This window comes from Mya arenaria, chromosome 15 (genome assembly GCF_026914265.1).
Source record: "Mya arenaria isolate MELC-2E11 chromosome 15, ASM2691426v1".
NCBI classification, from domain to species: Eukaryota; Metazoa; Mollusca; class Bivalvia; order Myida; family Myidae; genus Mya; species Mya arenaria.
The window spans coordinates 8,869,433-8,972,828 of record NC_069136.1 but is presented as its reverse complement, the minus strand read 5'-3'; the positions used below and the strand labels follow the sequence as shown (position 1 = coordinate 8,972,828).

At 35.8% G+C, this 103,396-nt stretch overlaps 1 protein-coding gene, 1 long non-coding RNA gene and 1 pseudogene across 4 annotated transcripts; 1 reads left to right on the top strand and 2 right to left on the bottom strand.

Moving 5' to 3' along the window:
- The first annotated feature begins 4,034 nt into the window (after positions 1-4,034).
- LOC128220161 (tyrosine-protein kinase SRK3-like) lies at positions 4,035-67,021 on the top strand (annotated as a pseudogene).
- LOC128220163 (uncharacterized) lies at positions 35,503-38,956 on the bottom strand. 2 transcript variants are annotated; one of them, XR_008258727.1, is made up of 3 exons: positions 38,869-38,956; positions 37,444-37,522; positions 35,503-36,876 (listed from the first exon to the last, which is right to left on the bottom strand). It is a non-coding gene; the product is annotated as an uncharacterized LOC128220163 (long non-coding RNA). The 2 variants fall into 2 exon arrangements; XR_008258726.1 differs by lacking the exon at positions 38,869-38,956 and adding an exon at positions 38,491-38,566.
- A 9,619-nt stretch (positions 67,022-76,640) lies between the features above and the next one.
- LOC128220451 (E3 ubiquitin-protein ligase RNF13-like) lies at positions 76,641-99,563 on the bottom strand. Of its 2 annotated transcripts, none has more exons than XM_052928854.1 (12): positions 99,456-99,563; positions 95,914-95,995; positions 90,800-90,880; positions 90,083-90,199; positions 89,311-89,395; positions 86,539-86,647; positions 86,072-86,180; positions 84,917-85,010; positions 84,048-84,128; positions 83,489-83,569; positions 79,250-79,375; positions 76,641-78,538 (listed from the first exon to the last, which is right to left on the bottom strand). In XM_052928854.1, exons 2-12 carry the CDS (start codon positions 95,989-95,991, stop codon positions 78,111-78,113), a joined length of 1,389 nt encoding a protein of 462 aa, XP_052784814.1. In that variant the 5' UTR covers positions 95,992-95,995; positions 99,456-99,563; the 3' UTR covers positions 76,641-78,110. The 2 variants fall into 2 exon arrangements, with proteins under 2 accessions (XP_052784814.1, XP_052784815.1); XM_052928855.1 differs by lacking the exon at positions 89,311-89,395 and adding an exon at positions 88,005-88,086.
- Positions 99,564-103,396: the final 3,833 nt, after the last annotated feature.

Below are 103,396 nucleotides of genomic sequence, written 5' to 3'. Positions count from 1 at the left end.
TTTGTGTTCCTCAATAAATCAGATTAACGGCGTATTTCAAATATTTAGATATTTGCGACTCGAACGTTGATGCTTGTGAAAACACATCATGGTTAACTAATCTGTATAAATAAAACAGTTTTAAGTGCATACAGATACAAAAAACAGCAACATTATTTTTGCTCTCATCCCTCGATATGGACAACATCAAACAATTTCCCTCGAGCTCGCATATAGGTAAATGGCCGTAATCATGATCACAGTCTCGTTATTCTAAATACATCGTTACTATCCTCAGTCCACTTAATAGCTATCCTCTTTGCAGTTATTTATTTGCTTCATCTATCCCCAGTACACCACCAGGGCATCAAAAGGTATTAATATCTCCGTAACAACAAAACATATCGTATTGATATCTTATACACTACTAGATAATGTAATTACAATGAAAAAGCTCGATTCAGTTTTTATTATTTTCAATTTGTTGATTTATGTTTGAAATCGTACCACATAAATGAACATTTGTGAGCGATCATGCAACTTTCGGCGATAATTGGACAATTATACAAAAGAGGAGACACATTTCCATCAAAGTCGTATATTGCACAGGATCAAGTTATTCAAAAAATTTCAATTTCGATAAATATATCACCATAAAATACGAAAAATGATAGAAAACTTTCCATGTGTCAAAATGAAACGCTTATCGATTTATCACTTTTTGAGCTGTATCCGGTGTCCGTCCCCCCCCCCCCCACAATGTTATAAATAATACATATTGTGAACAAGTTAATGATGTTAGTGCTTAGGATTCCTGGTTAAGAACCTGTAACGCATGTTTGTACACCCTGGACTGATACCATTCATTCACAACCGAAGTTAAACTACAGTAAACAATTCGAGTTTAATTTTGAATTTGAAAAGTATCTTAATTTAGATATGAATCGGGGGGGGGGGGGGGGGGGGGGGTACACGTATTCCGAATCTGCAAGGGTTTAAGTGAGGTTTTGGAGCTTGATATGCAAGATGGCGACGAAACCATGACGAAATAGGATTTTTGGAACCTGTTTTCGCCTGGTAAGTGGTATAAAGTATATATTTCAAAAATATCATGACGCGCATTCGGCTCTACAATTACCATGCCTCACTCGGCTTTTTATTTCATGCGTCTAGGTTGAGGAATAAAAAAGTTATTGAAGGAAAACCTTCGACCAGTCTGTTGTTTACAAATATGGGAAGCGAGAATTTGATACTTTTTAGGACGTTTAAGTTTCAAAAACACATATTTTTGCAACGGTTTCTGCTTTAACATTATTTGAATGTGGTATTTTAATTTCCTGACAGTTCCTTTGCTGTACAAGAGCCTTCATGGTAATTTTATTTTGGTTTAACCACCTAAATGTGTGCTAAAAATAGTTCAACCACCTTTTGGCATCTGCACTGAAATACACGTTTATAAACGAAAACAAACTGTGTGACAAAGGTTCCATAATATTATGACAACTTTCCACTATATTAAACTATCACGTGTTGAATACTTTCTATAAAAATATTTTTAAAGCGATTTATTTGTCTTTTATTTACTGTCTAATTTTCTTTTTCTCACATTATAAGTACTTACAACCAACTGATAAAAATAGAAACTAAAACAACCTATTACAACCTCCAATGAATGATACGTATAAAATTGCATTATCGAGATAACGACTATGTTCTCACTCTCTTGAAATAAACGTTGGAAGGTGCAATAATGTTGCACGCATAGAACGAAAATGAAAACTATTCAATACTAATATGGTTAAATCTGAATCCCATTTTTGGCTTGCTTGTCCTTTTTACTATAATTTACGTCCGCAATACCATATTACCAGGTCATGGAATACAATGAATAAATGTAGGGTTTGAATGTCAAATATATTTCCAATGCTTTTCAACGACGTTTTGTCAGCATCGATGCAGTTGCTTCGATCATAGCTAAAAAGTACAATCAATTATGTAATTAATCTGTTTTGTATAATAAGTACGTGTGAACTGTTATTCTTGGGGTTTTTTTTTTGTTGTTGCTTTTTTGTATTTGTCACTTTTTCAATCTATGTTCATCTCATTCTATGTGTATTGTTTATGACCAAAGGCTGATGTATTGCTAATACGGCCAATAAAACGCGAAAACTTGGTATTCAATGATAGCAAAACGAATTATATTGTCTGTGTTTATTGATGTATGGTGACGGTTTGTTATAACTTTCATTATTTGTGTGACGTGTAAAGCGAACATGAACATTTTCAGTGAGAGCATAGGCTGGAGTATTAACTTCAACAATTCTATCAGTCATTCAACAATTCTATCAGTCATTCAACAATTCTATCAGTCATTCAACAATTCTATCAGTCATTCAACAATTCTATCAGTTATTCAACAATTCTATCAGTCATATGTGATTAGACATGATCGATAATTTAAGATAATTAATTTTTATTCGTGTAGGAGATTTGACCATATGGGTTAAATCATACTCTACTGATGTGGATGACCTTTTTCTTACCCATGAATGTATTTGAGTTTCGGTTGTACTGAATATTATAATCGCCGATAATATGGTACTCTTTTTCTTTCATATCAATTTATTCAAGCTGCTTTTTATATATGCATCAATCAATTTCTGTGTAAAATCTAGAATCTAGATGAAGTTGGGAAGAAATGGTTTTGAGTCTGTATAAAATATTTCTATCCATATCGATTCAAACTTGTCCTTTTGTTGTTTACATGTGTATGTGTTTAAATGGTACATGTGTAAGTTATCTTTGATATAGATGTGAATTCCACTACCCCTTTAATTGTATCTATCCAGTAAAATGAAAGTATGGTTGGCGATATTTTAAATAGTATTATCTATATTTCCACGCGAAATTATTTACCAAAATCCGAATATATCAATATTAGACATAAATATGTATTTAATTTCACTTAATTGGGGCATACGATGATGCACATTTGAGAAAACGACATGGAGACCCCTCTCTTTCCATAAACAACTTTATTTAAAGAAGGTTACACCTTAAGTCTAACACCACATAATATACAAACATAACTGTCTTACTTCAAACGCATCAAGGCAATAAACAAAGCAATAATAATAATAATAATAATAATAATAATAATAAGAATATATCGAACACACACACGCACGCACGTACACTTGCACGCACGTAAACTCGCGCGCACACATGCACGCTCCACACACGCACACCCACGCGCACGTGCACGCACGCACACACACACACACGCGCGCGCGCAGGCATACGCACGCATGTACGTACACACTAACACACACACGCTCCACACACACACACACGCACGCCTACTCACACACACGCAGGCAAACGCACGTATGAACGCACACACGTACACACACACACACACACACACACACACACACACGCACACACACACGCACACACACACGCACACACGTTCACACACACGCACGCACGCACGCACGCACGCACGCACGCACACACACACACACACACACACACACACACACACACACGCAGGCAAACACAAAAGGCAAAAGTGGACGTATGTCATCTCGGTAACGCTACTAAATACCTTTTTCTCCTTGACATTAACTAGACATTCGTCCAAGCTTCATCGGATCATGTGAGAAAACAAGATCTTGAACTGTTCCGAGCTATTAAGCCTAAGCCAACATTTCTCGGCAACTCTGCATATTGTCTGTTTTTCTCACCGGAATAATATAATATATAATACTGAAGCGACGCATAACATGGAATCACACGGATGGGTTGACAATCAATCATGTTCATGGCTGGTCGTACTTCCAATCAATTTTCCCTATCAAATAAATGCATTGGCAATCATTGCTGGGAATTCTAGGGGCGAAGGATCATGAAAACAATCAACCAGTTCCAGTATGGCTGTACATTTTATACCTGTCATCTAGACGTACACGTCCAGCACCGCTGCCGGCGACAGTGGCTCAGTTAAATTGATGTGTGCGCCTTCCGGTGCTCGCGGGTCGAGGTTTGTGTTCATTTAACGCAATTGAAGGTAGGTGTTGTCAGTTCTCGATTATAAATAAAAGAGTTGGGGCAGCGGAATGCACACCCCTTAATTTTACACGAGTTGTGCATTTAGCAGGTATCATATATGGTAGCGGGTAGCGGGTATCATATATGGTAGAGGGTAGCGGGTATCATATATGGTAGCGGGTAGCGGGTATCATATATGGTAGCAGGTAGCGGGTATCATATATAGTAGCGGGTAGCAGGTATCATATATGGTAGCGGGTAGCAGGTATCATATATGGTAGCGGGTAGCGGGTATCATATATGGTAGCAGGTATCATATATGGTAGCAAGTAGCGGGTATCATACATGGTAGCGGGTAGCAGGTATCATATATGGTAGCGGGTAGCGGGTATCATATATGGTAGCGGGTAGCGGGTATCATATATGGTAGCGGGTAGCGGGTATCATATATGGTAGCGGGTAGCGGGTATCATATATGGTAGCGGGTATCATATATGGTAGCGGGTATCATACATGGTTGCGGGTATCGTATATGGTAGTGGGTATCATATTTGGTAGCGGGTATCATATATGGTAGCGGGTAGCGGGTATCGTACATGGTAGCAGGTATCATATATGGTAGCAGGTATCATATATGGAAGCGGGTAGTGGGTATCATATATGGTAGCGGGTATCATATATGGTAGCGGGTATCATACATGGTAGCGGGTATCATATATGGTAGCGGGTATCATACATGGTTGCGGGTATCGTATATGGTAGTGGGTATCATATTTGGTAGCGGGTAGTGGGTATCATATATGGTAGCGGGTATCATATATGGTAGCGGGTATCATACATGGTAGCGGGTATCATATATGGTAGCGGGTAGCGGGTATCATACATGGTAGCGGGTATCATATATGGTAGCAGGTATCATATATGGTAGCGGGTATCATACATGGTAGCAGGTATCATATATGGTTGCGGGTATCGTATATGGTAGTGGGTATCATATATGGTTGCGGGTTTCATATATGGTAGCGGGTAGCAGGTATCATACATGGTAGCGGGTATCATACATGGTAGCGGGTATCATACATGGTAGCGGGTATCATACATGGTAGCGGGTATCATACATGGTAGCGAGTAGCAGGTATCATACATGGTAGCGGGTATCATACATGGTAGCGGGTATCATACATGGTAGCGGGTATCATATATGGTAGCGGGTATCATATATGGTAGCGGGTAGCAGGTATCATACATGGTAGCGGGTATCATACATGGTAGCGGGTATCATACATGGTAGCGGGTATCATTCATGGTAGCGGGTATCATACATGGTAGCGGGTATCATATATGGTAGCGGGTATCATATATGGTTGCGGGTATCATATATGGTTGAGGGTATCATATATGGTAGCGGGTAGCGGTTATCATATATGGTAGCGGGTAGCGGTTATCATATATGGTTGCGGGTATCATATATGGTAGCGGGTAGCGGTTATCATATATGGTAGCGGGTATCATATATGGTAGCGGGTAGCGGTATCACATATGGTAGCGGGTATCATACATGGTAGCGGGTATCATATATGGTAGCAGGTACTATATATGGTAGCGGGTATCATATATGGTAGCGGGTATCATATATGGTAGCGGGTATCATACATGGTAGTGGGTATCATATATGGTAGCAGGTACTATATATGGTAGCGGGTATCATATATGGTAGCGGGTATCATATATGGTAGCGGGTATCACATACGGAAGCGGGTATCATATATGGTAACGGATATATATATGATGTAATTCAATGCAAGAAAATGTCAACAAATTTCCCTTATGTAACAAAACAATGTTGGCGAAAATTAACAAACACTAATGCTACGGTGTACGTTCAAAATTTCCTCCGATTCGTTAACTGTACGCCTCAACCATTCACCGGCCCCTGGGAAGGGAGGGAATGGTATATATGTACATGATTATATGCAGCTTACTCCACACGGTTACAGTTTTACAGCATTTTGTTCAGTGTTATACAGATGTCTTACTAAACAATCAATTTGGTGTTATTTTAAGGCACACTTGTAGAAAACGTTATTTTACAATATAACTCTATTTGACCAGTTCTGAAACAAAAACGACACAGTATCGTAACAACGTCACATGTCATGAGTCTGAGATGGTCATTTATTAATATAATGTGCATCTACGTTTTTAAGTACAGTTTTTATTGCACACTTTGATTAAATTCCACAGCAAGCACTCGCGGCGCTCGTATTTCATACACAGATAAGTCTATCAGTTAGTTCTAGTCAATAAAACGTTAATGCGGCTGTCACCAGGATGTCCATTATTGATGAGGCTTGCAATACCAGTAACCCTTCAAATATGTAACTACAAAGGCGCCTCAACCAGTTACATTAAAATCGTTTGAAGGTGATTTGTGACAGAGGCGGGAACAATGTCTATCATTGAGCTGATCAGACAGATACAGCAGCTTTAATAAACTGCAAGCATGATTAAAAGAAACCCACATCCCACTCAAATCATTTAATATAATTTCCCTTGATTGCGACATTACACAAAGTTGGGGTGACCGAATGCATTAGCAGACGATCAGACGGCCTTGATGTGCACGATAGATGCACGGGAGATGCATGAATTAATAAATAACGACTGTGATGCGCATTAATGATGCAGATTTTAAGCTGGTTTATGCATGATATTGTTGCTCAACTGAAGCAGTGTTATCAGCACTTTTGTACTGTGCACAAAGGCGAGCAGTTACATTTCGCATGTTCCATCTTTGCTGTTGTTTAATCCTGTAATTGCTGAAGTTTATTCCATCCAACACTTCAATGAATGCACTGACTGGACAGCCCACGAGGGTCACGGTTACATACATGCTGTTTATATGTTTCATGGTTCATTAGGACAGTGTCGCTCAGCTTATTTTCGTCACAATCGAGAGTAAATAGAAAACACTAAACCCTAACTCGAACTTCACCGATTAAATCATTAGGAATCTTAACAGATCTGCAGGTCTGATTACGAGGCAGGATTTGTGTGTTTCATTTAATAAAAAGCCAAATATCACTGAGGAACTCCTGCCACTGGCAATAACAAATGGTTTTCATGCCAAATCATAAAATCTGGGCAAATAGTTTGCATAGTTTATCTTGAAAGCTTATTACAAAATATTTAAAAACACACACTAAAACAACAGATGCATGTTAGCTCTGTTGTGGCTTATGAGTCCAGCATTTAATATCAGAAACAAAAACACGCAGGCATAACCGTTTTCAAAATACAGTCGAAACTCGTTATTTCGAAGTCGTCGATACCTAGGAAAAGGTTCGAGTAGTATGATTCTGGTAGAATATATATTAAAAAATAAATAAACAGAAGCCATCTCTTTAAAAAAAATGCATTTTAATAGTTATTTTACAGAGATATTTAAACGTAGACTATGCAGTAGTTAAAGCGTATACTCCAAAATAAGATGATAAATGCAATAATGCCATCTTGGCTACATGAAAACACAATAATTACATCCATTAAAAAGCATCAGTAAAGCATTTGCACGTGCATATCGCCATCACGTGCACTGATTTCCCGCCATGTCCCCATGGAGTACGCTGGAACTATTTACAGTGTATATCGCATATAATAAACCATGGTAATTACATCATCCTATTTTGTACCAATTTTCTGGATAATGTCTAGAAAATATGCCATTGCAGTCGGGCAATAATAGACAACATTAAGAGCCCGTTAATGAGAAATCAATCCCTAGTATCGGTATATGGTGCTGGATCACAGTCATGTGTCTGACAGACTTGTTAGAGATATCTCAGTCTGCTGCCATAGTATTGTTAGTACAGCCTACTCGAGACTCAGTGGTTGCTTGCATGGATAATTCATGAATTACGTTCTAGAACTAAAGCATATGTATATATTATAATATATAGTACAACGAACAAGGTAATTTCTCGCGTGGCTGTATTTCATATAACATAAATCAGAAATGATATGTGTACAGTTGTGAAAAAAATCAAACTTAAATAGTGTGCATATTCAAGTTGTTTATTAACATGTTAAAAACGTACATGTATATTCGTGGTGTTACGTTTTATGTTTTGCCATACATACTTTATGTTTGATCAAGTGACTTTCATATATGGATTATTTTGTGTATTGGTACATATGACAAACTTAAATTATTGTTTAATACGCAAGGTCGTACGGTGATTTGCAATTCAGTGAGACAATAAAAGGTATGTAACTTATACTCGTGTGCGTCAACTCGACTCCACTCTACTTGAATATCTGTACTCGTATCTCGATTACGTCTGTCATCTCCCACTGATCTTTTTTTCTAAATGAGAAATAATTTCCTGTGGATCTCTCTTTTGAATTAAAAGCATGTATAATCGATGAGATGACATTGCACTTAGAAACATTGATAAAACAATACTTTGTAAAGAATGTAAGTGCTAAATAATCGTACTGGCGCATTTATCAATAGAGTTTTATCATTAATCAAGATGGTCCAAACGCTTGTATTCAAGTCTGCGGCTTCACTTTGCCGACTATCCAAGACACGCGGTGATTAATGAATTTCTGCGATATTGCTTAAACAAATAAATTGATCCGTTTCAAAACAATACCGGTGAAGGTAGAAGTTCTACACCTACAGTGGAGTGGGTTGAAATGCAAATGTTTGCCATGCGCAGAATATCATGCATATTTTATCAACTTCCGGCGAAGTAGAATTAATTCCACTTCTGTTGTAATAGGGCATGTGCAAAAGTAAGTAATTAAAGGAAAGCTTATTTCAGCTTGCTAGAAATCAAAAACAAAACCCTGAACTTACTTGTCGTTTTGTCGCCAGGTATACGGAAAGGAAGGTTGTCTAGCAACGCACAGAGGAGCGCAAAAGATGATAGTTGCCTAGCAACGATTTCCAGCAGTGTCAGAACTTTACCAACGAGCAGACTAATATTCTGGATTAATAAAAACAACAAAACTGAAGTTGGTGTTGGCAGGAACGTGTCTAATGTCAGATGAAGCCATAAGCGATTAAAACGATATAGTGATTTAAAAAGAAAACATATTTTGTATGCTTGTGTATTAGGAATAGTAAACGTCCATGGTTCAACATAATTATTCATGAACCAACGAAATTTGAGTACATTTAAAAGAATGAAATTTACGTCCGTGCACATAGCTGGGATAGTTCGTTGACGGGAAGTAGTGTCGGGATACCGGAAGTGATTAAGATGTTTGGGGAGCAACGACATCCGTGTCGCCGGTCTGTTTCACAGCAAAACTTCAGGTGAGAGAACTCAATACAATCCTAGACTAGGCAAATAACTGAATCATAACAAACTCTAACACAATTGTATTTAACAGTTGACTCTGGCGTCTCTGACATTTAAAACGTTTACGACATTACCGCTACAAACATTCCACAGCCCATGAAATCAAAACTTATGAAAAAGTTGTCTTTTTAAACATGATGGCTCTTAATATACTGTAAAGTATTTTGCTATTTTATTGAGTTCTTAATATAAACCAACTTTCTACAGATTTGATGAGATGTACTATATGAAAACTATCTGTCAAAACAGTGTGTTACAAACCCCTCATGGTACATCATTGTAATCTCATACATATGATACTATGTTGGCACTGTTATGTTGTGTCTGCGAAATTATACTAGACCTCAACATGATTGACAGAATGCCTATACAGTGTCTGTGTATTTTAACATATTTTTGCTGCTTCTGGAAATGACTGCGTATATACTACACAATTATAGCTTATTCTAGCCTTGAACCTTTGTTTTCAAAGAGGGGGAAGCTTATCTTGAACCTTTCTGTTCAAAGAGGGGGGGGGGGTAGTCTTGAACCTTTCTGTTCAAAGAGGGGGGGGGGGTAGTCTTGAACCTTTGAATTCAAAGAGGTGTGGGGGGGGGGCTGGTCTTGAACCTTTCTGTTCAAAGAGGGTGGGGGTGGTCTACAACCTTTCTTTTCAAAGGGCGGGGGGGGGGCGGTGGTCTTGAACTGTTCTTTTCAAAGAGGGTGGGGCGGGTAGTCCTTGAACTTTTGTTTTCAAAGATGGGGAGGAGGGGGTGCATATTAGAGTGTATACCTTTTGAAACCTCATCATAAAGAAACTGTTTTCATAATTTCATAAGTTGAATATGGCTCAACGTGACAAACAACAAACACAACTTAAAATATGAATTGCAACATTTTAACAGGAATAAATACTTGAGCTGGACATTCAGTGCACACGACTCTGTGAAGAGGTCTACAATAAATCCCATATTAGGATAACTAACAACTACGTTTCTCCGCAAGAACTCATAGACAAGATCGCTTGTGAGTAATATGCCATATCCAGGCGTATAATTACTGTTTGCTCTAATCATGGGGCCCGAAATTGGTTTCCAGGGGCAATATCAGTTCGCAGATCACTGTTATGGCATCCCAGATTATCGGCATTGATCTGACAATAAAGTTAAAGTAATAAATGAATGGACGAGAACTAGTCCCTGCCATTCTGTTGGACAAACACTGGCATTGTATGTATGGTTTTATGTGCATACTGCCCACATTAAAAATGTATACATGCCAGAAAAAATGTAAAAGGAGTTATCGAAGGCAGACAGAAAACATGTATAAGCATTGGTTAAAGGCAGAAAACATGTACGATGTTTAAAGCGTGAATTATTTCCTTTTTCTCAAGACTCGTTTGAACGTAAAGGAAACAATTATAACAGAACATAACAGCACATAACTGAACATAACTGAACATAACTGAACAGAACAGAACAGAACAGAACAGAAGCACATACAGTTTGTCGTCATAGAAACAGTCATCAACGCATGCAGAGACGCATACAATAATACATGATTATGGTCATATAATAACGCAATGTTTTAAGATAGCAAATTGCATCCAGTTGAATTTTATCTACAGAGTCTCATTTCTGATTTGCCTCCATGATAAATACAGGCAGCTTATGTTACAATTACTTCTTTTCAGAGTTAAGAAGAGTAATTCATTTGAACGTATTCGGTCTGGCAAGATAATAACTAGGTATATAATGATCTCTTAATTGTTTCTATATATCACATAATAATAATACAAAATGATATTCGTCTTCAAGATCATTCGATGAACATAATTCACATTTCCTTTCATGGCGGGGAATACACGCATGTATTTTGCTTAATATTGTAAACTATGCATTAATAACAAGACATTTCAAAAGTGGTTTTTATAATGGTTTTGCAAAAATAAAGTATTCCAGCTCAAGATACGTATACAAGGTACATATACAGTTGTAGAAATATAACACTGTTCCAAGAACAAACGTTCTTGCAAAAATACATGTCAGTAATTGAGCGCGTGGAAGTAGATAATTTTGATGACTTTAGAATTGGCTAAACTTTCATAGTAGAGATGTCTCCAAACAAAGGGACAATAACATAGAGGATGAGTGTGGATGTTTTTAGGACTAAATATATCTCCGTCGGTACTTTATGTGCTGTTGATAATGTAATTGAACGAAGTTTGAATCTGAAGTGACTATTGACACGCAATAAGGGTATATGTTGTAACAAGCTATGTCACTGCCACATGCAACTCTTCGAAACTGCGTCATTTGCTTCACATTGCAATCATTATAGATAACGTTCTAAGAACTAATAAACTTGCAACTTCATGAAAATTAAACTACGACCCAACCTCTTATGGCCCCATTGAAACGCTCAGTATTGCAACTGCCAACATAATGCAGCGGAAAAGTGTTTTTTGCTCATTGCATGAAAGGTTTGCATCGGTGGTTTTACGACATTGATTTGCCGTAGACACGGAAATATTTCACGTAAATCCTACGCATGAAGTTCTGACAATGTTATACACGGATCCCGGAAGAGAATGTACTCGATATTCAAACAAGTTGCTTTTCAATGCTCGTCCTAGGCCAAACAGTCATAAACTTGACACGCGCATTGATTAAGAGAAATCCAGCCCCGTCCTTCATCCATCACTTGCTGACAACGTATAACAAGGCCGCCATTGTAATGTATCTGTCTGAACATGGAATGGATAATTAGCAAATCACGTAAATATACTGGAAGTCTCCGCAGCTGTAGGCGAGGTTTCCAGGGAGCGTATTTAAGTACTAGGGCCGTTTCATTCAGAGTCCTTGGAGCGATACCATACCGATTAATATATATATCTCCAGCAACGCAATACTACTGTTGAAAATACATGTATATGAGGCCAATTGTATACAACTATGCAACTTATCCGCAAGTGAGGTAAGTTAGCAGACATGGTTATGGTTCAGGTAACCGGACCATACCTACGAAATAAGTGCCGACTCTACCGTGTTCAGGCTGTACCAACTCCAGTACCGCAAAACGAAATCAGGTATTGTCAAATGTAATTTTTGACATGTTAAAAGAATTAATGCGCTGGTGTTACAAGGTGCAGTGTGTGTATACCACGTGATAAATTACGTCATAAATGCTACGTCGGAAGGCAACTTTTTGCTTCGAATAAAGACTTTAAACAAAGTTAACTTCACCATTTCTTCACCATTTAAAATGAAACGTTGCGCAGTCTACGCAGCTTACGGTGTCCTGCCTGCGGTCTTTTACCAGAGTTTGAATGAGGGTTTAGTTTCTTAAAACACTTCGACAAACCTTTCTACAATCCGGCCGTCTGACGGATGACTGTCAAAACATTATTTTGGAAACAGGTTTGTCGAAGTGTTTGAGGAAACTAATCACCTTATCAAACTCCGGTAATAAAACGAAGGCGGTGCTCTTAAAGCGGCATAGACTGCCCTTTGTTTCATTGAAAATGGTGTAGTAAAATAAAAGTTATCTTTGATTTAATTCTTCATTTTAAGCAAAATATTGCCTTCCGACGTAGCATATATGACGTAATTTATCACGTGGTATACACACACTGAGGTGGGGCGTATGATGCTATGCGGTTAAAATAGTGCGAATTAAAATACCACTGTATTTGAATGCGTTCAAAATATTGCAACGTTAATGTGAATATGAAAGCAAGCCGAAGAATAAAAATATGTGTTAGGAACCGAGGGGAAAATACAATTATAGATAATCACGCAGAAATTGACAAAGTTTTGACTGGAAGACCCTGTCTTACTTTACCTACAACAAATTCAAAATCTGATATCATTTACTAAAATTGACACTAGCTATACCTTGCGAGATAAACAATGTTTATATATTCTACTATATAAGGGTGTATCAGTTACTGTTATGAAACTAGGTAATTGTAATTAAATTCATGAACTTACATTACCTATTCCTAGGTAATGACAGGCACTTACTGGTTAAAGTTTGGGGTCTTTCTCATTTTTTGGATTAATGTCTGATAACAGAATTGTATAAAAAAAGAGTAAAATCACGCTTGTCACGCCTACGGCCTTTCTAGGTCTCCATTATAGTTTGTTGGTTAAATATCTTACTTTTTAAAAAAGAAAATAAACAAGCAATAATAACTTTATTTTCCTATTCCTTATGTTTCTGTTTAAATATGTAGTTAAAAACCTTTTAAAGCATAATACTGAATATTGCTTTGAAGCCATTCCTCAATGACGACAATAACGCTCTTACATACAGTCTAATTACAAAAGCCTACTTACGGACCGAGATGCAGCGGGTGACCAGTTTACAGACAGATGACCCATCGGAGGGGACAACTGACCGACCACCCGCTGGGCAGGTTCATGAATGCAGTCGTGGTTTGAATCTGATCCGCCGGTTGATTCTCTGTTTGAACGCAGTGACCGAATGTTTGACCAAATTCCAGAACGGCTAACCCGATGTCGAGACCGACCATAGCTGGCTGGTCGGCTCAATAATCGACCGACCAAATTTTTACCGCATGGTAATAAGTACCCAGTTTCAACGTTTTCAAAATTTACCCGACTAATGTGGGGTTGGGATCCAAAATTGGATCTAAGATTGATGTAGCCAATCGGACTGCGTGGTAAAATCACTTTTCAACAAAGGGCCATTTATTAACGGTCGGCCAGCGCAGTTTTTTTACGATAAAAATTGAGTAATTCGTTGAAATATGATGTATGTGGTCAATAAGCTACAGAATTTGAGTGGAAACGTTTTATATCCCCCTTCTGGGACGTATTTGCTGAAGAGAACGCCGTAGCCAAAGCAAACCAGAATTCATGACAGTTTTATGTTACGCTGTTATTTCACTTGTAGCATTTTATTGGATCATCGTAGTCTGTTGACACTGGTTGAAACTGGAATTGGGGTTACGCCATAACTTTAATATGTAGTAAACATAAAAAATCTACATTTAAGTTATGGATTCCAGAACTAGGGTTCAGTATGCAACGGGGTCAAAATTTAATGTTACACTGGCGACCCTTACATTTTGGTGTTAGGGCGCCGAAGTTCGTATACTTGTACGTGGTTTAGCATAAAACACATCCAGCTGAATATTCATAGGCAGCTCGTTTGACCCTCCAAAATGACGGATTACAAGGCCGGCACCAAAGGCGTCTGATCACGCCGTTTTTGGTTTGCAAATTCCCGATCTTAATCAATCAGAATAATATTTCCATAGATGTGTAAGAGTCCTGTATTAATTCTAAATCCGGGGCACCGTGGGACGTCAGCCTAGCGAGCAAGTCCCGGACGTCAGGCGAAACTGCGGTCATTAATTAAGGGGAGAAAGGTATGTGGCCGATGCGTTAATTATTTACTCGGGTTGTCTTCAATATATTTCTTAGAAAATGCTGTTCTTAGTTATGGATGATCTGCAACATAAGAACACTTCGGATTAAAAACTTCTAAATTATGTTCTCTCATTCATGCGGAGATGGACCAGAATTGATTGTTTGTGTGTTTGTTTGTTTTATGCAAGATGCGCTTAGTTGCTTTTTATTACACTATATCTTGAAATGAAGACAAAACACGCAGGCACTCACACCCATATCAGCCGATTACTCGCGCACGCACACGCACACGCACACGCACACGCACACACACAATAACAGCGAAAGGAACATTTAAATAAAACACTTGCTAAAATTCTTACCTGAAGCAAAAAAACCCCTAAACTTTCAGTTTTACAAGTATTTTTGGAGTTGTTTTATTACTATTGTGTGCAGTCCTGGGCCAAAACTGCCTACGTGGAGTTAAGCCATTTGCGGTATCTGGCTGGCAGTATTTGCTTGAACTATATCTTCGCACGAAGTTAAGTGGTATTCTTTTCTCAAACAATCTTTCAATGAAATCACCATATTTTCTCAGCAGATGCGACCGCCAGATAATAGTTTATCAATTACGAGACGGTTACACATACAGATATTGAACTCTCTTGGCGCGGCTGATGAATGTGAAGATAAATACAACAAAACATGCAGATCTTGTTATAAATCATTATCTGACAACATAATTGGCTAACAAACTAGTCGACTAGCCAATTTGTACAATGATATCGGACAAGCAAAAACCATATAATTTCTCACCCGTGTTATCTTGTCCTGTTTTCTTTCCTTTGCGTTTAGTGATGTACTTCTAGAAAGTTGATTTACTTATAATGATAAATTATGAGTTGAGTTGAGTTGAGTTGAGTTGAAGAACTACTTATGTATGTCGGACGATTTTAATGAAACTTGGAACAAACAATCGTCAATCGTTTTCGAAATAAATACGTCACACTCACCGATGGGTATCTGTAGTCAAATGGCGTGTCCTAATTAATAGCTTTCTGTCATAAAACTTAAAATTAATAACTTTTTCTTATATACGCATACTATAAAGAAAGCAGTAAAATTATATTATTCTACTGTTTTAACAACGTTTGCGCCAAAATGCACGTTTCCGCTTAGGGGCGCTCTAAACCAACAAACTTCGGAGGAACGTGGTCATGTAAGGCATGCCGACTTAACAACTTATTTATTTACGTTAGCACGTCGGCTTCGTACCATTGTGGCGGGAAAAACAACTATCCTTCAGAGTTTAGTGAGCTTGACTCAATTTTATTAAAATAAATAGAAAACACTCATCACAGTAGTACTATTAAAATCACCATTTGAAATCTAGAAGACAGCTCTCTAACTTTAAACGTATTTCCATATGGTCGGAATTCAATGAAAATACTATCCATATTAACAACTATAAAAAAACAAAAACGATTCGCGTCCTATTTGCAATCATTTAATTGAAAGACTGTCTATTACTTTTAAAAGCAATAAATAAGTATATAAAAGCAATTTATGAATTGCCCTGATAATAAATGTTCTTTACATATTGGTATGGAATGGCTGTAAAGAAATGTACATATAATTACATGTATATACGTTCATGGAAAGCAGATGAGAGACACAACAAGTGCTAGAGGACAAATGACGTTAAGTGGTCATTTGGATAATTGTTTAATGACGGAGCCTAAATTTTCTTCATGGCCGTTTTATGAATTCCACTCAAATAACGTTTCAAAGTTTTGCAAACTAAACTGAAAACGAAGTCATAATTGATGACGAAGTGTACGCTATATACCTCAGCATAAACATCGTACATAGGATAGAAGACATCTCAGCATACATCGTACATAGGATAGAAGATATCTCAGCATACATCGTACATAGGATAGAACATATCTCAGCATACAGCGTACATGCGATGGGAGATACCTCAGATACATAGGATTGGAGATATCTCAGTATATACAGCGTACATAAGATGGGAGATACCTCAGTATATACAGCGTAAATAAGATGAAAGATACCTCAGATACATAGGATTTGAGATATATCAGTATATACAGCATACATAGGATGGGAGATAGCTCAGTATATACAGCGTACATGAGATGAAAGATACCTTAGATACATAGGATTTGAGATATCTCAGTATATACAGCGTACATAAGATGGGAGATACCTCAGTATATACAACATACATGAGATACGAGATATCTCAGTATATACAGCATGCATAATATGGTAGATATCTCACAATATACAGCGTACATGAGTTGGGAGATATCTCAATATATACAGTGTATATGAGATGGGAAATATCTCGGTATATACATCGTACATATGATAGAAGATATCTCGCATACATCGTGCATAAGATGAAATATATCTCAGGTACATAGGATTGGAGATATCTCAGCATACAGAGCGTACATAGGATTGGAGATACCTCAGTATATATAGTAGATAAGATGGAAGATAATCCCAGGTACATAGGATTGGAGATATCTCAGTATATATTGTGCATAAGATGAAATATATCTCAGGTACATAGGATTGGAGATATCTCAGCATACAGAGCGTACATAGGATTGGAGATATCTCAGTATATATAGTACATAAGATGGAAGATAATCCCAGGTACATAGGATTGGAGATATCTCAGTATATATCGTACATAAGATGGAAGATATCTCAATATGTACAGCGTACATAGGATTGGAGATATCTCAGTATATATATCGTACATAAGATGGCAGATATCTCAGTATAGACAGTGTACATAGGATCGGAGATATCTCATAATAAACAGCGTGTATAAGGTGGGAGATATCTCAGTATATGCATCGTACATAAGATGGGAGATATCTCAGTATATACATTGTACAAAGATGGGACATATTATAAACAGTAAACATAATATGGGAGATATCTCCGTATAAGCAGCGTTCATAAGATGGGAGATGTATCCGTATAAACAGCGCACATAAGATGGGAGATATATCCGTATAAGCAGCGTACATAAGATGGGAGATATATCCGTATTAACAGCGTACATAAGATGGGAGATATATCCGTATAAACAGCGTACATAAGATGGGAGATATATCCGTATAAACAGCGTACATAAGATGGGGGATATCTCCGTATAAGCAGCGTACATAAGATGGGAGATATATCCGTATAAGCAGCGTACATAAGATGGGATATAGCTGGTATACTCATCGTACGAAATATGAGCGGTATCTCAGTTTATACATTGTACATACGATGGGATATAGCTCATTATAAACAGCGTGAATAAGATTGGAGATATCTCAGTATTAACAGTGTACATAAGATGGGAGATATCTCAGTATACACAGCGTACATAAGATGGGATATATCTCAGTATACACAGCGTACATAAGATGGGAGGTATCACAGTATATACAGCATACACAATATGGGAAATATCTCGGTATATACATACAGCGTACATAAGATGGGAGATATCTCAGTACATACAGCGTACATAATTTGGAAGATATCTTAGTACATAGAGCGTACACAAGATGGGAGATATTTCAGTGTTTACATCGTACATAATATGGAAGATATCTCAGTGTTTACATCGCAGATAAGATGGAAGCCTGTTTATATCACAGTTAAAAAAACCAATGCTTCGTACAATATCATTTTTAACAGTTTCCAACAGATCTTGGTCCCGTGTCTAAATAAGGTAAAAAATAACAACAACAACATGTTACCACTATTTACCAATATGATCACTTCATGTTTAAAACAAAGGTTGATGAGTTTAGTGAAATTAAATTGTTTCTGTTTGATACTTAATGTGCAGTGGAAGAAATTATCTGATCGGGGAACAAGCGGATTCCACATATGTTAATGTGAGTTCCCATACGGGAAACATTTGTCAATTTGTCGCCCGTTCTTGCCATATGGTGTCTGGTAAACATGCTCTCTGCATAAAGATATTCATTTTACAGAGAGTCCGAGGTTGTATGTTAGAAAAATAATTCTAAATTCCTACCGTTAAAAGTTGTTTTTAATTTCCCCGATATTTGGGGAAAATCATATGCTTTTTAGTGTGTTTTTCGAAGTAATGGTAGTAAAAGAAAACTGCTACGTTTCCCGATCAATCACACCTGCATGGAATGCATAAATGTCTTTTTTTCCGGCCAGATTGGGAAACAAGCGCTTCCAAATTAGGAAACTGTACTCCGGAAAATTCTCGATTTCTCAAGAAAGAGTAAATCTGGGTGGTAGAAATTTATCTTTCTATTACACTACCATGATGCAGGCTAGTTATTCGTATGCACGAGACCATTTGACTCAGGAGCATAGCTGGGAATCATTGTAGTCGCAACATATTTTTATGCGATGAAAAGGCTCCAACATATCTTCCGCTGTGGTGCCAATAAGTTGAAAAGGGAGGCAAACGTTGAGTTGAGTCTGCAGTTTTTCTTTTTCAAAGGTTCTTACCAATGGAATTAACATTCAGGTGTTAACTTCAGACAACTGTTATCAGACAGCTGGTTCAGATGGCTGAAGTCGTCTCCCTTCAAAAAATACTTTTAACGGAATTTTCTTATATTCATATTTTGTCGCACAACACATGCCGGTACCGTTAAGTTGACGACTAGAAATTCTCGGGGTAGGGTCGGGAGGTGTGGCGCTCGTGTATTTCTGGTTTAAGACTTTTTCTTATTGTTTAATGTCTTGTTTTTTTAATTGGTTTCAGTACAACGTCAAATGACGAAGGTGTCAACATGCGATATTTTGCTGCGTTTACATCGATCCCAGGAAATATGAGCAGTTTCAGGCCCGACACCCGACAATCTTGTCCAATTTACACAGGTGAGTTTATCTGGGATTTCCCCAATTATGACGTCACTGGAGTTTCCGCGCGCACCTGTATCCTTGACCTTAATTTAGAAAATCAACACGAGGAACGATTTACCAAACGATTGTGTTTACCTTTTGATAATAACCTAATGGAAATAACCTTGCATTGTTTTGAAAAGGTAAGCATCAAGAAAAACATAAAATTACGAATTTAATTTGTATGCGGCAAAATGCTACGGTCATTTTGGCCACTGATGGACATTTTAACGTAGGAGTGGTTCGCAAGTGTGAAATGTCAAAATCCAACATGGCCGCGATCACTTCCTGTCTTGATTAGGTAGCCTTATATAATATATTTAAGCCTTTAAGTTGAAGCTATGCATCATTTTCATAGAAATGCAATACGAGGTCAAAGGTCGTGTTTTGATAACTTTCAAATTGTTGATTATCATGCATTTGTTGAGCAGATGAGGTCACCCAATTGTCATCTAGTTGAAGTTACTACAAATAGTTGCGATTTGGCAAATCCTTCCTAAAAGAGAGGCCTACTGTTTTTTGCAATTAGCGTATCAAGATTTTAAAGCATTGAATGAGCTTTTAACTCTGCCCAGTCTATCAACAAAATAAAAAATCAATTTCAACATCTTTAGAAAATCAACTTTACACATCAAACCGACTGCCACTTATCCAAAATAACTCGAAGTCAAAAACCTTGTTTTTCCTGTAAACAACAAACAGTGTCATGCCAGGATTGGATTTTGTAAAAGAACAAAAAATTTTGGTAGTTGTATATTGTTGTACATGTGAATTTCTTACAGTGGATATTTTACATTTATATGAATTGGCTACCTTGTGGGAATATTATTGATGTCCAAATGTTTAAAAAGTTTCCTTTAAGAAGGTGCATTATTGTGTCTGGTGTAGGACGTGTCGCGTGCAAGACCTGTGTCCCTACCTCAAAGGTCAAGGTCACACTTAGTGTTTATTCACAATGGAGTGCTGCATATATAAGGACATAGAGTATAGGTTGTCGTGTCCGGGCTGTAACTTTTCCTTGTATGGACAGATTTTAAAATAACTTGCCAAATGTGTTCCACATACCAAGAAAACGTGTCGCGTGCAAGACCTGTGTCCCTACCTCAAAGGTCAAGGTCACACTTAGTGTTTATTCACAATGGAGTGCTGCATATAAGGACATAGAGTATAGGTTGTCGTGTCCAGGCTGTAACTTTCTCTTGTATGGACAGATTTTAAAATAACTTGCCACATGTGTTCCACATACCAAGACGACGTGTCGCGTGCAAGACCCGTGTCCCTGCCTCAAAGGTCAAGGTCGCACATAGTGTTTATTCACAATGGAGTGCTGCATATAGGGACATAGAGTATAGGTTGTCGTGTCCGGGCTGTAACTTTCCCTTGTATGGACAGATTTTAAAATAACTTGCCAAATGTGTCAATACAAGTGAGTTCTAGTTAAATGTTTAATGAACAAACTTGTGTCAAACATTACTTTTTCGTAAGAACACATGACAAAATTATTTTAATCAATAGAACAATAGACATTTTTTCATTTCACATATTTAATTAGTCTGAATAAAACTTCTGTCTTACAATGTCACTGTAACATTCAGGAAAAAACCCAAATGGTATGGAATCGCACACACAAACAGTGGTTTCTTCCCCTTGCTGTACTTCTCTGCTTGTCAAGGGAGATTACTGTGTTGGAATTTGTGTACGTCATCAGATCAGCACACGAAATTAGTGTCACAAAAGCGTTTAATGGTTACCTTTTATGCGTTGTAAAGCGTCTTAGCAGACATTATATTCGTTGCATACTCATAACCATTCGTCTTTGAGTATTTTGTTTTGAAATATGGGACTCGTGAATTTTAGCGAGTAGATTTTTTATGAGGTAGCTATCAGCAAAACTGACTTGCATTTAGCGAGTATGCTTAAATTTGATCCCTGGGGTTTGTAATGAGATAATTTGTGACCTTTGTAATGTCACCAAGGTCACATTTGTCTGTAATGCTAGAAGTGGCCTTGTAATTTTCATATTTATTTAATGTTACAAGAAACACAGAAATGCAGCTGCTGTTAGGTTCTAGAGAAAAGCTATTGTAAATGGTTCTTAATTGAAAACAAATAAATCAAGTGTCTTCTTGACTCACACTATTTAAGGAATCAGGAGGGATCCTTCTGATTAGGAAAAAAGTAACATTTTGATGAAAATGTGAATATCACTTTTTCCTAGAAATGAATAAGAATACTTTAGAACTAGAAAAAAATACGAAGCATGTGATAAAGTTTCATTTTTTACAGCAGTTGGGAGGTCTGATCTTTTGTTGGCATAATTTGTAAAAATACAATGACAGAAATTGAGAAATTGTTGAGCATTTTGAATGGGACCTACATGTAATTTCTGCCTGAATTTGGTAAGAAAAAAAACTATGAATATATTAGTAAATATTTTTTCTTTTGATTTCCTCAGTATGCCTTGTTTTGTATGCCATAAGGGAGAAAAATCAAATTGAATGTTTTATTAGAGAATGAAAAAAGAGCTTTTAATAACATGATATAATAGTGAATTTCTTATGATAAAAGAAACGCAATAATGCCTTACACACCTGTATGACATTGTATAATTGGCAGAGTAAGTGAAACTGTGACAGTCTTCCTTCAAGAATTGTTTACAGTTGTGAATAAAGTTATTCCAGAATTATATAAATTAATCACTCTCATTGGCATGATGTTGGGCTGAGAGTGTTTTGGGGGAATTTGAGTACCTGAGGGAAACCCACTTGTTAGATTTGTGATCACAAACCAAACTCACTTGTCCCCAGGCTGGTTAGTGAATCTGGGATGCCTTTACGTGAAGCAAGTGCACAAACCATTGAACTTTATATTGGTCGACCTTCAATTCTACATAGAGAACTACTTAAAGATCCTTTGATTTTGTTGAAAGGGCTTGTTACAAATGTTTTTTAAGCAGTTATATAAGAATAAGGGTTCAAAATTGTTTCAGTGACATTTCTTGGTGCAATTTGCTTCCTTCTTATGGCTGTTTCCACTTGCAAATGTTTCTATTTTTTCCACAAAATATTAATGTTTTCCTTATAAAGATACTATAAACAGAGTGACTGGTAAAATGAATAAGTATGTTGAGAAAACCAGCTCTAATACATATGGACTCTACATGAAAAGTCAAAACATGTATATTTGATATCTGGTATTTTGGCATGAGTTTATATTTTCCCAAAGTTTGGTTTTGGTGGCATAGGTGCCAATTATTTTTTTTAAATCACTGCACGTAACCGTAAACTAAAGAGTGAAATTTGAATACTGCGAATGACTTTTGGGAAAGCTTGCAAAATTCTGCAAGTGCTTAATTGTTTATCTTTTCTTTATGGATGTATTCATTGAAATGAAGCTGCAGTCTTATAATAATGTATGGTCTTGATATTTAATGTCATCATATATCACACAGATTTTGCAAATGTTTTGTCATTTCGGTTGGAATCACCAAAACCAAAAAAATGTGAGTGCATAATAAAGCTATTAAAGTCTTACTCCGAGAATTTGGGGATGTTCATCCCAAACTGAATTAAATGTTTATTATTGTTTTGAAACTAGGTTGAAGTGTCACCTTAACTTCTCAATGAGTGGGTATGATATTACCTGACCTTGATAATTCTACACCTTGGGGAGGGCTTGCATTACAGTTCATTCATAAAGAGTTGATAAAATTATCTAAATGTGCTGTAATATATTCCAGTCACGCCAGATTGAGTTACTCTCTATTCATGGTTTCATTCACATCATTTATTTTAAAGTTTTTTTCACATCATTATGTTTTTGACAATAGCACAAGAACAATTATGTCCCAAAATATATTTTATTGTCTTGTCTTGAAATGAATTATGCTGTGTCGTGCAAATTTAAGGGATAACTTCACATGATTTTGACAAATTTTGTTCTAACATAAAAGTGTTCTGTACATGACCGATACACAACATATATACACACAAAAATGCTTGTGGTTTGAAAAACCTGCCATGCCCATAAGCCTTAAAAAACAGAGTGCTATCTATTTTAAAGTCTTTGAATTTAGAATTGATGCTCCTAAAAACAAGAGACAGCCATGTGTCACCCAAGTGGGATATGTAATGTATGCTGTACATTGATCCACCTAAGAATAATACCATTATGGAACCATATTTATACAATATATTTATCTACAAAATCATCTTGAAATGATATAGTTAAAAAACAACAACAGGGATCTGCAATTTCTTTCTTGTGTTGTTCTAAGTTGATATCAGTGTTGTATTGTAACATACTTATTAATTTGCACTGCGGCATGATCTTTATGTGAGGTGTGGTTATATAAATATAGTAATTCTATCATATGAACTGTCATGATTTGGTGACAGAATTGTCTGATTAATGTCAGAATATTTTCTAGGGGCAGTTTATTCTTGTATTCATTACATCCATCACTTACAAATAACTGCTTGTATTTGATAGAATAAGTTTAATATTTTATTGACTTGACAGTATTCAGACCAATGTGTGTTTAAAAGCAGCAGATATATTGATACCATTGATATGATGCTATAACACCCATTCTGGATAATCACATATTAATGGTAAAAGGCTGGAAGTATGTACTTTCAAAATTAGATGTTTTGATGTGACATAGTCCCATAACCAATAATTTTGTGTAAGTACATACTAACAATCTTTAACTTTTTTAGTGGTCTTCATGAACTTGTGTCAACTGACCACTTACACAGTCTGTATCTACCACTTCACCTGATTGCAGTCAGTAATGGCTGACTGCTGATTTACTATTAAAAATACGTGTAAATTGGCAAGTTCAAAATATATATTATGTTGCAGGGTGTTTTTTTCCCAGTATTTTGGGAATATGACCTATACCCGTGAGTTTGGGAATTTTCGTGTCATTTTTGGCAAAATTGGGAAATTCTTCATAAATAATTACAAAGGATATAATTTATATAATACTATAATGAATAACATTGGTATTTTCAACATAATATGCACTGACTCCGTTAACACCTTACATTGTTTAATCCCTTGTAATAACTCTTTGAAATAGTCAATTGTTTGATTAAAAAGTTCTTAAAAATTTCAGAGACAATTTAATGGGCTTACCTTCCTCTTAAAATTGATACAAAATCGGTTGTCTATTAAAAATGATGACTTTCAGACTCATAGAGATAATATAATGTAAACATGTTGGTGAGGCATGACAAAGAACAGCATTGTCTATTAGTTATTTTAATCCCCTTCTGCATTGAATAATTTACTGTCAACTTTAAATAATTAATCCTTTTGTTGACATTGACACATGTTTTTAACACATACTGTCTGATTGAATAAAAAATATAGTTCAACCAATGAAAATCCACCTTTCACCATGACGGGGATATGACATCATTCTATGTCTCTGTGAATAGACGCATTTAGGTGAAAGAACTGTTTTGTTTATATTTTCATCGCCTTTTTTTATATTTTCTTTTGAACTTTTAGAACTACAGATTGGGAATTTTTATTCGGAAATTGGGAAAAAAAAGATACGTTTTGCCATTGGGAACACAACCAAATACTGGCCAAAAAAACACCTATGTTGACTACTAATGCACCAGTCAATTGTAGACACATCAGTTCATCCTCGCAGGACGGGGATTTTACCCGAGGTTGGCTGGACAGAAAGTCTAAGTCCCCGCTTATCCCTGGACCTTGGGGGGGGGGCAGTGGTTACAATTGACTGGTGCATAACATTCTAAAGCAAAATAATATATTGAAACCAAATGCATGTGAACTCAATTTGTATTTTGTTCTTCCAAGGTTTTAATGTGACTAGTAAATCTTGGTTTAACAGTTGTGAATATTTATATGGGATGGTTCAATGTGAACTAGTTCACAATAGGAAGATTTTGCCTTCAAACAAAGTCATCTTCGTAACAGATCAGAGATTCTCGCATGCCACACGTGTGTTTAAGCGAAATCAAATATATAAGTGTGCAAGACTTTTAATTAAAACTGAAAATAAATTTTTATAGGAACTATTTGACATCAATAGTGATTTGAAATTATTGCGCTTTATGACATCAGTTAACAACGTCGCACAAGCTTTTTGGTGCAATGTACATAAGGGCAATTTATATGTCAATTTTACCACAAATTGATACTTTTAGATATGCAAAAAAAATATCATTCATGTTTTACCGGTCAGGAGTGGAAAATCCGACCCTCCTAACCCGGCATGCCTCGTTACTGGCTTATGCGCGTGCCCTGGAGTTGGATTATTCTATCCGTACTGGAAACACATGATAGATACTTTTATTGTTATTTTGACATTCTGCCGATTTCCATTTCAGTTCAAGTTACATTCATTATATATTTTATATGTTTGTATAGTTAAAACACCTCAGCATATTTATTATAAATTCCCATATTCCATCAGAATATGCATAAGTCTGATGGTAAAAACCTTGCAATAGTTTTTCGGGCTATTAGTAGTAAATTCAATGTTCCTATGATTTATGTAAGGTCTGACTTAAATAGTTTTTAGTTGCTTTGCATTTAATTAAACATAGAAATCGTAAACTACCTACTAAGGAGAATCATTTGTTCCCTGCCTACTGATATTGCATATAAACCGGTTATGATGGTGTAAGAGGAAGGAACTCTAGGTTAATCAGTTTATTCTTGCATACTGGACGTGTGTTTCCGGTCATGTGACCAGTGCTGGAAAAACCCATCTTACATAACCCATGTAAGATGAGTCACGCGCAACAACGCGCCACTTCTTATTTAACAATTGCATGATTTATGAAAAATATATTACGCAATTTAATTAAAGCGCAATCAAATATATATGTTTGCAAGACTTTCAATTAAAATTGAAAACAAATAATCGTAATAAAACGATATTTTTAGTTATTTAAAATTACTGCGCTTTATGACGTCAGTACACAACGTCGCACGCGCTTTTTGGTGAAATGTACAAAAGTGCGTTTTCTACGTCAATTTTTCCACAGACTCATAATTTTAGGTATGCAAGAAAAAATATCAATCATGTTTTTCCGGTCCGGACTGAAAAATCCGACCCTCAGGCACGCTGCGTTATCGGTAACTCGGCAAGCCTCGTTACCGGCTTACGCGCGTGCTTGGGTCGGATTTTTCTATCCGTACCGGAAACACATGATAGATACTTATATTGCTTCATGGGGCTGTAGTAATCAAGGACTAATTCCAAGGCAGAGTTGGGATTATTTCCCTTGGTTGCTTAAATCAGATTGATATATTGCATGCCTTTCTATATCTCACTATATTCCATGATCATTTAAAAAAAAATTATTGTTCTTGACACACAATACAAGATTACCGTTTGTCGAAATTAGTCCATTAAAAGCATTCTAAGCCCAAAAGTGTGGTGTTACCAGGGCCTTTATTCACAAATAATGTCTTCAATCTGAGTTCAGGACTGATGGGCTCAGAAATGCATATTTATATTTCATGGTTAAATGGCTATTACAAGATAAACATTTCAAAAAAAATCTGTATACATATGTAAAACTAACCTGTTCTATGATCAGGCATATATCTTTAGTAAAAAATGGACTAGTTATATAATTTAAAGGCATTTTAAAACACTGAAGAATTCATTTTTCTGAGGCTGAGTGTCTAAGTCAGACTCAAGACGTACGTGAATATTGCCCTAGGGCTTGTCAAAATCCTCAAGACCCTACTGTTATTTAATTCATTTTGTTCAGTAAGGATGCATGAGGAGGCACTAAATTTGACCATTAAAAGTTCGTGAATCCATTTAAATAGTTATTTTCAGCAGTCATTGTAAGAGCTACTCAAATATCAAGTAACAGAGAATGTCATCAATGTTTCTATAGAAACCAACCTCACACAGTCGCGCACTGACATTTATTAAAATCTAGGGAAGCTACTCGTAAATATAATATATATATATATATAATATATTCACGGCACAAATTTAGTCTTAAAGGTATTACTAGTTGTATAAAGAACCACTGTGTTCATTGGTATCATTTTAGGAAAACAGTCATAGAGATAGACTTGACATTTGATAGGTTTTCAAATGGATTTACTGGGCTTATAATGTAGCCTTATTTGGGGTTATTTACCAGCAGTTTATTTATCATTAGTCCTAAAATAAGGCCGTTTGCGACTACCGGTATACGCAATGTGAGAAATTAAGGGTAATATAAGTTGTTGAATTAAAACTTTGTTCTACCATCTTAGCATATTTTTCAAAGAATGGATGATTACTGGAGGTTATTATCCACTGGAAAAGATGGTAAGTCTTATCTGAATTTTAAAAAAAAAAATTCTATCTCACAAAGTCTTTTTAGCTTTAGACAGTTCACGTTTACAATGAATCGCCCGCAAACATCAGTGAATTGATACTTAACATTTTAAGGTTTATAATTCAGGACTTGGTCCGTATGCATTTTTTTTCATGGCAGATTGCCCCTAGTGTAATCACAGTGATCGGCATTAAATACATGACTGTGGCTTAGGGTGGAGCAATCAAAGGTGCTCGTCACATTGCCTGGATACAGTAATATATTTATTTTATAATTTTTTATTTTTAATATTTTTTTTTATTTTTTATTTTTATTTTGGTCAAAATAGTGAATATATGTCATTTAAAAAATTATTCCACAATTTTTCATGATAGAAAATTAGTATAATATATAAATAAATATAAGGTAAACATGTGCAAAAAAATTATCCTAAAAATCCTAAAGTGAAAGTAGAAAAACTGCAACAAAAAACGTTCGATTTGGATAAATATGCGCCTTACGAGTTTTTAACGGTAGGAAGGATATTTTAAGCTTCTCTTTGTAATGCATACGGAAAGTTTGCATGTCAGTCTGTTTTTAACGTGTTTTAGGGGGGAAAAATTCTGTTGTTTTTCAACCTCCCGGTTCTTTCGTAATGGCGAATTTCAGCTTCTGGTCGGTGCATTTTGTTTGAATATGCCGTAAAGGTCAATCTTACTAGCATAAAAGTTATATTTTTCTTGTAGATGGGAATCTTACCTTATCAGAACAGTAAAAATTATTAGATAATCTCAATTATTTTAGGAACTATGCTCTATTGATTAGGTCCGTTTGGAATTGATGATTTTTTGCACATGTTTACCTTATATTTATTTATATATTATACAAATTTCTGGAATAATCTTTTAAATGACATATATTCACTATTTTGACTAAAATAAATAATTAAAAAAAATAAAAAAATATAAAATAAATGTATTACTTTATCCAGGCAATGTGACGAGCACCTTTGGGAGCAATATATGTTGAATTTTTTTGGGACTCGTTGGTAACAAAATACTACATGTTTGGAATATTATAGTAAAAAATGTAAAAGGTACCATTGCTATCAGCTGTGCAGTCCTGTTTTATACTGATATTTCTCTTTTCTAAATGGAACAGTTGAAATCATTTATAAACTTTTGAAAATAGGAAGTTTCTGCTCCTGCAGAAGACAGACAGCCATTTTCTAAGACTTGGCACATAATTTCTGCTACCCGTGTGGGCTTCTAGAAGCATCAGCCAATTGGTTCGTTGATTTAATTAGTTTTTGAAATTGTAAAGGAAGTATTTAAAATAGTTACGTTCTTCAGGTTTGGCTGAAACTCAATGCTTCAGGTTTGTTGTCTTAGAATTCACATGGCAGATCTCGATGATTTTATTTACTGGGTAAAGTGCCAAAGAATATGAAGACAAGAGTCAGATAGGGTCCATTTGTGCATATAAATTACGTTTACCAGCATGTGTATTAAAAGTTGACTGTTATTTCTTGCAACTTATAGAAATTCACATGAAATACCAAAAAGAATCTAAAAAAAACCTGCAACAACTATTGAGATTCTACAAAGTTTTAAGATTAGAGAGTCATTAATCACCTTGGCAGAAATAATTCATATTTTCCAGAACTACTGAAGCACAATACGCTGGTAAATTATTCAGACTATTCCATTGATGAAATGCAATAGGTTCAGAGGAAATATCTATTTGCCTGATTTAACACAACATCATTGAACGCTGTGGACTTAATTAATAACATGTATCTTCCACAGAAAAAAACCTAAGTGAATAGTCTGTATGGAACTAAACCTATTCCCTGTGAGAAATTAGGAAAGATAGAAGCATTCTAATCATTCCTAATAATTATAAGGCCCGGATGAGAAAGGGTGATTTCTTTCAAGTTGATTGAAGGCTTTATTAAAGTGCTTACAGACAGAGATGGTGAATCAACTGTTCTAAAACACCACTTCCTGTATGGGCTATTTATGTTGGTGGAAAAATGCTTGGATCCAGTTCAAAAACTTGCTGTTGTAATAACGAAGGATGGGGGTCTGTTATAACTGGGAGTAATTTTTTCGGATTGAATATCTGTTTGAAAATATAGGCGATCAAGCTGTGTATTGGAGTGATGAGTTTTTTATGTGCATTTTGTAATGAGCAAGAAAACGAGTAACACTTTCAGTGCAATGGATTAATTGTGATTTTAGATGTATTCTGTAGTTTTCTAGTCAGAAGTACATGTTACCTTTATATTTAAAATAAAGTTTGATCTTTTAATTCTAATTCAATTTCTTTACCAGGTGTAGTATTTTGAATATTATTACAAACTTAAATGTTATGAAATGTTTGGTTGTGTGTTGATAATTCTTTTTTTCCTGGAACTTTGGTAGATAAATGACTTGAGATGTTCAGAAATATAGAAAGATTTTCTCTTTTTAATTACAGATGGTTTACTGTATTAGTATTGAGTGGTCTGGGAAGAGGAATGGTTTAGCATTGATTTGATTTATAACTTGAGAGGATTCTTATGGTTTCCTTCTACCATGTCATGGATTTCTTTCTAAATTAAATTTCGAACTGGCTTATAAATAAATTTGCACAAAATAATAGTTTTTAGCTCATCTGTTTCTTACTGAAAAAAAGTTGTTGTAAATATTGTGATATCGTTGGTTTTGATGTCCTCCGGCTGCCAAACTTCTTATTTTTCAACAATCTAAAAAAACTTTGCCATAACTTAAAAAAGACATTCAAAATATTGAAATATTGAACTGAAACTTGGTACAGATGTTTGCCAGTTACAAAATCACAATATGACTTGAATATTTGTTGAGGTAACCCCTTGTTCAATGGGAGAGAAACAGACAACTGCATTCAGGCATTTGTTCCTTGGCGGTCTTTAATTCATTGTTATGACTGTTAACACTGTTTACACTTTCCAGCTATTACTTTGATGAAAATAATTGATTAATAAAGATAATGAAAAAAATAGAAGGAAATTGTGAAGATTATCATCTTAATTTCGATCCAGTCATGTCATTAATACTTAACTCTTCATTCAGTCTGAAAAAAATCATGGGAGAAGAATAGGTTAGCAGACTTTTTATTTACCAGATGTGGGGTTTTAAAAAGAGTGGGGTATCTAGAAAAGGGTCTGTCAGAAATGTGTTTAATTATCAATTTAATTAAGTTTTAGATTTGAAATGCCATATATAGTTCTTATGTATTTATAAACATATAATAAGCTGTTTAACAAAACAAGTGAAATATTTCAAATTTTATTATTTTAAGCATTCAATTCCATATGAGTTGCATGCTCCCATAAAAGGACAGGGTGCAACACCCTTCCATAACTCTTTAGCTAAAAATCCTTAAGGCTAATCTTGAGAAGATTGCACAACAGAGGGAGAGTGTTTATCTCCGTATTGCAGTATTGTGTATTTTATCCCCAGAATTTATTCAAGTGGTCTGCAAGCCTCATTTACTGGCGACACCCAGCACCATACCGATCTATGGCAGTAATTGATTACAGAAAATTGTCAACAGGGAAACAAAATTACTGATGTAATTATATAGTATACCAGAGGCTATCTTATTCACAGCAGCACATTTTCTCTGCGATAATTACATTTGCAATGGATTTCTGAGGCGTTTTTTTTTCGAGAATTCTATCAGAATTCACCCCTACGGCAATGTAAATTGGAAAATGGGGAGTTTTACTGTTATATCAAATGTGGAAAATAATGCTTCTCTGAGCGCTTTTGTCAGATTGGCTTTGACATATAACTAAGTATTTTGTTTTGTTAATTGTTTTGTGGCTTGGTTAAAAATACTTTTTTATGTAAGTTTGTGGCAGAAAAAAAAGTGAAACTGTGCATGTGTGTGCACTGTGAGGGATGACAGTTACTGCTAATTGTGCACATAACAGTTACTCTTACTGCTAACATTACATTTTGAATTGTTTTGAAAGGTTTTAAGTGTCAAACAGTTTTGGGTGTTGAAAGATTTATTGAAGTAAAAAGATGGTGATTGTTTATTTGTTATGTTTTAGTGCTGATTTAATGCATTAATGTTGGAAAGGAGTTGGTAGAATTTCAGATGGTTAATTTCTGAAGCTGGCTTGAATTATGTTCTGAGAAATGATATCAAATTTTGACTTAACCTATCTTTCTATCTTAACTGATTTCAATTTTGCTCTGTTAAAATAATTCAATTATTGTGACATAGTTTAATACATATGCAGTTTTACAGTGTAAATTAATAGGAAAATGGAAAAGAAAAGTGATAAAAAAATGAACAAGGATAAGAAACAGCCCAAGTCAGTTAGCCGGAGTATTTCGATGAGATTTACAAATTTTCGGAATCGAGGAAAGGCTGTCGACAAATGTGGACGAGTAAATGAACAAGTTTTATCGATTGGTCGCCCAGTCGGTTCGTGTAAGACACAGTCTGTATCTATGGGAGCAATGAACCATGCCCAGTATAGGGCTGATATGGGTATCCCTCGGGGCATTGTGAACTTGTGCCAGCGGTGCTCTGAGCGGGCGAGAGATGGGCAGGGGGTTGGGCATTGTTCAGGGAGTGCTGAAGTTAGGGTATCGGAGAGGAGGTGTCGAGGAAAGTCTGCGGACAGGTCACACTGTTATCAATGTTCAATAGAGAGACAACAGCGGAGTTACTGTGATTTTGACGAAATTTTCACCTCTGGACATACTAGTAATCATTCAAACATTAGAAATAATAACAACATGATGTCATTGTCATTTCCAAGTTCAAGGTCACTTCACTCGGGCTTAATGTTAAGCCAAGATAGCACCCCTGTGAGCCCCCACGAGGCGCCATCTTGTCCACCCCCTGCTCTGCCGACACCCACAAAAGGCTGTGTTATGATTGGCTCAAATTGTTTACAAGGTCAAGGTCATTCCTCTAACAGGGATGACTCCTTGTCCCGCAGTTGGGATAGAATATATGCATCAAGACAAGGTGGGTCCTGCATGTGTTTTTTTTTGTTTTATGTGGGTAAAATGGCTATAAAAGATGTTAGGTGGGCTCCAGGCATTTCAAAGTAACATGTCAGTGCATGTAAACAATCTCGAGCTGTGTCAGTCTGTAGGAGTTACCTTTGGACATAAATCTTTCAAATAGTGTCTGCGACAGTACGTAAATGAAATCATTCATGTGAAATGTTGTTACCTTAAAAAAGGTTAAAAGAAAAAAAAGGAAAAGTAGTATTATATTAATGAGTGTCTCACTTGACCTCCATGCCCCCCCCACCCCACCTTCCCAGAAGTCGAAGTTCTAAACTGCTTTCTTGAAAAACACCTGAGTTTTAGAGTATATACATTTAGATTTTGCCCAAGGTCTCTTTGCAAAAATAACATGTATATATATCTGGCAATAAAGTAAAATTACATAGAATATCTGGTGTTGAGGCTGTTCATATGAAAACAGGCACTTGGCAGGTAGTCACGGCAACATCTGTTTACTGGTGGCTATTTGCAACATATTATAATATCATATAGGTAGCCTTTTAGGAGCGATATAAACCTAACTGGTTTTTGCAAGTCCATCATGCTAAAGGCTTATGAAGGTGGGGGTATGCTTCTTAGATTTTTTTATTCATTGAATGCTGGTTAACAGACAGTTTCTGGCATTCCAAGAATATAAAAGCACATAAAAAAGTTTTTAAAATTTAAAAAAATGTTTTTACTGAAAATGTGGCAGAATTTCAGCTCCAGTCACAATCCTAAAAAGTATACTTAATTTAAAAAAATGACTCAATTTTAATCCACAGACATTTTGACTTTTCACTAGGTCTTAGCAAGTCAGCTATTACAGATATGCTTATAATTAAATGCGGTTATATTTCCTTAAAACTTTTCAAACACAGTATCTTAAAGGGGCTTTGCTTTTTTTCTTTGATTGAGATAATCATTATGGTCAATTTACTACTTTTAAGTCATTTTGTTGTTATTTTGACAATTTGAAGGGCCCTGACCCCATTGAAAAATGTAAGAACATACACCAAAACAGCAGGCCCCCGGCTCCTGTATCACAAAAATACTGATGCACTGAGATGTCTATATGAAGCGCTGAAGTTGTCTATATGAAGTGCTGGAAATGTCTATTTGAAGCGGTAGAGATGTCTATATGAAGCACTGATGTCTATTTGGACAAAGAGGATAAAATGAAGTTCCATGATTGTGAACCTCCTGGAATTTGATGCACTCAAAGAGCATCTGATCAGATAGTTTTCAAGATAACTTATCTTGAAGGAATTTGTCTTAATTATGAGAGCCAATATAAATGTTTCAAGTATCCAGTTTTTTTGCCAGTAAATATTTGAATTCACATAAAATGCAAATTTTGTGTTTATTATTATTGCAAAGAAGATACATTGCATCCTTTACAACAACCTAATGATATGCACTCCAGGCGTGGGTCTTTTCCATGGATTTATAGTCCTGCAAATCCTGTAAGAGGAATGAAATTTCATGAGAGAAATTATTTTGTTTGAATCCCGGGGAACTGCTTGTTTGCCTCAAAATTTTCAGAGTGGAGGATGCTTTAAATTGGCCCCTGCTGTATTGTGAAAAGTACAATTAACTGTTGGAAGGATAATTTTGGTAGCTTGTTTGTTTAAAAAAAAGTTCAGGTAATGTCTAAAGGTCTGCTATCTTCACACTCAAGCTAAGATAAATGAAATGGAATTAAGTATGCAGGTAACAGATACATGATACAAAACTCATGACTCTGGTTATAATAATTGTTCAGTTTTGTCCCTTTACAAACTCATTACTCTGGTTATAATAATTGTTCAGTTATGCCCCTGTACAAACTCATGACTCTGGTTATAATAATTGTTCAGTTATGCCCCTGTACAAACTCATGACTCTGGCTCTAATTATTGTTCAGTTATGCCCCTTTACAAGCTCATGACTCTGGCTCTAATAATTGTTCAGTTATGCCCCTGTACAAACTCATGACTCTGGCTCTAATAATTGTTCAGTTATGCCCCTTTACAAACTCATGACTCTGGCTCTAATAATTGTTCAGTTATGTCCCTTTACAAACTCATGACTCTGGCTTTAATAATTGTTCAGTTATGCCCCTGTACTAGCAATAACAACGTAAAAAATTAATTTAATGCGGTATATTAAAGTGGTATATTATTTTAAAGGTTACGTCATTACAAACTCAAATATGCACATTTTTTCAAAATCCATCAATTATTTACAGAATTATGGCCCTTTTAATTTTACATTTTTATCAATTTTTCTGCCAAAATAGGTCAAATTCAAAACGTCGGAATTTAAATGAAATAAATAATGTCAAACAACACATTTTGTTTATTTTTTATAAATTTAATACACATTCCTAAATATCAGAACCTAAACAATGTTTTAAGCAAATTATTTCACTTTAAAAAATGATGAAAAAACGTCCATTTTTAAGAAATTTTAAAAATGCTTTATATTTTGAAGAATGAGCTTGAAAAAGGTAAAAGACAAAGAACATTTACATTCTTCCATTCACTGCTTGACTGTTGCATTTTTACAATTAATAGTATTATAAATAGGAAGATTAAAGGCAAACAAAAAATTAGTTGCCATGGTAACCATTCAATAAAAATACAAAAAATGCTTTAAACATCGCTTTTTGTTAAAAAGGAGAATTATGTATATCTTGCCATGATTTGCCTGACAATTGTAATATAGTTGAACTTCAACCCATCTAGTGATTCTGAATATTTCAATATAAGTATGAGATTGTCAGCAATTTTCAAGGTTAAATTATAAAAATAATTGTATACAAAGTATGACCAAATGATTAACAAATAACAGAAATATTTCCTTGACTGAAGCGGACATGCTAAAAAAGTATCACATTGAAAATACAAAGGTTTTTAGACAACAATTACAGTTTCTTAAGAAAACTAGACTCTAAAGTTACCATGGCAACTGTTTAAAGTGACACTCTTATTCAGTATCAATGCATACACATGTATAACAAACCTATACTTTGACTGTTAACCCATTTAACAACTTACTTAATAATTCATTTTTGGAAAATATTAAGTATTGATAAAAATATTGTAACCGTGTATTTAAGCTGAAAACGCAAACATATTAAATGATTGGTGAATGCATAAAGATTTACTGTGATCTACTATGATCTCAAATGGTAGTAATACTGTCTTTTATGCACATTTCCTTCAAGTAGAAGTAGGCATCCTTCATTAGAACAATTGTTTTTAACATTTATTCATCCTTTTTGGAATAATAAAACAAAAGTATTAATTGTGGTAAATCTTATGTGGGAGTAAGAGTGCATCTTTAAAAGAACTGACTTTTTTTTAAATTGACATGGAAACTATAAACACGAATAATACCAGATAATGTTTAGAAACAAACATAAGGACAATATTTCTGTTTCAAACCAAATTTAAAATACTTTTGTGGTTAATTATTGGAATCAAAATGTGCATAGATTTGGAATCATAATGTCCATGCATGTATTTGCAACCATTCATAACAAGTGTTACACATAAAAAGAAAACATTTTATATGGAAACATTTTCACTCTATAATCACTCAAAAAAAAGAAGGAACTGTTCATGCTGTACAGGGGTATTTGGAAGTGCAGATACTTCTTATTGCAAGAAAATTAATCCTCTTTGCACTACACTGTAATCTTGGATATTGCAGGAATTGAGAGAGAATCTGTGAGACACTTCATGGTATGACTGTTGCATGATAGAACCACTGTCAAATACTGAAAAATACTGTCAAATTACACCAAGCTGTTTTTTTCTCAGAAACCATCATGAGCCTGAAAATATAACAAAGGAATGTGTTGATTTCAATTAATACACATGTTCACAAAAGAAACTACATGCATTCAGTTTATATGGCAACATACATATACAGATGTATACATACAGTGTAAAAAGGTTTTATCACATTTAATTAAGGGAATACATTATATTACCAGATATTGTCTTAATAAAGTTGACATACATACAGAGAGAAATAAGGATTTTCTAATTTAAAACTTCATACTGTTCAACATTTTTGTCCACTTTTTGTACATAACAAATTACCTTTTCTCTATAATAATTTATTTTTCCTTTCAAAACTATTCCTCAAAAAGGTCAACATTATATTTTTAATAGAGCAAATACACAGTTTGGTATTTACCAGAATCAATTTAAGAATCAATTCAACTTTACAGCTCAAAAAAATGTCAAAAGCATTTATTTTACAAATAATAAAATATGTCATCATACAAAATGTCACAGTTTATAAAGAGTTCTCAATAACTTCAGGTATGATTTAAAAGAAAATGGCATGTTCATGAGATATTCTCTGGTAAATATGCATCATAGTTCTAAGTTACCTCAGTTCTGCAATCCTTCCCATCATTCTGACTGGCTGAATTTGAGTGGTATGAATGTATTCTATGGCTTTATTTCTCACTGAAAGGAAGAAAAGATTAAATAAAAAAGGGAAAAAGACTAAAATATGACAAAACTGACCACCCATGAATTGGCAGACTTACTAATGTGTAAGAATACTCACAATATTTAGTCAAAAAGGAAGAACAGCCATTTATGGAATGTGAAGTTTAAAATAATTTCAAATGAATAATCAAAACATTGAGTTGAAAATTTATGACAGCAATTGAAATCCTATCATAACAGGAATTCCAATAAATCTAAAGACTAATAATGTTTGAAAAGTTGAATAATTTTTACAGAGAGTGATTTTATAATCCAAGTAACTATACAGAACATAAAAATGTTTCCTGAAATTTACACATTAAAACATTGATATGTTGAAATTTGATACTTTCCAATTATTATTTAAGTATTAGTTACTTGGTGATAATGTATGAGCTATAAACAATTAAAATTGGTAGGCATCCAATTAACTGTTTAGAAGATTAAAAAAATGCTTTCTTTCTTAGTTTCAATTGTGAAATGCTTATATATAAGCCAGCCTTCATTTTTCTTATTAAACATTAAAACACTAAATGGAAACTTGGCGTTGTAATTTGATTAATTGGGTTTTGGTTGTCGAGCTCCTTTAAGTTATTTAATATGAATTTGTCGGGCAATGCCCGTGGCAGAAACATGAGCATAAACAATAACAAACTTCAGCTTGACAGATTCTTAATTAATAATTTAGAATGGCTTAATAAAAAATAACTGCCAATTCTCCAATAGTTTATTTACATTTTTTAAAACCGAAAGTGACCAGATCCTTAAAGAACCCGGTCTGTTTATTTCATTAAAACCAATCACAATATCCAAAATAAAAACAATTGCAAATGTCTTATTTATTCAAATTATAAAACATTTGACCAATGTTCATGCAAAAGAATTGGCAACCCATTATAAATAGCATTCTAAATATAATAAAACAATGATATGCATAAACCTACCTCAATGTTTACTCAAAATAAATTACTATTTACAGAGGTTGGCATTTTAAAAGTAAACAAAAATTACTTCCTGGTTAATTCGGATACTCTCGGCTTTTAAGGTTGCATGCCTAATGAGTCATCAAATTGTTCTTGTTTTTGGCCACTCTCAGAAACGATGTGTTTATAAATAGCCCTTGCGGAAAAATGCGACAGATTACTTAATCAAATGGATAGTATCACTGTGTAGATAAATGAATGAATTTTCAGAAATTCGATGATGCATTGTTGTTCTCTTTCGATTTGGACCTATAATTCAGCATGTTTTACCCCCTGTTTCAGTTTTTGTCAAAATAAAAGCAGAAAATATACATAATAATTCATGAAAGTTATACTCACCGGTGCAGGAGACGTCAATGTATCCTTGTAAAGTCATTGACAATCAAAACAATTCTTAAAATATCCGAAATCGGAAGTATAAAATGACAGTCAAAACGTCCCAAGACCGGCAGAAAAACGACATATTACAAAAAATGCTTGTGAAACTTTTTGCTCGTTTTTTTTTGTTTCACATAATTAGATAAAACCCGTACTACAGTTGATAGATAATTTATTCATGATTATTTTGGTACCATTTTCGGCAGTAAGTATAAATGTTTGCAGGAGTAATATCCATTAGAGTGAGGAGTGGTATTAGCATTGTGCAGAATAGGGAAGTGTAAAAAACGACGTTACGTTGTTATTGCTACCTGTACAAACTCATGACTCTGGCTCTAATAATTGTTCAGTTATGTCCCTTTACAAACTCATGACTCTGGCTCTAATAATTGTTCAGTTATGTCCCTTTACAAACTCATGACTCTGGCTTTAATAATTGTTCAGTTATGCCCCTTTACAAACTCATGACTCTGGCTCTAATAATTGTTCAGTTATGCCCCTTTTCAAACTCATGACTCTGGCTCTAATAATTGTTCAGTTATGCCCCTTTACAAACTCATGACTCTGGCTCTAATAATTGTTCAGTTATGCCCCTGTACAAACTCATGACTCTGGCTCTAATAATTGTTCAGTTATGCCCCTTTACAAACTCATGACTCTGGCTCTAATAATTGTTCAGTTATGCCCCTGTACAAACTCATGACTCTGGTTATAATAATTTTACAGTAATGTCCATTTACAAACTCATGACTCTGGTTATAATAATTGTTCAGTTATGCCCTGTCGTAAAACTTTTGACTCTGACTCTAATTGTTCAGTTATGCCCCAATGTAAAACTTGACCCTGACTCTAATTGTTCGGTTATGCCCCTGTGTAAAACTCTTGACTCTGACTTTAATTGTTCAGTTATGCCCCAATGTAAAACTCTTGACTCTGACTCTAATTGTTAGGTTATGCCCCGTTGTAAAACTCTTTACTCTGACTCTAATTGTTTGGTTATGCCCCGTTGTAAAACTCTTGACTCTGACTAATTGTTCGGTTATGCCCCAATGTAAAACTCTTGACTCTGACTCTAATTGTTCGGTTATGCCCCAATGTAAAACTCTTGACTCTGACTCTAATTGTTCGGTTATGCCCCGTTGTAAAACTCTTTACTCTGACTCTAATTGTTCGGTTATGCCCTTTTGTAAAACTCTTGACTCTGACTCTAATTGTTCAGTTATGCCCAAATGTAAAACTTTTGACTCTGACTCTAATTGTTCGGTAATGCCCCGTTGTAAAACTCTTTACTCTGACTCTAATTGTTCGGTTATGCCCCGTTGTAAAACTCTTAACTCTGACTCTAATTGTTTGGTTATGCCCTGTTGTAAAACTCTTGACTCTGACTCTAATTGTTCAGTTATGCCCGGTTGTAAAACTCTTGATTCTGACTCTAATTGTTCAGTTATGCCCTGTTGTTAAACTCTTGACTTTGACTCTAATTGTTCAGTTATGCCCTGTTGTAAAACTCTTGACTCTGACTCTAATTGTTCAGTTATGCCCCTTTACAAACTCATGACTCTGATAATAAGTGTTCAGTTATGCCCCATTACAAACTCATGACTCTGGCTCTAATAATTGTTCAGTTATGTCCCTTTACAAACTCATGACTCTGGCTCTAATAATTGTTCAGTTATGCCCCATTACAAACTCATGACTCTGGCTCTAATAATTGTTCAGTTATGTCCCTTTACAAACTCATGACTCTGGCTCTAATAATTGTTCAGTTATGTCCCTTTACAAACTCATGACTCTGGCTTTAATAATTGTTCAGTTACGCCCCTTTACAAACTCATGACTCTGGCTCTTATAATTGTTCAGTTATGCCCCTTTACAAACTCATGACTCTGGCTTTAAAAATTGTTCAGTTATGCCCCTTTACAAACTCATGACTCTGGCTCTAATAATTGTTCAGTTATGTCCCTTTACAAACTCATGACTCTGGCTCTAATAATTGTTCAGGTATGCCCCTTTACAAACTCATGACTCTGGCTTTAATAATTGTTCAGTTATGCCCCTTTACAAACTCATGACTCTGGCTTTAATAATTGTTCAGTTATGTCCCTTTACAAACTCATGACTCTGGCTTTAATAATTGTTCAGTTATGCCCCTTTTCAAACTCATGACTCTGGCTTTAATAATTGTTCAGTTATGTCCCTTTACAAACTCATGACTCTGGCTCTAATAATTGTTCAGTTACGCCCCTTTACAAACTCATGACTCTGGCTCTTATAATTGTTCAGTTATGCCCCTTTACAAACTCATGACTCTGGCTCTAATAATTCTTCAGTTATGTCCCTTTACAAACTCATGACTCTGGCTCTAATAATTGTTCAGCTATGCCCCTTTACAAACTCATGACTCTGGCTCTAATAATTGTTCAGTTATGCCCCTTTACAAACTCATGACTCTGGCTCTAATAATTGTTCAGTTATGCCCCTTTTCAAACTCATGACTCTGGCTCTAATAATTGTTCAGTTATGCCCCTTTTCAAACTCATGACTCTGGCTCTAATAATTGTTCAGTTATGCCCCTTTTCAAACTCATGACTCTGGCTCTAATAATTGTTCAGTTATGCCCCTTTACAAACTCATGACTCTGGCTCTAATAATTGTTCAGTTATGCCCCTTTACAAACTCATGACTCTGGCTCTAATAATTGTTCAGTTATGCCCCTTTACAAACTCATGACTCTGGCTCTAATAATTGTTCAGTTATGCCCCTTTACAAACTCATGACTCTGGCTCTAATAATTGTTCAGTTATGTCCCTTTACAAACTCATGACTCTGGCTCTAATAATTGTTCAGTTATGTCCCTTTACAAACTCATGACTCTGGCTCTAATAATTGTTCAGTTATGTCCCTTTACAAACTCATGACTCCGGCTCTAATAATTGTTCAGCTATGCCCCTTTACAAACTCATGACTCTGGCTCTAATAATTGTTCAGTTATGCCCCTTTACAAACTCATGACTCTGGCTTTAATAATTGTTCAGTTATGTCCCTTTACAAACTCATGACTCTGGCTTTAATAATTGTTCAGTTATGTCCCTTTACAAACTCATGACTCTGGCTTTAATAATTGTTCAGTTATGCCCCTTTACAAACTCATGACTCTGGCTTTAATAATTGTTCAGTTATGCCCCTTTACAAACTCATGACTCTGGCTTTAATAATTGTTCAGTTATGCCCCTTTACAAACTCATGACTCTGGCTCTAATAATTGTTCAGTTATGCCCCTTTTCAAACTCATGACTCTGGCTTTAATAATTGTTCAGTTATGCCCCTTTACAAACTCATGACTCTGACAAGGAATTGTGGTGCTCTTATTTACCCATTTTATCTATGAGAGTGTTGTGTGTTTCAGAATGGCTGAGGATGGCAGTGTCACAACGTAGCAGTCTGAAAGAGAAGCTACAAGAAGATTTCCTATCATGTAAGTAGTTACATAACAGTTAGGTGGTCTCTCTCATTATATGGTCAGGAAAATAATTTTTGGATTCCTTTGGGATTTTATAACAAGAGTTTCAGTTGTAGGTGTGTATTTAAAATCGCAATTAAAATCATAGAAAAAGGAAGTATTTTAAAAAAAAAACTGGCAGGTAACAGACACATAAGAAATGACAGAATACGCAATTCATCAAATTAAATTATTTTACCTCATTTAAAAAAAATTGTTTCCCTATATTGCCAATCATTTTCCAGCAGCAAACTGGAAATAAACGGGTACTACGTTGTTTGATTATAAAAACTTTCCTTTGTTTATACGATCTAAGAGTAGGATTTGTTATTGAAAATGTAACAGCTTGGCCATCTCCGGCAAGCCTCTGAATAGACCTCCTAAATAGGCTTAGAGATACAAGAAAATGTAGTGTGGTTGTTACCTCGATTATCATTACGCTAGGTAGATACGCCATTTGATAATGTAAACAATGGACTGAAATGAATAATTAATTTCGTGCCTTTCACGCTTTTGAGAAATTTGACTTATATGGGAGCAATATGATGTCACTAATTCTCCTTAGAACATTGAAAGTTCCTTGACAGTTGAAAACACATACATGTTTACAATATGGGCGCTGCCATAGTGACGATTTTCTAGGTCATATCTGTTGGATAATGGCTTACAATGTTCTGATTGTTGTGATTGGTCCAAGATAAGATGCTTTACGATCATAGACAGGTGCAGGAAAATCACATGTTTTAATGCAAACTTTCCTGCAAAAATGTCAAAGAAAGAAGGACAGAAAAAGTAGAAAAAAACTTGATCAAACACTTTTACGCTTTATTTGAATTCACAGCTATCTGAGGAGATAAGCCGAATTAATAACAGACACAGAGCTATCTTGTGATGCTTAAGCCATATGGCAGGATCAATAATTGATGGAATTGTCAACAACATTTGTTATGGCGAGTCCAAAGCAAAGAAATGTCATACGGGTATAATAGTACAAGCATATTCTAATCGTTAAAGACAATATACACTTGTGACATTAAATCCAATGCAAATAATGTTATTGTTTCATATCACACTTAAAAAAAAACAATTGTTCATTGTTGTTACTCAATTAAAATGAAAATGATGGGGTAATAGAAACTTGAAATACTCATTGATAACATCAGATACTTCAGTGGTAGGTTTCCCCATACCAGTAGATGACAGGTCACTTTAGGGTGTGTGTGTCAGCTGACCAAAGGTTAAGGCCACATATGTTACTTCTTATGAAAACTTCTTCCTCAAGCTTACTACAGAATGGTGTGTGACCTAGGACCATGAATTTTGAGTACAATCTCAAATTGGGGTGGGGTGTCTGTTGATCAAAAGTTAATTACAACAGTCTAAACACATAAAACACATTTATTGAATACCTCCACATGTTTCGACAAAGCAGTGCTTAGAGATAACAATAAATGTTTCACAAACATCTCTTGTTGTTGTTTTATTAAATGAAATGAAAAAGCGTGTTGTAAATTTTCCTGATTTTCGATACTTAAGTCATTTGTATGAGTTTCCGGGCATTTTTTGCACGAGGAAGGCTAAAAATATTTATTTTTTGACATACCTGTCAAGTTTGGCTTCTTTAGTTTCAACATCATTTAGCACTGTCATGTATATATGGCTTCAGAAAAGAGCTTCAAAAAGCCTTTATCTTCACCTGCCCTTGAAAGTTTTCCTGTGACTGTGCATGAGTTGCAATTATTGTGTTTCCCATTTTATGTGGTTTGATATCGTGACACCTTGAATCAAACATTCACAAACAACAGTTAATCAATATTTTGGAAGGTCTGATTGATTAGTCAGTAATTGCAAATTTGGACCATCACGAAACGAAAGCAGTCTATAAATCCTATATTATAACTGCTGTGTTTTTAGCTTCAAAATTATATATACTTGTAGTCATATGTTTTGTTCAAAAGTCGCCTATATCTGATATTAGTGCCTAAATTGAGATTTTAATTAAGAGGTTCAGTTGTAGATGATCTGATAAAAAAAGTGAATTTATTGTAGCTTGTTTTTATATTTAGAGGGTTCAAATCCACTTTTTACAAAATTTATTTGGTTACCAGTGGTGACGAAATAGTTTTGCAAATTTTAAACAATGCAAATTAGTGACCTTTTTAAATACGAACAATCTGCAGCAAAATTATAATTGAAGATATATGGTACATTTGGACTAAAATTATACCATAAATGTCCTATTAACTCTTGTTCATTTTCTTTCTCTTTAGGTAAAATCTGCCTGGAGCCGTATAGGCGGCCGAAGGCCCTGCCATGTCTTCACAGCTTCTGTGAGCACTGCCTGAGTGATTATGTGAGGCGCAATTCGGGGTCTCGATCCGGATACTTTGCCTGCCCCATGTGTCGAAAAGAGGTGAAAATACCGCCTGGAGGCATTCAGGACTTTCAGGTAAATATAAGTGGAAGGACGGGACGTTATTTCAACCATAAATTTAATGTTCTGTGGGGTGGTATTCAATATCCAACGTAAGTTAGTATTCAATTTACAACTTGAGTTAATCTTATGGTCATACATCAGTGAGTACATTCACTCAAATGGTCAGTTATTAATAACAAGTTATCTGATTAGCTACATCGTTCTTAGATCCAAATAAGACCAATATTGAAACCAGTCCAGAATTAGTGTTTCTTCTATAGTAGTTACAAGTCAATAGTTATATTTGAATTGTACTTAGGCGCATCTGCCCTGTGGTATAATCCTAATCAATAAACCAGTTAAAAGATGAAAAAGCCCTAAAAAAACAAATTCACATGGATTTGTATAGAGTGGTTATTTTGTAAAACATGTGTAAATTACAAAGGACATTGTATTTGGTTTAATTCAATTAGATAACTTTTCCTTAAAGCAAATCACATATCCCAAAAACAAGCTGGGAAAAAGAAAAAAAAAACACCTTCATGAACTTACGGTAATTGAAGCGACTTCAATCAATATTATTTAAATTCGCCTTGATAAAACAGGACATTCATATTGTATAATACGTAAGGATTTATGACATCATTGTTTATTTCAATATTGCACTCCGATTGGGTTAGTGATATGCCAATGATATACAACGTTACAAAAATCACCTACTCTTTTATACAAACCTATGTTGTCCGTTACATTTCTTGAAGAACAAAATCAATTCTCCATTGCAGAAGATACCGCTTATTTTTAATCACAATGAATAATCATTTGAAATGTAAATATAAGTATTAATCATTTAAAAAAAAATCTTGCTTAATTCTATATGAAAGTAGGGGGGCAAGCCATTCATGAAATTTGCTTGCATGCCCAACTGCATGCATACATAACGCAAGCAGGAATATGATCAATCCTTGAATGAAAAGTCACCTATGTATTTCTCATTGATTTTTTTCATTAAAAATCACCTCAAACAATTCTTCAAAGAGGTTGTAATGAAACTTTTTGTCCTTTTGTAGTATTCCCAAAGGTGGAATGATGCACGCTAATATTCAGATGAAATCACTCCCTGATATTGTGAAATGTGATAGAATTGCAGGCAGAATTATATTATAAGCCTGACAATGGTGAAAGGTCTTCCATTCTGTTATGGTGTATGACTCTCTGGGGATATTTCTGGGCCATTATGCTATAGGTTGACAGTGGCTGATTCTTCTGGTCTTCCTTTTAGTGTTTCTGTTGTTTTTTTATGTGAAGAAACAAAAGTTGTCAAAGCCACTATGGTGCTGCTATTTAATAATGTTGCTCCTGATGTAATGCAAAAACTTCAGTGATGGTCACAATTTAAAATCATAGTTAATTGAAAGATATTTATATGAAACTTGGTACATAATTTAGTATGTTTAAAATGTGCCATTTGACTAATGAGTCTTGCTACTATAACAACTAAGAAATATTAACAAAAATTGCAGCTACTTAAATGCTTGCATCAGTATTGTTTTCTCTATTATCATTGGTCAAGATATATATATATATATAGCATTAAATTTACTGTGGTATAATTTTTATTCAGGGGAACAGCTGTATGAATATGTTGTGAATTGAAACAAATATTAATTCCACATCTGCAGATAATTCACTAGACTACTGCAAAATCTTAAGGAAAAAAGAAATATTAAAGAAGTATATTGAATATTGTGTTTAACTTTCAGGACAACTTCATCCTGCTGAGTCTGTCGGACACACTACACGAGGATGACAGTGGAGAAATCTGGCAGAAGGATGGTTACCCCCTGTCCCCACCCCGTAGCCTTGCCCCTCCCACACCACTAGAGGTGCAACTAAGGCAGTATGAGTAAGTGGTCTTTTGTGTAAAGTTCAGGTGGGCACGGGCTAAATGCTCTGTCCACAGATAACACTCTGCCCCCTCAACAAAGCCCCACCATAACCACCCTGCCCCTTCAACAAAGCCCCACCATAACCACTCTGCCCCCTCAACAAAGCCCCACCATGACCACTCTGTCCCTTCAACAAAGCCCCACCATGACCACTCTGCCCCCTCAACAAAGCCCCACCATAACCACTCTGCCCCCTCAACAAAGCCCCACCATGACCACTCTGCCCCTTCAACAAAGCCCCACCATAACCACTCTGACCCTCAACAAAGCCCCACCATGAAGCCCCACCATAACCACTCTGCCCCCTCAACAAAGCCCCACCATGACCACTCTGCCCCCTCAACAAAGCCCCACCATGACCACTCTGCCCCCTTAACAAATCCCCACCATAACCACTCTGCCCCCTCAACAAATCCCCACCATGACCACTCTGCCCCCTCAACAAAGCCCCACCATGACCACTCTGCCCCCTCAACAAAGCCCCACCATGACCACTCTGCCCCTTCAACAAAGCCCCACCATAACCACTCTGCCCCTTCAACAAAGCCACACCATGACCACTCTGACCCTCAACAAAGCCCCACCATAACCACTCTGCCCCCTCAACAAAGCCCCACCATGACCACTCTGCCCCTTCAACAAAGCCCCACCATGACCACTCTGCCCCCTCAACAAAGCCCCACCATAACCACTCTGCCCCTTCAACAAAGCCCCACCATGACCAACAACCCATCCCTTGGTATGATAGGTTTTGTAGCATTTTCAGTAACTTGGGTTGACTATTTTAAGATCTCCATTAATGGGGAATGTTATTGACCAAAATTGATGTCAATGTCATTAATTATTCAGAGACCATAGACGTAATGGTGAGGCCTAAAAAAATAAATTGTTTGGTTAGGGTTACATCCTTTTCAAAAACAGGTAGGGTAGGTAGGCTTTATATAAGAATATCATTTTCATCATTGGATAATGGTGTTAAAGTTATCTTCTGGGTTTTTTTTAGGTTTTTTTTTAGTTTTTCTCTTCTTTTTTTTCAAACTGACTATAAAAACGGTAGGGTCGGCGCCTATTCTGTCTGTAGGGTCGGGTTACCCGAACCAAATGTATTATTTTTTTTAGGCCTGAGCTTCTTTGAATCATAAAATGACAAAATATGTGTGACATTGAATTTTTCTGATTACAATGTTATCAAAGACAAGAAGACCGATGAATGAATGCTAAAAGGTGGTTCCAAAACCTTTAATTTGTTAAGGTCATCTTATGTGCGATTTATTAAAGGCATTTACCCTGCAAATTATGCTTGACAATGTGCCCAGGGTCAATCAATATGCATGTTGGGTTGAAAGTAGTCTAGTGATATAGGTACCCCTGTCTCATCAAAGAGGTTGTGGGTTAGATCCCCACCAAGGGAAGTTTCTCAGAATGGACTCCAATGAAACAGGAGGAAAATGATTCCAGCGTGGTTCAATTAGCCAATAAGCCCACATTTTTCATCCCAATAAAGCCCAACAGATTTAGTAAAACTAAGCTAACCCCACAAACAATGCTTGCCTGATTTTACAATGTCAATAAATCTGCATGTATTTTCAGCTGGTATTTTGGAAAGGTCAGTCGTAATGCGTCAGAGGAGTGGCTTCTATCATCAGGCTACCCAAAGGGCTCTTTTCTCGTGCGACAGGGCGAGGCCTCCCCAGGTATGCACAGGATTTATATATGGCATTTAGGGCTACATTGCTTGGACTTGATCAGCATTTCAAAAGGCATAAACTTCACCTTAGGAAAATAGATTGACTTTCACCTTGAAATATCTATTACTGTTTTGTTAAATAGTTCCACGCTAGTACACATGGCCATCATTTTAATGGGTTTGGCTTGCAGTTTGATCATGTGTATGATAATTGGGTTGTGTGATGTGAAACCATATTCTCTATTTATTATTTTGAGGAAAACATGAAAATACTGTTAATAGGCTGTCGTATAGAAAAGTTTATATAAGAATACAATTTAAAAAGCCTTCTAAGAAACGCTTTTTAGCGAAATTGTGGTGCTATAAATGTCTTCAATAGTCTGCAGAATTTTTCTACCTGAATACAGCTGATAATAATCTACCTTCCCATTTTAGAATTTAGAGAGTGTAATGATTTTTCCCTTTATAGTTAATTTGCTGGGAGAACAATTTCCGAGACTAAGGACACCAGGTGTTGTTCTTCCATATAATTGCCTTCGTGTAAGGATTGATTTCATCGTATGAATTCAAAACCATATTTCGTTACAGTTCAGATCAGGCAGAACATTGGCTAGAAACATGTCCTTTTACAGTCTGTACGAAAGTTCGTCGGACCTCGGCTCCCGCTGGTAATAAATGACGAGGTCCGACAATCGCAGCTATTTTGCAGGCCCGCGTGTCCGGCAATAATTTGTGGGGCAAAATGATTAAATAAATATGTGTTAATCGTGTATCATGTGAATATTATTAACTAACCTATGTTTACTTGATCAAACCAACTTAATCAGAGCGTTTATCGACCCGAGCTCCACGGGTTTTGACGCACAGAAATCGTAAATGACCCGAAAATGATATCATAAATGTGTATTATTAATCATTTAAAAGGAGCCGCAAGGCATGATCTAAATGCTTTTTAAATCAATTAAAGTCAAGAGCAATTAACACCCGAAGTGACAACTGATTATCGATCTGGAATCTGAACGGTTTCCATGTCAATTAGCAGCACTCAAACTCAATGACGTGTTAACTCCGCCCATTATGCAAATTAACGGATACCTTTCCGGAAGAAAAAAAAATTGCTGGCGAGTTTCTTTGGTAATAAATGTTCCTTACCGCTAAAAACGGCCCTTTTCGCCTATAACATCTCTTTTCGAAATTTAGAGCAGCGCCTTGACTGGTTTTAAATTTTCCGATAATCGGAATCATTATCTTACGATTCGGCGTATTTGTTTATTCAACATTGCCGACATATTGGCACGATTCTGAACCATGACCTGTGACGTCAGGCTCGTGATCAATTAAATATAGTTGTATTATTGGTAGTTAATTATAACTTGCAGAATTGTTTCCACGAGGAAAACGAGACAGGAATGCCAACAAACCTGCGCAGTCAACGTTTTTTTACATCTTTGATACCAATGACCTTATTTCGCGATTTTCCAAAATTCTTAAAATAGTAACATAGTGTGGTTTTTTAGTGCATTGTATTTAGCGATGTTAATACTTCATGGAAATAAATTTTTAGGAAATAAACAAGCAACAGATGTGAAAATAAATGACCCTACATTACAAGTACTTAAAATTGCGTATCTATGAAGCTATCGATCGTGGATCTCGGTATGTATGAAGCTATGGATAGATAAGTAAAATTGCGTATCTAGGAAGTGAAGGGTTAATTAATTAAATACTCCCAAAATGCCCCAGAATGCAGGAAATGAAGCGCTGAATTTCAAAATTTTCCGGGTGGGGGGGGGGGGGGTGCCCACGGATCCCCCTAGCTGGCCGCCTACTTTTCTGTTTCAGTCGCTTCAACAAAAACTTGTTGACAACCCTGCACGTGGTCTAAAAAGCACGGGAAACAGGTGCACGCTTACCTTCTGTCAATTTTAATTAAAGTGAAAGAAGAACGCGTAAAACGTTTTCAGTGTACAATAAAGTTCTGTAATATTATAGATTTATTATTGTTTTATTGTTATGCCATTTATTAAAAAATAAATACGATGTTGCAATATTGACAATAGGAACATTGAATGTTTTGTTTGCTTCCGGACAAAATGAAAAACATGAAAGTGAAACTGAAAATAGAAATGAGAAATGTCGGTGCAACTCAACAATCGCTGTTGCATGTAGGATTCTGATGCATAGGGTTTACCGGTTACATGCATAATTCCTGTTTTCACTGAACATGCATTTAATAAATAATATGTTCACAAGTGTCAGAACATAATTTTCCATGTTTTGACCCTTGGAATTTTTTAACCACCTAAGAGCAGGAAATAAGACAACAAGGTATAGTCCAGTACTCCAGCTAGGCCTATATAGCAGGGTGTGGCACCCTGCTGTACTTTTCCACCCTTCTGTGCCCTTTTGTTTGACAGAGCAAAATTTCAGAAATTAAAGTATACAAAATATACATAATTTTGACACTAATTAAAGTAAAAATAACAGCTAAAGTGTTCATAGCAAACTTATGATTATTGTAGTATTGAAAGTAGTTACTACACATATACACATTATGAATTGAGCAATGGCCCTTGCAGTTATGCCCCATTAAAAATGCGCATCAAAAGTGCCCTTTAATAGCCTAGCACCCTACCCTTTTCAAATACTGACTGGAGCACGGATATACTATTAAGTAAAATTGATAATATTTTTTTTCTCTTACTTGAGATTTTTCTAGAATGAAAAGTGGATTAATACAGCTGATCCTAATAAAACACTGGATTTGTTTGTTTTTTTTATTTCAGTTTTGGACGTATGGATAATCATGTACCTTGCAATGCCATCTTACGACAGATGAGAACTATAATTTATGAAGAAAGACCAAGTATTAAGAAAAAAAGAACAATGACACTTGGAGATCTGATATTGACTCTTGAAAATCAGATCTCAAGAGTCATTGACTTGGATTTTAGACCCTGTTGGAAGCTCTGACTTTCACTAAAATGTACATAAAATTTTTGGTCCTGCAAAAACTAGTCCGGTCCTGCAATGTAGACTGTATTGCAGGACCTCGTGTCCTGCAATGTGATAATGACTTTCGTACAGACTGCTTTTAGTATGTATACAAGAAGGAAATGTCTTAAACATCCGTGTACAGAGGACTCTGTAATCAGACCGTGATATAAAGCTGTATGTGGCTGGCAGATCATTATCCTCGAAATGCTCAACTAGACAGAAATAATACCCTCACTTAGCCATCAATCCTTATTTATGTAAACCTCAATCTCAAGGCTTTGTGTGGCTTGATGTTTTTTCCGAACATTGCCTTATATGATGGCATGAACTGTCAGTTACATGCCCTCCCCCCGTGGTGTTTCAGCCAAGACATTAAAGCCACCATGAGATAGTGCCAAACAAATTGAATCTCATACATAATAGATATTTCCTGGAACATGGGTCTTTGGAAAAAATATGTTTTGTTGTAATTATTTTTATACTTAATTTGTCTGGCAAGGAAAATTGTGCTTCTGAGCAATTGTTTTCATTATCTGTATTAGATATTTTCAAAACCTCTTATTTTGGGAGAAAAGAAGTCCAATTTCCTTTTCATATAGCTGTGCAATTAATTCAGATTTTCCACCAATGGCCTGAACTTCTTCATTTTTTTATATAATCTTATGTAAAATAAAATTAAAAAAACTTACATACTTACATAATCATAAATCATTTATTACGCCCTAAAACAGTTTTACAAGGCCCTAATCAGGCTAGTGTGAATTCCCATCACTGTATTCACTCTAGGGTCAATGGTATTATGAGGAAGTGATGTTTTTTGTATGAGGTTATGCAAGAACAATAAGATAGATCGTAAATCACTTGATCCTTCTCTTATGTCAGTCAAATTTGCATTTACAGCATCCAGTTATCAGGATTTACTCAAACCTTGGACAAATAATTGATATTTACAGGGCTTCTAAACTCCAGTTTTAACAAGGAAATCGGAATTGAGACTTTTCAACTTCAGTCTATTGTACAGTTGTAAACATTGTTTTTTTGCTCAGACATTTGTATTTAAAACTGTAGGAAGTATTTTTAAATGAAGATAAATGACTTTTGAAACAGTTTCAAAAGGGGTCTAAGCCTGCTTTCTGCTTGAACAGACCTTCAGCTACTTTTCTTGATTTACAATTATCAACTATGAGGACCCCTGAATTATATTCCATTCTACTTTGTCAATGTTTTTTGTGTGTCAAACTGGTAATATTGCTTCGTTATATACATCTTGTGTGTTAAAGCAAATTTTGCTGAAAATTAAAATCCATGAAATATAAACCAACTAAAATACCTGTGATAAATATGCTCCAAAATTGACTAGACAGAAATCAGTGGGTGTTAACTTTGTTCTTCTGTTTTCAGACACGTTGACATTGTCAGTTCGCGACTGTGATGAGTTACGTGGGTACCTCGTTAAACACTACAAGATACTCACAAGACGACAGAACAGGACAGAGTATTTCTTTATCACACCGAAACGCATGTTTGACAGCATGTCGGAAATGGTGGAACATTATCTAGGTGCGCATTACTTTTTGAATAGTATTTGTGTTGACAAAGGTATTATTGGATATTTGGCTATTTTTATGAGAGACTTAAGAGACTGAGCATTGATTGTTAGCTACATTCAATTTCCCATACTGTGCTACAAAAAAATTAATTGGAGCGATAAAAATTCATTAAATGGACTGAATGATGTCTTAAATTTAGATTAAACTCTATATAAATTTCCACGGACTTCATTTTGTTTTTAGCTGAATATTACTGATGTTGAATGGATTATTATTTCAGTACTTTAAATGCGTAACTAAAATTGAATGTAGTTGTAATGATAGTCTTCAAGTAGTCTACTTCTCGTGTTCTGACGATAGTGTTATTTCAATCTTTATCATCAATCACAAAAACACTGGAAAGGTTTTAAGAATTTCTCCATTAAGTTTCTGGAAAAAGCTTAATTTGTAAGATTTTATTGAGTTATATATATATATATCTTGGGGCACAATAGGAAATTGTGTCTTGTGGTTCTCAAGGAAATTTGTGTCTCCTTGTCTTCCTAATTGAGGCATGTTACCGTAAATGCACTTCTAGTCATGCGTGTCCTTCACATTGGTAAACGACTAGGTTCTCTGAATCATTCTGGGATCTGTTCAAATCTCAATGTTTACTCAAAATTTGCCAAAAAAATGTTCACATCTGCCTTGTAAAACCTAAGGGCCTTTCCTATGCATGTGAGAATGACAGTTTGCGACCATAAAAGGGAAGGATAATTAATCTGGCAAAATTGTGAAATCTGCATGATTATAGAGATTTTCACAATGGAGAATGGGTGAGACAATATGACCTTGTGGGTGTCAAGGCAAAGGGTGAAATTGAATATGCTGCCATTTGTGTGCGAAAATGAACACCGCCTACCATTGCCTGACAGGACAAATACGGTAATTGTCAGACAAAGATAGGAAGATAATTAAGTTATTGAATAGGTTTCAGGACTTTTTATCTGAAGATAGCTGTTCAGCTGTAATTTTACATGGAATTGCTTTTTAATATAATTTATTTAATTTAGCTAATCAATATGAAGATATTTAAACTGACACTGGTGAGCCTTGGAAAAATATTAAGAAACAAGTGACTTCCAGGCTTTTATTATTTCAGACAAACAGGCTTAGCAAACAAAAACCTGAATTGTGAATCATGTGCTATTATAAACAGTTCAGAAACAAGTATTGTAAAAAAAAAAGGAGGTGATTTAATTATTTTGAAGAAAACAATATGAACAATGCAGATTATAATGCAGTGTGTTTGCGTCCATGCCCAAATAAGTTGTTTTAATGCACCAACTTTTTCATTACAGAGAGAATATTATAATTCTTCTACTGTCATTTTTCTCCCAAAGAAAGTTTTTTTGACATGCATCATGCCAGATAGAGACTGATGTTCACAGAGGAGAATTCAGATAAATGTAACATTTGATATTGGACATTATTGGCGGACATTATTGGCCCGTCTATGTGATTGATAGAGCTATCTGTCATGGTGGAATTTAAGACCTAAAAATGTGTTAGAATGCACTTGGGAGATACCATGTTACCATGCCCTCATGCATATTCATTTACTTTATGTTTCAAACAAATCTGTCAATTTCAGGAAACAAAAAGTAGTTTTTGCTATCTAGAAAGTGAATATACTGTGTGAAATAAAACATACTTATAAAACATTCAAGTTGTATATCTGCTGAATAAACAGCAAAAAAGAATCCATATAAATCTGAATTTATTTAAATGTACAGTTTCTAAGGTCCTGCCCAAAGGTGCTCGTCACAATGCCTGGATACAGTAATACATATTTTTTTTTATTTTAAATATATATATTATTTTTTTGTTATTATTTATTTTGGTCAAAATAGTGAATATATGTCATTTAAAAAATTATTCCACAATTTTTCATGAAAGAAAATTAGTATAATATATAAATAAATATAAGGTTAACATGTGCAAAAAATCATCAATTCCAAACGGACCTAATCAATAGAGCATAGTTCCTAAAATATTTGAGATAATCTAATAATTTTTACTGTTCTGATAAGGTAAGATTCCCATCTACAAGAAAAATATAACTTATGCTAGTAAGATTGACCTTTACGGCATATTCAAACAAAATGCACCGACCAGAAGCTGAAATTCGCCATTACGAAAGAACCGGGAGGTTAAAAAACAACAGAATTTTTCCCCCCTAAAACACGTTAAAAACAGACTGACATGCAAACTTTCCGTATGCATTACAAAGAGAAGCTTAAAATATCATTCCTACCATTAAAAACTCGTTGAGTAAGAAGCGTATTTATCCAGATCGAACGTTTTTTGTTGCAGTGTTTTTACTTTCACTTCGAATTTTGACCTTGACCGCGCACTCGGCTATGACTTAACTACACGAAGCGTTTTCATTGGACGGCTACCATCGACTTTCCTTGTTTTAATGACGTAACTGGAAAAACATTCAAATGTAATCCAAAGTGAAAGTAGAAATACTGCAACAAAAAACGTTCTATTTATAGCATAAAAGTTATATTTTTCTTGTAATTAAAAATCTTACCTTATCAAAACAGTAAAAATTATTAGATTATCTCAAATATTTTAGGAACTATGCTCTATTGATTAGGTCCGTTTGGAATTGATGATTTTTTGCACATGTTAACCTTATATTTATTTATATATTATACTAATTTTCTTTCATGAAAAATTGTGGAATAATTTTTTAAATGACATATATTCACTATTTTGACCAAAATAAATAATAAAAAAATAAAAATAAAAAATTAAAATAAAATAAAAAATAAAATATGTATTACTGTATCCAGCAAAGTGACGAGCACCTTTGGTCCTGCCTAGAAATGTGAAAATAGCAGTTGTATTACCATACTTGCTAAAGTTCAAAGTTCAAAGTTTATTGTTCAAAAGGCCTCCGGCCCATGCTATAAGTATGTACGTCTTTTATTGCCTGCCAAAAGGAGTGTAGTTCTGTTTTATTTTCATAAACAAGCACAATGTGACAGTTTTCAGAATTCACTATTTGTAGTGAAAATGCCGCATTCTGTTATTTTTAAGTAAAAAAAAAACTGATCGGCAGTTAAGTTGACATTTGAGTGTGAATTTGTCTACTGGGTGCTGGAGAGCGTGGGAATATGTGGTCTTCTGGAATGTTCCTGGCCTTCTAACTATCATGAAAGGTTACTCCCTGCAGTAATGGTGCATAATAGCCACAGATTAACCCTAGATTGCCCGGAGTTAAAACGGTGTAATATTCTTCTATTACCTCTTCCTGCTTGAAGTGCCCTGTCTCTTAACTCTGTTCACCGATTTCCCCTAGATATTAAGGGTGATCTGATATTGAGAGTTGGTTGTCTATTATTGTTATAAGTTTATCTATTTAAAAAAAAGTTGAAGTATTAAAATAACCAGGTGTCGTCTTAAGCATCATTGATGGCGCCGTTTGCAATAACCTTAACCTTGGCCATAGTTAGCATCATTGATGGCGCCGTTTGCAATAACCTTAACCTTGGCCATAGTTAGCATCATTGATGGCGCCATTTGCAATAACCTTAACCTTGGCCATAGTTAGCATCATTGATGGCGCCATTTGCAATAACCTTAACCTTGGCCATAGCTCAAAAACTGATTAAAACATTGTACACATATAATTATGCACATGTATATCAAGGCCAATAACTCTGATTTTAATCATTGATTAGTTATGTCTGATGTTTGACTGAAAACAACAACAGTCAATTTCCCGATCAGAGGGCTCTGCAACACGCTTGTTGTTATTCATATCATTCGTTTAACATGTGAACAATTTGTTTTTCATGCAAAATATTGCTGTGCTGTCACCATAGTGCAAGAACTTAGATTCTGCATAATTGATTATAGATATATAGAAGTAGTTAGTAGCTGCTATTGCATTAAGGTGACGTGCCCTTAGTTTGCTTAGGTGGACAATATTCATGTTTATTCAAAAGGTTGATTAGTTTGATGCGTACAATTTATTTCTTGTTAAATGAGAGTGTACCGTAATTATTTTGTTACTCCCTTCTTTTGGTGAGTGCAGATGGACTTATTTTCTTGGTTGAGTCAATTGTGCTGTTCTCTGTCTTTGGTATAGGACCTGCAACTGGAGGACTTATTATACTCTATTTTATTATTGATGAAATCCCAAACAGCTTTAATTTACTTAATTTTAATGATTTATTCCCCTCTTTCAGAGAGCGCAGACGGCCTCTGTTGTCGGTTGAGTCAGGTGTGCAGCAAGCCGCGTTCTCTGTCATGGGCACAGGACCGAGGAAAGGAAGACGACTATTCGACTCACCGAGACACAGTTACACTAGTCCGACGCCTCGGTAGTGGACAGTTTGCTGACGTCTGGGAAGGTAACACCTGATTTGGCAATGGGCTTTATTATTTCTAGAACAATACAGTTGGTCATTTTTTCATGATTTTTGGTTTGGATCAATTTTTTAAGGTTTTGAGCTCATAATCCTCCTACTTAACAGATGTTGGTAATTTAATTTTTATTCCCCTATTCGAAGAAGAGGGGTATATATTGCTTTGCACATGTCGGTTGGTAGGTCGGATATGGAAGTTGGGCCTGACCAGTAGATGACTTCTATTGTTTTTGGGGGTCATCGGGCCAAAGGTCAAGGTCAGTGACCTTGATTGGTTAAAGGTTGTCCGATTAATAATTCGACAATGCCTGCACCCATGGCCCTCAAACTTGACTTGGAGGTTGGGCCTGACAAGTAGATGACCCCTATTGATTTTAGGGGTCATTGGGCTAAAGGTCAAGGTCACAGTGACCTTGAATGATAAAAGGTTGTCCGAGTGATAACTTAACAATGCCTGCACCCATGGCCCTCAAACTTGACTTGGAGGTTGGACCTGACCAGTAGATGAACCCTATTGATTTAAGGGGTCAAAGGTCAAGGTCACAGTGACTTTGAATGTGAAAAGTGTTCAAGTGATAACTCGACAATGCATGCACCCTTGGCCCTCGAACTTGCCATATGATTTTAGGGGTCATTGGGTCAAAATTCAAGGTCACAGTGACCTTGAATGGAAAAAGCTTGTCTGTGTAATAACTTGACAATGCCTGCACCCATGGCCCTCAAACTTGACATTCAAGTTTTTGGTGACTTACTGATGACTCCTATGGATTTTGAGGTCATAGAGTCAAAGGACATGGTCATAACATGCTCTATCCTCACACTTTGAATGGTCATAATCTTAAAACTACCTCAACGGCATCCAATTTTTGTGACAAATCAGCTGTCATTTAGGTCCATGCATATTTCATTCAATTGTCCATATAATTCTGACAACATGGTGCTCGAGGGGGGTGGGGGGGCATAATGTTTGACAAACATCTCTTGTTCTCTAAGTTTTAATTGTGATCTGTCATTTAATCTCATTTTTTTTCATGATCGGTCATTCAATAAAATCGGATTTAGTTCAATTCTACCAAATGAATATGATACATGTAGTTCTTACCACAAAGTAGCTGACTTTTTTTATCATGTGCATGATTTTTTAACTGGTGACTTGATAAATTTGATACCAATTAATTAGTATTATAAAAGAAATATATTATCAGTAAGTTAAGCTCAGCCATTTTAAGCTTCTTAGAGTATTTGATCAGCTCAAGAGGACAAATTTATCACATGTTAAGCTCATTCCATTAGAATTTGGATTCCACTGACAACATAGTACTTTACCTTTCAATACAGTGTGATGTTTTTGAATATTTGGTTTAATGTAATCCATCATTAAATACAAAACAATGCTTCTGGTGAAATTTTATTTTTAAAGTTTGAATATTTTTAAAGTTTTTACTTTTCAGGGTTTTTTTTATATGGACTTTACATTTTTTAAGGAACAAATTAATAACATTGCCTTAGAATCATCGTTAAATTTTGTTTTATTACCCACTTTTAATGCCGTCCGTGTGTCCGGCTCAATAACTCGTGTCCGGGCTGTAACTTTCCCTTGTATGGACAGATTTGAAATAACTTGCCACATGTGTTCCACATTCCAAGACTGTGACAGCTCTTGTTATATCATGTATCATAATATTAGCATCATTATGGTGTTATTCAATAACGTAATCCATGCAAAAATGATATAATGGTTTTAATAGTTACGATATAAATTAAACTTAGAAATAATCTGGATGTTTATAATTAAAATGCACATATATATATGTCTTTGCATCTTAATGATGAATAATTCACCTGAACCATATTGATTTCATGAACAGTAATAGTAGCAACAAACATCAGTTGAAGTAGTTGAGAATTTGATCAAAAGCTGAAAGATAATAAATATATCTTCTTTGAATTGTTTTGTTTGTATTTCTTTGATTTTCATCTTGGAATGTTTTCCCTTGCAGCAAAATGGAATCATCAGGATGTTGCAGTGAAAATCCAGCGTCAGGATACCGTAAAAATGGCAGCGTTTCTTGACGAAGCCCAAATATTAAAGACTTTAGATCACCCAAACATCCTTAAATTGCTGGCAGTGTGTTGTGTTAAGGAGCCGGTTTATCTAGTCACAGAATATCTTGAAAATGGCCGACTGTCTCTGTACCTGCGGGAGGGGAAGGGGAGCGAACTCAAGTTATCGCAACTCTTGTGGATTTGTGCTCAGGTAGGGAACACAGGTTACCTCCCTTAAGTTTTACAACAGCATATTTTGTTTGTGAATGAGAGAATGTTACAGTGTCTTTCTCTCTCAGATTCATTCAGTTCACTTTCACTTTAGCAATGCCTGTAAAATTTAAGTGTGATTTTTTGGAAGTGGGGTGGGGAATGACCTGTACCCTTGAAATAGGAATTTTTATGCCCCCTGAAGGTGGGCATATTAAAATCGCACCGTCCGTCCGTCCTTATGTCCGTCCATGTGTCCGGCTCAATAACTCGTGTCCGGGCTGCAACTTTCCCTTGTATGGACAGATTTTAAAATAACTTGCCACATGTGTTCGGCATACCAAGACGACGTGTCGCGTGCAAGAACCGTGTCCCTACCTCTTAGGTCAAGGTCACACTTGTTTATTCACAATGGAATGCTGCATTTAAGGACATAGAGTATAGGTTGTTGTGTCCGGGCTGTAACTTTCCCTTGTATGGCCAGATTTGAAAATAACTTGCCACATGTGTTTGACATACCAAGACGACGTGTCGCGTGCAAGAACCGTGTCCCTACCTCTTAGGTACATAAGAATGTAGGTTGTCAAGTATGGGTGGTATTTTTTATGTTCAGAGGCAATTTAAAATAACTTGCCATATGTATTTGTTTGATCTTTAACTTTTCATGTACTGACCTTGTTCATAGGTCAATGTCACATTCGGGGGCATTCGTGACATACTGTGACAGCTCTTGTTTGTATTGTTTTTTGTTTGTTTATTAAAGTGAGATTTTTAAATAATTATGTACATGTTTGTTTGATTTAAAGTGGATAATTGTTTCAGTGCAAGATAGATATTTCACTTAAGTGAACACTCACAAAATATATTTTTCAAGAGTGAAGTAGTCACTTTTGGTTATCATGAGATGAAACTTGTTGCTATCTTTCACTGAAACAAATAAATTTTATTTTTATTATATGCCTTAATTGGAGTTAAAAGTCATGTAATTACACTTTTTTAGGAAAAGTTGCAATTTGTATGCACATGTAATGTCATTGTGGAAATGACATTGTTGAATTTTGTCCTAGCATTGTGCACTCTAGTTTGATTTGGAACTGAGAGGTGGCTAAAATTTCAAACCGTTGAATGAAACAATGACATATCCATTGCTACTTCTTTGATAAATCTCAAGAAAGCTCAGTAAAGCATATTATAACTCAATTATACTCTTTCTAACTTTTTTATTTGATGGCTTTTATACCTTCAATAACAATAAAACAGAACTTCTTCAGCTGAAATAAAAAGAAGTCAATAATCATTTATTTTGAGTTACACTAAACCCTGTTCACTTCCATGGGTTGTTTTGAATTATTTGTCTAGACCAGATCATCTTGGCTTCATCATTTATCTGCTTTATTGGCATCTTCAATGTTTTTCTAGCCTATTAATGCTAATTACATGTTCAGGGTAATATCATTTGCACAGCGTGAAGAACAAAAAGAAATCATTGAGCTAGACTGTTTTATGATAAATGTAACTGTTATTCCGTGGTTGACAGTAATAAAGACAGCAGGAGAGGATGTGGTGTGTAATTTGGGTTATTTTTGGCATTATTCTGTCTAACATAATGAATATTCATTGACTTGTTTGATAATTTTACTCAGCAAAGCAAAAGAAGCAGTCCATACAAAAAGGAATTGCATGAAAAATGGAAATTACATAAAAGTTAACTAGAAAGAAAATCACTCACATCTAACTTTCAATATGTTGCAGGTTGGGGACGCATTATCTCACATCCACGTTTCACTATGTTGCAGGTTGCGGACGCGTTATCACACATCCATGTTTCACTATGTTGCAGGTTGTGGACGCTTTATCTCACATCCATGTTTCACTATGTTGCAGATTGTGGACGCTTTATCTCACATCCATGTTTCACTATGTTGCAGGTTGGGGACGCATTATCTCACATCCATGTTTCACTATGTTGCAGGTTGGGGACGCATTATCTCACATCCATGTTTCACTATGTTGCAGGTTGCGGACGCGTTATCTCACATCCATGTTTCACTATGTTGCAGGTTGTGGATGCTTTATCTCACATCCATGTTTCCCTATGTTGCAGGTTGCGAACACATTATCTCACATCCATGTTTCCCTATGTTGCAGGTTGCGGACGCGTTATCTTACATGGAGAAGGAGAAGTTTATCCACCGCAACCTCGGTGCTCGTAATGTTCTAGTTGGGGAGAAAAAACAAGGTCAAGGTTGCGGGTTTTGGCATGACCAAGTGTGCTGATGACCCAGACTTCAACTTTAGACGAGGTGGGAGCCAAGTCAATGTGGAGATTTAAGTTTTTGCACTGGTCTTGTTTTTACCCTGTTTGTTTGTTTTTTTAAAAAGGGTAAAAAAAAAAGTAGTATAGCCTTGTTTATGTTGTCAGAAAGTAGTTGTTGTTGGTTTTGTAGCCATGCTGTTGTCAGGCGTGTGCAAACAAAAATTATGTTGGTCAGTACTTAATAACCTTTAAAGATGAACCTGATGCACATGTAAACTCTTGTAAGAGCTGTTGACAATGGCTGGCCATGCTCTTGTTTTCATAAAAGAACTAGTTTCTTACTATGAGTAACATGAAATTTATTAAGCACGAACCCAAGTCCTCTTATATACGGTACCATATTTTACCTCTGTAGTAAATGCTCAGGGGCAGGGGAGGGTTGGGGGGGGGGGGTGTCTAATAAAGGAACTTGAAGAAAACTTAATCTGATTGAAAACTTTCAAAGACCTGTCTTTTTCCTTAGTAAATGTGGTATTGGTGGCCATTTAACTTCAAATGCCACTTTCCGCTACTACAGTAGTATACACAAAACTAACATGGAACCAATTTGTTTTATAAGCAGTGTGCAGCCTGAGGGTTCAATTTGAAAGGCTTTTATTAGGATAAATACAGTAGTGATATATGTGTACCAACTGTTCTCCAGGTCTGAAGATGGCAATTAAATGGATGGCTCCTGAGGTATTACTGTATAATAAGTATGGGTCAAGGGCAGATGTCTGGTCATTCGGCATTCTCATGACAGAAGTGCTCACCTATGGCAAAGAACCTTATGAAGGTATGTGATTTTTTATGGTGCTTGATTGTTAATCTATACAATACACAGTTAAGTAGACAATAAGAATGGATTTTTATCTGTCTATTTGAAGAATAAGGAGTACCTTAGCGTCGGCATCATATTTAAGTTAAGGTTTTGCAAATAAACACTTTTGTCATTATCTCAGCAAATACATAAGTTATTGTATTGAAACTAAAGATATGTGTTCCTAACTGTCCAACCTACTTTATCATTGAGGTTAGATTTAAACCTCTTTCTTGGATTTTTTTAAACCAAAACAAAAAAAACTCTTGGGATTAAGCTAAGGTCACTATTTTTGTTTACCAATGGTTTGCGTTATATTTACTTCTTAAGCCTATTATAGTGTCGAGAAATCGGGGCCAGACTACCTTTTACTTAATATAGTCTGATTACAAGCATGACTCTTCTAGTTTTTAATAATTGTTAAACCTTTTTATCAAAATTCTATTTAATCAAGTATGTATATTGGCAAATAGGCTCTGCTATTTGTAACTTGCTGGCTTAAATGAAATATTTTCTTATAATCTGTGTACAGGTATGGGAGGGAAGGAGGCGTTTGAGCAGGTGCAGCAGGGTTATCGAATGCCCCAGCCTGATGGCTGCCCCTTGGAGGTGTATGACGTGATCCGCTCCTGCTGGAGCACCAACCCACCGTCCCGCCCGACCTTTGACTTCCTAAACACCTTTCTACATGACCAGCACAAACCCTCATGACCCAAGCACCCCCAGGTCCAAAACTGAGTCCCTTTGTGACTTGTACACTATTTTCCTTCAGTGACAATGCGGCCCTCTTAAACAAGCGTATCACAATAAAGAGGATCGAAAACACAAGTATACAATTATATTCATTTAAAAATTTAAATTAAAAGTTATCTTGAAAATTCTACAAACTTTGTCTGAAGTGACCAGTTCAAGATGTTTACTGAATTAAGTGCTCTGAGCAATATGGTAGAAACTCCATATAAGCACAAAAGGGGCTACATCTATCTTGCACTAAGAACTTGATTTTATTACAACTGTCGATTGGAGATCTAAACAGGTAATCCTACAATATTTGATGCTAAGACAGGGCCATGATCCCTATGTGACTTGTAGATGAATGTGATTGTTATAATTTTCACATTACCCTCTTAAAACCCTTGATAGACTCCCTCCTTAGCCTCTAGTGTCACTGTTGTGAATTTATTCTCTGACGCTTTCATGGAGGCTCTAAATTTTAGTATAAATACCATCAATGTGGCTTTTGGTCTCTATGACAACTGGAATGTGGAAGAATAAAAAACTTACCCAAAATCTGAAAAGTATGTAAAAGCCAAAAACGTTTTAGTTGAAAGCAGAAGCCCATAGGATCCACTACAAGCTACGTCCAATACTTGACAACAAGCCTGGACTGGGAAAAGTAGATTTGCAAAGTATGTAGTTTTGATGCAGGCATTTAAAGGCCGAGGATGGTACACAGATAATGACAAATAAGTCATATATGACAAATAGGTTCACCTGTGAAAAGTTTTCCTTACGTTTGAAAGTAAGTTGAGATTGGGAAGGCAATGATTTTGTGTCGGAAAAACAAAGATCCTGAAGAATACGAGGCTACGCTTATTGGTTGTGAGAATCGGGGCGAGGAAGCCCAAGTTTATTGTCACAAGGGATACTCCACATTTACACAGTCTTCTGTGTTCTGAAGGACATGTGTTCACTGTTCTATATTGATATACATGTTATGATGTAAATGTCATCCTTGTTTAGTGCTTTGCTTTTCTTTTTAGACGGAAGAAAGAACACTTTGAAATGTTGTGATATCTTTGAACTCTCTCTCTATATATATATAAAATTATATAATTATCTTTTTTTTCATGTTTTATGTTGTACAGTTGTATTCGTATTGTTGTGACTTACAAAAAGATGGGCATGAACAAGGTGCATTGTGTTTGTACAGCATGTAAAGAATATTTGACTGTATTCGATCATCATAAAGAAGTATTTACATGATTGTTATATAGCTGTGTTGTTTCATCCAAAAGTATGTATTAGAAAAACCACACCATTATCATCTGTTTTATTTTGAGGCCAGTTCAGAAAACAAATGGCATCGCACTTGTTAAATAGTATAGAAATATTTCAAACTGAACCTGAGAACATGAGAAAAAACCTGAACAAATTGTGGAAAAGTGAGGATTGGAATAAAAGGTGTGAAAACTGCACATCATGGCAGCTTTGTGTGTGAAAACGTGAATTGTGTGAGAAGCAGGATTTCTGTGAGAAAACAGGATCTTGTCTGAAAATGTGATTTTTGTGTGAAAAAAGGATCTTGTCTGAAAACATGATTTTTGTGTGAAAATACTGTATAAATGGCAGAGTTTTAAAGAGGCGCGGGGAGATTTTATCTGTGATAAAAACAATTCCTTCCCTCCATGGAAATTAAGGCAGACTAATTGTTTGTTTTACACACACATTTCTTAATTTAGTTCAATTGTTTTATTTCATGAAATACATGTATGTAACTATGTTCTGTTGTAATATTTTTCTTCTAATTGGCATTAGATTTTTGTTATTTCATGAAAGTAACATGTTTAACATAGAAATGACCCCTTGTTTCTCTGACTTGTCAAACATTTGTTGAAAGATTTTGAAATTTGAAGCCTGGAGATAAAAATATTCGGGTTTTCTCAGATTAATCGGGTTTCAATAGACAAAAGTTACTTAAGAAATAAAAGATTCAATGACCTGTGACAGCAGCTGAAATACAACCTTTTTATTTGTACTGGCATTGGAAAACCCCATTTATGTGATTTCTGCATAACATTTTATAAGCTTGTTCAAGTATATTTGAAAACTTGACACATGTGCATTATTTCTACTTCATCTTGACAATGTTTGTGATTATGGTATTTTACAAAAATCATTTAGCATAATGTGTTCATGTTTGAATGATAACATTATTTAACTGATAAATGCATGTAAAATGGAACCCTTCATAGCTGTTCTCTATTTGTCATAGGTCGTATGTAGTGAATATTATGATTGTCGCTTCATATACGGGGCTGTATCACTTCCATGTGTTTGCCTAATGGTCATATCGCAAGAGACCGAAGGTCAAGTGTGGCGTGTCTTTGTGCAAGCAACAAGAAGTGAAACAAACCCACACATCAACCTACTAACACAGTATAGATTTTATTTCTTAACTTTTAAGTTATTTTTTAAAAATAAAAATGATAATAGTTTTCAATTCTATGAAAAACATCCTATTTCTTATGTGTATTATTGTGAAAGTAGATTTACACATGTGAAAAGCTTCTGTGTGGTACGCAATCTGAAAACACTGCATGTAATACAGGTTCGTTTTCCTGGCCCCAATTTCTTGAAACTTCTCAAGTCCCTTATAACAGGATTAAGCTACGATCTCAATTTTTGTTTTTCAATAATTTTTGTAATACTTACTTCTTTCTTTAACAGTTTTTATACCTAAGATAGGAATTAACTTGATATTAATCACAATAAACCATTTTTCATTCATCAAAATTCAATTTAAGTATGTATTTCGGCTAATTGAAATAAGCTAATTAAGCGTGTTAAGCCTAAGAAGTTTCGAGAAATTGTGGCCTGTTTGCATATTTTATATTTAAATCATGCAATATTTTAGAAGAAAATTTAACAGGTATGAAATAACTGGTTATCTAACACAAAGAAATGGCTATAGAAGAATTTGTCAGTTTTAGCTTACATCTAAAATCTAAGAAATTGTACCCTGTATACCATTGTATTTAAATATGCTATATAATCATCTGTCAGTATATTCCATGTGTGTTTAAACAAAAATGGAAGAAATTATTTCATGAAAAAACAACACTAGAAGATGGACAGAAAAAAATCACTTGTTTATGCGTAATTCACCGGTTATCACTCTGCGCCCATTTATTGACATTTTCATGGAACACTGCAGCACTTTTAAGGTGACATATCCACAACTATCAGGGTCTTCATCCCAATATGAGATTACACTCTCTCATGAACACATTGCTTCATTTGGGAATCTTTCTGCTCACATTCATCTGTATTCATTGGCATTTAACTAATCATTCATTCAAATTAGGTCCTATTGGCACATGAAAGCAGTTGGAAACAGCCTTTGACCACAAAATTTAGAGTTTATGATGTACATTTTTTTACCCTCTGTGAACAAAATTTGGAGTAATTTACTTGCATGGATGTCCATTTTCTTTAGGGGTGGGGAGGGGGGGGGATTTTTATGCTTCATATATTATGATGTTACCTAATGACTAAACATTTGAATTCCTAAATGTAAAACCATAACTTTGTTTTTTGTTAATAAGGGTAAAAAAAATCTTTCTTCTTGATAATTTAAATCTGGATTTATTTTTTTTCACAGGAAATTATTGCGTTTAATTTCTTTCTTATGAGATATAGCCTAATTCTTTAAATGAAACACCTGTTAGTAATGTGGGTACTTCACTGTAAACAAATATGCTCATATGTTGAGGGAACATTTAAACATTCTAAAACATACATACATGAAACCTTATTAGTATATAACTGCAAAAAAATAAAGAACAGGGAACCAAAAACATCAAGCAGCTGCATCTTGACATTCCCTAAAAATTTGTTCTCTCTGTTATTACATACATTTTAATGAAAAACATCTATTTTTACTAAAATGAACATGTACATAATTATAGAAATTATTATTGTTGCTAATTGTCCATTGAATCTTTAGTTACAAAATTTTAATTACTGAAATGATATCAGTATTTGTATATAATATTGTTAGTTTATATTTTCAAGTAGGCACTTGATGAGTTGTTAATGCTTTAAATATTTGCCTGCAAAAAAAGGCTTATTAAAACTTGCAAGTTTTTCAATTTCTTATGAAAATGTATGTATACATTAACATAATGTAAATTTCAAAGATATTTTTGTGTTCAAACATATTCTACGCATGCTTTTGGGTAAGTCTGACTAAATAAAAGCGTTTTCACTTAAATATTGTCATTTGCTGGTGAACCTATCATACATTTATTTGTTAAATGCACTCCCTTTTGAGAATGTGATGGGTGGGTTGAAATGGAAAATATCAATAGAAACTTTAAGGAGTTGATTGAAATATTAGATACAAGTGCTATGATTGAATCTGTCCGTTATCAATCATGATGTGACATATGAAAAGCTTGTGTATGTATATTAGTAACTACCTATTGTTATGTAGAACAGTTTAATAGTTTAATTATTGTTTTTCAAATGTGTTTTGTACAACTGATAAAATGTCTGGACATTGTTTCTGATTTTACATTTTTAGCTCGTGTGTTTTTGAAGAAAAAGAAAGTCCAGTTATTTCAACAGCCTTGTTTTTAGTAGCCATAACAACTTGCAAAATCATTAAAGATGGCCATAATTTAATATATAGACATGAAATACATATGAAACTTAGTACATATTACGGACCAAACTGACCATACACTATGCTTTCCCCGTATGGTAAAGACTAACACCATGCAGTATCACGTAATTATTATCACAATCATAATACAATTTTACATAATTGAAATGCAGCTATTTTTATACATGGTGGTAGAGATTGTATCCGCTGATCAAGGGAGATCACTGCGAAGGGGATGTTTATTCACATGTTCTGCAAGGTCCATAACTCTGTCTTTGATATTTGTTGAGTTGTGCCCCTTTTCTACTGAAAATTTAAGAATATCTAGACAAGTGTTGGAATACCCTGCAGTGCTCTTGTTGTGAAGTATTATCTCTTCAGTGTACTGAATCCTATCAAAAAAGATGGTCCATGTGCATATATGTATATACTTTGTTCTTTAGTTCTTGCTGTCGCTCCATTAACATTCAATTTGTTGGTAATTTGAATTGGACCCTTATCTATGGAAAATAAATGTGTGTACAAGATATGCATTAAAAAGCCGATTAATCTAAATAACATCTAAATAATCACTGCCCTGTTAACTATGGAGACTTAAATGTTTGCTGTGATTCTTCACATAACACTAGTTAATCTCTGGACAACTTTTTGGTGATGTTAAGGTTAGGACTGTGGTGAAGTATTAGTGCATGTGCTTGGTGGTATTCTGAAGAACCTTTTACTTATTTCTCTTATGTACTCTGTTATTTGTCATGCCATTCTGTTGATTAATAAAACAATAAAATATGGACATTGTTGTTTAGTTCATTAATTATTTATTTTTATGTTCCCTAAAGGGAGAGCATATAGTTGCCACTTTGTCAGCCCATCATTCCATCCGTCACACGCTTGTCCTGAAAATAACCTCAAAACTAGGAATGGGATTGAAATAAAACTTGGAATATATATAGATCGCAATGAGAGGTAGTTTAGTGCACAAGAACCATCATCCTATCATGTATATTTATTAAATTATCTCCCCTTAACCATTTTTTTCACAATTGGTGCTTGTCTGGGCTTTAACTCAAAACAATGTATGTGATTGAAATAAAACTTTGTATATATATATAGATGGCAATCAGAGGAAGTGCAGTGCACAAGAACCATAATCCTGTCATGTATATTAGGTGGCACACTTCTGCTGTTAACCTCTACTTGAAACACTTTAATGTTATGCTTAAGCCAAAGTTGTTAAGCCCAGTACAAATCTTTTTAGGGTTTCAAGGCAGCAAGCAATTCCAGCAAGAAGGCTTTTTTCTTCTTCTTTTTTCAGTAGCTATTATTTCACAGGAGTAAATATTGTATTTTCATTAAACAGTAATTAAATACATTTGATTAACTCTTGAATTTTAATGCTTTAGACCATGTTGTTAAACACAAGACTTCAGACGGGTCATGACTTTACAACTACTGATGGGATTGAAATAAAACTTGGTGAATAGATAATGGAAATAAAATGCAGTGCACAAGAATCATAATCCTTTCATGTATATTAAGGTAGCACACTCCTTATGAAACCTCCATTTGAAACTCTGTAGAGAAAGCATTTCGGATCCATCCAGAAGCATAATTTGTTTTATTACTTTTTTTCGATTTTCAATTTCTAACATTTTTAGCTCACAAGGTTTGTGCTCAAGGTGAGCTATTGTGATCGCCCTGTGTCCGTCGTCTGTTTATGACTGTATCTTCATGAAAGTTGGTCAGAATGTTAATATTAATGATCTCTAGGTCAAGTTCGAATCTGGGTCATGTGCGGTCAAAAAATAGGTCACCAGGTCAAATCATAGGAAAAGCTTGTTAGCACTTTAGAGGTCACATTAATGAATGTATCTTCATGAAAGTTGGTTTAAACATATTTTATTGAGCAAAATTTATCAACATTTCAATACAAATACATAATCAAATTTCAGGATTGGAACGGTAGAAATAAACTAATAGAGTTCCTTTCCCTGTTATGATAAATTACAATTAGCATTTGAGGCGGATACTAGTGATGGAGTATTAATCATATTAATATACAAGCTCATATTAAATGATGTTTAAAATTTAGGCAATTGAATGATAGACGTTAAATGCAAAAAACATTTATTGTAGAAAAAACAACAACTTTATTCTAAATTAATCAACTGTATTGAGGTAGAAAAAATATAGTATGAGAAAGAACGAAGAAGAAAAGAAGGAGAGGCAAAGTAAAAGATGTGTGAGTGTTGGTGGTTTAAGTCGATCACTGGCTTTCAAATCTTTTTGACAAATAAATAAAACGATGAACTGCATCAAACAGAGTACTATTTTGCTCTTCAGTCAGTGTGTCATCACCATATAGTAAGCAACGGAGGGTAACCTCAGTTAGAGATTGAACAGTATTAAACATATTTTACCTTTGTTCAGTAAAGAGAGGACAAATAAAGAGATAGTGGTATATAGTCTCCTGTCTTCCACACCTACAAAATGGTGGGGGAACAATATTTTTAACATAGAGATGGTGATTCAGGGAACTACAATCGTTGCGTAGGCGAGTGTGCAGGACCTGAAGCCGGCGTTTCCCGTAATAAAATATTCTAAGTGTTTTGGACTTATCAGAATAGAGGTATGATTTAAAACCAACGATATTGTTTATAGCCTTTGCGTCAACTGGAAGAGAATTCCATGCAGATATTGTAGAAGGAAGGAATGAATTCATATACAAAGATGTGCGGGCTCGGAAACTAGATGGTGTTCTTGATGAAGCTTGTCCTACTGTCTGGGGAACCAAAACCGACAAGTAATCTGGCGTAAAACCATTTTTCATTTTAAAGAAGAGAAGAAGTTTGTGTTTCTCGCGTCTAGTACTTAAAGTTTCCCAACCAGATTCAATTTGTAGTAAATGCAGAGAAACAAGTCTAGTACAACCAGTAACTATACGTGCACATTCGTTTTGTATTTTATCCAGTTCGTCTTTTTCGTATTGTGTACAATTCTCCCAGATAGTATCTGCATACTCCAAGATAGGCCTAATAAAGGAAAGAAATATTACCTCCAGATACAGCCTATCAAGTAGATAATGAAGACTTTTCATTATATTAACTCTGGACCAGGCTTTATCTTTGATGTAGTTAATATGAGCATGCCAACTGCAATCATCAGAGAGAAAAATGCCAAGATGTTTGTGAGATTCAACAGAAGGAATAGCTGTGTCGAACATATTCACTGGTGGATGAATGGGTTTATTTCTTTTACGAGATATGACCATTGATTCTGATTTTGATAGATTGAACTTAACGAGCCATTTGTCGGCCCAGAGAGATATTTTGTTATTATCATTCTGTAGTTTTAAGGCTGTAGACTGAGGGGAGTCGACAATAACAAAGAGACTCGTATCATCCGCAAAAAGGTTTATATTTGAATCAACCTCCTTAACAATATCATTGATGTATACGAGGAACAAAAGAGGACCTAGAAATTGATCCCTGTGGGACTCCAGCTTTAATCTCAGATAATGAGGAAGTAGCTCCTGGAATTACAACGCGCTGAGACCTATTTCCTAAGTAATTGGAAAACCAAGACAGTATACGACCAGAAAGTCCTGCTCGTTCAAGTTTGTACAATAGGCCACGATGCCAAACCTTATCAAAGGCTTTACTTATATCGAAAAAGACAACTCTTATTTCATGTCCATTGTCGAGAGCTTGACAAAATGTATTATAGAGATAAGTTAACTGGTTAACAGTAGAGTCACTGGGCATAAAACCTGATTGGAAACTGGTAAAGAAGTGTGAATCACGAAGAAAATTAAATACATGTTTAAATACAATTCTTTCAAATACCTTTTCCATTGTATTAAGAAGAGAGATTTGGCGATAGTTAGAGGGGTTTGAAAGATCACCTTTTTTGAAGACGGCGCAGACATTTGAACATTTCCATTCTAATGGCATAACCGAAGAATTAAGCGAAACATTAAACAATTCACATAAAGGTTGGCTAAGTTGGACAGATGCTTCACGTAGGATACGATTATTAATGCCATCTGGGCCCGATGCTTTACCTGTCTTGAGACAATTAATTGCATCCTCAACCTCAGATGGTAAAATGATTAAGGATTCTAGTTTTCCTTGTTCAGCTCTAATTTCTTGTTGGGGAACAGCTTGACTAGAGTCGTCAACGTATGTTTGGCGGACAAAAAAGTCATTGAGAATATCCGCCTTATGTTGTTCATCCGTAACAAGTTCACCGTCAAGTGGATTGACTAGTGACGGAATGCCCCTTGATGTTGTCGGAGTGATAAATGATTTTAAGGTTTTCCACCAGTCCTTTGAACTGAGCTCACTGGATTTGAGATTCGAAGCAAGTTTATCAAAATAAAGTGATTTAGAACTACGAACGAGAGCATCTACTTCGTTTAGAAAGCTGCGGAACCTTGTCCAATGTGTCGGATTATTTGAGCGTTTAGCTTTTCTAAAGGCACGTTTTCGTTGCCGGATTTTTAATTTAATGCTAGCGTTCATCCAAGGAGGTTCATTTGGATAAATATTTACTACCTTGCTTGGAATACAACTGCTGGCAATATCAGTAATAGTTCGTGTTAGATTAGAGGTAAACAGATCTATATTAGCATTTCTAACAGTTGTCCAATCTGTATCCGAAAGCTTCTGTCGTAATTGTACATAATTGCCATGATCATATTTCCATACTTTACGACGAGAGAACTTCTGTACTGATTTTTGGTATCTAAAAATTCCAGATACAGGGCAATGAAATCGAATGTTTTGCTCAAGAAAAGGCTCACCAACACCACTATGGACAAGAGAGTTTGAGTTAGAGACGAATAAGAGGTCAATAATTGAGGACGAATGCTCAGTAAAATGTGTTGGTTCTGAGATACATTGCTCAAAGCCAAACTGCTGTGACAGAGAATGAATCTTACGCCCTGAACTATTAACTTGAATGTTAAGGTTGAAATCACCTGTTACAACGTATGGTCATCAAACTTGACATGAAGGTTGGGCCTGACCAGTAGATGACCCATATTGACTTAGGGGTCATCGGGACAAGTTCAACGTCACAGTAACCTTTAACGCAAAAAAGTTAACAAATCTTCTCCCAGTGATATCTCAATAATGCCTACATCAATATCATCAAACTTGACATGGAAATAGGGCCTGACCATTAGATGACCCTTATTGATTATCAAAGGTCAAGGTCACAGTGACCTTGAATGCGAAAATGTTGTACCAGTGATAACTCGACAATGCCTGCACCCATGGCCCTCAAACTTGACTTGGGGTTGTGTCTGACCTGTAGATGACCCCTTATGATTTTAGGGGTCATCGGGTCAAAGGACAAGGTCAAAGTGACATTGAGCAAAAAAAGCTTGTCTGTGTGATAACTTGACAATGCCTGCACCCATTGGCCTCAAATTTGACATTTAGGTTTTGGGTGACCAGCTGATGACTCCTTTTGAGGTCATAGAGTCAAAGGTCATGGTCACAACACACCATATCCTCACACTTTGAATGGTCATAATCACTAAACTGCAACAATGGCATCCAATGTCAGTGACAAATCAGCTGTCATTTCGGTCCATGCACATTTCATTAAATTGTCCATTTAATCCTGACAACATGGCACTCAGGGGGGGGGGGGGGGGGGGGGGGGGGGGGTGACTTGCTGCAAAACTTTGATGTTCCAATTTTTATTCATTAACAGTATGTTTAAATTATAAAAATCGGCATAATCTTGTCCTTTGTTTAAGTTATCTCCCCTGAAACTCCCCTTATTTGATAGTTTTTGAAAATCAATGTTAATTTCCTGGCCATATCTCGGACATTTGTAAATTTCAATTTCTGCTTTTTTATTTCATTTCTTAGTGAAATTTACTTTCAAATTTAATTCTCAAACCTGCCCATACCTTTCCATGTGATGAAAGTTGTGTATATAATGCTACAACAATTTACCATCTACAAGCTCATTGTATTACAATTTCTTCCTTTTCATAGGAAACGAGTGTATGGAGAGCAACCATTGTTTCCAGGGATATTCTTGTTGGTTTAGATTATGCTATTTTTTCGCTTGATTGTGAAGAAGGCTTATCTGGATCCCTCTAGTCTTTTCCATGAACAGAAACCAGCTCTTGTATCCTTTTATTACGGCCACAAGAGTTATCCTTGTGGGGATCATACTCCACTACCTGTTGACAGACATCTAACACTAGACCATTCCGATACCCACCATTTTTGTTGACATGGAAAACCTACAGAAAATTATTTTGATCTTGGGGTAATTTTGGACTGATGTTCTCTATTTTGTTGAAATTAAAGTAGACCACTAAAACTTCAACTCATTTACCAATCTAAGCATTTGAAGGTAACTGGTTGATCCAAATAAATGTTTTGAAACCAAAACCATTAATTACCTTGAAATATATTTAAATATTTCCTTTAAACTCCACCTCAACATCTATTTATAATTATTACCCAGAGTGCTGCTTTGTTAGGAACATCTATAAATTTTGTTTCAAAAATGCATTGACCATTGATCTACAGACAGGGGTCATCTACTGGGCAAGGGCTACTATTAAGTTGAGCAAAAAAACAACAACATGACCCTGTTCTGTGACCTTGACCTCTGGCCAACATACCCCCTTAAGAATAGGGGTCATCTACAAGTCCAAGTATGTTTAAAATGATGGTCAAAAGTTAAAAGCATTCTCAAATTATTGTGCAGAGATTTTAATAACACTTATTTGATTTCGTTCTTTGCCCTTAAAGACCCCCAAAACCATAAGGGTCTTCTTATCAAGGGCAACTTACCACTGAAATTTCATGGTCCAATGTCAAACTGTTGTAGAGTTATTATGCCAGTAAGGTTTTCAGATCAAAGTTTACTGCGACCTTGACCTTCGACCTACTGTCCACAAAATGTTGGGTTTTTACTGTTTAAGGACTACCTATCAGTAAATTTCATGAACCTAGATCTCAATCTGGCTATTTTTAATCCCTGTCTCAAGTTAATGCGGGGACAAGGTGTTTATAATACTGCTGACCAACTTTTGACCTGCAGACCGCCTAAAAATAGGGATCATCTTCTTGCCAAAGGAAACCTACCACTGAAGTTTGATTGTACTAGGCAAGGTCAAGGTGAATTCAAGTTATCATGCTGACAAGGCATGGTCTTTGCGCAGACTAACCGACCTACCACAATCATTTGCACTACATGCAATATAATTATCTGACTTGATTAGTTAAGAAGGTTGGATGGTTGGAGCCCTTGTTTGAAGATTCAATGCAATACATCAAGTAGTTGCCAAGATATTCAATTATTGCACGTTTGCATGCAAAAGCCTTATCAGAATCTTAACAAATAAAGGGCCAAAATTTGTATTATGGTATACAAAAGAAAAGATATCTTACTTGATTAATTAAGTAGGTTGGATAGTTGGGTACACATGTCTAAGTTTCAATGCAATACATGATGTACTTGCCGAGATATTTACTTAAAAGTGGTTACATGCAAAACCTTAACCAGAATATCTAATCAAATACCAAATCAATTACTGCCAGACCTGTCGGTTATTTTCTTTTGACAAACACACTTGTTTAATGAGCATTAGATTTGACAAAAACTCCATCATTGCACAAAATTAAAAGATAAACATTAATAGTCAAATCACTAAATTGAAAGTTATAGTAAATGTGAGGAGCATAACGGTTAAAAAGCTTTAATTTTAATGTCACCAGAGTGAACCCTTAATGAGTCGAGGTGCTGCAATTCTGATGGTCATGCTTTTATGCTACTTTTTTCCACTTTCATGCTCCAGAAAATTGTTTGTCATCTGTCATTCCATGCGCATAACTTTTCTCAGCACCCACAAGCTTGTATGCAATGAAAACTTATTGGAAGCTTCATTAAGGAGATGCTCATATATATTACATCAGCACATATATTACATCAGCACATTCCAGCTCAGTGATTTTTACAGAGCTGGGGCCCTATTTAATTATATTTAGTACTGTCTTATAGACAAGTCCATCCCTTTATTTGTGTCCGGCTATTTCTCAGAACCAACCACCTTGAATTCAATGAAAGCTTTTGGAAAGCTTTGCTGAAAAAAGAGATGCATAATATCAGGGTCCAAATCAATCAGAATTATGGCACTTTTCATTCATAGCTAGTGTGATCTAGATCCATTCTTGTCCGGGCTATTTCTCAGCAACTACTGGCCTGATTTCTACAAATCTTAATGTGAAGCTGTAAGGAGATGATCATTTACACCATGTTCTAGCTCTAGACGATACAAATTTGCCTTCCTTTATTATGACATTCAAACATTTCATTACCATAGTTTAAAAAAACTAGGGATTTTTTTTCATTCATCTTCTTTTCCTCTTTATAATACCGAAATCCTTGCAAAGGCTTGGCAAAAAAACATAAGTCAGTTTAATAGGTTATACAGTGTATTGCACAATGCAAACATACAAATTAACAGTCATAATTATAAAAATCCTTAATAACAAATAAGTATATTTACAAAACAGGTACTCAGTGCTTGCTAATTAATTTATGTCAAAGTAGTTCTAACACAAGGGTTTACCTGCATACATGTACATAAATATGGAATAGTTTATTGAAATAATCACAGTAAAAGTTAAACAAAAAACTATCACGCCATTTTTTCAACCAGCCTTATACAAAAGATTGTTAGACCGAGAGTTTCCGTAAAAAAATTAGTGAATGTCATATATGGCATTAAAAAGAATACTTGCAAACCAAACTAACTTGACCTAAACTAGCAAATAAAAGGATTACTTTTTAAATAGTTAACTACTCAGAAATATTGGTTTGAAACAGCGATTGTAGCATATTTGCCCTCATAAGAAGGCCTCTATAAACACTAAATTATCAATATCAACAGAAGTGACCAGAATGAAGCATCTGAAATGTTTATCAAGAATTCCATTTGCTTATAGAGTTAACGTTAATGTTAATGTTAACAATACCAGCAATTCATTGTACAGGAGTTCTACTAATACAATAAAAACATACTTTTTGAAGGCTCATCTCAAGACCGAGGTAATTGCCCCTGTTTTTTATGAAGTCTTGTCAGCATTGTGCATGCAGAGCCCTCATTTTGTAAAATTTTTAAGCAAACTGTTTGAATATAACTTCCAAATCCAAGTTTGTATGTGTACAGCACTAGTCCTTTTTTTAAACCACTTGAGAACAGGAGCACTCTTTAGATAAACAAACACTCAAGGATAAAACTGTTTTTAAAGCGGTAAACACCATAAATAAGGCCATATGTCTGCTCCTCATCAAAACATGCTTAATGCCAAAGAAAACCCATTTTAAATGCCTAAGGTGATTAATATATTCATCAATAAATTCATCAATATGTTTAAAAAGCCTGTATCAACTTTAACATACAATGTTTCAAAATGACAATATAAAATGTCTGCTATATTCATGCATTGGGTCTTACAATATGGGCAAGTTTGCACACTTATAAACATGTTTGTGTGTAATCAGAAATAATTGGTAGTAAATATACACATACATATGTAAATCATGTCAATATCAAGCATATCAATTACAGCAGTACCTTAAATTTATCAAAATTGCTCAGCAAAATATTGTTTCATTTGATTTATGCATCACTCGATTTGCATTTATTGACCATGTACCCTGCTACGTTTATATCATTTTTATAGTATTACATTATAGTTACATGAAACAGATTAGTACTAAATACTAGCACAGATACTTATCTTAAACATTTGACTTTATCATTGTATATATTGTAGATGGTATCCTAAATCTACCTTAAGAATACACTGCACTTATCAAAGAGGTACAAAATTACTGATACACAAATGTTATACAGAAATAAAAAATCCAAGTACATAATCTCAGACAACACCGTTGTTTTTCTTTTCATCCACTTTGCCCTTCCCAACATACATAACATCATCAGCATCACCAGGGTTACCAAAATCTCCATCCTCCTCTTCTGAAGAGAAATCATCATTCCTAAAACCAGAATTATCTGCCCCTTCATTGGTTACAGTGACCACAGTTTCATGCTTGTCCTGATAGGTTGAGCTACTTGGAGCAGCTTGGTTCTCATTGGTCAGCTTCTCTTCAGATCCTACTTTCTGATTGGCTGGCCTTTTTTCATGCACTGGTGCCCTGCCCAATGAGAGAAGAGGATTCTCTTGGCCCAGATTAAGATGCCTGACTCCACCCGCTGCCCCCTCCTCACTCTCTGATTGGTCGGAATCATGGCTGCAGGTGTGACCTGGATTCACTCGGACAACACCAGTAGGAGGGGGTAAACCTGTAATATCAATTTGATAATATTAACTTATTTTTTTAGCTATGATTGTGCAACAAATTAAACAACTTTATATAAGTCATGCTTGTTGACACAATGATAGACAAAGTGGTCTTGAGGAAAACAGGAGTAAATGAAGGTTGGTGAAAACAGAGAATCCGATGCACCTTTGAGTGATGGTAGAAAAGTTATTAAACTCCTTGTACACTTATGTGAAGTAATAGTTACTTCACCCAAAACCAGAGTTATTAAAATTATGAACAAGATTTAGATATACATGTTATTTCAATCATGAGGGTAGTGGGCAACAATACGGTTTTGTAGTATGTTGTCAAGGACAACTTAAATAACTAAAGTGCATTATAAGTGTTAAGCATTGTTCTTTATCCGCATGCTAGTTATTTAATGGTTAAGATCTACTTGATACTGTTCCAATATGAGAGTTATTGCATTGACAGAAACACTCTCAAATATGACTTGACGTATTATATTCCAAACAGTCCTAACTCTTTGCTTCAAACTTTTATAAATATTTGTATTCACTATAACTTAAATTTGTTATTGGCTTTGAGGTAATATAAAAGGCGAGGTTATCCCATTTTCTTAGCAGTTTGTATTGTATAAACCTGGCGATAACTTAAATGAATAAAAGAACATGTATTATTACTATAAAATGTAACAACTCTTCATAAAATAACAAAATTAGCCCTGTACCTGAACTGTCAAACGTGGATCTTCTGTTAGTCTGCCCACTCGGCTCACTACTGTTGCCTAGCAACGGAGTTCTCTCTGTTGGTCTCTCATCATCCGAGCTGTCTGATTCTGTGTCTGGGTCATCCCCTGTATTGTACACAATGAGCATGTGTATTTTATATTCCCATGTATATTTCCTAAGTACATGTATTATCTAAATCTGACAGGTGATTTGTGTGGAAGTGAACTACAATGTTTTGTCTATACCATATTGATGTATTATATCACAGACCTATAAACCATGGATTGGAAACTCCTTCCTAGCCCTGTTCAGATTATTTTGAACTGTTTCAGATGGAGAAATTGTGCTTCATTTATCTATGGAAGGGTATTGAAGCAAAAATTACATCTTGCGTTCTGACTTGTACATCTTGCCTTGTTACTTTTACATCTTGCATTATTGCATCCTTAATTTGTTATTTGGGCAACTGTTATGCTAGCTTCATGAAAGTTCCTTCTTGTATCTTGGTTGGTGTCAAGTGACATTCAACGTTTGCCAATGCATAAATGTGCATGCATATGTTTTCTGAATTTCTTGTCAGTCATTTATTAATTTATTCATTATTGTCAGATAAATGTTCTTATTTTAGCTATCATTTACCCTAGCTAGCTTTATAGCTTATTTCCTGACTAACTTTCTTCCCTTGCTTTGTTTTCCAAATCAACATCGATGACGAATGTCAGCACGCATCAGGACGAATACTGCATAGCCGAATATAGCAAATGGATAAACAAGAGGGCCATGATGGCCCTAAATCGCTCACCTGAGTAAAAGAGTTTAACCTTTGTTACCAATATAGCTTGTTTCTCAAAGAATATTGAACAAGAGCTGTCACAGTATGTGACATTGACCTATGAACAAGTACATGAAAAGTTGATCTTGCCTTTACGTGTCAAATACATATGGCAAGTTATTATAAATTGCCTCTGAGTTACCACCCATACTTGACAGCCTACACTGTTATGTCCTTATATTCAGCATTCCATTGTGAATAAACACTTAGTGTATCTTTCACCTTAGAGGTAGGGACATGGGTTTTGCACACGACATGTCGTCTTGGTATGTCAGATACATGTGGCTAGTCATTTTAAAATCTGTCCATACAAGAGAAAGTTACAGCACAGACACGACAGCCTATACTCCATGTACTTAAATGCAGCATTCCATTGTGAATAAACACTAAGTGTGACCTTCAACTTAGAGGTAAGGACACAGGTCTTGCACATGACCTGTCGTCTTGGTATGTTAAACACATGTGGCAAGTCATTTTAAAATCTGTCCATACAAGAGAAAGTTATAACCCGGACACGACAACCTATACTCTTTGTCCTTATATTTGCAGCATTCCATTGTGAATAACACTTAGTGTGACCTTGACCTTAGAGGTAGGGACACGGGTCTTGCACACAACACGTCGTCTTGATATGTCAAACACATGTGGCAAGTCATTTTAAATTATGTCCATACAAGAGAAAGTAACAGCCCCGACAGGACAACGTATACTCTATGTCCTTATATGCAGCATTCCATTGTGAATAAACACCTAAGTGTGACCTTGACCTTAGAGGGAGGGGACACAGGTCTTGCATGCGACACGTCGTCTTGGTATGTCAAACACACATGGCAAGTTATTTTAAAATATGTCCATACAAGAGAAAGTTACAGCACGGACATGAGTTATTGAGCTAGACACACGGAGGGAAGGGACGGACAGACAATGTGATTTTAATATGCCCACCTTCGGGGGCATAAAAACATACTGGTCAAACATGTTGCCTGGATAATCACTGACAGGACTTGTCGCAGTTGCCTGCACACTGACAGGACTTTTCACAGTTTCCTGCACACTGACAGGATTTGGTGATTGACTGCACACTGACAGGATTTTGTTCAGTTGCCTGCACACTGACAGGACTTTATGATTGACTGCACACTGACAGAATTTGATTCTCACCTGCACACTGACAGGACTTTGTTCAGTTGCCTGCGCACCACACTGACAGGACTTGATAATTGACTTCACACTGACAGCACTTGGTACAGATACCTGCACACTGACAGGACTTTTTCAGTTGCCTGCACACTGACAGAACTTTGTTCAATTGCCTGCACAGTGACAGGACTTTGTTCAATTGTCTGTACACTGACAAAACTATGTTGAATCGCTTGCACACTGAAAGAACTTTTAGTATAGATACACAAACAACAAACAGTGCACCATCCAATAAAATCAATAGACTGCCTTAAGCTCTAAAAATCAAAATTCAGATCACATTCAACACCTTCAATTAATATTATCACAATTGCCCATCTAGGACAACATCACAATCCTTCTAATGTTAATACAAGAAAATTCTTTAGATACATTGTAAGTGAATAACACTATCCAGAAAGAAGATAAGATTGTAGCATCTGCATGAACAATAATTTACATGAAGTTCAATGGAAAAGTCCGATTATTAAATTTATTATTAAGTAAAAATGAAATTTCTTTTAAAGAATAAAATGTATAATAATTATTTGATCTATGAACCTAAAAAAATAACAAAAATTACCTCAGAAAAAACTATGTTGAAGACTTAATAAAATTCAAAATCTTGTTACTAAAAATAGAAAGTAGTGGAATCTTTAACAAAAAGGGAGACCATAGAGCAAGACTTGCTGCCCTTGCTTAAGAGTAAACCTTACATAACTATCAGATTTTAATAAAATGAATTTATAATGAACTTGTAACCCCCAGGGTGAGGCCAATTTTTCTCCAGGGGCATAATTTGAATAAACATGGTAGATAACCAATCGACAATGTTACACACCAAATATTTAAGCACTAGTCTTCATAGTATTTGCCAAAAAAAGTTTTGTAATTTTTCCTTTAGGTTGCAATGGCAACCAGAGTTCGGCATGGAATTCATTTCTTTGAACAATTTTGAAAAAACACCAACCAAGGATCATTCCTATGAAGTTTCAATAAAATTGTCCAAGGGGTTTAGGAAAAGATGATGATAATAACCAATTGTTGAAGCTTTTCCTTTAGGTTTAGGTTGCCATGGCAACCATAGTTCTGCAAGGAATTTATTTCTTTGATCAATTTTGAAAAAGCACCAACCAAGGATCATTCCTATGAAGTTTCATTGAAATTGTCCAAGTGGTTTAGGAGAAGATGACGATTATAACCAATTGTTGACATTTCCTTTAGGTTGCCATGGCAACCAGAGTTCTGCATGGAATTCATTTCTTTCAACAAATTTGAAAAAACAAAGATCATTCCTATGAAGTTTCATCAAAATTGTCCAAGGGGTTTAGGAGAAGAAGATGTTTATAACCAATTGTTGACATTTTCCTTTAGGTTGCCAGGGCAATCAGAGTTCTGCATGGAATTCATTTCTTTGAACAATTTTGAAAAAGCACCAACCAAGGATCATTCCTATGAAGTTTCATCAAAATTGTCCCAGTGGTTTAGGTGAAGATGATTATAACCAATTGTTGACGCCGAACGCAGGACGCCGGACATAGACTGATCACAACTAAAAAACTAAATGGCCGAATATATATGAAAAACACAATAATATTTGTTACCCAATGAAGTTTGCATGGTAATCAACTATATCTATTCAATTAAATTAAGGGTAAAATAAGGTATAACTTTGATTAAGTTGATTATAGAAAATCTCTGTTTGAAGACGAACTGACTTTAATAGACAGACTAGTTGATCACTATCCTTAAGATGAATTATCATACCTATTCAAACATTTCTTAAATTTAATCTAAACTAGTCCATAATAGGTTTGTGATAATATACAACAATAACAAACATATTAATTGCTAAGTATGCGTGCAAAATGTCAGAACTTCACGGCACTTGCCTATCACGCCGTTAGGATTGAAGGTTAATCATTATTCATTATTGTTTCACCAAGGTAGGCAGTTTCCAATCCAGAGTTTATAGGTCTGTGATGATATAAATAAGGAGAGTTTTAATATTAGCTGAATGTTATCTCTTTGATCCTTTTTCAAATTACTTTGAATATGCTGATGAATTATTGTTATATGAATAACTATTGTTTAAACGAATGTTTTTAATCAAATCTGCGGCCGGTTAAGGATTTCCCATTCATTGGTGTTAAATTTCCCAATGTGTCTTTTACTTTCTTGCATCTTATAACCCGGGGTAAATGGTATAAGAAACAATAAATCCTACCAGGAAAGACCTTCCTCTTGCAGATCGGACACGAGCGTTTGTTCTTGGTAAGCCATGGGTCTATACACTTTGTGTGGTAAGCTGGAAATATCAACTTATAACAGTAAAATACAGAAATTTCTAATGAAACTAAATTGTAACATTTAATGTTTAGCAACAGACACCAAAACCAAAATCATCAAATGAAGATCATATGCTTAACACAACAAATATTGTGAAATATGAAATTAAAAGAGGTTTAAATATTTATATTAAATATCGTGTAAACCAATTTAGCTCCGACCAAAAGAGCAGTACGTATTTTTTACTAAGGTCATTAAACTTTGTTATTTAAGGGTAATGGTTGTCTAGTGGTATAGATGTCTTTGGTATAGATGTCTGCCAGTTTGTTCGATCTCCCCCAGGGAACTTATGACCTCACAAATAGACATGACTTCTGGTTTCTACCCAGGAATATCACACAAGCATGATTCTATAAGCTATCAGCTTTCGCCTTAATCAAGCTTAAAGAAATTAGTATATACTGATAATTTAACATTTAACTAGATTATGCATTCACCATGACTGCAGGGCAGTAGGCGGAGTTTATCTCCTTCTTCATAGTCATCCAGGCAGATAGCACAACAGTCATACTCATCACCTAAAACAGTGAAGAATTTGAAAACATATTGGAGATATATATTTTTCGCAATCAAAATAATTATGATAAAACTGACTACCATCAATATTTGAAATGTTCAGGATTCCAAATTTGGTAACCAAGAAGTCAATTTATTATATGCTTTCCGGTGGTTTTAAGAAATATATCTGTGAGATTAAGATGATATCTTACTGTTTAAAACAGGAAAATAATATTATAATGATATCAGTCACTGTTTTCTAATTTCGGCCCATTTTTCTGTCTTAATCAGTGTAGCCTAAACCCTAACCCTAACTGATTGTTTCAATGAGATATCAGTATCAAATTTTATTTTATCTCGTGAACACCAAAAATTCACATTTTCATTCATGACTGTGCCACTTGTGAAAAAATTACTTTTGGTGTACAATCAATGAAATACATTTCATATCTCACTGAAACAAACACAATTATCCTCTCAATCTGTATCACATAAAAGTATATATTTAATATAGTTGGAACCATTTGTACCAAAGGACCAATGAACGCATGTTATTCAAAAGTCAATCTGAAGGGTCTGACATGTTGTGATGGCTCAGAGGTAGAGTGTCTGCCCCCCGACCAAAAGGTCCCGGGATCGATCCCCAGTCGGAGAACGTTCCTGTGGCCTGCCACTTGGACACTCAGTACTGGTGAGTTTGATCCAGGGAGCAGACTCGGGAGTGGTGAAAATAAGCTGTTAACTATCAACACAATCAAGGTAAAATAAGTTGATATATTTCATAAAAAAGGGACAACAATTAGATTACCTTTCTTGAATTTTTTTGTAGGTATTTTCTTGAGTTGTTTCTTTGGCAGTCGTGACTTGCGTCTACGGTTAATGTCCCTGCACCACTTGATAACCTGTAAATAAACAAGAGTGAAGCTTTGAATCTTCGATGAAGCATTGTAGTTTTAATGAGGCTCCTCAGTATAAGTTTGGTTTTGGTCAAATTCACCAAGGTTTGCTACTCTATTACATAATCATTGACAAACAACAGTAAATTAACATTTCACTAAGTTATAACTCTCTTATTTTACAGAAGTTAAACCCTCACAAATGTTACAAATCTACTAGACTAAATTACTTGAAAAATATTAAGCCTAACAAGCGTAAGTATCGTAACTGATATAGCCAAATTTTACACTTAAACTTGGTTTTACAAATAAAATATAGTTTAAATCATGATAATCATACAGATGATTTCCTTTTAAAGTCTCAAAACCCTCCAAATGAGAATATCAAACAAATATACCGAAACAGAAATGGTGTTCTTAGCTTGATCCCGTCAAAAGGGAAAATGGGAACAGTAATGACAATATTCTAAAGGTTTCTGTGTCTGGCTTAAAAAGCATTATGTTAACCCGTTATTTATTTTTTTATTATGACCATAACTGTAACAGTTATAAATTTCTTTAGTAGGTCAATGCAATAATAATGTTAAACAATGCATTAACAATTAACTTCAGTCAATTGAAAGTCATAGTAAAACTAAGTGGAAACTATCAAACTGATTTACCAGTAAATTGCCGGTCCAAAGGTTTGAATAAATGGAAATTTAGGTTACGGTAAATTATTTTCACAATAAATCAGAAATTTAAAATGAGATCTGCAGACTGAATGCCAGCACCCTTCTGTTCTTATTTTTCCAGCCAATGATTGGGCATTACACATCAAAGCCCGAGTTATAGACCATGTTATAGGTCCATTTATCTCTGGCAACATGTTGACCAAGTTTTATTAGAATATTGCTTATAATAAGAGTTTTTGAGTAAATACCAAGATTAAAGTTGATTTTTTTGCATGTCCACGATGCCAATAAGAGCATAGCTATGAAAATACCCAGACATTTAAAAAATCCAGACATTCCACACATCATTCAACAAGCTTCCTCATACCAAGTAGTTCAATTAGCTGTACATACCATAAATATGATCATAAGGATGAAGCATGTTCCCACGACAGCTGCAAAGGGCCACAGGACGTAGGGGTTATAATACTGGGGCTCATGGTTGTCAATGAAGAGGTTGTACCTGAAGAGAACATCAATAGGCGGATGACAATGTGCATATAATTTATTTTTTTTCTCACCACTTCCGAAAAAGGTTCAAGGCCTTTCTGATAGGTAAAATTCTGTCATTTTGACTTAAACTGTTAATTCCAATTTTGAGAAAAGAAATGAACAAGAAATCCTTTAAAGGATAGACAGAAAAGATAAGATAATGTAAAAAAATCTGTTTATTTTATGAATAAACCAACTTATCCAATCAAAAACTGTTTTGAATTGACCCCTTTTCTTTGAAAGCTTTAGCCATTTTTGTGGTATAATACTTCAGTGTTGTAAAAAAGAAGAAGATAAAAACATTCATTATTCTGGTAAGCCATACTCACGTGCCAGACTTGTGTTCAAGGTTTAAACAGTTGAAGCAGTACTGCGTCCTCAGCAACTCCCCGTCTGTCCAGCCCACAAACACAGATGGGATGATGATGTCGCTCCCATCTGAAGAGTTATCAACAAGTTTAAAAACACAGATGGAGTTTGATTGTCCCTCCCTTCGGACATCTTTTACAAAATTTATTAACAAACACACAAGTTTAAATAATTAAACAGGCAGTTTTTTTTAACATCATGACAAGATTATTATTTCTGAGACATTATAAATTCTTAATTGCAAATGAGTAATGTTATGTCATTAGTTAAGTTATTACAGTTTTTATCAGAGAATGGTTCATCAGTGTTATATAAGCTATATTGTAGAAATGTTTTCAGAGTGTAATATGATTCAGAAAATGCCAGAATATAGGAATCCGATCAATGAATAAGCTAGTCCTGAAGCTGGGCATTCTCATTCATCAGAGGTTTGAACATGATAAATATAACCTCTGATTCAAACACTGTAACATCAAGTGCAAAACTATAAATAGATCATTTTCCTGATATCATCCTTGACCAATCAAAACGTTTGTTATATTAAGTATGGCCAAATGATTGAATCAATGGCAAGATTGTGTTGTGCACATAGCATCATTACTCTGGTGAATGAGGATAAATGGCTGTCAACCCAACATAATATTCATATCAGTTGAAAAGTTAGTCTTTGGTTAATTTATTTCAGATTGTATCTTTCCTCTTTATTTCACCTGATATTGGAATAAAATGTCCTATTTTGCAATTTTTCAAGGCCAATTCATTTTATTTGTATCTTAAGATAATAACAATTTTGTATCTTCTAATTTTACACAAAAATACTCTTTCAAATAATACGGGGATACCAGGCATCCACAATCCACCTATTTGTGTATCGGATACCAAGATTTCAAGGCTGTCCTAAAGAGATTGTCTGCTTGCAATTGCCAAACAAATATGGGTAGGAAGATTGCATTTCGTTAAGCATTTAGAAATTTCTAGTCCTTCAATTTAATTTATTTTATTTGGTGAAGGCCACTGAATCATTGAAGGGAAATCTCATGTTGTTTTGTCCAAACAGATCAGCTGCATTTTTCCTTTTACTGACTTTAACATTTGAGGCCCTATGAGTTGCTTAGTCCAGTATCTATTTATTGGTCAATGGATGAATGTAATCAACATGGGAAACTCTATTGGGGCCTCACAAAGTGTGACGTAATTATGATCATGGAACTTGTTCATCTAACAGTAGAAACTGTAATGTACCGGTGTATGCTCTGTTTGTATTAGATGTAGGGTAAATAACAATTACATTGAGATATCCCTTTAAAATGAACCTGGTCTTTTATAGGGCAGTAATGTATACTGTTTCTTGTGAGCCTTTCAGGCCATTGCAAACAAACAAATTATAATCTTTAGCGACAGCCTAACAGGTGTCAGTGTGCCTGACCTCCATGCATGGTCATAATCTTGTCATCATTGCGGTGGTTATACACGATGGCTGCGACACTCCAGTTCTGGACGTTACGGACCTGCAGGCAAAGAGGAGAGGGATGTGTACAGAGTTAGGCAGTGCAGGTAAGAGTTTGCAGTAAATAGTGGCCAGTTTGTAGGATTACACACATAGACATATTCATCACATATTCCAAGTCATTGTACTCCATAAAGCAAGAGCTGTGCAATGATTACTTCCCTGCTCAGATTTTCTTTCAAATAATGACATTCCCCTAAATATTCAAATTCACATCTGGAAATTTAATTCCCCTTTCCCTCAAGCTTTAAGATCTTTTACAAACGGTGATCTTAACCTTGACTCTTAAGGGCCCAAATTGCAATCCCTTTCAAGGTCACCATAATCTCTTCTACATACCAAGTTTAGTCACTTGTTTGGCCAAACCTAACTAAAAATTATTCAATACCATACATTAGTTTGACACCGCTCTCGGCGCCTGAACATCTCGGCGCCTGAACAAGGATGTGGATCACTTTGTGAAAACCTAGTTAAAAAAAGGAGGTGCTTGGATAACTTTAAGATAATCCTTGAAGCTCTAAATTAGACTTAAATCAGATTCAAACAGACAAGAAATGTTTTCTTACATATGCATTTTTTTATATCTAGAACCCAATTACCCCTTTACCCCAATAACATAACACTTGCACTGGGATTACACTAAAACAACTTAATAGTCAGAATAAAGATTTGCACAATGAGCTGAAATTTGACAAGCTGAATGCAAAATCCTACAAAGGTGAACATTTATGTTTCAAAACAAAATAATGGAAAGGAATATCCCTATGGTTTTAAATAATTCGACAAATTGGCCACTGAAAACAAGATGGAATGCAATATACATGTATGTCTGCAGAAATGCAAAAGAAGAAAAGGATCTCATTTGATACTCAATAACAGTGCATTGAACAGTGAGGACCCCGATTTCTCAAATCTTCTTAAGTTAATCTGGCTTAAGTAGCTTATTTTGATAAGCAAAATTTCTTAATTAGACATGTTCTCAATGAAAAAAAGTAAGTTAATTGTGAGTATCGACAGGTAACCACCATAAAAAGACCAAAAACTTCCAAAGAATTAAATATTAAATAAATTATGGAAAAAGGAAAATAGCAAGCTATGATTAATTATGTTATAATAAACTTAAGTAGTTTCGAGAAATCCGCCCAAGAGCGCAGTAATTTTGCCACCAGGGGGTCAATTAGAGGGAGTTGCTTTCTGCACAAGGGTAAGTTATAGCAGATCATACCGCCTGCCATTGATAGCACATCATCGTCGGAATAGCTGTTGTAAACTATGGCCGCACTATAATTGGCGTTCTGAGCCTTTCTCACCTATAACGGCAACCATTTTTTAAGTTATTGAAGGCAATTGTTTCAAACATATGCTTTGTTTTTTTCAAAAAATTGCTGTTACAACCAACATCTAAACTTTTCATAGTAACACGATTAGTAAATTATCCAGTTCATTCCTAATGATAATTAGCATTGTTATAATCTATCAAGCATGACCTTGTAACAATATACAAAGCCAGGGGGCCGTTTCAAGAGGGATTTTAGTCGTCACTTAAATAATCATTAATCTGTATAAACATCGCCAATGGTAACCTATTGATTTTTTTTTCTTAACTTTTTGTTCATTTTGTATACAGGAGGTTTTTTATTCGACTTGAGTGCGAATGCAACTTCCCGTATTGAAAAGTTCATATAACTTTAATTAACTATTACTTTGAAACTTTTGTCAAATTCATGAAAAGTCAGGCACAATGTGCCCTCTACTTCCCTAGCAGTCTGTCCCTTTTCTGCAGAACCCTGCCCCTTTTAAAAACTGGCTTAATCCATACAAAGCATAGGTTATTAATTACATAAAAAGTAAGTAATAGCATGTTTATTTTCTGATTTATAACTAAAACCTGATATTCTGTCTATACTTTAAAGTATGATACAATAAATAACTTACACCAAGTGATACATATATAACAATATAATTTATGAATATCGCGGAAACAGAAATATACAAACTTTCTCCACAAAGCTGCAGTTATCGCGGGCAATAAGTGCTATCCAGCTAAGGTTCTTGATGGGTGGTGGTTGTACTGCGCTACATCCATCCAGCGGGCTCGCTACATACACATAGCCCTGCAGGTGAAAATGAGAGATCTTAACAAAGAGCAACACAAGCTGATGCCAATGTGAAACTATTTTTCTCAGTTGATCAAGGGGCAAAATGGACAATTCTCCGAACCACATCAATGGGCATTGCTACATATATATGTGTATAGTCTCCAGTAACATGTGAATATCTTAGGGCGCCATACAGTACCTCAAGTTAATTCCCCACCGCCAAAATAAACCTTCAACGTTTACACAGCCCAAACCCAACCATATTTCTTACGCCGAGAGTTTTCTTTAAATTATGACTTCTGCTTGGTGTCAAAGCACTTTTGGGGAGATGGTCTGGTCGCAAAAACAAACAATTTTTTAAAGATGTAAAACTAATGATAATGCATTTGTCTCTAAAAAGTTGCTTGTCACAAGTTAAATTCGAAGGGGATAAAACCAAATCTACAAGTGTATCCCATGTATATGCTACAGATGTCAAATTGTCAAAAAAGACCCTAATTATAAATAAGCTTATAACAGCATATATTTCTGATTTACTTTTGACACACTGAAATAATGGAATTTCTTTTGCAGCCAAATGCTTTCAACTTCAAAACACTTACTGAATTTACTTACCCTTACACCTTTACTGCTAATACTTGGGCCAAACATGGACATCATATCATCAAAGTAAGTAATGGTCTCATTTTCTTTTCTCTGTAAAACAAACCAATATGCACACTATATTAAACATAAACAATTCTGCATTAAATATATGCCATTTATACCATGATACTACATTATATTATATATTTATAAGTTTAATAGAAGCCATCACTGGATCTGTGGTTTAGCGGTAAGACACTGACAGTCAACCAAGATGAACCAGGTTTGATCTCCTGCCTCAACACTAAAAGTACTAATCATCGTTCATCCAATGTGACTGTGGAAAACATTAAGGAGCCAGGGTAGGTTGCACCAGGATTACACTCTGTTCACTTATAATTCCATGTAACAAGGGTAACACTCAGTCTGAACACTATTTCCCTGTTACCAGGGTTACACTAAGTCTGTGCACTATTGCCCTGAAGCCAGGGTTACACTTATCCTGTGCACTATTCCCTGTTACCAAGGTTACACTCAGCCTGTGCACTATTTCCTGAAGCCTGGGTTACAATCAGTCTTTGAGCTATTCTCTGTAGCCAGGGTTACACTCAGCCTGTGCACTATTCCCCATTGACAGGGTTACACTCAGTCTGTGCACTATTTCCTGAAGCCAGGGTTACACTTATCCTGTGCACTATTCACCAATGCCAGGGTTACACTTATCCTGTGCACTATTCACCAATGCCAGGGTTACACTTATCCTGTGCACTATTCACCAATGCCAGGGTTACACTTAGCCTGTGTACTATCCCCTATTACCAGTGTAACACTAAGCCTGTGCACCATTTACTGTAGCCAAGGTTACAATCAGTATGTGCAATATTCATTGTAAGCAGGGTTACACTAAGCATGTACACTATCCCCTGTAACCAGGGTTACACTCAGCCTGTGCACTATTCCCTGTAACAGGGGGTACACTCAGCCTGTGTACTATTCCCTGTTACCATGGTTACACTCAGCCTGGGCACTATTCCCTGTTACCATGGTTACACTCAGCCTGTCAACTTTCCCTGTCACCAGGGTTACACTCGGTCTGTGCATTATTCCATGTAACCAAGGTCACACTCAGTATGTGCATTATTCCATGTAACCAGGGTTACACTCAGCATGTGCACTATCCCCTGTTACCAGGGTTACACTCAGCCTGTGCACTATTGCCTGTTACCAGGGTAACACTCAGTCTGTGCACTATCCCCTGTTACCAGGGTTACACTAAGTCTGTGCACTACTCCCCTGAAGCCAGGGTTACACTTATCCTGTGCACTCTCCCCTGTTACCAGGGTTACACTCAGCCTGTGCACTATTTCCTGAAGCCTGGGTTACAATCAGTCTTTGAGCTATTCTCTGTAGCCAGGGTTACACTCAGCCTGTGCACTATTCCCCATTGACAGGGTTACACTTAGCCTGTGCACTATCCCCTGTTAACAGGGTTACACTCAGTCTGTGCACTATTCCCTGAAGCCAGGGTTACACTTATCCTGTGCACTATCCCCTGTTAACAGGGTTACACTCAGTCTGTGCACTATTCTCTGAAGCCAGGGTTACACTTATCCTGTGCACTATCCCCTGTTAACAGGGTTACACTCAGTCTGTGCACTATTCCCTGAAGCCAGGGTTACACTTATCCTGTACACTATTCACCAATGCCAGGGTTACACTTAGCCTGTGTACTATCCCCTATTACCAGTGTTACACTAAGTCTGTGCACTATTTACTGTAGCCAAGGTAACAATCAGTATGTGCAATATTCATTGTAAGCAGGGTTACACTAAGCCTGTACACTATCCCCTGTAACCAGGGTTACAATAAGCCTATCCACTAATCCCTGTTGCCAGGGTTACTCTCCGCCTTTGTACTATTCCCTGTGACCAGGGTTACACTCAGTCTGTGCACTAGTCCCTGTAGCCAGGGTAACACTCAGTCTGTGCACTATTACCTGAAGCCTCAGTTACAATCAGTCTTTGCGCTATTCTCTGTAGCCAGGGTTACACTCAGTCTGTGCACTAGTCCCTGAAGCCTCGGTTACAATCTGTCTTTGCGCTATTCTCTGTAGCCAGGGTTACACTCAGTCTGTGCACTAGTCCCTGAAGCCTCGGTTACAATCAGTCTTTGCGCTATTCTCTGTAGCCAGGGTTACACTCAGTCTGTGCACTATTCCCTGAAGCCTCGGTTACAATCAGTCTTTGCGCTATTTTCTGTAGCATGGGTTATACTCAGTCTGTGCACTATTCCCTGAAGCCTCTGTTACAATCGGTCTTTAAGATATTCCCTGTCACCAGGGTTACACTCAGTCTGTGCACTAGTCCCTGTAGCAAGGGTAACACTCAGTCTGTGCACTATTCCCTGAAGCCTCGGTTACAATCAGTCTTTGCGCTATTCTCTGAAGCCAGGGTTACACTCAGCCTGTGCACTATTCCCCTGAAGCCAGGGTTACACTCAGTCTGTGCACTATCCCCCCTTACCAGGGTTACACTCAGCCTGTGCACAATTCCCTGTTACCAGGGTTACACTCAGCCTGTGCACTATTCCCAGTCACCAGGGTTACACTCAGCCTGTGCACTATTCCCTGTCACCAGGGTTACACTCAGCCTGTGCACTATTCCCTGTCACCAGGGTTAAACTCAAGCCTGTCAACTATTCCCTGTCACCAGGGTTACACTCAGTCTGTGCACTATTCCCTGAAGCCAGGGTTACACTTATCATGTGCACTATTCACCAATGCCAGGGTTACACTTAGCCTGTGCACTACCCCCTGTTACCAGTGTTATACTAAGCCTGTACATTATCCCCCATTACCAGGGTTACACTCAGCCTGTGCACTATTCCCTGTAACAGGGGGTACACTCAGCCTGTGTACTATTCCCTGTTACAGGGGGTTACAGTCAGCCTGTGCAATATTCCCTGTTACCATGGTTACACTCAGCCTGTCAACTTTTCCCAGTCACCAGGGTTACACTCAGTCTGTGCTCTATTCCCTGTAGCCAGGGTTACACTAAGCCTGTGCACTATTTCCTGAAGCCTGGGTTACAATCAGTCTTTGAGCTATTCTCTGTAGCCAGGGTTACACTTATCATGTGCACTATTAACCAATGCCAGGGTTACACTTAGCCTGTGCACTATCCCCTGTTACCAGTGTTACACTAAGCCTGTGCACTATCCCCAATTACCAGGGTTACACTCAGCCTGTGCACTATTCCCTGTAACAGGGGGTACACTCAGTCTGTGTAATATTCCCTGTAACAGGGGGTACACTCAGTCTGTGTACTAGTGTTGAGAATCGGTTGCAATTTTACTATCAATGATCAGTTCCACTCAAGTAACCGATTATCGATAGTACAATCGGTTTTTAAAATACTAGATAGTACTTGAGTTGTAGTTATATTCATGTACAGTATTAAACTCTTAATCATTATATGCATATACCTTATGTCTATGATTGAAGTTATTAAGTGTTGTTGCATAAAAAAATAGTTCATTTTCTTGCTCATTGTGGCTTTCATCAGCCATTTTGTTAAAGCTGTCAACTGAACACTTACTATATAAATACTATCGATTGTCGCCGATTTCAGGCCCAACCAAACGATTTTCGATTATAATCGATCGTCGGAACATCACTACTGTGTACTATTCCCTGTTACAGGGGGTACACTCAGCCTGTGCACTATTCCCTGTCACCAGGGTTACACTCAGCCTGTGCATTATTCCCTGTCACCATAGTTACACTCAGCCTGTGCGCTATTCCCTAATTAATACCAGGGTAACACTCAGCCTATCCTCTAATCCCTGTTGCCAGGGTTACACTAAGCCTGTGCACTATCCCCTGTTACCAGGGTTACACTCAGCCTGTGCACTATTCCTTGTCTTACGGGGTTACACTCAGCCTGTACACTATCCCCTATTACCAGGGTTACACTCAGCCTGTGCACTTTTCCCTGTAACAGGGGGTACACTCAGCCTGTGTACTATTCCCTGTCACAGGGGGTACACTCAGCCTGTGCACTATTCCCTGTTACAGGGGGTACACTCAGCCTGTGTACTATTCCCTGTGACAGGGGGTACACTCAGCCTGTGCACTATTCCCAGCACCATAGTTACACTCAGCCTGTGCGCTATTCCCTAATACCAGGGTAACACTCAGTCTATCCTCTAAGCCCTGCTGCCAGGGTTACACTCAGCCTGTGCACTATCCCCTGTTACCAGGGTTACACTCAGTCTGTGCACTATTCCCAGTTACCAGGGTTACACTCAGCCTGTATACAATTTCCTGTTACCAGGGTTACACTCAGCCTGTGCACTATTGCCAGTTACCAGGGTTACACTTAGCCTGTATACTATTTCCTGTTACCAGGGTTACACTCAGCCTGTGCACTATTGCCAGTTACCAGGGTTACACTTAGCCTGTATACTATTTCCTGTTACCAGGGTTACACTCAGTCTGTGCACTATTCCCTGTTACCAGGGTTACACTCAGCCTGAGCATTATCCCGTTACCAGGGTTACACTCAGATTGTGCACTATTGCCTGTAACCAGGGTTCCACTCAGCCTGTAACAAGGCTGATACTCCCACTAGATTGACACTCAATCCAGATGTTATGTACCTTGCGAAGGCTTTGACAACAACCAAACTTTTTTCATTGTATAATCTGCAGAATTTGTTTATTTTATTTTAATACAGCGCTCTGACTGAAGTGGGATGTCAATACAATGTCATTGAACCAAAGGTTAACAATGTTCTTATTATCAGCTTATCTTTTTTACAAGTGTATAATGTCAATATCAACCTTTCTTTACCAATAAATAACTCAACTGCAAAACATTTTACTCATTTTTAATCATGATGAATAATGAAATGTAACCGTTAGGAGGGCCGACTCATATTGCTAGAGCACTTCATGGCATTTGCAAGCTGAATAAGCATGGTACAAACACATGAAAAAGTGTAGTCAATCTTAAGCATGATCAATCTTTAAGTACACATTTTAACATTACACACTATTTTTGTCACCTGCCAGACTTTAAAGTTTCTAGCAATGCCTACCAGCAACCCTTCCAGTTTCTTCTTCATTACAAGTCAGGAACTTACCACAAGGATATCACCTAACACTTGGCCGGCAAGTCCAAGGACAACCAATACAACAGCCACCAGTGTTGGCCCTGACATTGTGCTGTAACAGATAAATTACATTGAAGCATATCATTGTTAATGTTCTTCAGTTTTATTGAATTGATCTGACGAAATTATTTTGAAATGCATAACTAAATAGTTGTGGGGGTCATTTCATCGCGAATCAGGAGGGCTTCATTCCTAGGAGCCCTCGTGATATTTATCTGTTCAGTTCCATTTATGAACACCTCTCAGGTATGAGCCTGTTCCTTGTATAATTTCAGTGAGATTTATAGTTGCCAAACCCTGAACTAGATGGCGAAAAATTTGTTACACATCAAATTCTGTAATTTTCAAACAGTGTTCAGTGTAAAGTCTATGTCAAACTTTCAATGAGGGAATTGCTCCCAAAGACATTTATAAAGTGCAGATTGAAACAGGTGTAAACAAAACTACTCTGAAAACAAGAGTGTAGAAGGCATATATATGCAGACTATACGCGACAGGGAATCAGTCATTTCATAAACAACAAGAGAGCACATAAATTATATTGACGCTGTAATTTCGATAAAAAACAAGAGCGAAAAGGCACAAATATACAGATGAAAGACTTCAACTGCGAACGAGCACAAGAATATCACCCTTATGTAATTTTAATGCGATTTAGACAATTTTTATGCGAGAAATCACCAAAAACGCTTGCTCGAAGTAGCCCTAGTTTTAGAGCATGATATTGACCCAACAAATGCCCAGTAAAAACAACAATGGTATATATTTTCTACAATTAATGATACTTCTGCAAACTGTTGTCTGTTATAGCACTTTATGAAAATTCATCATGTAACATTAAGTAAGAAAATATTTATGAGATATATGTGTATATGCATTTTGGTTTTCATTACTTAATGTTTATGTGTTGCTCTGTGTATGTATTGTGTATTTCTTTGTTATTCTTGTTTCAAAAATCACAACTAAACAATGAAAACACCCAGACTTTCAATATATGTGTATTTATCCAGATTATTTTATAATAAATCATCAGGGTTTCCGCCAGCCCTTTATGGCTTGTCGGGCCCGACGTGCCTTCCGCTGGCAAGGCTAATTACCGACACGCGTTAATTATGCCGACATGCTTTAATTCGCACAGCGACAAGCCTTATCAAAACAATCATCAGTTTTGACAATACACAATTTTGTTGCGATTGCAACGGTTGACTGACAGCCAGAAGGCGTGTCGGGACCATTATGGCATTTGTATCAGCCATTCAGGATCGATGACAGCATGAAGGCGTGTCGGTGAGGTTCAACAGTGCAATTAACCAAACACTTCCTATTCTTTATCAAAATGGGAATGTGTGAAAAACACCACTGTCATAAAGCGGCCTTCATCCCTATAATCATCTATGAACGCAAAGTAAACAATAAGTGTTAATTGATTTCCGTAACATAAATCATGTGTCGTTTTATTTTGTTTTTTAATCCCGAGTCCGTTTGTTAACCAATTATTAAACTATTAAATTGTAATTGAGAACCGTGTTAAGATATCTGTGTTATTATAAACAAGGGTTATGCTATGTCGTCGTATGTAATTGAGTCGCGTTCCCGTCTTTAGTTTAGTGTAAAGTTATATTTTGTGTTGCTTATTATTAAACTTTGATTATTTTATCGTTCTTTTAATTTATTTAGAAAAAAGATAAATAAATCTGAAAATACTCATTACATTCCCTTTAAGTTATTATTTAGCCGACCCAGCTTTGAAAATATTAGCTGTTGCAACTTTAAATACGAATACACCCACGTGCAGTCACTTTGCTCCGGGCTCTTTTGTGTTCCAGCATGCAGCGTGCTTTACACGTTTTGCTGTGACGTCAACTGTGTCAATATAAATAATACCCGCACTAAACGAAACATGAGTCGATCGATATCGTCGATATTGTATTGTCGGAAAACTTGAGAAATACCAATAATTAATAAAGAGAAACCATTAAACCTTTTCAAAAATATTTTTAATGTTAATCGGACTTGAGTTGGTAATTCTAAATCATAGGAACATAACTGTAAACTTGTTTAAAATGCAGGAAATTGCACCATTTTGGATACGAAAATAAAAAAAAATTGACGTCGGGTGGGGACACCCTCCAAAACCCTCCCCTTCCGACATGCCTTATGAAATTCCTGCCGGAAACCCTGATAAATCATATCAATCTTATATTTATTAAAATACCTAGATGTAAATTTATACAATTCAGTTTAATTCACAATGGTTTACATTGTTTCAATTTGGTTAGATAATGTGCGACATTTATATTTCATTGATATTATTTCATATTTTATGTGTGAAGGAAAAACTAATGGACTCATTGAGCTTATAACTGTTGGAAACAGACAGGCTCTAAAAAATTTTTCTTAAAAAACACAATTTTACAAAATTTGTATGTTCAAAAAGCTGTTTTACACTCTATTTTAAGTACCCTGTTGCCACCATTTACGACCACAGGATATGTCACATACTAAACAACTGTAAAAACATCTATATGCGATTAGTCTAAAATAATAGACGTGTTATACGGGATTCTTCCAATCCCTAACGTCTAAACGGGAATGTGCAAAAAACGGGGGTGTTTTAAAAATATTTAAATTGTTTTAAGTGAAGTATTTTATGGTTGAAATTGATCATAAAGGGGTATATTAATATTTTACCATGTAAGTGAAATGTTATTTTGCACTAAACAAGCATTAAATGCATTAAAACAAGTTGTTTACCTTTCCAATAAAACGAAAGTTGACTGACACAGATAACAATTATGCGAAGGGGAACAACTCGATACAATCGTAATAACTCGGCCTCCTCCGACAAAGCTTCGAGATAGACCTCGTTATACAATCGTAACAACTCGGCCATGGCCGAAATGTTCCGAGCGATTTAAAACTGTGCCCTGAAGCCTTGCAGGTGCCCTTCATGTATATATCGTTATGTTTTGACAGAACGAAATGAAGAAAAGCCGTCAAATTCATAATTATAAATTGGATAAAAAAAAAAATTGTGTACGGAACTAATATAAAATAACATTATCTGGTAATATTTCTTGTTTTTATGATATTTTATAGACGCTATATGCTTTAACCCGGAATCCTGATCGGAACAACTACCCACTTTTGATACTAAACAATTTGTACGTGAAGGATTTGCCATATCAAAAATCTAAAAAAAATCCGTCAACGTACAATTATTTGGACTAATATGCGATACGAAGAATGGTACGATATTGAAGTTAACAGTTGTAGTGGTACATAGTCTTTACGAATCTTTACAGGCAAACATTCAAAGCAATAATAATGTCTTTTTCAACATTGCTTGGAGACAAAATTCTTCCATGACATCACATTTTCAGGAATAAGTTCCTGTTAAACTTAACATTGATAATTATCAATGTTTTAAGATGTAAACTTTAACTGTTTATACAAGAAAAAAGTAATTTGAAACGCATATAACACTAAGAGACATTAAGCTATCTCCTAACCTTAATGTTTAACAAAGTGTCACTGGTTCTGCTGTGTTACATGATTCGATTTCAACAAATGTGTTGTTTATCAACAAGACTTTCGTAATGGTGTCCTGTGATCTTTTGTGAAATATGGTTGTTGTAAAATTGACAAAGTGGCTACATTGCACTATTATCGTCAAGCTTTGCTACAAATCGGACTGGATATGTACTTTAATAAATTCATAGTGTTTTTTTCTCTTTTTCTTCTTCTTCATTCTGCTTTTCCTATTCTTCTTCTTCGATCCTCTTCCTCTTCTTCCTTTTGTAGTTATCTTCTCAGAAAACGAGGACCGGTATCTATCTAGGACACAAGCTCACAGCAAAGGGAGTTGCACGGGTAAAGGCTATACAGGAAATGCCAGCACCCAGCAACAAGATGCAGCTACAAAGTTATCTGGGAATTCTTAACTGTTATCATTATGTTTCTCAAGAACATATATCACATATTTTGACGCCGTTACATGCGTTACTTGTGAAAGAGGCAGCATGACATTGGCTCGGGAACGAAAATCAGGCATTTCCGCAATCAAAGAAGCTCTTGGCATCTAAAGATTTGTTAGTTCATTTTGACCCTGAAAAACAGCTACTATTGGCCTCTGACGCATCGCTGTATAGAGTTGCAGCGGTTTTGTCATACAATACGGAAGACGGTTCCAAGAGGCCGATTGCGTACGCTTCTAGAACTTTATCAGGTGCAGAGAAAAACTATTCAGTTCCTGAAAAGGAGGCATTAGCATTGGTATTTGGAGTGAAAAAGGTTCACCAATATTTGTATGGAAACAAATTTGTGTTGCTTTCGGACCATAAACCGCTACTGGGTTTACTGAAGGAAAACAAACAAATTCCGACAACGGCAGCCGCGAGAATACAGCGATAAGCATCAGTGTGTGTATACCACGCGATAAATTACGTCATATATGTTACTTCGGAAGGCAACATTTTGCTTAAAATGTAGACTTAAATCAAAGATAACTTTTATTTTACCACTCCATTTTAAATGAAACAAAGGGCAGTCTAAAAAACTTAAAGAGCCCCGTATTTGTTTCTTTACCAAAATTTTATAAGGTCATTAGTTTCATCAAACACTTCGACAAACCTGTTTCCAAAATAATGTTTTGACAGCGCTCCGTCAGACGGCTGTATTATGAAAAGTTTCGTCGAAGTGTTTTAAGAAACTAAACTCTCAAACAAACTCTGGTAAAAGACCGAATGCGAGGCTCCGTAAGCGGCGTAGACTGCGCTATGTTTCATTTAAAATGGTGAAGAAATAGTGAAGTTATCTTTATTCAAAGTATATTTTCAAATCAAAATATTGCATTCCGACGTAGCATTTATGACGCAATTTATCACGTGGTATACACACACTGGGCATTGACATTTGGCAGGTTACGAGTATGCAATATATGGCAGGACCAAGCATTGGCAATGTTGATGGTCTAAGTCGATTGCCGAGACATACGCAGAGGTTTCCGAACCGCCAATTCCAACGGAATTCGTGTTAGCCATTTAACTATTGGATGAAACGCCAGTTACATCACAACAGGTCAGGCTATGGACGCAACGAGATTCGTTTATGTCAAAAGTTGCTGTGTTTCTGCTAAAAGATGGCCAAAGAAATGTCCACATAAAGAATTTAGACCTTATTTTGCTGTTAGAAATGATTAGAGCATGCATGATGGATGCATTCTTGAGAAATCGTGTAAGTATACCTCCACGTGGACGTGAAACTATGTTGGACACGTTGCACGAAGGACATCCAGGTGCAAACAGGATAAAATCCTTAGCCAGAATGTATGTATGGTGGCCTCTAATGGACACTGAAATTGAAAACCATGTGAAACACTGTCAATTATGTCAGACAAACAGAAACATGTCCGCAGAAGCGAAACTGCATCCGTGAGAATGGCTGCAACGACTTTGAGTGAGACTGCATGTCGACTATGCAGGTCCATTCATGGGGAAAATGTTTTTAGTCATAATCTATGCTCATTCGAAGTGGATCGAAGCATTCGATACGAACAAAGTGACTCCAGCAGTGACAATTGAACGATTACAAAAGACATTTGCTCCATATGGACTATGCCAGCAACTGGTCACAGACAATGGAAGTGCATTCACTAGTTCAGAATTGGACAAGTTCATGAAAAAGAATGGCATAAAGAAAATTCGAGTTGCGAGTTACAAAGCACCGAGCAATGGTCTGGGAGAGCGAGCTGTAGGGATAATCAAAAGTGGTTTGAAGAAGCAATGTCATGGGACTTTTCGGAACAAGTTTTAGTGTGGGAAAGTGTTCAAAAATCATGGACACAGCTAGGGCTTTCATTAATCAAACAGGCCCGGTTTCATATGAAATTGAAGTAAATGATGGTCGTTTGTTGAAAAACCATGTAGATCATTTGCGTGACCGACACTCTGTTATTACCACAGAAGAGCCTGAATTAAAGGATGCTATAACCCCAATTCCAAATACTGCTACGCTCATGCAACAGCAGGATACATTCGAGAGTTTGCCAGAAGTGCAGGATCCGTCAACCATCGCCGTTTCTTCAAAAGAAGCGGAATAACCACAGCAACCACCAAATCAACAGCTACAACAACAGCAAAATCAACGACCACAACGCGATTCGTTACAAAGATTATGTGTGTTTAAATATTCTTACAATATGGTTGTGTGTTAAACTTAAAAGGGCATACTAATCCCTAACCATCCATTTAGGTGTCATATCTGATATTTTCTTTCATAAATTAATAGAAATTAGTATATGTTAATAATTAATATTTATTTAATAGTATATGCTATTAAAATTCATAGCCATGTATTCGTAAGTACATGTTAATTATGTTATGTGAATGATTCCTTGAAATAATCATCATTTCTTTGTATATCTGCTAAAATTAACTTTGGAATATTGGAACACTATTTTTCACAAAAAAGCTAATCTAGGACATTGGGTTATTTGTAGCCGGGGTATATAAGTATGACGGGTGTCAGTCCGTTTATATACTTTATTTCGAATCACAAAGAGAAAAAGGCAGCGGTGTACTAAAAAGTATTGTTTTTCAACATTGCAAAACAGTAGACTTGGAACACATTTCCAAGTTGTGACTCCAATGACTGTCAGGACAGCAATGCCCGAGAGATAGAATGGCGGGAATGTTACGGGTGGTTACGTGCATAAATTAATTCTAATATTAACCAATTGAAAGGTGTTTGACCACTATAATACGTGCATACTGACCACTACCACACACACTCTATAATAATGTACGCGCAATCTAAACGCAAGCAGACAATGATAAATGAACATGAACGGATGAAAAAAATACCCTGTTACATATTGTTTTCATTTACACTTTAGGTTACACACCACCATTGTCATTTCCTCTATAATTCAATGTGAAATGATTATTTTTAGACAACATTTAAAGGCATTTCGAGCGAATGCAGACTGTGATAAACATATATATTCTTAAAGTACAAGCTTTAAATTACCCTTTAAGCCAATAAAAAGGGAGGGGGTCAAGTTATTCCTAAGAAAAAATCTCTCCACTTGAAAAACAAACTCTCAAAATTGCACAGTCCACCATGACAGTTCTTCCAAAATTACCTTTCAACTATAGGGCAGCAGTTTATGCTTAAATCTCTATTCTAAATGATAAATCAAACAATAATAGATACTTAAGGTATAAAAGTTTCAGGAATAAGGATATTTTTGATTTACAGTGTATTGAGCATGTGAAAACATGTCTATCAGTCATGAAAACATTATTTTTTTATTGAGAATTTTCCACACAACGGAAGTACATATGACGCAATGGTGACGCCATACCTTTACAGGGTGGTTGACATTTTAATCAGTCAACAGCCACAATATCTTCATAACGTTCTGTTATTGGAGTATAATTGCCATACCCAG

Bases quoted from the DNA above. Each gene is read 5' to 3' on its own strand.
- LOC128220451 (XM_052928854.1), bottom strand. From the start codon at position 95,991: ATGTCAGGGCCAACACTGGTGGCTGTTGTATTGGTTGTCCTTGGACTT. The intron at 79,376-83,488 runs GTAGGATTTATT...TGTACAATACAG, and splicing joins CAAGAGGAAGGTCTTTCCTG to GGGATGACCCAGACACAGAA. The intron at 78,539-79,249 runs GTACAGGGCTAA...TTGATATTACAG, and splicing joins ATCCACGTTTGACAGTTCAG to GTTTACCCCCTCCTACTGGT.